Genomic DNA, 104,651 nt, shown 5'->3' on the forward strand with positions numbered 1-104,651 from the left:
TATCAATTCAGTAATATGCTATGTTTTGATTTAAAACACATTTACAAATGCAGGCTTAAGCAGGGATTATCTTTATAACAAATAAACACAAAATCAATGAACAATGTCAAGAATGAAGTCCTCTCTAAAAGGTTTAAAGTTAAACATTAAGGCTAATCTGAAAGACATCCGTTCACAATGCTGACTTTGGCCCATTTAAGAGATTAGAGAAACCTAATTTTTAACATTTGCTGTTTACAAATCGTCTACAGAAAACAGGATCATTCATGGTTCAGTTAGTGTGACTTTTTCACCAGAAAACAAGGTGTCTCAAAGTCTTAACCCCATTTCCATACTAATTGTCTGCTGCATATTAGCGGAGCATCAAGATCATGTAGACAACAGGAAATTAAGAAATCAGTACCTCCTGCAGTCATTCTCACAACTTCATTAATTAACCTTCACAAACTTTCTAATTAGACACCGTATACAGACAAAAAACAGATCCAGTTAAAGTAACTACCTGCCTGGCCTGGCAAAACGGGATAATTTCCTTTCTGAAGGTGTAAATTGCATTTGTTAACTGAATGAGTATCAAAAGTGTTCTTTTGTGAGAAATTGTTATATACTTTCCGTCGATTTAGGCCAAATATAAGACGCTATAGGTATACAGTGAAGCAACGGTTTCCTTTGTATAAAGTTGCTGACATTCACAAAATGGAAAAACAACTATTCAATGTGTTCACATCATATCCGCAACTCATTTCGTATTTATATAAACCGAGTCTTTTTTGTGCAATATTTAATGAAGATTTTAATGTAATCTTCGATGCAGATGATGAATGTAATTTAAGAGCTAAATTATAAACTTTAAACTCACCAACTTGCGAGTGATAAACGTGATTATATTTACTTCAATGAGTGCTGCGCTGACTTGTTTTTAATATATTTTCTCTCGAGTTTCTCCTCCCTTTTTTTCTCAATGAGTGCTTGCGCTCCTCCTCCGAAGCCCCGCGGTGAATGAGATGCTTTAATCAGATTATTGCACAGAATGAGAGTGTGCGGGAGAGATTTAGGATTTAGGTAGACTGCTGTTCTGTCCTGACAGAGATGAACACACAACTTTTGAAACTTGCTCTTGGGCAGCCTCAAGGACGGATGCGGGCACTGCAGACAACACAGACAAGGAGACTGACATAAAACCAGGGAAACAAGGACAAGACTTGCAGTTTGGGTGACACCGCTTTGATGGTGTAGGAGCAGTTTGTAGGAGCCAGATTCAAATACCAGGACAAGAAAGATTGAGCTCCGCTGAAAGATTTAGGGTTAGGCAAGCCTCAATCAAGAAAAGACTTCGCCTCCATGTAGGAGCACAGCGTGGAACTGCAAAATACGTTTCATTCCAATGTTTGTAAAATCAATACAATGAGAAGGTAAAAAAAAAAGAAAATTAACGGTTTTCCTCACCGTTCATACGGATTTCTGGAATCACACGGTTATTCACAGGATATACCACTGGGCTGTCGGACCAATGGGGAAGCAATGTGGAGTGAGGGAAGAGACTTTGTAACTAAGAGAAAAGTTTAGCTGAGGGCTAAGAACGGATTTCTCTCTCAAACCGAGATACGGTTGTACCTGAATCGAAACCGTGATGATATAAACTGAAACGTACCCGATCATTAGCTGTACCGCACCCGGAAAGGGGGAAAAAAGGGCATTTTATACCGAGGCGCTTGCGGCATGTGAATGAAAACACTCACTTTCCCCACCAAGGATTTAAACTTCATGCACACATTAAATCGCAACATAAATTCTTAACAGTTCCACCTACCCTGAAAGACTCCTGCCAGGATGGCGGATGCACATCCTATAAATTCCGGAGTTCTGATACCTTAGGTGAAGACGTGTAAGAGAAGTTTCTCCTGGGAGAATTTAGGTACCGAAGAATTGATCATTTCCCTTCACATTTGGAGCTACGATGCTGTTCACTTGGGGTACATTTATCCACGCATTTCTAATATTGCTAGTTAAAGCCAACCAAAGGAGTGCAAGAGACCCTACAAACTGCGAACTAAACAAGAAAGTAAGTACTTTCAAAACCTACTACACAAAAAGTATGTCTAGAGTATGGATGTAGTTCAGTGCGGTTTTGCGAATTGCCCTCTCGAACCAGGGTATGAGCGAAGTACGTTTAGTTCAAGTATGTGAAATGGTCATCGATATATATTAAAAATCCATATTTCTTACTTAAAAATCCAAATTCGGTATTCTGTGTTAGGTCACGGTTTTAGAACCTCTCTTTTCCGTGCTTGCCATTTTTAGTTGAACAAACTATCAAAATATTTTATTTTGATGCTCCGGATTTGACGTGTGGTGGTGCTTGATACTCATATACATCAGGATCAGAATCGTGGTTATTTCAGAACAGTGATATATTCGCGTTGTTTAAAATTTCTTATTTTTTGTTTTCTTCCAGGACCATTTTAAGGTGTTTTGACTTGGTAATATACCGAGTTGACTTATATGGTGCTCTTCAAAATCTGAGCAGTATATTAACTTTTGCGAGTTTGAAAGATTTCTAGTAATATAGGGAGTAATGCTTTTGGGATTTTCTTATACCACATTTATTTTACGTCAATTTTTTTACCTTGTTCAATACTTTCCATTTAAATTGATCTCTGCATCTTAGTGTCAAGGTGACTTTAGTGGTCAGATTGTGATTTTACGCACCTTGTAACCTTGTAATTGTAACTTGTAACTTCTGTATCGATCTCAGAAGAGTTACAATGAGAGAAGTGCAGGTCTTTTTCTCGTGAAAGAAAAACTGCCGTTTTAGGAAGGAGATAAAGTGACAATAAATGTATTTAGTGTTACTTTATATACATTTTTTGTGCTATATTTTATTTTCGCTATAGTGTAAAGGCAACAAGGTTGAGGCAGGATTGCAACCATCTTTTTATGGTGTTATCAAAGCAAGGTGCTTCCAACGCTACATTGATAAACTTTCCTCAGAGTTTCGCAGGCAAAACATCTGTATTTTAAGCGGCCAGCGCTAAAAATGGTCTTGTGTATGTTCCTATTTCTTTCCGTATTACCTGAAAAACAAGTAATTATCTAAGGCTGGTTATTGACCTCCTCCCGCGCACCCTCCCTTTTTAATGTTGATTAGGTAAAGCGATTTTTCTTAAGTGTCAGATGATTAGTTCCTGTGAAGACTATTAAGCACCTTGGAGTGCGACAGGATCCGATGTTTGTTTTTTGCTTTGTGCTTGTGTGTATTTACATTGGTCTTGCCCACACCCTAGTTCCAATCGCTCATTAAAAGTACCTCATGTCCTCTCGTATTCTCAGCGTACAACGCCAAACAGAAAAGTGTTGAACCAATTGTCATCGCAGCGATGCTCCTGTGCTTAATGTTTTAAAACCAAAGTTTCCAAAGTGAATTTTAAGAGCGACGGTAATTTAATTCCCTATCTAAATTGTACTCCTCCCCAGGATAATCGAGCGTTGATCTCTAATATACTTGTAGTGTTCTGCAACATATGAGCTCTTCAAATATATTTTTAACAAAGCACCTACATGGTCCTGTCAGTCTCTCCCGGGTTATTTTGATTGTTTTAAAGTTTGCAGTTCGTTATCTACATCAGATTGAACATTCAGTTAACTTGAAATGTGCAATTCGTGGTCTGGGATTTATCTTGTGAAAGAATTAAGATGTTGAGTTGAAAGTGCAGTTCGCACTAATTCCGTTCAAGATTTAAGTCATATATGGAAGCAAAGTCTACATAAAAGTCAAAAAGGCCAAGTGTTGTTAACCGTAAAATCAAATGTTCTCCTTTCATTTCCACATCAGGCGTAACCGATATAAACGAAAAGTATCTCTTGCTAAAAATTAATGATACTTTGCCTTAACCTTTAAATTTGGGAGAACAGATCATGACTTCCAATAGAGCAGTTAAGAAAGGTAGCTATTAGATGATGCATATCATTATTTTCTGGTCTTTTTTGAAAAGTGAAACTTCATGTCTAAAATGATATCTAATATAAAAATTGATTTAAATCAAGAAAGACAGCTGCTCTATACTAGTTCCTGAGTGGTTAAGGGACAAGATTGCCTTGTAAAAATGTCTTTGTTTCTTCTCCCTTTTGCTGTGACAGCAAAGTGAATTGAATTCTTTCCTGTGGACCATCAAGAGGGATCCCCCATCTTACTTTTTTGGCACTATCCATGTTCCGTATACCCGGGTTTGGGATTTCATCCCAGACAATTCCAAGAAAGCTTTCCAAGAGAGCAACATTGTCTACTTTGAGCTGGACTTGACTGACCCTTACACCATCTCAGCCCTAACCAGTTGCCAATTGCTGCCTCAGGGGGAGAACCTGCAGGATGTGTTACCGCGCGACATTTACAGAAGGCTCAAACGTCACCTGGAGTACGTCAAACTGATGATGCCCTCTTGGATGACCCCCGACCAGCGGGGCAAGGGGCTGTATGCAGACTACTTGTTCAACGCCATTGCTGGGAATTGGGAACGAAAGCGACCGGTTTGGGTGATGCTGATGGTGAATTCCCTCACGGAGGCGGATATTAAGACGAGGGGAGTGCCTGTCCTGGATCTGTACCTAGCTCAAGAAGCCGAGCGGATGAGAAAGACCACAGGGGCTGTGGAGAAGGTGGAAGAGCAGTGTCACCCTTTGAATGGGCTGAATTTCTCTCAGGTGAGTACTGTATATGTGGGAGGGTGTTAAGTCTCACACCATAATAAACATACATTCAATGAATGCCTTCAAAAAATGCGCAATGAATGCCACAGTAGTGTAATCTAATTATTAGGAGCTAATGTTTTGCTGCATATAAGCCTGCATATAAGACCAAATCCCTTAACTCACATGATTTATTTAACTTCCTTGCTAAATAAGCAGCATATTAGTATCAGGTTAGATTTCATACCCAGTGCGATTTTTGCATTGTCTGACAAAAATGAATAGTTAGAATACCTTTTGATTATTGTTTTCTACAAATTCATCTAGGACACAGCTAATTAGCAACTGAGCTATCCAAACACATTCACATGTGTGAATAAGTGTATTCCTGTTACCTTTATGTCCTAAACAGTATGTACATAAGCTTGGAATATTCATTCTTTCAAGTACAGTCCTAGGTAGTTTTGCATCAATTAAAACCAAGTGATTTGACCAATCAAAGCCAATTGTTCATACAGAATATTTTTTTCATATACCCTTTATGAATAACAGCTCTTGAGCTGAATTCTGGGATATTTCACATATAAGGATTATTAATACATTAAAGTTAATTAAATTAAATCATCCTGTTGATTAAACAAAAGTTATGTTCTGCTGCTTCTGTGTCAACGTGCTTGTTAAGTAGTCTGTTTCACTGGCATGTCACTGCCATTGCCTGTGTATAAGTGCCCCCCAGGAAGAGTGCATTCTGTTGTTCTTGTACTTTCCTAAGAGCAGTGAACCCCTATTAAGTATAGCTTGCAGTGATGGTTTGAGATCATTTGTTGTTTTCCATGAAAGATGTTTCTGGTCTCTGTTCATTCCACATGAATAGAATGTGAAATGCTAAGGTAAAAATGCTAAGAGATCAAATGTTGTTTACAAAGGCAGATTGAAGATGGCATTTTTGAGACTGCAACTGCTTGTTATGCGGAGTTCAAAAATAGCAGACTTGTGTCCCAGACATTTGGGGAAGTTTGCAAAATGAAATAAGTGGAGACTGTGTCAGCTGAACAAATAGTCTACTTTAGTGTCTCTTCCGTTGCATTTGACCGTAATTGTTTACATCTGAAATTAACTTGTTCTTGCCTTTAGATGAAAACTGTGTTGATTGTCAAGTTAAAATCCTTGTAATTATGACTGTCCTTCAAAGCGCACGATTTCATTAACAACGTGTTGAGTTTTTGGAATTTGCACTAATACTCAATCGGAACTAAGGGGATTACACACAGCACTTTCATGCAACACTCAGATGTATAACAACCGTATACCTAAAACAGACATTGTCTTTGTCAGTCTTAGTAATAATTTGGTATCATTATATGCCTCTATATGCTTTCTTCATACCAGTATCCAGTAGTTACTATTTTTGTTACAAGTAATACACCTTATTTAAACATTGCCTTCTTTAAATAAGGTGAAATTAGGAACTTTAAACAGGGGAACATTTGGCCTGTTTTGATGTGCTGTAGAAACAAGTAATATTTTAGAAAATACTCGTGTGAATCCAAGGAAGCAACATATTTATATTATCAAGACTCCTTGTGTGCAAAGTATCGTATTTGTTTCTCTTTGTAATGGGGGAACTAAATGTGGAAAATGGAAGGTAAACATTAAATATTTAGAATATGTTGAAAACAATAGAACATACAAGTATTATCTTTCTTTCCTGAATGATAAACACCATTCATACGACATCAAAGTAATATAACTGTGTAAAAATAGCTGTCGGTTCCTAATGTTCTTTGTTGTTATAAATGTCAGCAAAAATGGATATGAACAGCCCGAGGTCTATGCCCATGTGCCACATCATTCACATACAGCTGCATGGTCCCAGAGTGTAGAAGATCTTTTTTTATATAAATATATAATAATATTACAACTAGTTGGCAGCATATTTAATTAAAACCAAATAGAATCTGTTTTCTGGCAGGTATGATTATATGAGACAACAGAATTGCATGCATTTTGTTTAAAACAGGCTTATAATTTCCAACAATTTACAAATTTAAAAGAATGCAGAATCTGATCGGACTAGTCTGGAGTATATTATGTGCTCTTTAAGTCTGTTACTCAACATTAAAGGACTTTCCTTGCCTTCATTGGAACAGGTAATTCCTTATTAACCACATAAGTTTAAACTATTTTATGCTTGTTTTATGTCTATTCTGTTTAGTGGTTTGATTTGAAAAACGACTTATAACTTTTGTTTACATTGGATTTCACTGAACTCTTCAAACTTTGTTTATATATCTCTCTTGCCAAACCAGTGTTTTGTTTTTTTAATGTTGCCATCATCATCCAGAGAAAAATGAATTATTGTCTTGTTGCTTCTTATTTTTTAAGTATGGGATAAAGGGATTGAAATGTGGCTATTTTTAAATGCATGCACTTCAGCATTTTAATTGCACTTTCTAATAGCACACTACAGCAGCTTTCATTACTAAATTGATTCCACTTGAGTGAACATCCCTCATTGCATTATTTCAGTAGGTTGAGACACCAAAGGTTATATTTTCCACAGTTGTTTCCATCAAAAGTCCAATGATATTCTGTCAGATGAGCAATGCTTGAAAAATGACTCTAACAGCAATTATCCAATATTATATATGTTAATGTGTTCACCTTGTCTACCAAAAGCATCCTGTCACTCAAGATTAGCATGTCATATAGTGCAAGTGAATAAGAGGATAAATATACTCCGAAGCTGAACACTATAATGGATATAGCAATGAGAATTGACATAAACTTGAAATTCTCGTCATTTGGCAGCTTTTAATGTCCCAACAGGAAACATAAGGCTAAATCATATGTTTAGGAATGTACAGTGATTCTATTCAGGTGGCTGATATAGAAAAGCTCTGAGACGTAGGAGAAGAAGTCAAGATTATGGTCCTTTAAACCTTTATCAAAGAACAGGCTGGCTTTCACCTTTCTGGTAGAAAGCGGGGCAATGTGAAATATGACCACAGGCTCATCATGTCTCAAAAACATAGAAGTGTTTGTGCTGGGTCCTTGTGGGTGGGGAAAATGCACATTAGGTTTGTACTAAAAACACAATATTACTTGCTTGAAGGTGTATATTTACATGTGGTTTGAATAATAGACCTACCTGAGAATCATGTTGAAGTAATATTAAGAAATAAAAAACTACACAAAACATGTATCACTCAATTAAAAAGGAAATGAGTGTGGATACACTTTAAGGACATTTTCCCTCCGTTACTCAATTATTACCCTATAAAAAGCCATAGGAGTCTTTCAAAACGTGAGCTAACACAAAGGAGAGAATCATGTGAAAATCTGATTTTCCAGTTCTTCAAAAATGACAGCCTGATAGAGAGCACAGTGCCGGAACGGATTAAAAAAATCTGTCTATAACAGTATAATTAACATATATCAGGTGGGTACAGTAGCTGCAGCAGCATGCATTGGCTGCAAAGGAATAAGTGATAGGTTTATTCCATGCTGAAAAGAGAAGAAAGGAAACACAATGTTTCGGCTGTGGAGCCTTTTTCGGATGTGGTGCCGAAGAAGGCTCCACAGCTGAAACGTAGTTTCCTTTCTTCTCTTTTCAGCATGGAATAAACTTATCACTTGTTCATTCATTGATATATATATAAATTGTATATTCAAAACACCTTATTCATGTGTCCAAGAATGTCAAGTGTCACTAGACAGCTCTGGTCACATCACTGGAACTGATAAGGAATAAGGGATAGATCGTAACATAGCAACATATAGGATAAGTTTGACTACTTTGACAATAACTGTTCTCCCTTGGCAGGGTGAGTTGGTGAGGGAATTGAAAGTAGCCATGGCACACCACTTTTAACAAAGCATTTAATAGCCTTTTCATTCTTTTTCATGCTAAGAAATAAATTAGAATATATCATTACTGACAAAAATCCAAAGACACAGACCAAAATGTAATGCTAGAAGTAATGGTAAGTGAGTTACCATAACCGTCTTTGGAACCTCATTCATGGAATGCTCTTGTGACAGACAATTATGAACATACTTTTACAATCAATGTATTTGAAGAACAAAGTGTAGATTATAATCAGGAAAGTAAGACGAAAAAAAATCTTCTATAGTACTAAATAGCCTTCACTGTGTCTAGAAATCAGCAGCCTGTGTAGTACTAGCTGAAAGTACTTGCATCAGCACATAACTTCTATGCTTTGTAAATTGTAAAGGCTCCCTGTGAACTTTAGAGTGGACTTAATGGTCTAGCTACAGATTAAATTAACACTTATTGAAAAAGAGTAGAGTTCAACTCTTAATCTGAGATCTGCTGATTCTGGCATTCTTATTTAGCCAAAGACCAGGCTCCACACAGCGGGCTATAGAGTCTTTTCAAGTGCATCACCACTAACTACCATGGAACACATTTCCAAAATCCATCAGAGATTGGACAGTTGACATTGTTTGCAAAGTTTGCTTGAAGGTCTGTCTTTTTACTGTCTCTTTTAATGCGTGGTCCTGCTTTTGGTTTCACTAGGACAATTTCCTGTACTGTTTCTCTTTTACATCTGGTTGTGTGCTTTGGTGCAGTTTGTATTTCTTGAAAAACACTCATAAATTAAACTTTATTATTAATTACAGAAGAAATATGTTTAAAGATCCAAGGTTACCGGTTTTCTAAATAGTCTTCTTATTGCTGTTGTTTACCCACCTGCCATATTGCAGGAAAATGTAACTTTAACATCTGGGCTTAAGTGAGAGAGTTCTGTGTGAAAAAGACTGAAATGGCTTTGGAAATGCTTCATTAGTTATGGCTCAACGTTGTTGGCTTTTGAATGCACTTGTCATGCATGCATTTTGGTCTTAAATGTCTTTCACAGAAAACCATAATCTCCCAGATATATTACTAGGACCACAAAATGAAGAATTCTGAAAAGATGGACGAAAAATTGAAAAACACCCTCGACAATGTAAAACTTGTTTAGTGACTGCCACAATTTAGGAGAATTATATTTTTAGACACCCCAATAAAGAAAAAATACAGCTACTTCCTCCAAGCCTCCATTGATACAGTCCAGGACAGAAAGGTTGGCACTAGGCGGACATGTAAACAACATTTAGATGAAACAGACACTACTTACTTTTACACCATACCAAACCAAGCTCAATAGTCTTAAGAAATTATTATCATTTCAGTTTAATTATAATAATCCTAGCCCACAGCTAAAGTGCTTCAATTTTCTATGGCAAAACGGGAATTTTTCAAATTTCAGCAACTTGTATTTAAATGGCAGAAAGAGAGAAAGAGAAAATTGCTCTCGTTTTTCAATGCCACGTATGTTATGTGTAAATCAGTGTGTGGTTGACGAGGAGATGAAGGAAATAAATGGGATGTGAAGATGTAGCTATCTAATTCCATACCTCAGAAAACTGAGGGAACTTATTTTAGAATTGAATGTAGATCTTAAAATTCCATTTCAATTAAGGCCAGAAGTTTTTTATATCATGGAACATCCATTTTTGTCTCTGGTGTTTGTGGTTTTCAAAACTGAAATAATGCAACTTATCTATTCAAGATGCCCCCCCCCCCCCCAATGCCATCTAATACCAAAAATTATACTTCTTTTTTTGTTTTTGCTCAATGCACGAAGAAGCTAAAATATAGGAAAATGTTATGCGTAAAATGGACAGTGAATGTGCAGTGAATTAAACGCTTAATAGGCCACTTTTAATTATGAAACTTTGGAAAAACAGGCCTTTATGAAAGGTTTTGTCGTGTATTTCTTTCAAAATATATTGAGCAGAAAAAGCAGAGAAGGAAAAAGATTTGTAGTGAGGTCTTAGAGCAATAAGAGTACTACAATGTGTGACACTCACAAGATGAATGATCCTTACACAGAGAGAGAGCACCGTGGCTCTTTAAACTATGTTAATTACATTTCACACAGATGAAAGCACATTAGCCTAAACCCTTTCATGAGCATGTGAAGTGTTACTGCAGCTGAAATGTGCTTGTTCCTTCCATTATCGCATGGATGAATCGAACAAACAAAACTAGCGAGCAATCCCATCTACATCTTCTTCAGTGTGACTTGCTAAAACTACAGCCAGTAAACGCATCCATATTAAAACCAAGCTATAAAACGAAAAAATAAATTCTTAAAACTAATTATACTAGTAAGTATTAAAGTACTGAAGAGATGGTGGGGAAAAAAAAGGTTGAAACAGTAATTAACATTTAAGAGTTTTCAGTATTGCAAGAACAATTATCAATGTTATTTTGTAAATTTAACTGTTGATCAAAATCCGGTCTTAATAAAAGAAAAGATATACTGATACCTATGCGCGTACACAACATTTGAGAGTACAACTCAAAATAGGTTGTATAAATCACTTTTTGGATGATTTATGCAAAACTGAAAAAACGGTTTCTTAATTAAAAGTGTGGTTTTTACAATGAGGCATCAGCTGTTTATTTTCAGGAACTTTCATGAAATGAAGCTGAATTGAATTTGTCAAGGTGTTGTAATTTACAGTAGAGTTTAGAGATGAGGTAACAGGGCAGGAAAGCACAGAGAAGTAACCAAATAGAAAATGTTGTGTTTGCTGGGTTGAAAATTCTGTCTGAACGCTTTCTGGTCGAGATAGATAGCAATGATTTGTAATTCGCTCTGCAAACAGCAGGACATTTCCAGCCTTAGAGAAATGCTCCCTTACGTGTGAATTTTATTGTGTTTGAGTATTGTTCTCACTTGAATACATGTTTTTCATGTGGTACCACCAACCAGTAATGTAAACATGCCACCCTCTTAAGTAATTAAGCATTTATTAAACTTAAGAGTACTGTTTTCACGGTGCGTCGTATTTGCTGCTTGTAAATTGTTTACCTTAATTAAATCAGAAAGGTGAAAACAAGGAAAGAACGTAAGATAATGTTTTGGTTTACCTAGAAAATATTGTTAAAACCCTGTTTTCAATGTGAAGAAAATACTTAAAAAGAACAAGCTAACTTTTAAAGTTAATTTGCCCAAAGTGTGCCTGGTGTTGGAACATTTAGAATTGACAAAGGAAAGGCAGCCTGAAATAATACAAAGTGAAAATTTGCAACTTGCACTTATTTGTTTTCTATAAAAATGTAAGATTTTATTTCCCTATGAAAGTCAATAAGTAAGAAACTTAGCCAATTGAGATTTTATTTGTGCTCCTGTGCATGGATTTGACAGTCATAGTCATTCAAAGCCAATGTGTGATTAAAATTTCTGAATAAAATATAAACCAAAAACACAGCCAGGAATAAGAGAAAGACAAAGATTTTAACAAAACTTGTGCTCACTCTTGACGTGGACTTACATAATGCAGCTTCATTGGGTGGGTAATTTGTGGAGGAAAGTTTGTTTTTCTGCATGACGCAGTCCTTAAACGGACACCTTGAGTAAATGAAATGGAATATAAATGACTTAAAAAGTAAAATAAACTCTTTATAATTAGAACTGCATTAAGTAAAGTAAGCAGTGGCTTACATGGAGGGTGTGACAGAATGTCCAAAGTATTTGGTGTTCATCTGTGATTTTTTTGACAGGTTCTTTTTGTATGCATCATTTTATATCCACTAACATTTGAGGTATTTACTGTGTATTTATATCTCTGCACAGCAACCGCTGTTGTATGGGTGGATGAGAATAGGCAGATATCTGCTCAGCCTACTCATTCATCCATTAATCTTTTGATATGATACAGGTTTCACAAAATCCCCAACAGGTGAGGTAGTACCAATTTGAGGAGAAGCACATTTCCTCTGACAGTAGTTCAGGTTTGCAGGCAACCCATGTGTCACAGGAGAGTCCTGGACGGTAAACCCTACCCATACCTCTGTTAGCTTGTTTGCACTGCTGCCTAGGAATCCTGTTCCGGGTTGGGATATAACATTTCAACATCTGGGCCATAGAGCTTGACCTACCTTTGGAGTGAGTACCTCAGGTATGGGCCCTGTGGAGATGTTATTTTCATTGGAAAGAGTTAAGATTACAGCACAAAACAAGTTATTAATTACATTTTCATTTGAGAAGGTCAGTACTTGTACTTTGAGGCAGATTTTTATTTTACTTCATCGCGTTTATTTTTTCAACTATGGATATATACAACTGGGCATTTGCAACGTGGCGTACAAGAAGAACATGAGCTTCCTCCTGCATAATGAATGTTCTAAAATTGAAATGATAATGGTAAAGACAGGTGAGATGAAGCATGTCCTTGCACCTGCATTGGGAAGAACAGGATTCAAGTCACTCAGAGGATTGTAAGAAATTTGTCAGTGTTGACCAAAACACCAGATCTCAAGATACCACACATACCACAGGTTTTGTCTTAGGGGAAGATTGTCTGGATGGCAGTGTTAGTGTGGAGGCTAGGTTTTCTAAAATGCTCTCGGCATCTGAAATTTTGAAACGTTGTCTTATAATCCTGCTCTTTAGGTGACAAAAATAGTTACCTTTATTAAAATATATAACATTTAAATACTTGCTGCTGAATGTGTTTTTAAATGTTGCTGCATAATGTCTTCATCATCCCTTCACTACTGCTACACTATTATAATTATACACATTATAATCCTGTGCATAATATTTTATAGGGACATACGCAAATGACATAACGTGCATAAGAGGTCAGGACACTTTTTTGCATCATTTCTAGCTCTTTGTACATTCCAGGTTAGAAACTGCACTGAAACACATCCCAGGCAGTCTTTATAATCCCAGTAACATTATCTTCAGCTTCTCCATGGGGTTCTCTTGAAACACGCTTCAGGCCGTCTGCAGGTATTGTAACTCAACTCTATGAAGCTCAAAGCTGTGTTAGCAGTGGGGCTGTAAGAGGACTTGGCTGTAGGCCTGGTGGAGAATATTGATCAACATCAAACCTGTCAGAGATGTGGCAGGAAATTAAGAGGTTAGACTGTTAATCCCTTTGTAAATTGTACAACAGATTGGCGTTGGCATGGTGAGATAGGCTGTTGACATTTGCAGTGAGATGTACTACTTAATAATAACTCTTGCCTAACATTTGTAACTTTAAATATGAAGAGATCAACACATGTAATTAAAAAAATGTGCCGTTTTAGATAATGTTCTCTGACATGTTAAGCTTTAAGATTTAATTAATAATACTCTTTTCCCAAACTGCCATTTGGAAATCTCCCCAAAAAACAGATCTCTGAGATAACCAAATAAATCACTGAGGTTTATGGTATACATTCGCAAAACTACTTGGCGGTCAGTCATAAATCTTTCAAATTAATAAATTCCAAGCATATGTATTTGTGCTATTTATTAACTGTAAAAAGGACTGTGCTTTTACAGTGACATCATAAGCTCATACAGATGGAGTTTCAAGTGATTCCAACATAACGTGTTCTACAAGAACACACAGACACGCAACACACTCGCACCAGGGGCAATCTTCCCGGAAGCCAATTAACCTACTGGTATGGCTTTAGATTGTGGAAGGAAACCGGAGCACCTGGAGGAAACCCCCGCAAACACAGAGAGAACCTACTGTAGAAACTCCTAGTCAAACCCAGGGACCAGCAATGCTAATCACTGAGCCACCATGCTGCACCATCAGCAATACATGTCCATGCAAGAAAAGAACGATCTGTCAGATTTGTTCTATTCTCAACCATGTAAAAACATAATTAATGCATTATCCACGAGATGAAATATGGTAATATATAAAAGGATACTTTTACTAAAAGGAACAAAAGCACCAATAATCCCTGTTACTTGTATAGCAAAGCTTTATGACATATCTTTCACTTTTTTTGTATTTTTGAATGCCTAGACAAGTTAAAGCTTATGAGGCAGTATCCCAATGATTTAAGTAAATCAATTAAGAAAATACAAGGGAGAAGAAAACACTTAATCAATAAGTAAAATAAAACCGGGTCCAATATAATGAATTGCAAGCATGTGTTAAAAAAAGATATTAGCAAGACCAAGAGAGAACCACACAAGAATGTTGCAATGGATTATAGGTAAACAGAGTATTACAGCGGCAATATGTCCGTAAATGACTAAGATAAATGTATGAGTTTTAATGGGAACCTTTTAGACAATGAAAAGGAAATAATGGATTAAATTCCTAAAGCCATTTCATTTTCATTGGAAAAAATCAACAACATGCCTCAAACAAAGGGAGGTCCTTATTAAATTGTATTAACGCAGAAGAAGCAGAAGTGTTACAGATACGTGAAGCATTTTAAGATGAATTCTCAGGGTCTGACAGTATTTTGCTAGCTTTATGTAAGGAAACAGCCATTTGGAAGAAGAATATCTGGGAAAGAGACCAGCATTTTGAGACCCAAAAGTATACATGTACGGTTATGAAAGCAAGTATCAGATCTAAACTGGAGGATCACCTATGTGGAGATTCCAGGGGACGGGACAGTCAACATGGATTTGCAAAGGCAGGTCAGCAGCAAAAGTGATGGACACCCAGAGCATATGATATGATATCATATGATATATATTATATATGATATATTTGAAGGCCTTGAATAAAGTTCCCCATAAAAGTTTCTTTCTCTAATTAAAGGCGGTAGGCATTTAATAAAATATGTATGACAGGATTTTTATTTGGATAACAGAAGACAGAGTACAAATAAGTAGTGAAAGCTCAATTGGTGATGATGTAATTAGTCGAGTACTAGAGGTACCTGTTGTCAGACCACTCCTAATTCCTATGTATGATCTAGATTCATTGGTCTTCTTAGCTATTCTTAGTAACCTGGTCAGGTTTGGGAGCAGCATGGTTGTGCAGTGGTTAGATTTACTGCCTCTCAGCTCTAGGGCCCTGGGTTCAATTCCTAGGGTGCTATCTGCATGGACCTTTTCTGCTCTCCCTGTTCCTCTGGGTTTCCTTCCATAGTCCAAAGCTTCTGGGAAAACTGGCCTTGGTGTGAGTCTGTGCAGATAGCAAAAATATCAAATATAAATACAAAAGGGGAAATTAAAAGCTTGCTGAAGATGCGAAAGAAAATTGACTGAAGTGTCTTTGTTGAAACATGATTTGCACCTTTTAGACAATGTGGAGCTGCAGTAATAAGGCAAACATAAATTATGGGATTTATATTTAAGTTACAGAATTTAATCAAGGGATGAAATGTTAAAATTGTATAATGCACTAGTAAGATCTCATTTAGAATATGACATACAATTTTGGTCACCACACTATAAAAAAGATATCACTGCTCTGAGATCAGTCCAGAGAAGTGCAACCAGATACATTCTTGGGTTTAAAAGAATGTCCTACATGAACAGGCTAGATTCTAGAAGATCTAAGTCTTATTAGTCTTGAGTAGAAAACTACAGGGTGAATGATTCAAGTATTCAAAATCCTCAAGGCGATGACAAAGTAAACCCAATAAACATGTTCAGAATCCACAGTGAAATACAAATTGGAGCACACAAATGGAAACTACATGGGATTTTAAGCTGAAAGAGAAACATGATGACCTTCTTTACTCAAAGGGTTGTGAAAGCATGGAACAAGCTACACAGTCATATTTCTGAAACAGATACCCTAGTTTTTGGCAATAAATTTCAGTTTGAGATCCTTACATTAATTTCCTACTAGCAACCCAATGGAAGAGATGGGCTGAAAGACCTCTTCTCATAACAAGCTTTACTTATGTAAGAAAAATGTCCTGGATACTACAACATTACAAAGACTGAAGTATGGTGTCTGCATCTTTGCTTATTATTTTAACTGTTCTATGTATCAACGCTTTCCTTTGCTTCAGTTAAGCATATTTATAAAAGCATATCATAATAAGACTGATGTCTCTAGAAAATATCTAGAGGGGCTTACAAAGGAAATACAGTTGTCAGCAAGATTTTTAAACCCCTTTTCATTGTAAATTCAACAGACTTTGTTCAACAGAAGCAGATCATAGCAAACCTGTGGGTCTCATTAACAATTTAAAATTCTGCGCACGTCTGTGCTTGTAAATGAGTAACACCAATGCCTAGTCAGTAAGTGCTGTTTCTAGTGGTACATTTTTGATTGGCCGTAAATTAATGAAAATGACAGACAGGACCTTGAATAATACACCACGGAAACATTTGGAGGTTTCTGAATGGGAAAAGTTAGAAAAATACTTAATCGTGGAGCCTTAATCAAATGGAAAACCACAAGGCTTTAATAACCGTTTACATTTTGTGATGAGTGACTGTGAGACCTTTATGATGGGAAAAGCTCCTTTAGTTATTTACCAGGGCACATTGAAAATTCTTTGCAAAGTCAACAGGTTTGCCACTTTTGGGCTGAGTTAATTTGGGTGGTTGTAGTCAATTATTATAGGAAATAATAGGGATATACCTAAAACCCAAACCCAAACAATCATGGTGGCTGCTTTACTAATTATAGTTTGTTTTGTAAGCTGTTAAAAGCCCATCATTTGCTCTATTGTTTGTAGATTGTGCAGCTGGGAAAATGTAACAATTGCTTTGCACCCAACCTACATTCAGCCTGCAATTACCATGTGTTTGTAATGGCTATCAGCAATTACAAGGGCATTGTACCTTTATTAGCAGATACACATAAACTCATGATGTGCTAATACTTTTGTAGCAGGAGCCTATAATATACTGACAGTTTCCCTGTGGCCTTTTGTCTCTTTAAATTTTTGAAGAAATAATTTCTAAGGAATATTATATATAGAGCTATATATATATAAGTTCACATTTAGATACATTTACATTTCTACAAGACGTTTCATTAACCAGCTGTATTCTGGCCATTTGTATTTTCATATTGTAGGTGTACCACAAAAACATTTCATAATGAACCGAAAACATCTAATTGACGGTACTTGTTAATTGCATGTGAGAGGAAATACATTGAACATTATTTTATACTTCTGGTAATGCGTACAAATTTCCATTACACCTGATGAACTTTTGTATTGCGGACTTCCGGGTGTTTTATAAATAGAACACAATTTATTTATATTCATATTTAGAAAAAGATTCCTGACTAACAGAGATTAAAGAAATACTCAACAAATACTGTCAGCAAAACTGTTTGCCTCCAAGAGGATAATTTCTGGTTTATAGTTTATAGTTTTAATCTATGGAGAAGGTTTTTGGGCTTTTTGTCAAATCCATTACCAAGATTTATGAGTCCCACACTGGGGATAATGGAACAATTTAGTGCTGGTGGAATTCAGAGGTAGCTACATATACAGACTCCACACAAGGATCTTTATTACAATTTGGGGCTTCATTTAAGATCTTGTCATGGTGAGTAAAAAGATTTTCTCATCTTCTATCCATTCAGTCATAGACATAGTTAAAATAAAACTCTTTATGCTTTCTTATTTAACACAACACACAAAGTTGGACATAACCTAACATCAACAGTGGTGATTGAAATGTTTAACTTTAGACAAACACTTTGTACTTTTTGTAAATACTTTGTTAGAAAGTAAGAATGATGTTGTTTCATTAAAGATGTGTCATATTCAAATGTGTGAGCAGAAATAAGCACAGGAATACCAGACCGAATCAGAATAGAATGCCAAATAAGGACTCCTCATGGATGGGTGAATCCTGGTATTGATACATATTTTCCAGTTTATGCAAACAAATTTGAAAGAGATGGTGCAGCATAGACAGAGTTTAGTCATGTTTTCCATTTAAGGAGGTACACAAGAGCGAAGACTACAGTGTGACTATTGATAATGTTCAATAAAGGTTTCTGTGTTTTTTTTTACTAATATTCAAGTAATATTCAAGTTATTTTTTGGTTTTTCCTCTGTGGTAATATGCACACCCATATCAGAATCCATCATAAATGTAATGTGTTGGCACAGATATTTTCTTCTTCAATACAATTCCTTTACAAGCCCTAAAAATGAGTATACTGTATTTAGTAGGAAACTGGTGATGAATATATTTAGTAGGAAACTATTTATGGAGAAATCATACAAATCACATCAATACAACAAAATATGAGGATTACATTTATGCTCAAGCTGCAGATGTTCTTAGAATGAATCATTCATCCTCTGAATGATTGTTTTAACATGACAGTTACCACATGTTATTGAAAACAATAGTGTTGTTACTGTTATCAATGAATAAATTAAATTATAATACTAGTGTGATAAATGGAACCTTTCCCTGCATTATTTTGGGCCTTAACAGCTTTTTTAATGTCTGACCTGCTCTCCAGCTTCTCAAGTGTCAAGTAGTGGTTCTTATCGCAATTACAACTCATTGAAGGCTTCGAGATCACCACTAAGTACTTCCTGCCACCATTCATGGAAATACTATTAAACATTGCAGTTTGAGCGTTAAATGAACTTTAATTTTGATGTTATTTCACACACATTTGTACAGTGCATCTGCACTGCATATTTGAGTACTACAAAGAGCTCGAACACGTAACAAATACACCTGTTGGAACATATGCACAATCACAGCAAATTGAATGAAGTAAACTGCTGATTAACATGAAAACAAAATTGAAACGTCATGGTTGCATAAATATTCAGACTCTAAAATTGCTTTAACAAGCCTCACAGTTAATTGAGTGGTTTTAATAATAGTGGTTCACTTCAGTTCAGAATAAGCACACCCGTAAGGTCTCTGTAAGGTCCTTCAGACAGGTAGTAACTTTCAAGCAAATGTTCAACCATGAATACCTACGGGCTTTCAGAAAAAACGTAGGGATAAGGTTGTATAAAAGCACAGCTTATGAGAAGGGTATAAAAATTAAAAGACACTTAAAATCTCCCAAGTATGGTGAAGTTGATCATAAGAAATGGGGGGCATGCTGACACTGCCCAATTCAGGCATGCGGACAAGTGTTTAGGGATGCTACTGTGAGTCCAGCAGTAAATTTGACAGAATTAAGTGCCTGAGATGGGAGAAAGCACCTGTTCATCGGTGTCCAACTATATCAAGTCCAACATGGGGTTTGCAAAAAAGCACCTGCTTGATACTGCAAACATGCGGCAAAAGGTTTTGTGGTCAGACAAGACAAAACTAAAGCCTTTTGGTCTAAATGCAATATGCTACACCTGACTCGCACCTAACGGAACTTCAGCACCATCCCAACTGTCAAGCATTGTGACAGCGTTGTGTTAATAGTTCTGCTTCTCTTCATTAGGGACTGGGAAGCAAATTCCTTTGAACAGAACAGTGATCCAAAGCTGCACTGGTGTGGTTTAAGAATAAAAAGGTGAACGTCCTTAAATAAGCATTGGGATATTATCGTGTGGGGTTTGTATGTTCTCCTTGTGTTCATGTGGGTTTTTTTCAGGTGCTCCAGTTTTCTCCCACAATCCAAAGACACACTGGTAGGTTGATTGGATTCTGGGAAAATTGGCCCTGATGTCTGTGTCTGTGTGCCCTGTGATGGACTGGCATCCTGCCCAGGGTGTATCCTGCCTTGTGCCCGTTGCTTGCTGGGATAGGTTCTGGTCCCCCCCACTAGGCCTGAATTGGATAAAGTTGTTAGAAAATGGATGGATGTCCTTGAGTGGCCCAGTCAAAGTCCTGACTTGAATTCTATTGAGAATTTCTGGAAAGACTTGAAAACTGCTGTCTATAAGAGATCCCCGGGCAATTTGAAAGAGCTTGATCAAATCTGCAAATAGGAATGAGCTAAAACCAAGACAGTGTGTGAAACTGGTACAAACATACCTAAAAATACTTGCAGTTACAATGGCTGCCGTAGGTACCTCCGCCAAATATTGAGTCCATGGGTATGAATAGTTAATAATATGAATAGTTATGCAATCAATATGCAATATGTTTCTGTAAAACCTTTTTCTCTTTAGTTTATTTTAATGGTGCACTGTAATGGCTACATAATCCCTTTTTATCTGCTACACAAGACAATATAATAACATGTCCAAATGACATAATATGTGCAAAAGAGGTTATAGCGTTTGTAATTTCACAATGTGAGATGCCATATGAGAGATCTAAATAATTTTTCAAGGCACTGTACCTGAATATTAAAATTATATTTCCAAACCTTCATTATGAAACATTTTGTGCAGTTATCAGATTGACTGTAAAAAAAGTTTACACGTATTTGACTGAAATTGACAATGAATAAAGGCACAAGATAGGGCTGATATGTGTCCAGAATATTTATAATATGTCTAGAAAACCTGCTTCATTCATGAATAGAACGTTTCTCCAGTTTAGTTGGTGAATGTTAATACCATACGGGCCATCAAAGGACTTGTGGTAAGTCCCTGCCTGTGAATTTCATCATTGTACAGTGTCTATGCTCAATGTTTGAGTGTGCATTATAAGAAAAAACAAATCCTCTACTAAGCTTCTGTGTGAATATGATTTTTGCAGGACGATGGGTGTACTCGTGGCACATTGTCGGCGCTGTGTAACGTACCTAAAATAAACTAGTTTTCCAGCTCTGGGATGAAAAGAATGCATGCTCATTTTTCTTTAAGGCGAGAATTATAAAAATAATTGGTAGAAATGCAGTTAAAGTAACAAAGTGACTATTGCTCAAATTTAGGGAACTGAAGTAGGGATCTTAGTCAAGTTAATGTAAAGACTGTCTTTCATGTGAGCCATCTTTTCACTCCCTGGGTGATGGGCGATTGAGCTTTTAGAATACTGGGGATGTGATGGTCTGTTGATTTGAGCCCAACAAATTCAGTCTTGCACATATAAAATTACTAAACTGAAAAAAAACTCATACCTTCAACTGACTTGTTTGGATAAGTTATGTTCATTTAATATTTTTTTTTGTGGAGGGGGTTTTAAAACCTTAAAATCTTATTTCATTCAGATAACAATCTCAGTCCTTTGAAGTTTTTGACTAAAGCACTACTCTCTTCATCTTCTGACATTTATTGCATAAAATCCGAGGATGGTTATCAATGCATATTTCAATGCATATTTCAAGCTGTTGATGGAAGCACTTTCTGCGTTTTGGTCATCTGAAATGACTTTGAACACAGTTCCAAGATGTCTCAAGACAATACCTGTAGCCATCAGTCTTAATTGATCAAGGTTTTGGCTTTAACAAAGTACTGTGTTTTATCTCAGCCTATTTCTTCTATTTACTCTCAGAATAAAAATACATGTGTTCCTGAGCACACAAACCTCCCTTAGGCATGTGTGTTTTCATCTGTGAGGCTTAGAGATTTACAAATACAAGTCAATTTTATTCTTTGTTGTTTCCTCTTAAAACTTATAAATTTCTCAGGAGTTCCAGTTTAGTTTTTAGTTGTATGCTCAGATAAAAATAGTAACTAATAATTTACCTAAACTCAGAAGACAGGAATTTGAAAGGCAGAAGAAGAAAACAACTAATTCAGCAGGTCTACTCCCAATCACCAGGAATTATTTGAAAGCTTATAAATGATTGCTCTGTCTGAAGTCCCAAAGGGAGGAGCACTTTAATGGTTTTGTGATTTCTAAACATTTTGTTTTAGCACTTTTTTTTTCTGTATAGAATCTTTTGAGTTGTCATTCACAATAATGATATTTAAATATTGTATGCCATTTTTTATTATTTTCTTATCGAACATTATACATATTTTCAACCTTTTCTTTTTTAATTTTTCATCATTGTTTGTAGCTCAGATTTCAGGAACAAATTCTCACCATGAATTTTGTTTAAGTGGTGTTTTAGTGTCCAGTATATCAACTGCTGAAGACCCTTATATTGTTGTTAGTCTGTGTTTTGTGGAATTCTTGATCTTTTGTATAGCTGCTTATGAGGTGTCCTTGTTTTTAAATGCTACTTCAGGAAAAAAGCCAGTGCTGTTTTTTTCCTTGTATTGTTTACTTTTTTCCCTGCTCAGCAAAGAATTCCACACACTTTAGTGAAATAGCCTGCATTTTCTGGGTCATTTAAGCCCAAAGAGTGTTTGTCTTGGGGAGGGGGTGGGATTGTTGGGATTTGGTAGCTGACCTCATAAAAGCTGTGGATCCCTGACAAGAAGCTTACTGTTCCTCACTGTTCAAAGTTAATTGCATGTCTTCTTTTTCATTCTTCTCCATTCTTATGAAATCTCTTCATCTTAAATCATTTTGAGGCCTCCAGTGACAATGTTACATTCTCTTTTTTCAGTTTCGAAAGGTTTGTAACAGATTCTGGGATACAGAATCTCTCACAGCCATTTTACTAGTGATAGTGTTTGAAAGTTTTCTCAAAATGATGATTGAAAACCTGATGCTAAGCATTCCAAATAAGAAAACATGTTGCATGCTTTTTAATTAGATGAATGATGTGTATTTAGGCTGTAAATAAAAATGTACACACAGTTTGCACTTATTCATGGTGCTTTAATTATTAGCTCTTCAAACCAACATTTGTTTTTGTGGTTTTAATTGTATCCATCACAGTTCCAATATAAGCTCAAAAATGAAGACACATTGAGTCTAAAATCAAAATAGGAGGAATGGGAGTTATTTTAACTTTTTTTTTTGTCAGGCATTTGTGGGTCTCATTTAATTATTCCAGGAAAACAACACTTCATTTGACCATATCCTGAATAAAATGGATTGCACCAAACAGTGCTGCTGCATTCAGAGTTTGGTTAATCCAAAGCAAATTTTGCCCCGTCTGTGAAGATCTGAAGAGGAAATACTAGGGATTACTTTCTAATTGTTGTTATTGAACTACTGTAGAAAATATTGCTATAGGCATTTTTAGAACTGACCTTTTGTTTTATCAACAACATATGTAGGTATGTTCTTTTTTGCTACAGGTTAACAACTTCTGTGAGCTTGAAGAAAAAATGTATGTAATTACTATGCTTTCAATCCAGACTCGGCTTTTTCTTGAAGACTTTTGTCTTTGTGTCTTAAAACAAGCAGTCATTTTTGTGATAAGCAGCCTTAATGTTGAACTGGATTTGAGTCGAGGTAGGAAGGTAGTGGCATAAGCATGTAATAGGCAAAGGAACAAGCAGTAGTTACTTGCTCTCTGAAAAGTAAAAATAAAGGAAATGGGCTTTCTTAAACATTGGGATGTACAGGCAATCGGTTTTCGGAAGAAACGCTGGTTTAAGAAATACTGTTTTCTTATGGATCTTTAGGCAGCACTGGAGAAGCATTCGTGTGCATGCCCATTCATGTTGTTACCTTATACTTGGTACAAGTCAGCAATGGGAAGTGTCTTTTATAGGATATGTTTGCTGGGATTTGTCAGTAGTAGCTGGTCAATCCTTACTGGGAGTTTTTTAAACAGTGACTGGCCAGGCCACAGCAGAGTTGTGATTTTGAGACTCCTTTTTCATGGGGTGTAGCTTGAGGTAGTGACCTTTGCTATTCTAGTGAGCTTTAGACAGCAGTTTGTATACATGAGTTATAAGTGCTCTTATGATGACCTTTCCTTTAAATCGCTGCTATATGCAGTTTATTGCATAAACATTTAATGAAATAAGCAATAAAAAATGAGTGCCTACCCTTATAATAATTATACAGGTTTGGAAAAGCTTTGCACAATAAGATGGAAGTCTCTTGAAGCAGACAAAGGCCAAAATCAAACTACAATTTGCTAGATAGAAAAATAGTATATTTTAAAATATGAAAGCATTCTAAGGACTTCTGTTACATTCTACAGACTTAGAACGGAAGGTGATCTTACTCTATGAGTATCTTATTTTAAACAGTATTTCTAAATGTTTAAAACTAATTAGTATTCTTAATGCTTGTTGGAAAAATAATGACACTATGCACAAAAGCAGTTAAGATAATACACTATTGAACATATGTTTTTCTCTGGAGTTTCGTAGTTGCTTATTGTTTGACAGATGTAGGTTAGAATGAAAAGACTGAGAATCGCTTGGAATATCCATGCCTTAATTCAGTAATATAAAGTATATAATAAACAACATATAACAATATATTACATGTTCTATATAATATATTCGGTATATACCATTTTGTACAGTGTGTCCTATATATAGAACACTATACTGCCCCCCAAATCAATGCTTTGTCAAATGTGCTGTGGGTACAACAAGAATTGACTGTGGTTCAAATGATTACTGTGCTGTGCGCTACCTTCTTGTCAGAACTGGACATGGATTCTTAGCCATCAGAAGCTGGACCTCTCGGTACCCCCAGATAACATTATGTTTTGCTTTTGGAATCACGGTTTCTAAGTTGGTCACACAGTACATGTAATAAGAGAATTTTTTTGCTTTTTTAACCTCATTTAAAAGCCGTAATGTAATTTTTAAATTGAATCCATTTTCACTTTAAAATATAATATTTTTATAGCATGAATTAGGGTATGCATCTACCACTATTGTTAGTTCTTCCTGCTTTGCTAGTGTGAATAAAAATAAACATGATAGATGATTATACTACTTGTGACATGGATAAATTTATTTTAAAAAATAATTCTTAAATAATATTCATGTAAGTATTTAAGTATCATTCTTATTTGTGTTGAGGATTTTGAGTGCTTTAGGGATTTTTCTGAAGGGCTACATAGTTCTAAGGTTTGAAAGCCTCAAACTGTTTGTTTGACATTTACTCCTCCCCCTGTAGGACCGAGACTATGAAACTGGCATGTCTTTGGGAATATGGGGCTTGGAAACCTGCAATGCAAAAAAAGACATCTGGCTCCCACTTATTTTGTAAGAATGATGTGTCTTAATTAATAGCTTCGTTGTCTATGAGAAAAGAATGGTAAACTAGCCTGCAGGCATGTCATTTCTTAGCTTGACCTCAGAACAGCCAAAATTCCGAATGTGCCAATGTGGGCTCTTAAAATCTTCTGTGTGTCTTTTGACATGAATAAGAGAATAGATTCCTGACAAAACCATGGTCTTGGGTTAAACAAATGTTCAGTATTATTACTGCCCATAATATGTGGCAGAGAAACATTTATTTAACCTGCGCACACATGTGGTTCACAAAGGAAGCATATTAGTGACCTACTGTTTTAGCAGATGGGTTTCTCTTGGGTTAAAACCTTTTAACCTTTATATGAAAAATGTTTTTCTAACAAGGGATGGATAAAATTCAGTTTAAAACTAAACCATTCTTAAATGCCTCAATGAGGTTGTAAATGCAATAATGACATTTAATTCAAATGTGTTATCTTTATCATATGAAATGTATGATTTTTATGATCCATTCAATTCCATATACAACATTTTCCCTATTGCAAACTTAAAATTAGTTCATTTAAATAACGGCTAATGACAGATAATACATTAAACAAATAATGTAGGTGAAGTATTCAGTTTTATCGATGTTTTATTAGATTCTGTGGGATTTCTGCATCAATATTTTCTTGGGTTTTAGACAGTTCCATGTAGCAGTTAGGTAGTGCTCATATCTGCTATTTACCTACATTGAACAGACAAGTTTGTCCACAGCAGCTGAGTGGTAACAATCCTTGGATCTTTAAATCCTTTGATCTCACAATGCTCTTTTAAAAGGTGGGTCTGCGGCAAATTAATCAGTTACAAGGTCTGGCTAGGAAATCTCCTTCATCAATAATGTTCCTGCTCTTTGTTGACGTTTTAATAGACACCGCCTGTGTTGGCAGAGCTCACATCTGAGAATCTGGAAAAAAATGCAGTAAATGACAGTAATGGATATTATTAATTAGGGGTAGGCTTTGCTGCCTTCCAAGCTTGATCATTTATGTCCATCAAATGCTATAGGCTGTATAACAGTTTGCAAACCTCAAAGAACATTATTGATTCTTCAGATTTGCTTCTTGCCATCAAATGTTTAGCATTTCCAAGGCACATGGATCATGCTAGGGGTTCATGTGAAAAAAAATGAACATGAAGAAACAGGAAAACTGAAAAAGATGGAGACAAATTGACATGGGAACATTTTCTTAAAGCATGAAGAATCCACAAGGTTTGCAGTTTTAGAAATAAATTAAAACCACACTTTTTTTTGTAAAAGCGGGATGTAAAACATAATGGGAAAGAAAATCCCATTTGTCTCAAATATCTAATTGCAGTTATATGCAAAGACCGTACAATATTGATATCGCAGTCATAACATAAATGATCAGCATTGTTTGAATGTGAATGAGTTGAAATAGCCTACTGACCTGTTTTCAGGCTTCTCTCTCTGATAGTAGCTAATATGAAGTAATTCACAGTATTCTCTGTGAATTTATTAAGGTAAAGCATCAGACACCGCTGATTGTAAAAGTATTAGTTTGTAGTAATTAATTCAGCAGGATGCGTGGCTTAAAAATTACCCTGATTCAAGCGATGTTTATAGTTGTTCATTCACAGGTCAACAATCAATGCAAATAAAAAAGCAGTAGAATTGTACTTTTTTTCTCAAGCCATTTATCTGAAGTTGAGAGGTCAGATAGCTTTGGAAAGGTATTGGTTTACTTTACTTCCGCAGCACAAACATGTGATGTTTTCATCACCATTTGCCTACCTGAGCTGGCATTTTGCATAGTTGGGACGATGGGAGCAGCTTGCTAGAAGAACTGTTAACATTTGTGTTACATGCTTGGAGGCTCAAAGGAGCCGTCAGTTTTGAACTCTCCGGTTTCTTTTGTTTCTGATGTTGATTCATCCCGACATCCTAAATATTTCATGGTGGCTGGGGGCCAAGGTAAATTCAGCCCTCGAGAGCATTTTTTAGAGAGTTTGAAGGGATCTGAACCTGATGTAATGTCAGACAGCCTTTCCAAGGCTGAACGGAAGCAGCTGAGGTCAACTAGTAAGTGGCTGCGAAATCAGAGAAGAAACAAGGTGTAGTCCTTTGCCTCTTTTTTCCAGTGTTGCCCAGCACCAGAGAATGCATGCCCATTCTACCGTTAAACAAGTGTGTATTCAACTAAAGTGAATCCTGGGAGACGCCTAAGATCCCAGACTACTGTAAATGTTTATTTTTCTTTAAAATACCTTGACAGAAGCTCATTTTACCTCTCAGATACAGAAGAACAGATATCATTCTTACTGAATAGCTGGACATGTATTTTTTCACTTGCGTTGCTTGATTAGCCATTGAAATGCTTTTTATTTGCATGAGCCTGCTACCATTACCTCAACTAGCATTTTAGATTTTGTTTTAAAGTGCCTGTGCCTGTGAGAGAAATTGGCTGTCAATGAATGAATACTGGTAACTGGGTTTTCAGGAAATACTAGGGTTTAAGTACACTTTCAAAATCTTATCCATTATAAGGACTGCTGATATAGCCGCATTTCTCATGTACAAAGCACAACATTAGGATAACATGATTTAAAGGGCAGGATTGTTGTCCTGAGATTAAAGGACTCAACATCACCGTTATCTGCATAAAACATTGTTGTGGGAAGGTCTGTTGTCAGTCTCATCTGTGACTAATCACCATAAGTTGACCACCAAGTTGAGGCCAAGAAAATTTAAAAACAGTTGGAAAGAGAGAGCTTCAAGAAGGGCATTACTGAAACTCGGGTCTGAGTAGAGAGACAAGTAAACTAAACCTCACTTAAAACAAGCAGATCTATTAATTAAAGGCATCGGGTGGCACTGGTGATTTAGAGTTTTGTTGAATCAAAATGCAGTCGACAGTACCCCCCAAGGACAAGGTTTGGATCCTGTGTATTTCTTTTTTCTCTCATCTAAAATCAGTCCCCTTCTAGTTATGTATACTGTATATGCAATACAGACTTGGAGGAGCTACATTTGTAGAACAGAGATAATACTTTTTATGCCTCTGAATATTTTGCACTCCAACTAGCCCATTTCAAACCTTCTGATAGAATTTACGTAATACCACAAGAGCAATCCCAGATAAAGGTTGCTCTTAACCTTCTTTGTCACCAATTCACTCAATGCATGACTGAATGTCCTGTCCCGAAAAGTGCCCTGTGACACAATGCTTAAAAGCACTGAGCTTTTAGATGTGACTGGTATGACTGTGCCATTAAGCCTTCGTGCTCAGTAATGATTCCTAGGTTACTAGCAATCTTCAGGCACTATCTTTTGCCGAGGGGTCTGACTTCTGCTAAAAAAATCTATTCTGCAAGCTTAGTGAAAACTGAACTATTCTTGTCTCACGGTTGGTTGTATTCATTCGCAGAAATGGTCATAACGAAGAGTACAGACAAATTGTGTTGGAGGAACAAATCTCAGCCTGGACAGATGAATTCTTCTTGGTTATAAGGGTCCTTTGTTTTTGTTTTTCTTTCTGACCTTCCTTTTGTGCATTGTTTGTGTGTTCCGTTGTGGTTCAAATATTGGGAAAAAAAATACATACTTCCTTGATTTTCCACAATAACAATGGCAAGAAGTTTTGACAGTTCATATCTGGCCATCGGATTGACCTTAGTTATGCAATACAAATACAGAAACACTTAAAAGCATTCAATACACTTAAAAAGGAAGTGCGTGGCTGGCAAATTAGTGTTCATATTTACATGTATTTGTGTGTATATATATATACACAAATTTGTGCATTTTGTCAAACGTAGACTAATGTAGACAGCTGGAGGGAGGAAAACACTCACTCCATAAAGATATATTATTACTGTACATGACAATATATGTTATGCAATGTGTGTGTGTTAAATAATGAGAAAATTACATTAATTGCAAATGTAAGTTGAAAGCTACTAAAATATCATAAACTTTTCCACACAATATAACGGACAGAGACATTTACAGTAAATATCCTTGTTGTGTATTAATATTAATTGTTTATTTGTATGGATTTGCATATTATCTTCCCCTTCCTAATACAAGCACTGTACAGCAGTACATTTCCTTGAGACAGGTGTGTTAAATATTGAGAGAAATTTACCTGTGTAAATGTAATTACTGTTCTAGTAAACCTTTAAAGGGAGAATTTGGACAATTAGCATTGCTCATTTGGCTCTTTGCTGCAACTGAAAGCATCTGTGCATTTCTGATACAGTTTTCTAAGCACCCCTTCTATATAAAAATAACAGTACTGATATGTGGTGAATCCCCTTCTAAATAGTTGCATATACAATACATCAGTACACATGTACTTTAAGATGTGTAGAATGTAATTTCCGGTGATGTTTCTTATTAAAAGATTAGTTTTCTTCTCTTATTTTAAAGTATGGAACCAAATTGCTAGACTTATGAGAAAGAAAGGGCTTAATTCAGTCTCCAGGAAAGTGAGCGACCACAGGTTACAATAGGTGTTTGGCAACCGATCTGTAAAGGTTGTCATCAGAAGAGTTTAATGAGTAAGTAATTGCAAAGGAAAGTGAGTGATCTCTTTTAGAAATGTGACATGCTGCTAAGAATCAAAAAGGCCAGACCAGCGCTAGGTTATTAAGCAGTGAAATAAATCAGCTGTTGCACACCTGGGAGAATCCCTTCATTCTTGCTTTGTGAGAGAACTGGTCATGTCCGAAAACTACACTTATCCCTTACATATGCCTGTTCTATTAATATCTTTGAATATTTTCCTTACTATTGAACAGCACAGCACTTTGAGCTTGCTGACAAGCTTTCTTAAATGAAATGGCATGATCGTTTTTTTTTGGAATGTGGCTCGTTCTTTCTTTTGGCCAACACTACCTTCTTCCTAAACGTTGTTGAAAAGCCAAGATTAACCTTCTCACTTCCATCCCACATGTAAGGATTTGTGGGTCAACAAGCTCAGCCTTTGCTCTTTCCTGTGCACCTGCTTCATTGGAGCTCCTTTGGGACCTAAAGGTGAATCGCTGTATTAGCTGATAGTGGTCATGTAGTTCTGTGTAACAAAGCTGGACCACGGAATAGTTAACATTCCGTGATTTTGTGACAGCTGCATTAATTTAGCCAAAGTGAAAAGAAAAAGAAACTTAAGTCCTGTGGCTCACCATCCCCTGTAAATGTTTATCCACATTTCCTATCCACCTGGCCTTTTGTGCACTTTAAGTCTGAAATTTTATCTAGTGGATTATGTTTTCTTAGTCTCTGGCAATCATACTTATAATAAGGTGTTTCTGTGAATAGTCCCCAGTCAGAGGGCTTGTTCTTGCTGAAACAAATATCTCAACAAGTATAATGCAAACTGTTGCGGAAAGACATGTCTTAGAAAATCTATGGTAGATGGCTGGCATCCGATATTTTGCGCCAGGCTGTCATCAAGACTTTCAAGCAGAAGAGCGTGTTTATTAAAAAAAGCCACTCAAAAACTGCAGTGAAAGAGTTCATGTAATAAGGCTCAAGGTTCTCTGAATAAACTGCTCCATGCCCCTGAGTGAAATCTAGTACTACATTGCAGATTGTATGGGAATGTTGTTTTTAAGAATTGTTCTGTTCTGAGATCTGCTACTTATACATCTGTAGAGCAAATCAATTACTTATTTGAATTTTCTAAATGATTGGATAGAGGGTTTAACCTGTTTTTAAGGAAAGTTCTGCCTTTTCTCTTTCTGATTGCCTGCTAATATAAAATCTGCATGTTAATATCATGATTATCAGTATGGACTGGATACTAATGGTGTTATTGACCAGAAGTTTAAGAGGAGGTTAAATTCGAATGTTGCACTTCCACTCTCCGCTGTATAAGTTCACCCTGGCTGCACACAACTCTGCACACCACATATTTTCTAGCAGTCCTCACTCAATCTCACCATCACAGCATTTTCTCCCTGGTTTAGTCCTCCTGAGGAGGGTTGTGACAGGGCTTAGTTATATTTGATCAGGACTCCCCTTCCATCGGCCATTCGAGTTAAGTACTAAGTATGCTGTCTCTTCATATTCATTGGCATGTGGGTGTCTGTAGTATTATTGTGTCTGTAGTGTCTTAGTATTTGACCAAACTACAGAAAGTTTTCTTTCTCACAACACCAAGAAATTTCGAAAACATAATTTTTTGCTGCACACAGTGAGAAGGGGAGTTTCCTGATTATCTCTTAAGAAAAGAGCAGAGCACACAGATTATATTCCTAAAATAGTCATTGCTCTATTTTAAAGAATAAAAACAAATGTTTTGTTCCATTTCAGCACAGACATAGTAAGGTATTAGAAATGGGTTTCCCTTTATTGTCCTTCTTTTGCTTAAATTGTGCATATTTTTAAAATAAAGCATCACATTTTCAATGATATGGCCTTTGTCCATCATTTGATATCCTATTTAATTTTAATGTCAGATGCAACATGTTCCAATTTCTGTGATTTTCAGTTCTGTGAAACACAAATTTCTCTTAAAAACTGTCAGGTATAAACAATGGAAATTATTATACATGTGTAGAAAAAAACTTGACAAAAGAAGAAAAGAATGATAAGTAGTGCATTGTTTAAAAAAAATGAAACGATTAAAATACATCAAACCCAACAGACAAGTTGTATATCAATACAGTTATTAAAAAAATGCCAGTATCTGCCTTCGTATTCCCTGAAGTCATGTAGAATTTAAGCTGTCAGTTGCTTTTGTGTTTTATGTCACATGACAGATGCATCTATTTAAATAAAGTATTTCCCTTTTCTTTTAAATCCCTCGTTTAAAATGGGAAAACTGCCATTGTTACCTCATACTGCCAAAAAGCCAAAAAGATTATGCAAGTGTCCAGAACGTCTACCCCAAAGAACGTCTTTGGGTTTTAGTCCAGTCCAGATGATCATATGGCTGCTTTCTGTATTATAAAAGATTCTGTCATCATCAGCAAATTGTTTAATGCAGTTATTTTGATGGAGGTGTAGCTCTAATAGAATTCATTACTCGTAAGTGAATCCACGTGTCCTCAAGAAGCATACCAATTACACAATGGACATAGCAGATCATGACAATTTGCAATTTATCATTCATTTTAACTTAGTGCCAATTCCTGGCAATTGGTAAATTAATAGCTAATTATTCATTTAAAAATACATAACTTCTTTTCTTTTTATATAATGAGATCATTATAATTAAAGGTATTGCTGTTTACGGCCTTATAAAAAGGTTTTCTCATGTCAGCCCTGTTGTGACTTATTTTTCCATAACGGTTTTATTTTTCTAGCTCTTGTTACCATTAACAGGTAATAAACATACAGTGATAATTGGGTTAAGCAATTCAACATAAGGTCAGTGATTGTGATAAGACCTAATGAATGAAGATGCAAAGGTTAACCTAGAATAAAGGAAACATGGAGAATTTTGCCTTTTAGTCGAAACTTTGGTTAGACACAAGATGTAAGACATGTTCATGAGGAAAAGTGATACTGTTGGCATTTACTTGCCAAGTTTCAACTTGTGCAAAGTAAGATTTCCTTCTGAAATGCAGGATTTTTGAGATTAGCAATATTTGATGTGGTTATAACACCTGAGCCTTTTGAAGTTTTGAATTTTGAAAATTCAGCCTGGCAGAAACTGGGCAGTGACTTCAAATATGGTAGACAAGTTTGTTTGGGTTTTTAGGTACATAGCTAAAATTGTTTTATTGAGCATGGCTGTAAGAATGGAAATCAGAGTGAAAATACATGAAATTTGTAACCCTTACAATACTGTAAGGGTTTTTTACACAAGGTATTTTTAACACAAAGCAGCTGTTTAACATGATAGTCAATTCAAACACATAAAAGGTGTATAGGTTAAACAGATATATTAGTATGAATTGTTGTATTATTTATCTAATATCTTGTACATTTTTTAACTCTGTGTTTTTGTTACAAAGAGTTTTTTTTTTATTCAAGCTTTGGCAAAATAAGTACTGTTTTCAGTACATGTATTTTACAGTAAAAATCTGAAGACTTTTTCCCTTCCCAGAAATCTCTGAATTCTAATATCTATGACCCATGTCAGTGATATTATTAGTGTCATATACTTTCAAAATTGTATTTGTGTAAGATCAGCTGAGAAGTTAGTCTCATCATCTCATAGTAAGCAATAATATATTATTGTAGCACAGTACACAATTTTCAAATTGTACTTGAAATTGTTCTTGTGAACACACAGCTCTTTCACTTTGTTGCCTGTTAAGGCCAGAACCCAGAACACATTTTGAAATGCTTCTTCTGACTCATAAACTCACGTTTTAGACACCATAATAACTTATGGATTTACTTTACATTTAAGCATCATCTTACAATCTACATCATGTTGATTCTGGTCTTTTGTCTTTACCCACATAAACGAGACTTGACTTCAAGAGCGACAGATCTTTTGCTGTGTGGTTACCTAGCCAAAAAACGTTCCTGTAACTTTCAGGGATATGGAATCTGCTGGTTATTTCTTTCCTCAACTAATTTTACCTTTTTGTATTTATTCTGATAGTGTGTTAAGATGTTTAATGAAAGGTGCTATGTTGGTAAAATATAGTATAACTGAAAGGGAGTATTTTTTGTCTTTACTCGTTTCACCGGTGCACAGTTTGTGAAAAAAGGGCCTAGATATTCTGAAGTATACTAGCAATTACAGTATTTAACATTGCAAAGATTGCAAAACTGAAAGCTTTCTTTTATCTTTTTGCTTGTTTCTTTTGATTTGCATCCTTCTTTGTGCGGCATGCCTCTTGAACTGTGATCAAAATGTGTGTTGTGAAAAGCAAACTGTCCTGTGATGCCTTAAGAGCCTGCTGCTTATTTTTTTTCTGCTTCTGCTGCACAGTACATGTTGGCCACAGCATGCATTGTTAAGGAAAGCTGCTTTAGCAAAAAGCCGTGCTGTGAAAAGAAACAGCTTACCAAGACTCAACCTCAGATCTACTTGTCATTTTTTTTTCCAGGAAAAGCTGGGTTGCCAGTTGCACATGCTTGCTTTTTTTACTTTCTTTTCCTTTGTTTTCCTAAGCAATCACAGGGAAATTGAAAGATAGCTCTTATAATCAGAGAATGCAAAATACACCCCCCCCCCCCCCCCATCTTTCCCATTCCCTTATAATGGAAAAAGAAGTTCTGGTTTCAAGTGTATGATCATTGAGCTTATGATCTTCCACTTCATTAGTCTCAGTGGAGTTGTGGATATAAACTTCTGAAGACGCATGCTCATCTCTAAGATGTCCAGCTTTTTTGCCTGGGCCCTCTCCCCTTCCCAAAGCCACAATTTCCATGACAAAGAAGGATTATTGACTTTCATAGGCGATGAGGCTTTAATTTGAGCCAACTTTGATTTGAGGTGTGTGTGCAGCAAACAGAAGAAACAGTTTATGCAAACTGAAAAGGAGAGCTCAGACTGGGAAAACGCATCCAGTGACCCACAGCCTGGAAACAAGAGAGAGGGGATCACAGGAAGAAATGTAATTCGTTCAGCTCTCTCTTATTCTTTCTCTCTCGGTTCTTTTTTTCTTTTTTTTTTGTACGAGTGATCCATACACCCCCTTTCCCCGACCATAATTTAAGGGGCTGAAAAGCGCTCAAAGCTAAGGGCTGAGAAAAAAAACCCAGAAGATGAGGCTCAGATTGAACAGATGTGAGAGTTTTTGTTGTGGAGTTTGGAGGCTGGCGGGGTGGCGATAGGCTAATTTGAGCAGCATAAAGCCAGCCCTCTTTCATATGCAGAGTGGCGCTTTGATCAGAGGGGGATGAAAGTGCTGTGACTGGAGAGGATGGCAGGGGTTCCTTTGTCCCAAACAACAAGGCATCTGCTGGGCTCTGCCCCCTTATCCTATGAGATTGCTCCAACAATGACAGTGAAAGTAAAAGTGTCATCTGAGCACTGTAGAAAACAAAAAAGGAGCCTAGAGTAATGTGTATATGTGTGCGTGTATAAATATATATGCATGCATGGTATAGATGTACACATAACTATAGTATACACTGGGAGGCTTAAATCGATTTTCTTCAGTAGGAAAAAGAAACACAAAGAGGGAGAGAGAGAGAGAGAGCGCCCTGTTCTGATAAACTTGTTACTTTTGTTCTGAAAAGACTTTTTTCCCCCACAAAGGCTTTGATTTTTTGGGGGGACTGAATTAGGGATGGAAAAAGGGGGGGGGGGGACGGGTGTAGCATTGATAAAGAATAGCAGGCCGCAGCTTTGGCCGAAGAATAAGCACAGGATACTTTGATAATGGGACAAGATGAGGTACAGGAGAAGAAAAACAAAACATAACAAAACGAATAACACAGTGCATCATGGCCCTTGATCAGAAGGAACCATTTCAGGCTTACACGTGATTGTTTACTTTGAAAACAAAACCCCGGGCACTCTTTACTTAACATAGAAAGCCCAAAGGGACTGATGCATTGACAGGCTGTTCTTGTTTCCTGCCCAGGTCCTGTCTACCAGTTGAACACAAGAGCACCACAGTGGAAAGCAGATCCATGATTTTAAATTATTTCTAGGATAAAGCACTGGCAACATAGCTAAAGTAGTCCTGGCAGTCTGCAAACCATAAGTAACCAGTGGCACTAATGAGGAAGTCTCTTCGTATTTCGGAACGAGTAAAGGTTTATTCCATGACACCTGAAAAAGGCTCCACAGTCAAAACGTTGTGTCTCTTTTCTTTTTCTTTTCAGCATGGAATAAACCTTTACTAATTCCTTTGCAGCCTACGCATGCTGACGCAGCTCCCTACTTGAACTTCTTTGGATTTTGGACTAATTACCCGCCACCTTCTCTGCTCTTCTCTCACGATTTTAGTGGTCATCTGAGGTTGAGTTCTGGCTTGGAACGTTCTGAAAGTAAATTATATCTATGATCTTATCTGCAGGCCTTTTCCTGTAGTACTTCATATCAGGAATCTATCCTACAGCAGTGAGCATTCCCTTTACAATTTATAACAATTTATGACTTTCTTCAAGTATTTCTAAATACTTTTTCGATAATTAGCAGCAGTGCCATAACTTCTGTTGAAAAGAGTGCACAGTAGAGTGATGTACTGAAAAATTAGGTTCTACTGAAAATGTGAAATGACCCCATTCAGATTATATTGTACTTATGAGCAGGCCTGATAACACTGACCTTAGCAGTTTGGTTGGGTACAGCATGGTATTGCTCAGGGCCTCATTGCTGCTGCACAGGACATTTTCCCCATCAGAATTTCCAGGGGGATGAATCCATTTGACGTGATATCCTGGACACCCCTTTCAGAAGGTTAGCCTTTGCAGTTAAACACTAAACATTTTGAAGCTAGTGATACATCAGGTATTTTGAAATTTTCTAGTTCTAATTCTAAAAAAATATATTGAACCCAACTGCCCCCGCTTTTTTACACAGTCACATTATATTATGTTGGACAATCTATTGCACCTTGTTCTCTCTGTACCTTGTGTAGTGTCTGCACAATTCAGAGTATTCATATCCAGTTTTTTTTTCCACTTACCCTCTGCTGTACACAGTGGATGTATTGTGTATGGCATATGTTCTGTATCTTTCCACTTTTTCAGGTCTTACTATTATTATATGTTTAACAAATACTCCATAGAATGGAAAGAATCACTACTGGTAGGACATCTTTCTGTTTTAAATCCAAGCTTATGTTGTATCTTTAAATTTCTCTTACTTTTAACCTCCCATAATTGCAGAGTTCTCTCTAGAATATGCTCAATAAAAGACACTGATACCAAGACATAGAGGCTTGGGTTTTGCTTTTCTTGCACTTGTAAGGGTCCACAAATATTTGGGATTGTGTTTTTTTCTAGTCCTCATTAGTCAATGTTTTACAACCCAAAAAAAGGAAATTAGAAAATATTTGACAGCTCTTATCTAATCTCATGGAAACTGGTTTGTTAGTAGCTCTTTACAAGTGAGCTGTAACTAGATATAACTGTGTTATTTTGAGACTTATAAAAGTCTCTTGAAAGTCCAGGTTTTCTTCCTCATTGCATAGTAGTAGTTTTTAAAAGCAGAGGTATAATTAACCTTGGTGGCAGTGTGCTGCAATGGCCATGTGAAATTAGTTTTTCCCTGTTCTAAACATATAAACTGACATAAATGCTAAGTACAAATAATGTGGCAATACTTCATTGTTAAAATTTTACTTTGGGTTTGTTTTGCGAACTTGAACATACAAAATTAATTTTGCACTAAAGTTTGTTGCTTTAATGGAATACATCCTATGAAAAATTCCTGCTAAAGGGCAGTGTGGATTTAAGTGTGTTCTGTTGGTGCAATTAGCTATATATTGTACTATATTTGGATAGAAATGTAAAGACAGACTATATTGTTTGATTTTTTTTCTTCTAGATTCATACCTCTGAGTTCTAAAGCAAACTTAAAATACGTGCTGTATGTTAGAGGTTGTGTAGACCTCTGTGTTATAAAAAGAAATGGATATCGCTACTGCAAATAAGTAATTTTGAAGGTATATGCATTTTAACTGTACTTTTCTATTATCCTTTTTTTTCTTGGACAGGTGATTTTCGCTCTGAACCAGACTCTGCTCCAGCAAGAGAGTCTCAGAGCCGGCAGCCTTCAGGTGCCCTACACCACAGAAGATCTCATCAAGCACTACAACTGTGGAGACCTGAACTCCATCATTTTCAACCATGACACCTCCCAAGTGAGTCCCAAGTAATCTAATTTCCCGGTCGTGAAAATAACAGAAAAACACGATGACATCAGCATCCTCCAACAGCTCCATCAATGTTGTTTTACCAGGTTCCTAACTTTAACAATGTCACGCTGCCCCCCAATGAACAAGTGACTGCTCAGGAGATTGACAGCTACTTCAGGCAAGAGCTGATCTACAAGCGTAATGAGAGGATGGGGAAACGGGTACGAGCACTTCTGGAGGAGCATCCACACAAGAGCTTCTTCTTTGCCTTTGGGGCTGGTGAGTTGGTAAACAAGGAACACGTACTGTGTTGCTGTCTGGCTGCCACAGAGGACTTCTTGACAAAGGAACCTTCCAGTCTATTGCACTCCTGGATTCTGTTGAAACCAGCTCCATAGTTACAAAAATGATGGTTTCATCAAAAACATGTTGCAAAGACATGGAATGGGCTGGCTGGTAACCTTGTTTAGAACCTGTGATAGAACACTCTGATGTTTCATAAATACAGTACAGTCACTGTTTTGACTGGATTTAGATAGGAAATGTTATCTAGTTACAGTTCACTTGCAAAGAACTACCTAGAAACCAATAACATATTTCTTAAGGATATAGAGAATTAAGAGTCTTGCTTAAAGATTTTACCGTAGGTTTGTCTAATTTATTTTCACTTCAGTCATTGAAGATGTAAACTAGTTAAAAGATCTGACATGTTGAAGAACATAATCTCATCTTGCCTGTTGTTTTAACCTTAACTTGCCTTTCAACATAGGTAATAATGTTTTAGTCCGCCTGAAAAGGCCTTTTAATTATGATTATCATAGTTTTATGATAAGTCTGTCATTTTATATCTTGAGTTAATTGCTCTTCTCCTACCCCACATGAATTCCCTCCATGTCTAAAACCATGTAATCCTCACTCCCGTCTTTTTTATAATTTTATTTATTCATTGGCATAACAATAGGATTTCCAGACAGATTTCCGTTTCATTAAAGAGGCACAAGATCATCTGTAGACAACAATGAATACAATAATCTAAATCCTTGTTTAAGCTACTTTAAAAAATACTTGAACTCATTTTGCTATGAACACAGTAATTAAAACCAGAGAGGGCTTAACAGCTGCCCATTACAGCTTTCAAGGCAGAGCGACTGGTCAAAGACAAAATCTGAAAACTGAGAGTCCTACTAATAAGCAAAGGATCCTTCTTTCAAGTTTCTCTGTGATCCGTAAAAAATCCATTCTGAGATTTATGTCAACAATCCAAAAATCCACTTATTTCCACATTGAATGCTTCATTTAGCTAAAACCCAGGAGCTGAATAGATAGAAACAAGGACTCGTACGTGTTTGGGAGTCCATATTGATCTTGTTTTATAAGCAACCAAAGGAGGATTCTCTTTTGTCAGAACATACTTTAGACAAGGAGTCTGCTTTACTCCACACCCCTGGGTGTTTTAATCATGCGTGATACAGCTGTTTATAAAACATTGTTGTAATATGGAATGTATTTCCCATAGGTGCTGCAATCTAGTACTAAGAGGGATTACATCACATTTTCAGTTAATGATGGCCAAAGTGCTGAGCAATTTTAACTGTAAAAAGCAGGTTTACAAGAATGCCGCCCTTCCCCTCTCTCCATAAGGACTGTGAAATAAGTGAACCATGTGGACAGATGGTCTTTATACCCAGGTTGCTCTAAATGCTGCGTGACATTCAGTCTTTTGAAAGGTAGCTTCTACAGACAGGTGGTCTTTATTGAAGCCAAGTCTTCATAAAATTTAAAGCCTTTACTTGCTGCAGATTGCCTTTCAGGAAATAACTGAGTGTCACAGGTTAGGGTTTGGACCAGTTTCCTTATCTTAAGATCTGAGTGGGTATATGTTGGGACAATGCTTCATATAACTGTTTTAATGAAAATTCTGATAAGATAAGCTTGCTGTCAGCAAGAGCATACATTTAATTAACTTCTAGGGATAAAGTCAACTAAGAATGTGTGTTAGGCTGTGTACCAATTAGAATTCCTCTGTAACTAAGCATGGGTTGCTTATAAAGATTAGTGGAAAGGGTTTAAGATTAGCAGAAGGGAGACTTCAGTGAAAGGGTGGGGGGGGGAACAGTCACGTCTATTGCCTGTGAATCAAAGAATTTAAAAAATCTGCTGCGCTTCAGTCAAAATATACTGCTGCAGTAACATGTAGATGATTGTCTTTTTTGCTGGCTGGGATGAGGGCCCTACCACCCATTGTCGAGTTTACTGAAATTTTCAAATGTTAGAGGAAGTACATTTTTATTTCATATTTGATAACATTTTTAGTCGTGACAGAGGACAACTTTAGTGTGCAAGGAATTTTGGGTTCAGACAAATCCGGTTCAAAAAGCCCCACAGGAAGGTGGTATCAGGTGTGTGTGGGAAAGTGAAGAGTGACCTACTAACTGCCATAGAAAAGGCTGCTGCTGCTGAAAGGAAGCATGAGGTGCTTGAAAGAGAAAGGAAAAAAACATTTAAAGTCTGAATCAAAATACCTAAGGCAGAGACAATTGGGGCCAGTGCTTTCTTTTTGTTCTATCTCAACAAATAACTCTGCTTTATAATTTTAACAAACCTTGATTTTGATATTTCTGCTTAGGCTTTATCAAAATATATTAACAGTGTGGCATGAACTCATGTTCAGAGAGATCTAAATTGGGGAGCTTTGTTATTAATAATCTCCTGGAACTACCAGCGGCCCCTGGGCAAACCCCTGCAAATTAATGATATATATATACATACATCTCTATCTTTCTCTAAACTCACTGTCGTCTTTTATTTTAGTTACAAACATGTTGGAATTCCCGCTGGTCTTTTCATAAAGTACAACATTTCTTACTGTAGAACTGATATTTTTGCTTGTAATCTTGTACAAAGATATTGTTTCAAGTATTTCAGCAGTTCCTTCATGTCTGTATTCCTCCCGTTAAAAACTTGTCACAACGTCATGTAAACTGCAATATTCAGCCCTTAACGAAAATGATTTTTTTACTCTTTGGAAGTTGATATGAAATGATTTCAGCCCTCGAATGTTTTTGTGCTCATATGTGAATGTGATGGTATGCAGTGGTATACAGTAGGAGGTGATGCTTTATTTAAATACCTTTTTCTGCGCAGAGCCACTTTGTAATGGTGAACAGTTATGGAGCTTACCTACCATTAACAGTGATTTTCTTGAACGGTATAGTTCTCACAGTGGTATTTTTTCTGGCTGCATTCAAATTTCCCTGCCGCTCATCCTCAGATTTCACTCCTCTTTCCAAGTCATATTAGACTTGACAGCTAACCTTTTTCAAAGCTTGTGATCATAGTATAGGTATACATCTCTAAGGAAAAAGAGGATGTGGTTTTCAGATACCATAGTACTGGAGATTTCGTTTCATTACTATTTTAAATATGGAGATTACACCTACCCACTGATGACAGAGTAAAAAAAAATGAGTCGTGTGTTGCACAGTGTTACATTTCAGAAAGCAGCTTTTGTCATGGGTCATATTATTGTGTGAGACTCAAATGAAGTAGACAAGTAACTGATTTGAAGAGGGATGTAGACGTAACTAATGTAACTGATTTAAGGAAGGACGAATAATCAAATTTTAAGCTGAAGACCATTGACCATCTCTTATTCATTAAAACATTAATCATGAATTAATCATTAATCAATCTGTGGCTCATATCAATATTGTGAGTTGTAGGTCTGATCCAGAGGTCTCTGTTCTGGATCTGTTGATCCCTGTTGCATCTTCCCTTAAAAATTATCTGGCTGTTGGCCTTCTCAACAAAACAATTTGGGAGGTAAGCCATAGAAAAACATTGAATTTTTAATTTCACTACTTTCTGTAAAATGGTAAACATTTAAAGGAGGAAAGAACCCTGATAGCTAGTCTCTTCCAGGAGTGAAGTAGAAGGTGTTACCTCCACGTATATCTTCAAGCAAGGGTTGTGCCCTTCACAGTTTTCATAGTTTCTCTGTGAAACTACATTACATTGGCAGCGAGTGACTAAAGATGGTCATAAAAACTTTAACTTCCCTGAAAAACATTACCATGAATGTGTAGTGATTACTGTTCTTTTGTAGTTACAGTTACTTTGTGTTTAATGACTTAATGGTCTACATTAAAAAAATGCCTACAGTGTATAAATCAAATATTTGCCCAACATGAATAGTCAATTAGTGTACTGTATTTAAAAAATGCATTTTGTTTGTCTGATTTATTTAATTCTATTAATTCTGCATTTTTCTGCATTTTATTACAGAGCAGAGTTCATACTTCATACTTCAAAAAGTCTTTGCTAACATTAGAAAGATAAGATTCAAATGGAAAGCTGACATCAGTTAAACGTAATACATGATGGCGGTACAGCCCTGTGAGTTCTCAAGTATCAAATTAACCCTGTGTTTAAAAAGACACGGGAGGAATTGATAACACACAGCAGGAATCAGTGTTAAGATTGTGAAAGAAAACATGGACTTTCTGTAACACCATGATTGACCTGTTGCATTGCTTATAAAAGGCTAGGCGGTGTAGTGTTTCTCTCTAATCAAAGGTAGTGTGAGTGTGGCTGACAGGGGACATGGTGTAACTGACTTAATCAAGTTTGCTTACATGAGATAGCGATAGTACATACAAAAAACGATATCACTAGAATTTCTTCAGCAGTAATTCAGACACTATAAATTAATTAGAAATTCTGAAGTATGATTCAATTTTTTAATTCTTAAGACTAGTTAATCCTAAAGAAAAAAAAATATATTTGTAATCACAAATCTTACGTGCGTTACAATTTAATATACACAATAATCTATTTTTGTTACAGGACATATGATATGTAATTGATATGTGATCTTCATAATTGTGTTAATAGCATAAAGACAAATATTTTAGAAGTCAGTGACTATAATGGTATTTGATGATAATATAGTAAGCAATGGTAGTGAAATACTGATGACCACAAAAAAACAACACACATGTGAGGTTATTTGAATGTTGTGATCTTTGTCTCATGCTTCAGTAGACAAATCAGAATATGTGGCACCTGTTTTCTTTTATAGTTTCTCACTGAAGTATCTGTAACAGCGTTCCAGAATACTGATGTTAGACAATTTTTCCATACACTTTTGGTACAGTGCCAACTAATGTGTTCTGTACCCCACATTCCTGTAATGTTTTTCAAAGTTCAAATCAAAGGAAGTGACAAAGTCTGTACCTTAGACACTTGGCTTAGAGATCACTGCTTCTGGAAACTTCAAAAGAATTGCATCAGGATGAATCATATTTCACATTTGGTAGGGCTGCATTCCATTCTGGTAATGGGTGGATGCTTACAGCAAATGAATTCGTTTAGCATTCTTTTGTTTTTGCCTTAGATTTGGGGATGTGGCTGTTTCTAGAGTAATAAAAGTAGATAATAGCAGATAACAGTAGATAACAACAGTCTGATTAAATGCATAATGGCAAAAGACATAAGATATATTTGGATTATTTAATTAACGACATAATGCGTCAGTAAATATGCTTGTGCAGATAATTATGGGGACCTTTAGATTCAAAAACAGGTGGCAGTTCCTTGAGCAGCAATGCCTTCAACTAGACATTTGCTGTAACTGGTTGTCAGTCTCTCATGTTAGCCTGTAGGAATTTTAGTCCGTTCTTTTTTTGAAAATTGCTACTACTCGGAAGCTCCATCCCAACTGTCAGGCCTAGTGGTAGGAGAATTATGGTTTGGGGCTGCTTTGCTCCCCCAGGACTTGGGGGGCTTATCATTACTGATGGAAACAAGAATTTGGTCTTATATTTGCCAGTTCCGGCAGAGAATATCAGGACACCCAGTCATCCACTGAAGGTGTGCCTGGTCATGAAGGAAGACACTGATCCTAAACAGGCAAGCAGATCTACAAAAGACTGAATGGCTGTAGAAGGAATTTCACATTTTGGATTGCCCAAGTCAAAGTCCGCACGTTTGCTGGAATATTATGGCAACACCTGAAGCGAAACCTATTTTTTTAAAAAAGCTTTTAAAACAGTATTTCAGAATGCAAAAAGCACGTACAATTGTAAAATCCGAGAAACCACTCAGAATGAGAGTCTGTATCCCTCAATTTTTTTAACCACTTCATCCAATTCAGAGTCATGGGGAAGCCCGGGCCTATCCCAGCAAGCAGTGGGCACAACGCAGGGTATACGCTGGACGAGGCAAACACAGAAACATACACACTCGCACCAGGGCCAAATTTCCCACAAGCCAGTTAACCTACCAGTGTTTTTTGAATTGCGGGAGGAAACCGGAGCATCCAGAAGAAAGCCACACAAACAGGGGAAGAATATAGAAAAAACCATGCAGATAACACCCTAGGTCCAGAATTGAACCCAGGGCCCCAGAGCTGCGAGGCACAATGCCACCGAGAAACTATTTGAATTATTTCATTTTGTTTTTCACTTTTATGTTGGTAGTTTAACTTTGTTAACGACATAATTGTGATGATAAAAGTTATTTTCTGATTGCTGTAATGCAGGTTTCTTGTGTTAGGAAGAACACTGAGGTGAAGCCTTAGCATTATCTGAGTAGCATTATCTGGAACAGACGGAGGTAAATGAATGAGGGACCATAGAACACTGTGAATAGAACAGAGAACACAACAACAATATAAACCCCTCCTTACTAGATTGCAGTATGCATGTGAAGTATTTATAATTTAACTGTCATGGGGAGCTAGAAAAAAAATATCTCAGACACTAAATAAAACTGGACATAGAAACCCCATTGGAGTGTTTTTGGAATTTGGCGCACTGGAGATGGGGGTGTTGCAGTGTGACTGAAAAAGTGTTGCAAACAAAGATTACATCTATATTCCTGTAAACAGGTAAATAGGGAAATGCTTGGCAGGTCAACCAAGGTAGAGAATGCTAGTGAACTTTTGCATGTTTAGTTTTAAGCCAGTGTCTGAACATAAAGCCAAAGTCACAACAGCAGACCCATGAGACATTTCAGAGAAACATCTTAAGTTTTGTTTTCAAAAGATAAAAAAGAAGGGAGAAAACCCACATCTGAAAAAAGACATTTTGCTGCCCTGAAAAATGTATCTCTGTTCTGTTGTTTGAAGTAAAAGTTTTAAATAGAAGTAGACTCAAATTCCTGTATATGGGAGTGCTTAGAAGGATGAGATTTATTTTATTGGCGCTGAAATCTCCAAGTCTATTTCAGATAACATTTACGGAAATGAGCTAATAACAATTTTAACTAGCCCCTTGCCTTTTGCTTTCATGTGGTTCAGATGAGCATTAACTTTCTTCAAGAGCCACGTGTTTCTGCACTCACTGGTGGTCTGAAGACAGAGCTTTTCCTATCAGTTAAAATCATGGGAGGGCTCCTCAGAAATTCCCTTTCTTCCTCATCTCTGCAGATAATCACACACACTTGTGTACTGTCTTATCAACTTGCACTCCTTTGAAGACAAATCAGATTTGCTAGAGAAAATCGCGAGGGGCGGTGTGGAAGTACTATCAAATCCTGCATATCTTGGTATATTTTGGTATTTGAATTTATTCAGGTTTTAGGTTAGCATGTGCCTGATAGTCTCAGTTTATTCATTTTGTTCTTTGATTTTACTTTGGGTATAAGTTAAAAGGTAGATATAGCTTATGGTATCTAACAACCTGGAAAAGTAAGGTGTAACTAAAGGGTTTCACAGTCTAGTAGGTTCTTTGACTTCAGGAAGTCCCTGAGTGAAAACAGAGACAGACTAATAGGTCTACTGAACTCCAGGCAGACACTGGTAGTCTAACAAGGAATAAATTTCATTACACATCCCTGTAGGTTTTTACAAGGGGTGGGTGCACCAAGGTGAGTGAAATTGATATGCTTTTCACCCTTGAGTGCAGCCCCGAGATTCCAACAAGGTTAGACTGGACTGTGAGGCCTGTGCTCTCGTTGTGGAAGTGAAACGTGTGCTAATTATTCCCCAGAGGGGAGAAAAATAAGAGTCTCTGTGAGGCCACAATGGATGCCTTTATAGCAGAAATGTTCCCAACTTTGTAACATCAGCTGTGAGGGCATGCTTATCAACCCATGTCTCCTGTCTCCATAGCCTTCTAAGCTCAAATCAAGGAAAAGGCACTGAGCCTTGTCTATATTTTATGAAGCTCTCTGCTTTTTTGGGTGGCCCCATTCTTTAACCCTCTCTTTTCCTAGAATCTGTGACAAACAATGTGAATTGTTTTATCTCTTTTAATCGTGTAGATAGTTTTGGGAAATTACATAGCGGACTATACCGGTATAATGTAAGTGAAATAATCCGTCTAAAAGAAAGACACCAATATTTAAATATTCTAACCAGTTTATTCAATTCAGGGTCATGGAGCCTATCCCAGCAAGTAACGGGCACAGCTCCTGATACACCCTGGACAGGATGCCATCACAGGGCACACACAGACATAAACACACAGACATAAACACCAGTTACCCTACCAGTAGTTTTTGGAATATGGGATGAAGCCAGAGCATCCTTAGGTAACCCACGCAAACACAGGGATAATATACATAAGGATAACACAGTTAACCCACATAGGAATTGAACCCAGGACCCCAGCTCTGCAGGGAAGCACTGTGCCACCGTGTAGTACAAATTCAGTGTTTTTTTTATATTTGTTATACACCTAATGGGTTTACCAGCATTACATTTGCACTGTGAAATAACATATACAATGAGAGTAATAAAGAGTTCTAAACTCTTCTCTCTTTTCCTCTGATCCTTTAGAAATGTACGTCCCATCCTGCTTGTGGAAGCAAATGTTTTATAACTGGCACGGAAAATGTATTATTCTAACAACAAAAATTTCAATACTACCCTTAGTTGAAATCACTCTTTAGAGGAAATTAGAAGGATAAATACAAGGGGCCCTATATTCAAAACACTTAACAACTAAAGTGTATATTATATATACAGTCATGGTATGGCCCATGTTAACTGGCCTAACTATATAACCCTTTCTTCTGCAATTTATGCTTTTTATCAATTTTTTAAAAGCTTGATGACAGGAACACACTACCCTATCCACTTTTCTTTTAGTGGTGTTCCCCACATATGAAACGTTAGAGCCCTTAACATTTAGCTGATTTGCCAAATTGATTGATTCTTTTTTGTGTGGTATATTAAATTAAAAAAAAAAACATTTTCTTTAAGAATTTAAGGTAATCCTTGGACAAATACTGCATATAAGAATAATACCTGTCATTGTTCTTTGTTTATTGTGTTCTTCATCAAGTAATAATAATAATTGCTTACACTTATATAGAGCTTTTCTGGACACTCCACTTAAAGCACTTTACAGGTAATGGGGACTCCCCTCCACCACCACCAGTGTGCAGCCCCACCTGGATGATGCAAAGGCAGCCATAGTGCTCCAGAACGCTCACCACACATCAGCTCTGAGTGTCGAGGAGAACAGAGTAATGAAGCCAGGTTCAGAGATGGGGATTACTAGAGGCCTTGAGTGGTAAAGGTCAATGGGAAATTTGGCCAGGACGCAGAGTTTCACCCCTACTTTTTTTCGAGAAACGTCCTGGGGTTTTTAATGACCACAGAGATTCACAATCTCGGTTTTACATCTCATCCGAAGGACAGCGCCTTTTTACAGTATAGTGTCCCAGTCACTATACTGGGGCATTAGGACCCACACAGACCACTGGGTGAGCGCCCCCTGCTGGCCCCACTAACACCTCTTCCAGCAGCAACCTTAGCTTTTCCCAGGACATCTCCCATCCAAGTACATCTTTCTTCCGTCATATAATTTATCTAATGTTTTTTTATCTTGTTCTCCTTAATTCAGTCGCTTTTAAAGCCAGTTTCCAGATGCTCCCCAAATACCACAGTTACCTTGAAAAACATACAGACTAGCTTACCAATGATATTTGCAAATAGTATTTCCCCTAATCTGAAGATTAGAGAACCACGAACAAACACAGCTCTGGCATTTAAACTACAGGGTTATCTGGGAACCCTGCTTCTGTTTATCTCTGTCCATGATTTGACATTGAAGTCTTTTCACATCTCTGAATCCAGCTCTCGATGTCTATCCTGGTGAGAGTCAAAAGGAGCCAAAACCATAACTATCATTTCTATATAAAAATCTGCAGTTTGAAAAAGAAATGTTTATTTCTATTCTACATGTTGATCAGTACTGATTAGAGCGGATTGGTGGAAGCCAGTGCAGCTTAGTTTAAATTTCTAGCTCAGCCACTGCCTGAATCAGATGACTGAATTCCAAGTTGCTCAGATAGCTCACCTTCTTGTGTGCAGCCTGAGAGATGAAGTGGTAATGAAGCTCAAAATTCTTTGCACATTGTTCTTGTTATAAAATGAATTTTAACCACAGCATGTAGATGAATTCAAGAAAGGAGAATAAAGTGAAAACTGATCAAATAGTTACCACGAATTGCATATCCATCGATCTATCCATCCATTATCACATCTTTGCTTATTCCTGATAAGGGTCACAGCAACCCAGAGCCTATCCTGGACACACACGTTTCACAGAAAACTGTACCATTGACAGGATACCTGCCTGTTGCAGGACATGCACACCGGGATGACTGAGAGACACCAATCATGTCTTAGGGAGGTGGGAGGAAACTCTAGCACCCAGAGAAAATGCACACAGACATAGGGGAACATGCAAAATCCACACAGAAGGGACTGCAGGCTGGAATTGATCCCAGAACCCAAGAACAGTGCAACAGTACTGCTAACCATTGTGTCATACCCCAATCATTGTACCTGTAACATAGCATCATTAAAACTTAGGGTTCTATATTCAAAACTCCTTGATCAGGACTGTCCATCCCTGGTCCTGAAAACCCTGGTGTTTCTGCAGCTTTCTGAGCCTGTTTAAATCAGCAGCACATGAAGAGCCGGGCGAAGCTGTTAAATTAATTAGCTAATTAGTTGATTAAGGTTGTTAAGAGCTGAGTTGGAATGAAAACCTGTAGACACACTAGCTCTTCAGGACCAGCTCTGACTTAGGTACGGTTCTTTGTACAGTTGTTGTACAGTCTTTTATTGCTTAAGGAATAACGTTTGGCTGTGAAATAGGGGTGTCTCATCGGGCAGACTCATAATAGTCTCAACAGGATTCACAGTATAACTCCCCTCTAGGTCTAGATCTTGATGCATGCCAATGTACAGTCAAATCCCTGGTTTTAATTAATAGTCCCAGAATTATTCTGTTACAAATTATTTTGCTTTGTTAAAAAAATACAGTTATTTACCTCTTCCATTCTCACTGCTTAATAGATCCTTAAGAATTTCGCAGAACAACACATTCCGATCCACCTTTCTGAATGTGAATAGGTGTGTGGATGATGTCTTGAAGCACAGGGCATGTACAGTACTGAAGAATATAACTACAAATGAACAAACAAGGAGACTTAACAGTCCTTCCATTCATCCATTATCAGTGAGCTGTTTATTGCCTAAGAGATTTGAAATTTCTTACTAATTTTGAACCACCTCATACTTCAAAACATTAAAGACATTCTGCAGATTCAGACTTTTAATCAAAAGGGGTTTGGCACAGACAACATTATTTTTCCACCTGGTTTTTCTCAGATTCAGTGAACAAAGAAATTCTCTTACTTTTATATATGGAGATTCATGAAAACCCCAGCAAATGTTATTGGCTCCAGTGCTCATTTGTTGCATTTGTAATGTTTCTCCGGATATTTAAAACACATTCTTGAATAATATTGAAGAGAGAAGACTTTAAGGATCTACAGATTTCACTTTTTAAAAGTAGGTTTAAAGTAAAATGTACTTAACATAATTAAATAATACAATTTGAACAGTACTTGTTTTTCAATTAATTCCATCTCCCTTTTGCTTGTTTTATTGTTCTGGTTTTATTTGTTTTTGTTTGTTTCACAAATGGCACATTTGTTGATATTGTATTAAAACAATCTTCAAGTAACATTATCACTGCAACAGTTACATTGTTTTAACTTAATAACATAGAAAGTGATTTCTGGAAGCTGAATTTTAAAGTACGCATTCAAACTAAATACTAAGTAATGAAAAAATGAAAAGTAACTCATATAGAGTTGAATGCAAGTCTGCATTCTAAGAAATAGTAATAATAGTACTGATATTTATTAAAGTAATCATAAATGTATAGGCCAAATACTGTGAGGTTAGTCATCTAAATTTGATTATGTGAATTACTTGGTGGCCTCATAGTTCCAGAGAAGTATTAGCCTTTTTTGGAGTTCTTCAGTCAAATACATACATTTTAAATATTTGTGGGAATTTAATTGAAAATATGGCTGCCAACCCTTCTTTTTGTACTTTCACAGTCTATTTTACTGTGTAATGTGTTTTATAGACCTTATTGAGGTAGAAAGGAGTGGGGTGCCTGTGTATTATGGTTGATGTTTAAACTGTACAGTATTTATTAAATGTGTATCAGATAGATGAATTGGAATAAATCGATCTAAGTAATTGAGTTCTGCACAATCCATCATGTCCACTCTTGCTCCCTCTGCTGTAGGTCATTTTCAGTGATCCTCAGGGCTCGTTAAGCTCTGACTTTCCACCCAGATCATATTTTATGTTTCTCCAAGTACCACCTAATTACAACTCACAAATTGCTCCAATGTCAATTGCAAAAACAGTGAAAATATGAGAACTCTAGAAAATGTAAAAATTCATGGACTAATAAAAGCAATTTTTAACAACAGTTGTGCAGCGACTTGTCATATAAATTGAATACAGATGTCAAAAGCGAAGAAAAAGCATTGCACTGGATTGCTGCAGAAATCTGGACGTGGACATCATGGCTGGCCAGGGCGTTAATAGTTATGACCGTGTCCACTGTGTAATTCCTCTTCGAGACTACCAGCTTGTATTTAATGAGGTTTAGTGTAGTGTGTCTTGAGGATTTATCACCTTGTGAATGGCTGTGAAGCTGTTTATTAGATGGGTTTCGGAGCGCATTAACCTGGTAACTATCTGATAAGAACAGCATATGAAGTGTTTGCTTTGTTAACCAGTTCATTTGTACACTTCTGTTGAACTGTTTTTACATTTCACTGGGATACTGCCCCTTTCCTTTCGCAAACATATATCTCAAATATATATGCGTACTTCTTAGCAAGCATCTTGCTTTCTTCTACTTGTTTTTCTTTCTTCATACAGATATACACTACTGTGGCAATCTTCTACTACTTCTACAAATCTACTGACATATTAGCTATTATTATTTTAAGCTAAGAACTGAGTATCAAAATGCTCATGTAAAATTCAACTTGAGTGGGTAAGATCAGATTTTCATAGATACTCATCAATTTTTGTATCTTTTGTGAAAGAGCTTTAACATGGAAGCTGAAACATGAACCAAGGTTTTGAATGTCTTTGTTTATATCTGTACCAGAGATTTTGATTGATCTCTTTCTTTTACTTTCGCATAAGTCCACAATCATCTGGAACATCCTTATTATCCCAGATACTGTACTCTTGAATCTTCATTTGCAAGTGCAAAGCATTTACAGATGTGTTTGCATGATTAGTTGCCTTTTAAGATTGAAACTTAGAAAGAATCAAGTGCTTAGTCTGATCACAGAGGTTCTGGTATTATGAAAAGGAATAGTATCAGTTCAGCAATAAGATAAAAAAAACAGAAGACATGCTTTCTTCTTTGGATAGCTACTGTTTAAAAGCAGTGTTTTTTGCATTTTATACCTTTCTTTCTCTATATTAAACAATTGCTACCCATCCATTTTGAAGCACGTCTGGACAGAAAATCAATTAAAGTATCAATCATCTCTTTAAATATTACTTAGATCATCTGATTTAATTAGGTGAAAATATACATGCTTCTGACTCTTAAGTAGGTGTTGGGCCCCTAATTTCAATGCTTCATGGCAGTATTTTACAGTATTTTACAGGAATTCAATCATTTTAAAATTTGTGTCTTGAATGTGTACTCATTATACATTCCCTGAAAACTGCAACATGAAACCACATGTCCAATGTGCCCTCAAATACTTTATATAGTATTTTTATTTTATTACAAACTTTGTATCTTTATATCTTATGTTATGGGAGACATAATTAGTTAATATATGGAGTTATTAAAGGCAGTATTTTAACTACTGATTAAATAACGATCTTTGCTGGCAGTAAAATTCAGGTAGAAAATCATCAAGTGTGAATTAAGTGAAAAGAACATAATTAGGCCACTAAAACTTCCCACAACATTGCTGATTAAAAAATGCCATTTTGTCTTTGTTTTGCTAAATTATTTTAGCTTGAACAAGTTCTAATTCATGTATATTAAGTGCTTTGTATGTATTCAGCTAATTTTAAATAAAGGAAATCACTAGGGACAGAAGTCAGTGCTCTTTGGTTTGTTCATCCTTTATCTTTCATTATAAGAGGTTATTCTTCATAATCTGAAAGCCTTTTATGTGCAATAGTGTATTGAGAATAAGGTGGAATTATCCAGCCGGCTTTGGTGTTATAGAATTATTTTTCAGTATGTAACTATTTTTATTAGGGTTATAAAGTAAGTATCTTGCTTTCAAGAGGGGATATTTTAAAAAGTAACAAGAGGGGATTTTTTAGAGAGCAATTAAAGGAATTAATTAAATCAATTAAAATGTTGAAGGGTAATGGGCAGGCTCCAGTCCACTGTTTATTTTGAGATAGCTTTTTACCCCACACCCCTTACATGCTTTTCAGAGACTCAGATAAACCATCCCGAATGAAGCTAAGGATTAATGGCTCCCCTCCGTGTCACCATTAAATCAGCTTGTCATAGATGTGCAATGAGGAGCCCAGTAGGCTTCAAGCTGAGAAAGACGTCACTTAAATAGAAGGACTTAAGCTGATATTGGTTGTAAAGACCTTATCAGTTTGCTCACTTGTTCATAGCAGGAGCTTCTAGTCACATTGGGTGGATAAAATTCAAACACCAGGCATTTTGAGAGGAATAGTTTCATAAAGTGTTGTATGTTGTTTTTGGACCAAACCTATACAATTATTTTAAAAATAAAAAAGGCATTAAATACAATCGTATTTCTTGGTAATGGGGTCTTATAAAATACACTTGGATACAAGTCTTTATTTGCATTTCAACATTTACGAAGTACTTTGAATGTAAAATCAAATTGTAATGAGCTTTTATATATTTAAATATGTGTTTTCTACAAAACGATATAAAGGCAAGATATGCCTCCTGAAAACAGAAGGTTTGATGTCTGGAATTATTTTTATCATGTTAAATATTAGTTTTGCTGAATAATGCATTCACAAATGCAGAAATTTTAAACCTACAAAAAGACAATAACAATTTAAAATATTTGTAGTCTCGTCTGAAGCTAGACTTGGCTTTGTTGTAAGAATCCAATAGAATTGATGTACAGGCTGTGAAATAAGGTGGGTTTGGAAATTTTTATAGTCCTCTTTGAGCTTGTGTGCTCAATTCTCCTAAATCTATGTCAGTGTCATTAATACCTCTATGCCGCCAGCATTTTTGGCTGTCTATGAAAATCATAATTTTCCTTTGCTTTCATTGGCAGTATAAGGAGTGCTAAGGCCTACACCAGACATAGTCTGTATTGCTGCTTAAGGGCCTAATATTAAAGGTTTGGCTGATTATATGTTTGTTTTTCATACACCATTTCTGTTTAAAAAATTTCTACCAGTAAAATATTTAATGTGCCTTTGTACGCTGTGAGCAAATATGTTTTTTTCTGCGATTAACTTTTTTATCTGTTTTACCACCTGTCTTGCTTTTGATTAATGTATTGCTCAGTAGAGTTGTAAATAAGATGCACATGTCCATCATTATAGCTGCTCAGTGGCATGTTATATATCAGCATGCTCAAGGTTAAAATGTAATTTTTAAAATGGCTATGTCCAGTAAAGGTGAGTGTTTTGCCAATCTCTTGAATTGTACCTAGAGACAATCAATAGTACTTGAACTCCCAAATATTTTCCATCATTATTTGTACCTCTATCCCTTATTCATATACAGATGTCCTTAAAGGTTAACAGACTTCACAATCACTGTAGTTACTGCAGTTCAGAGGTTAGACTGGACCCTCAGAGGGAGCTATTTGCTCTGTAGAAATGCAATATGAGATGACAGTTTATACTTGTAAAGCCAGTCTGGCACAGTGTATTGCTTAGCACACTTGAAAGCTTGCCCGTGTAAAGTCTATGTGGTCTTTATGAAGTCTCTTTTTAAATCAGATGCCTTTTAGCAGAGCTTTTTTTTAATTTGAAATTTAACAGAAAAGCATTTTATAACCTAATTCTTCTATTGTCATTGACATCCTTTTTTTTGTCTTCTTCTGAAATTATCTGAAGGTCCTATTACTCTTCTTCTACCGAGTGTTCGTGAAATAATGTTGATTTACAGATAATTAGCTGAAGTATATGAAGCCATCTACCATCCATCCAGTCTCAATGACTATACAATACAGGTTAATACATCCAGTAACTCTACAGAGTATTAATTAGTCCAATGCAGGAACCTGCTGAGCCTTAACCTAACCTGGCAAACAGTAGGGACCAGGGAAGGATACATGCCCAATCTGACACCTGTCTATTTGTTTTATTTATTTAGTGAATGCAAAGTCTCGGAGCCAAGCAATAGCTTCTGGTCCAGCTGTGTTGAGGGTATGTAGTCCTCCACTGAGTCTGTGGAGTGGACAGTCCACTATGATGTGCTGCATAGTTTGCTCCATCCCACAGGAACAAAAGAGGGCCTGCATGGATTCCCCGTCTACAGAGAATGGCAAGACATGGACCATGAGCAGTCCTAAAGTGGTTCAGAGTGGAATACTGAGATGAGATGCTTGTTTGATAAGTTCATTGATGCCCAGTTGGAGTCTTGCTGGGCTTTTTTCAGACTGGCTTTCTTGAAGACAGATGTGTCTTTGGTGGGTTAAATATGTCTACATGAAGTAGCAGGTGAGGAGCGTTTTGGTTATTTTTAAGCATTTTGTGGGATGCCGGATGTGTGTTTGCTAGGGCAGGGAGTCAGGGGGGGTGGGCTGGAGTGTGGGGTTCAAGTGATGATGTCATCCAGCTGGGTGTCTGGTCTGTAAGTACATGATGTTCTTGACCAGACAGGGGCACAGTATTCTGCTGCTGAGAAAGTGTGAAGGCTGAGATCCGGAGGCCAGTAGTGGCAGCATCTCATGTTGTATCAGCACGTTAAAGGGTGCTGAAGCAGAACTGTGATAACGTTTTTGAATGCTCCACTCCCATATTTACTCTCATAGCCCACATTTATAATATAATCTAAATTTGCTCTTTAAAAATGGGTACATTTCTTTAGTATTGAGCCAAACCTAGGCTGAATTAATTTTCCTGCAATGCCGTAGTTCAAAAGATTTTTTTTTTAAATTATATATTTGAAGATATTGGTATTTGTCTTTTTTTCTGTAGCATTAGGTTTTCTCTTTTTGTATTCCTTCTGTAATTTGAGATAAACCCTTTGTGCAACTTCTGATTAATGTTTTAGTTTACCACTTAATAGATAAATGTAGGATTATATAGATTAAATAAAATGTGGGCTTATTAGATGGAAAGCTGTAATCCTTTAATTATTTCACATTGCAAAGCATTCCACTTCAAGGCTTCCTGCCAGCAGAAACCTCCTGCGATTTTTAAATCACAATATTACTACAAAATCACATTTTGTGTTCTGCTTGAATAGGCTGTTGTATATTCTCAAAGGTATACCACTTTCCTCTGTTTTGTAAGATGTACCACTCTTGATTGCAAAAAAGAGGTGTTTTTGACTTTGTATTCGTATTGTTCTGGGTTCGAAAACAGGCAAACCTTGTCTTCATTTTTTAATTAGTAGTTTTGCTATTGCTTATTTCAGTAATAAGGTTAAACTAAAGTAAATCTTCCAATAATAAGGTCAAATGATTAAACTTTTCATCTCAATATTATTTATTCTAGCTTCTTTGATACTGTCATCAAGGTAGATGTACCATATGTATGTAACACTGTGTGTATATTCTACTTTCACATGTTGCAGCCCTAATAACAAAAGATATTTAAATGCCTTTTGACTGCTCAGAAATATTTGTAAAACAGAGTAGACTAAAATAGCAATTACAGCTCTAGACTCATAACTGGTTGTAAGTGAATTCCTTACTGCAGACACTGGTGTATACATCAAGCAATGTACTTTACTCCCAATTGCTCCAATTCACCCAATTGTGTAAATAGATACCTGCATTGCTGGAGGACAAGCATCCCACCTGGAGGGGGGGGGGGGGTCATTCACTCTTAGTCTGCTAAAATCTTAAAAAGCTGAAAGAACTCTGAAGCCTTTAGGCTCAAGTATGAACTGAAGCACTAATAAACACTGCAGTGTTCTAGTTTCAGTAATCGATGATGATGATGATGATGATGATGATAATTGATTGCTATTAAGCATTTGTGAAGCCAAGAAGCAAATGGAATTTTATTGAGAGAATATTGCTTCAAACAATAGGAATTTGATACATAAACTGTGTTAATTGGCACACAGAGACCTTCCTTGCTTCAAAAGTCTAGACTACACGCATGTTGGCTTTCTGACATCTTTCTGTGTTTTTTCATCATCAGTGGAAGTTTCACAAAAAATAATGTATGATTTAGAAAAAGAAAAACAACTGAACTGTATCCGTTCTAAAAACCAGTACCTAAAGACTAAGATAGGAACATATGTCATAGGACTGTAGCCAAAGCTTTGAGATTCGGAGGCAGAACATTAATTTGTTGTCACATTGTAAGCCATGTGTTCCTGATTTCATAGCATTCCCTTTCAGCTTGGATATTCCAGACAGGTGGTCTTTCTCGCTCTGTTTGAACATATCAAGGCATACAAACAGAAACACACACGCGTGCACCCACACCCACACATACTCAACCTGTACAGCCCCTCCTGCGAGACAATGGGCTTGGAAACCATACAGCAGATTCAGGGGTTGTTTATGTTTATTTAATGACTGGTTTTGGCTTAGTAGTTCCACCTTTGATCTGACTCCCATCAGCTGCTACCACCCACAAGCTCTAATTGTCACCATTCCTACTTAGAAAACCTCATTCTTACAAGCTTCTTACAAGTTTGTGAAAGTGCTTTGCACTTTGCACCGTTCTTCCCCTTACATTTTCTTCCAGCTGAGCTCTTGCAGTTATTTTCTATTATTTGCCTTTATACAATGTATTCACTACTGCTTTGCTACATTTTAGCAGCCGGACTAAAAGCTGTCTTTGAGTGCAGCTTTAAAATCACTATATAGATTTGATAGGCATTTTTCTGTATCCTTGTTGATTTAGAGAGATAACCTGCTGCAAAAAAGTAGAAAGCCTTTGTTAAACTACTATGGGGACACGATGACGTAGTTTCAGAGGAAAGGATTGGTGAAAAATAAAAAGTAAAAGAAATCTATATCATCACAAGAGGATGGGGGAAATAATACAAAAATGAGTGACTACAACAGGTTGCCCTGAGTAGAAAGGCAGGAATGATGACCCCCAGACTCAGGAAAGCAGGGGGTTGGAGACAGCAGAAGGGGAGACCTGTAAATGGAGCTGAACAAAAGCTCTTCCTGATGGGCTCTTAGGACAGACCGCGCTGGCAGACACGAGTGTAGCCACACGTCTCTGCATCTAGCCTTTGAGCTGACCCGCAGCAGCTTGCTCCTAATAAAACAACGGCCCACGACAGTGATGCCTTGCATTTGCCTTCACTGGTGCTCCTGCGGTTCACTGAAGGGTCACTGTGGGGGCCAGGCAGTGAAGTGGTGCTCTGGACCTTAAATCTCAAAGTTTAACACACACAAACTCTTACAAGTGCCCTCCCCCGGTGCCACCTCTTAGCTATCTCTGATTTGCTTGCATTGTATTTACATTCTGTGCCCAGCATAATATTGACCCTTGTGTGTAAATGACAAATCCCTTTGTCCGTTACTCTTCAAAACAAACAGCTGCAAGACAATAAACATCAGAGTTAATGTAATACAAAGGATATTGCAGTTGTACTGATAATAATCCAGCCACCTCCTAGCGTTCTCTCATCAGATCTCGGACGCCTAGCGTTCTCTCATCAGATCTCGGACGCCAAACTAGGCCAACAAGGCAAAGCTGGGTTTGGTTAATACTACAGTGAAGACTAGAAGGTGGCACATTTGCCTCTGGATGAGATGTTTTGAACCAATGTCCCAGAATGGTGCCAAGGGAGGTGCCATCCTTTGGATGAGATGTTAAACTGAGGTCCAGATTTTTTGATCTCTTGAAACTGTAAGAGTAATGCCAGCAGCCATATCACCCTGAAAGTCACAACTTCCAACCCACTGAAGCTCAGCGGGTGTGAGCCTGGTCAATACCTGGATGGGAGAGCTCCTGGGAAAAACTGAGGTTGCTGCTAAAAGAGGTGTAAGTGGGGACTCTCTGTGGTCATTAAAAATCCCAGGGCATTTCTCAGAAAGAGTAGGGGCATTATCCCAGTGTCTTGGCCTAATTTCCTCCTGGCTTTTACTAATCATGGCCTCCTAATAATCCCCATCTATTAATTGGCTTCATCACTGTGTTCTCCTTCCCACTGATAGCTGATGTGTGGTGAACGTACTGGTGTACTATGGCTGCCATCATATCATCCAGTGGGGCTGCACATTGGTGGTGGTGGGGAGGAGTTCACATTGGCTGTAAAACTCTTTGAGTGGAGTGTCCAAAAAAAGCTCTATATAAGTGTAAGGAATTCTTCTTATCAATAATGGTGTTGCCACACAGGCCAATCTGGCCTGCCCCCTTAATTCAGGTAATTGTTCACTTTTCCCCCAGTTCTGCTATGTAGCACATACTGATAGCCGCACATCACCCAGATGGGTGCTGCTCTCGAGCAGTGGATGGTTGTGAAAAGCTCTCTGGAATGAAAATCTCATGATTTTCTTTATATAATACAGGCCTGAATTAAGTCAAAACTTCAACTCATCTGCTAATGACAGATCCCTAGTGTACGATGATGGGTTTTCTTTGGCTGCTTCTTTGGTGGGACTGTCAATTGGTTTTTTCAAATGTGTTGAAAATTTTGAAAAAAAAAAAGCCATTTGCATTTTTCCTGGCCCTGGTTTTACATTTGTTGCCCTTTTATAGGCAGTTCACTTGGTGTTTTGAGCTCCAAGAATACCATAAGGAGTTATTAAATGCCTTTTGAAAATAACAGTTAACAGTTAACAATGTAGTTAAAGTAAAACCTTGTGAAAAGTGAGAGACCCTTTCCATTAATGTGGCCTTGGAGTTGGAGGCAACTAGAAAAGGCACTCCTCTATTTAAAAAATCTATTTATTAATCTATTTTTTCAGTTTCAGAACAGTTTTTGTAAACTGTGCTAAGTTCAACAATGGCGTAAACATTCTGCAGATGTTTTTAGAGATTTGTTTTCAAATATTATTTAAAATACTATTCAAATTACTATTTAAATGCTTGTTTCAAATTCATTTTTTGTCCCAAGTGTAACAAATAATAAATTCAGAAAACAGGGGCCAATACTTTGTACCCTTTCAAGTTAAGCTTTACGAGCATCTTTCATTTTCTTAGAACGCACAGAACTGAAAATCTTTTGTAAAGGTTACTCTTTTATATTGTACCACCGATGGCCAGCAGCCATATCACTCTGCAACTCACAACTGGCAACCCACTGAAGCTAAGCAGGTGTGAGCCTGGTCAGTACCTGGATAAGAGACCTCCTGGGAAAAACTAAGGATGCTGCTGGAAGAGGTGTTAGTGGGGCCAGCAGTGGGCGCTCACCCTGTAATCCATGTGGGTCCTAATGCCCCAGTATAGTGATGGGGACACTGTACTGTAAACAGGCGCCATCCTTCGGATGAGATGTAAAACCAAGGTCCTGACTCTCTGTGGTCATTAAACATCCCAGGGCATGTCTCGAAAAGAGTAGGGGTGTAACCCCGGTGTCCTGGCCAAATTTCCCATTGGCCCTTACCAATCATGGCCTCCTAATAATCCCCATCTATGAATTGGCCTCATCACTCTGTTCTCCTCCCCACTGATAGCTGATGTGTGGCCTGTAAAGCGCTTTGAGTGGAGTGTCCAGAAATATTATTATAATCCCTTAACAATGATAAATTTATCATGAATGTTTTGTTGGTCAGATAGCAGTAGTTAATATGATGATTGCAATTATCATGATTATAGCATGAAAAACTTGCTGATAAGGCAAGGCATTCAGATCATCTTGCTCATTCAGTTTAAATGATTCAAGAACAACAAGGATTCTACACTGTCAGTTTAAAGAGTGTAGTTTTAGATCTTGTTCTTCCATGTCCACATAAGTAAGGAATTGTCTTGTTAACTATGCTTAATGCTCAAAATCCTATTTTTCACCTGCTTTGTATCATAACAAATCCTGCAAAAATCCAATGAATTGGCTTGGTCATCCTTTGTGGGAAAAAAAAACGTGGAATTCCCTTTGTCTGGGTATGCTGCTCCCCTCAGATTAGAAATTAACTTTGTCAATATTGTTCCATTCTGACCACTAGAAACATGTTCAATTCAGCTCAATTTCAAAGCATTTAAAAGTGCAATTTTGATACATCATTCACTGTGTTCTTTCTTGCATTTAATATGACAGTGTAACAATAGTCATAGAAATAGTTTAGTGCTAGAAAATTGACAAAGCCTTCAGCCTGTGTTGTTTAACACAGTAACTAAAGACTGAACTAAAATTTCACCTTGATTTATTATAACCTAACTAGTCATGTTAAATAGCTGACCTGAGATGCACTTAAATGGAAAATGGCTAGTTACTGTGAGGTCTATGTGGGTGGTGTCTCTCACAAGTTGTTTGGACTTGGAAGCTAAATGAATGATGCCGACATATTTTTTTGTCTGCTTGCTTTTTGTTAAGCAGTTTAAAAGCTACGGGTTTTACTTTAATGCCAAATGCCAGCATATTACAGGAAACTGTGCTTCTTGCGTACCGGTGAGTTGCACACAGGCGTTTGATTCTCTTGGCCACTGAACACAGGCATGCTTATCAAATTAATTTATTCTTGAAATGAATGCTTGTGAGTTTCATATTGCAGTTTGTGTATCCTATGCACGCCAAACCTGCACCATCTTGAAGTATTCTTCTGGATTACACCAGATGGTAGTAGCTAATTAATTTCACTTTTGCAAATAAAGTTTATAACATTTTTGGGATTCGCGTAATAGGTACAAAGCGTAAACACAAAACATTCATTGTTTTCAAATTCAATTTAAAACCATTAAGCACCCTGTCTACACCAGGAGGAAAGACTGTGATTAGGAACAAGTAATAAGTTTTATTCCATGCTGAAAAGAGAAGAGAGAAAACACAACATTTCGGCTGTGAAGCCTTCTTCAGGTGTGACCCTGATCCTGAATGATTTAAAGACTACACATGCTGACTCAGCTACCCACCTGAAGATTGTGATTAGGTTTATAACTGTTTATGAATAGTTATGTTGTCTTTTCTTCTTTTTCTTTTAGGAAAAATGTATTTTTTATGCAAGTTGTTGTACTTGTCTCCATCAGTTCATGACCATGTCAATGTCATTTGACACTTTGTATTGAATTTCTGGAAAAGACTTTGGATGTTTGAAAAGCTTGACGACTTTCACTTAGGATTCTGCAGGATGTTTTTCAAGAGACCTTTTGTTTTTGTTGATTTTTTGTTGTTTACCTTCCTGTATTTTGTAGCTCTTTTAATTTAATTTCACTTGAAATCAAGTATGACTCTTTCATTTGTTTCTTTCACTGGGATCAATCAGAGAAAAATATAATGTTTAAGTGACATTATTCCTGCCAAAAAACAGTCAAATGCATTTTGTTTTTTCTTTTACCCCAACGATGCAAGATGATGCTTATCAGTCCATATGTAGTAGCTCATGCAAGAAGCCGATGGAATGTACAGTAGCTGTTCACATGCAGAAATAAACAAGTCACCACTTCATCATGACTTAATTGTTACAGTGTACTCTTTAATTCCTTCTGTGTGTATCTGTATCTCCAGCATACTGCTGTGCCCCATTTTTTGTCAAAGAAATCATATATAGGGCTTCCCTAGGAACTCCGATTTATCCGTGTTAAATAAAGTGACTAAGAAAAAAATACTTCTTCTTTAAAAAGTGGCTTTAACTAAATAAGTATTCTCTGGTCGGTGTAACTCTGCTCCAAATCTTAAATGGGCTCAATGCACTGAATCCTGTGCAGGCAAGATTGGTAGACGAGAGAGGCTGTACACAGGCATGCTTGTTTACACAGTTGTCAAGGGCCTGGAGCTTGGGGCACTTGTTGACATTTTGACCTGACGTTATCCCCAGACAACAAACCACCAGGCAAGCTGCCTTCTCAGAATATTGGTAGGAAAAGCGTCTCCTCGCTGTTTGTACTCCCTAGAGCAAAGGGTACCGGGTGTATTATCGTAAAGTCTTAATTGCTGCTTAATTACATGTGTCTCAGCAAAGGGAGATGAAATCTGTTTGCTTCATGTAAGGCATAGACTGTAATGAACTCAACAATACACAAAGGTATTAGCATATGGGGCCTAGTGTTTATTGGAATTTAAGAGACGGAAGATTGCAGTTTATTTTCCTCTTGCCAAGCTTAATTCTAGCAAGCTGGGAAGATTATGGACTGTCAGGAATTCAGTGTACTAAGAGGATGTACACACACATACACACACAGCTGTGTTGGCAGGCTTGATGCCTCTGAACATCTTTCTGTCATTTATTTATTTGGTTTGTGCAATGTTTTGGTAACTGTTACCCAGCCTTGGCTGTGATACCTAATGTAAATATTGCACCATGAGCTTTTTTACTTATGCACCATGCATTCTACTAACTAGAATGATGGGCTGTAAATATGGAGGGCTTTTTTCCACATTTTTTATATGTTCTACATTGATTTTTTATTATTCTTGAATCAGTGTCTGTTTTGTATCGTAAGGAGAGGTATTAATAATGCAACACCCTGTATTGGCTCCAGTACTCTAGCTTTTTAATGATTACATTTATACATCCATATCTATGAAAACCATTAACAATAGGGGTATCCTGTCAGAAGTGGAAAAGTTAAAGAGCAACAAATGTATAAATTGTTTCAAAAAGTATGTTTTAATGGATACTAGCAAGCACAGTGGCTTGGGTTGCCTGCAAAAGAGAAATGCTTGTAAGATCCTGATTAGATGATTACAGAAAAAAAGAAAAGTATCATCCTGTTAAGCTGATAAAGTAGTTAAGTTTTTATTGATGGGCAGTGCATGTTTGAAGATGCTTTTTTTTTACATCCGTCAAAACTTTTTTTGATGTAAATCAAAGACAAAAGCAGATGTTGAAAGGACATCATTGCTACTGATAAGAAGGGTTGCAATTAAGATTCAGTACTCATGTTACATTAGTGTGCTGTCTCTTAGCTAGCTCTGGATGGTTTTTACTTGTGGTGTATAATACTGAAAATAAGCTTGAAACTTCAGAGTTTGGAACAACATAAAATAATTATCCTTTATTTAAGTTCAAATGTTCCCTCATTGTACTATAGAAGTGTCTTTTCCGACTGGGCCTGAGGGTAGTTATTGATGCTCGTATCACACAACACAAGTAGGAATTACAGTATATTAGTTGGGAACAATGCATAACATTCAAGAGAATATTATGCTGGTTAGTACCCTAAACTATTATAGCAATTGCATGTGTAATGAGTCTCTCACCATTAGATATTACAGATCTAATTGTTCTAGCTGTTGTGCCTCAAATTTGTTAAGTCTTTGTTAAGTCAGAGCATTTTGGCTTTGCTGAAGTAATATGAAACAAAAGTGAGAGACTTTCAAGCCTATATAAGCTTTCAAGCCTAGAACAGGGGTTAATGCCTCTGTGCCTGTTCAGTAAGGGCTGTTCTGACTGATTTAACAAATAGCTGTGATCTGTCTTTTTTATACAATTTCACGTATGGTTGCTAAGACGTATGTAGCATCTGCACTGCTTACTTGGATTTGATTAGCAGGTTGGCCAAGCATGTCTGAAGTTTAACTTGGGGATGCTAATGATGCTTAATGACTTTACACAGCCAGGAAAAGTAAGCCATTGGAATATTCCACTCGTCCTTGGTCTTGAGTTGCAAGATGGATTGAGTTCTAGAGATTGTTACATTTGCAATATCGTGTGTGGGAATCGGCGTGCAGTAAATTGCTGTCAAATGCATTTCAGGGACTCCGTTTGCCAGAAACAAGAACATACAGCAGCAGGATAAACGTATGTTTCTGCTGTCTGGCTTCTTTCCATTCCTCTGGGGAGCTGCTGGAATACAGGTGAATAGCATGAGTAATGCGGATAATTGCTCAGGTTTGCCGTTAATCATGTTAAAAGTGCAGGAAGGCTGGAAGGCAGTACCCCCCCCCCCCCAGATAATGTCAAGAGAGAGCTGAGTTTTACCCTGCATGTTAGCCAGGGGAGTGTGGATGTGGAGTTTGGCGCTAGTTCAGACAAGAGTTCCCCCTGACTTGTGAAGGCAAGCAGCTCAGCTTTTGAACAAATCGGAGAAAGTAGTCACCTACTGCGTATTTATTAGGCAAGCCCCGAGCTCAAGCCATTGGATTCCCTTTCAAGTTTGACACCATTTCCATTTAGCAGACCAGATTCAATTAACTTTTAGCTGAGAGCTCTGAGAAAGTACACAAGAACATAAAGCTTGCAAACAACAGGAGGCCATTTGGCCCAGTAGAAAGTCGTGATGCATGATGTAACCTGATATTTATCCAGAACCGAGTACAGTACACATCTAAAAGTGTATCTGAATCAGAGCTTATGATAATTATCTTTAGTTATTCATATAAATTCATGGGTTGATTATTTTATGAATACAGTACTTGTCTTTTAAACTAAATTTTTTTAATTTAATCTGTTGTGTAATTGTAATCAGAAAAGCTTGCATTACCAGTTAATGATACTTGAGGTTTTTGAAGAAAAATCTGACAATTGTCATAAACCTATATTGTGTTGCTTTATAAGATTCAATTTATCATTTAATTAAAGCTTTCAATTACTTAAAGCTTAAAACTTTTCTTGAATTTAATTTATTTTATTTTATTAAAGTTTTTGAGATGATTTGAAATAACATAAATAATATGCGTAGTTATGGTACTTTTATTTCAAAATGCCTGATAGTAAGATTTTACTGTTTTTAAAACTTAAATATGTATAACTTAGTAATCACTCTTACTATGAACCTTTCTTATAATGACAATCTTCTGTAGTGGATAGATATAAAATATTGTATTCAAAAAGTAACAAAATCAAATAGTTTAGAAAATAGTTTAATTACAGGTGACAGGATTGAGAGCCATTGTATCGCAACCAGCACTAGGCTAGTCTCTAGTTAAGACTGATGGTGAAAATGTCTTTTAACTAGGGAAAACTGAATAAAGAGCTTCCTATTTAGTGGTGACCATCTTGGGGGTCTTTGCACCTTGTTTCATAATGGTTGTTGCTAAAAGGGGTTAAGAAACACTTCCTTAAAGGTTTCTCTTAAAAAGCCTGGAGACGATAAGTAAGACATTATGTCCGTAATGAATACAGCATTTTAACATAGTTAAAAAGTAAAGAGAAGGCAAAATCACATGTTTTTCAATGTTTGAATTAGAATAAATGAAAATGTTTTTTTTTTCATTTTGTGAAATATTGGAATTATTAATTTGGTTTGCTTTGTACTGTGTGTATACGTGCAGATTGATTGTATTTATTAATATATAATATTATATATAATAGTTATTATATTTACACATACAGATGCAGCCATTCAAAGTGCGCGTTACAGACACGTACCGCAGGTGACGTCGCTCAGTATGACGCAAGATGACGCGGGGCACCGCAGTACGTGATTGGTTGACCGACAGGGGCACTCGTGGTCCGTTGGTCTGTCGTAGAAAGACAGTAAACGTCTTTGCTGTGCCCGTTGTAGGTATTGAATTTTACCACTGAAGGGAAATCTTAGTAGCTGAGCATAAAAAGAATAGGAGCATACTGTAACGCGTGTGAAGGTCATAAACGATATTAATTTTGGAACATAAACATACAGTGTATAGCTGGTCTTGGTACTTTAAAGAAAAAAATACACACCAGTATTCCATTTCTCCCTAAACATTTTAAGCTTCGAAGTCTTTAACTAACGCGATACCGGAGTCAACAAGCATACTTTTAGAATTTGATTAAAAGGGAATATAATATGGAATCGCGTATCTAAAGAATTTAATAATGGTATTCGTGTGCTGCGACAGGGCTGTGTAGGGCTGTTTCGCCTGCCTGTTCATGTGAGCTGTCTTGTAGACGTGACTACCAGCTGACAGGTTGTGTTTTCGAATCCAGCTGGTGCTGGTCTTTTCTTTTAAGAAACATTTCTTCGAAAAAATAGAATAGCGATATTATGGACAATCAATTGACTTTTATATTTCAAAATATCGCAACATGATCGATATTTGCGATATTTTGAACATATCTTCCCTTCTGACAGCGGTGCCTGCTTCTATTGTGTGTGTGTGTGCAACAGAGTAAATTTTTAATAGCGTTTTAAGCGAATAGGTAATTAGATTGCTCGTAAACCTAATCGCTTTTTCTACATAAACACAGCATGATTACTCTCTGAAAATGCTTTTCCTTTATTTTTAAAGTAGGCTCAGATTTCAACTATAGATCGTATTATTATAAACTTTCTTGGAAAAATGTATTTTATGTAAACCATGTTTGCTATTAATTCATTTAGGGCTAAAATACGTTCATTGTCTTCCAATCGAGTCGAGTTGACATTGGAAGCCTGCCACACCCGGACTGTTAAACCAACGCATTAGCACGTCAAAGCCCATTGAGGGTATTGAGCCAGTATTGGCTTTAGTATTCCCCCCCTCTCCCCTCAATTCAATTCAATTCAAGGTGTTTTATTTGCATGACAGATGGGTACAAGCAGTGTTGGGTATGTATATTGTAACGCTTACGGCAGACAGGCACTGTGTAACAGCCGGCGCACCAGAGCAGCGCACCGAGGGAGCGTCTGCATTTATAACTTGGTTTTTAAAATTAGTCAAGCAATATGAAGCATCTTCTTTTACTTTTGAGTCCCTTAAATACATTGAACACAGCTTTCTCACCACTTAAGATTGCTCTTGATACCATCCTTACACAAAGCAGAAGGGAGATTTTAGTGCCTGAGCATAAAAAGAATAGGAGCATACTGCAACGCGTGTGAAGTCCATAAACGATATTAATTTTGGAACTTAAACGTTCAGTATATGGCTGGTCTCGGTACTTTAAAGAAAACATACACACCAGTATTCCATTTCTCCCTAAACATTTTAAGCATCGAAGTCTTTAAGTAACGCGATACCGGAGTCAACAAGCATACTTTTAGAATTTGATTAAAAGGGAATATAATATGGAATCGCGTATCTCAAGAAATTAATATGCAATAACTGAGTCAAGGGACTCAGAGGATCCAAGGCTAGACTGAGTATAATAGGCTTCGGGCTTCTATTGTGACATCTACTGTAAATTACAGAAATGTTAAAAGTAAACAAAATAAAGTAACTAAAATGTGGTCTAAAATCACCCCTTTAGACACCCCTTTTACTTCACTGGTGTCAGATATGAAAGGCAATAGTCTCCCGTTCTGTCTGCTGTGTGTTGCAGCAGAGGGACTCCCTGCCGCTGAAAGGGGCAGAGTAACTTGCATGCCCTCTAGTACAGTTTACACATGCACGACTTTAAAAGCTAGCAAGACAGGTTTCGATTCACATTAGCTGGCGAGCCTTGTTAAAAAAACGAATGATAATGTAACATGCCACTGTTCATGAACAAAGTTATACTGAGATTTCCTAAGATACGCGATTAAAAAATAAATAAATAAAAATTTGAATCTCCTGCGGAGCACATTCCATAAGAATCAGTGGTTTTACAGTATATATCGCCTTTAAAGGTGGCTTCTCAAAACGCTTTACGGGATAAAAACAACCAGAACAGCAGCAACAACAATATTGTATTTCGTTGCACTTTGAAAACCAAGTAATAACTTAACTATACAGTACGTGCAAACGTTTCGTATGTTGCTGTCGTGAATGCCTGCGTACCCATAAGTATCTTATTTGCCTTGAGTCTGTCTACAGTATCTCTGTCCCACTACCCCCATCTCTCCCTCAATTCAATTCAAGGTGTTTTATTTGTTTGACAGATGGGTACAATTCTTGTTGGGAATGTATACTTTGATATTTACACCCGGCGCGGCACCGAGGGAGCGTCTGCATTTATAACTTGGTTTTTAAAATTAGTCAAGCAATATGAAGCATCTTCTTTTACTTCTGAGTCCCTTAAATACATTGAACACAGCTTTCTCACCATCCTTACACAAAGCAGAAACTGTCCGATGACTCACAGTACAAGTGGAAAGATTACAGATTTTAATCGTCTTTAATTTTGTCTTTAATTTTGCCTGTGGAGTGTATCTTATTAAGCTCTAAATTGCATTTTGAGCGCGGTTTTTTACTTTTTTTTAATTGCATTTTGGGCGCGGACAGCACATACAAGGGTTAATGAACTGCGCCAAGAAATTTAAAATAGTATTCTTTAGGTGTGAGGGTAGGAGTGGACCGCAGCAGGCATAATCAGCAAACCAGGAAAACAAAGAACAGGACAGGTGAGATGTGTATCCAGAAAGCGAGTGATCAGAAAAAGGAAATGGAAAACGCAGAAAAAGAAAACGCTTTACAGGATAAAAACAATAACAACAGTAGTGGCTGGGCAAACGATTTTTTTTATCGAAATACAAATTGAGATACTGTACTGTATAATGATGTGCATGAACAAAGGTATACTGCAATTTTCCTTAGATACGCGATTAATGCTTCGTAGGAGGAGGCGGTCTTTTCCTCTTGTCTAACAGTTTGTCCACAAACAAAACATTCCTGTTAGACAAAAGGAATTGAAAAAAACCAATTTTGTCAATGAAAACCGGTGTGTGTGTCTCTCCCTGCTGGATGTTCCTCTCACAAACTGCTGAATGAATAAAATAATTTTATTGAAAATGCGTTTGCGATTGTCTGGTATTTAATCTGGTCCCTTTTAACTGTTTTTCGATCTACTGTATTGCTTTGAGATGCCACTTTTAAAGGCGATATGTAAAATAAAGTTTTTTTTATTATTGTTATAGAGAAACATGATCAGATTTTCCCTGGTTCAGAAAAAAGATCTAAAGTGCTACACATAACTTTCTTAATTCGATGTATTTAAAGCAGTGAACTACTGTAGGTGTCACATAACATTCAGAAATACAATCACGTATTTGACAAATAAAAACGATTATAATCTAATCCTTCCACGTTTGATCCCAAAATCCCAAGAAATATAAATCTTGACGGGTAGAAAGCTATGCTGAAAGTTTATTAAGATGCTTAGAAGACAAAGATACTGTATCAATTTATGTTGCATTAGCCTGATTATGATTAAAAAACACATATAATTAAACACGCGTTTGCGATTTAAATCAGAACACGATTTAAATCAATATCGATTCCATATTATATTAGCAGAAAAGCTTAAAACTACCACTTTTTCACACGCTATTTCACATGCTAGTTAAATACTTCGATGCTTAAAATCGTTAGGGAGAAATGGAATACCGGTGTGTATTTTTCCTTTAAAGTGCCGAATCCTGGAATCTGACTGGCTGACACCCCTCTGAAGTGGTTCCATAAAATCTGGTATACGGAAAAGAAAGCGTTGATAAATACAAGTGTCTTTTAATACACTCTTTGCTGTGCTCTTGAGGCATGACTTTTTGCATGACTCCAAGGCATGACTTTTTTATGTATAAACATCAGTATTTACTGCTATTAATTACTGTACGATTTATAGTTGAAATCTGAGCCTAGATATAAAGTTAGATATAAAGTTAAAATCTTGACAAAGCAATGTAGGAAATACAGAGAAAATAAATTCTTTCTGACATCTAAAATCAGTTTCGATCAAGGTCTCTAAAACGAACAAGAAAAAGAAGATTTTCGGAGGGCAATTACGCTGTGTTTATATAGAATAAGTGATTTATGAGCAATCTAATTTCTTGTTCGTTTAAAACAGTGAAATGTCAGCTGTAAAAGATCGCACCAGAAACAGCACTCACTCTGCCTGTCATAGACGTTCAGGAAAGGCTGAATGAAGTCATGTCAAGTACAATAATTCGGAGAACAATAATACCAGTTGTAGGACAGTATATAAGGAGGATAAGGATTTTGAAGTTGACTCGAAATCTGATAGGTAACCAGTGCAAGGACTTGAAAACAGGTGTAATGCATCCCTGATAGGATTCTTGCTGTCATATTCTGAACATATTGAAGATTGCTCAGTGTGGATTTAATTTCCCCAGTGAACAGGATGTGCATTTATTAATTCTAGAAAAAAAGCCTTTCTTGATTTCTCTAGTTCTTAGTTTCTCTAGTTCCCTTTAAAATAAACTATTATTCCACAATGCAGAGTATTACATGGCCAGTATTTACACATGATATTTGTGATTTAAAGAAATTAACACAAGCAGCTTTTGGAGATTTAAGTGTTGGCTGAGTTATTGCAGGATAAAAGACTAGAGATGTTGGCAAGAAGAAGATAGTTTGGGGAAAGCTGAGGAATACACTTATAACAAGAACACTTCCTAATGGGGTTAGGCATACTTTTGATGAAGATGATGAAGTTAACAGACTATATGTTTACATAGATACTGAAATAAGGATTGTATTTTAGATTATGTGTAGTTGCTGGCATTGAACTGTGTGTTGGATGCACATGAATTGAAGGAATGGGCAAACATAGCTGATGCGGATCCACAGAGCCAGCATATTAAGATGTTTATAATTAGAGGCAATTTGTTTAAATAACTAGGTATGGATACTGATGTGCAAGAGAGGTGGAAAGGCTGTTTCCTTAAGCCAGCAGTAAAAAATATTTTATTCTCAGTGAGATGCTGCCATTTCATAGTGGGTTTCTAACACTGTGTATAGTTCCATCCACACAGTGCCTTTACTTCCATTTCTAATCTCTTTATCCAGTACAGAGGATTTGGAGCCTATCCCAGTAAGCAACGGACACAAGGCAGAATACACCCTGGACATAGCGCCAGTCCATCACAGGACAGACAGACACAAACACACACAGACCAGGGCCAGGTTTCCCATAAACTAATTAACTTACCAGTATGTTTTGGAGTGCGAGAGGGAGTCATATCACACATATGGAGAAAAACCATGTAACCCAGAGAGAACATGTAAACCCCACACACACAGGATGGCAGGAATTGAACCTAGGACCCCAGTGCTGCAAGATAGCAATGCTAACCACTTTGCCACCATTATAAATGGATGGATATCTTAGTTATCTTTCTAGTTCACAGGTTTGCATGCATAATTTAATTTTGAAAGCCACTGAGACATCAGGTACTACTGTTGTATTTATGAAAAAGAAACAAAACAAAAAACATACTAACAACTGTGCCATCCTACGCCTTAGCTAATACATTTTATTATTCATAAACAGTTAACATTGTTAGCAAAATATTTTGAATTATATTTAACCCTATTTTTTCTTTAGTTTTGTATTTAACTTATTATATGATAGTCAGACTTAATGTATATTTGAACAATGAAAATATATTTTTACAAGATTTTACATTAAGCACTTAAAATTAATATGGTTAATAATAGTAAACTGTAACATGCTGTAACAAGATCGGTTAAACAGCGAAGAAAATGCTTTCAGAGAAAATGTTTCAGGTGTGAAGAACATAGATCTCCAATGCAATTTCAACCAAACCTGTTCCCACACACCCTGCCCCCACTACCATTAGAATATACACAAAGCACTCAAATCTTTCGAGCTAATGATCAGGTGACCCGAGAGAGAGCGAGAGAAACACCAAGGGGTATCACCAAGGGTATTAATAATACGATCTATAGTTGAAATCTGAGCCTAAATAAAAAGAAAAAGCAAGTGATTAGGTTTATGAGCAATCTAATTACTTATTCGTTTAAAACGCTATATAAAATAAAGTTTATTATTAATTTGCTGCACAGAGCGGTGAATATTGTTATGCATAAGACAAAGATAACGATCCTGATCAGTTTAGAAATCTGTGTACGCTGTAAGGTTTTTACTTCTTAAACTTTTAAAGTACACGTTTTGAATAGAAAGAAATCCTCTTCCTGTTACAGTATGTATAGCAAACTAGCACGTCTTTTTTCTCCAATCAGAGGGGTGTCAGATGGTGTCAGCCAATCACCATTCTGCGTTGGGTAGCAACGGGTGACTGTTCTCAGGCGGAAGATGTAAACAGCTTAATGTTCGTGTTAAATAATTTTTTAAAATTCAATTAAACGGGCACAATTAAGACATTAAATATACATATACATACTGTATACAGTACAGTTTGCATACGGTAATATGTTACGCGATTAAAAAATAAATAAATAAAACTGGAAGGTTCAGCACCAGCTGGATTCGAGCACACACCCTGCCCGTTGGCAGGCACGCACCTAGACCAGTCGGCTACAGTCAGCTCGCATGAGCAGGCAGGCGAAACAGCCCTACACAGCCCTGCCGCAGTACATGGATATAATCATACCGTTATTAAATTCTTGAGATACGCGATTCCATATTATATTCCCTTTTAATCAAATTCTAAAAGTATGCTTGTTGACTCCGGTATCACGTTAGTTAAAGACTTCGAAGCTTACAATGTTTAGGGAGAAATGGAATACCGGTGTGTATTTTTCCTTGTGATATTTTAAGCTCTAGTTGAATGATAGGTGTCGCATTTTAAATCATTTTCGTAGTTAGAAATTATGAAACGCCCTGTTAAAAGCAAGGAAGTTTTTATGCCCGTTGAAGTAAAACAAAATGCCTGACAAAGTATGGCTTGGACAGATTCCAAGTGCTTGTACAAATGTGCTAAAGAAATTATACTTTGAGTATACAGCTTGTCCAAAGTCATCCATTATTAATACTATTAGTAATATCTCCGGTAAAGGCTTTGATGCATAAATATTTCTGATAAAGGTAGGTTGTGTACTTTTGTCCAACTGAGCAATCTTGCTTTCATAAAATATACCAACATTTTAATGACTGAAGATTAACATGCTGTAATACACTGTTCAAAATTAAAGGCTCAAATGCTGTACATGAGAGGTTAAGCTCCCCCTGGCGGTTTTACAAGGTGACGCCGGATAGTTTCCGGCAGAGCGTCAAATGACGCGCGATTAACACGTCACACTGCGTGACACTGCGAGATGCCGTGCCACGCCCACCGGGGTATGCCGCAAAATAACGCACGCATTTTGAATGGCTGCATCTGTATTTGCTGCATATTTCAATAACATCTATGGAAATCTATAAAGGATTTGTAGGTTTCTATCAGAAAGTGTAAGATGTGTGATCTGGCTAAGGTGTTTTTTGGAGTCTAAAAATTGCAGCCGCTTCGTGCATCATTAGGTGATTCAATGAAAATGAAAAAGCAATGAAAAGCTTAAGAATTTGTAAGATTGAGACCAAACTCCTCCCAAAAGCTCCCATTTCAGTGTTAATTAGTAGACACTTTGCTATGCCTTAGGGCAGGCCAGTCATTCAAGAAGAAAAACAAACCACAGGTCTATTTTCTGGCTCCAGACAGATGCTATGGTATTTTCTACAGGTCAGCAGAGCAAATTAGTTCAGCAGGCTACTGTTTCCAGACTGAATTGTCATGGGCAATCTCAAGTCTCTTGAGCTACATTGGACTGCAGATGCCAAAGATAGATCTAATATTGTAGGTTCCAAGTGTAATATAATTGTTCAAACATATCTTCCTTTTTTATATCCTCTAGCCAAATAATTTGTTATACCGTTCAATCTTATTTTTTAATTTAGTGAACTCAAGGTTTAGGGAAAAATATGTATGCCAAAACTATTCCAGTAAATCGGTGCTTGGAGAAACGACTACTGTTCAAGGACGTAGTCAAGATGGTGAAGATAGACTCTCTCTCCAAACTCTCTAAGGAGCCCAAATTTTGCACAAGTCAAGAAAGACACCAGAAGCTCCAAAATAATAATTTCCTTTTGTTTTTAAATCAGAAAAATGTATACAAGATTTAGCTCAAGATCAGCAATTTATCAAAAAGATTATATATTGGAAAGACTGCAGAGCAGGGTGACAAAAATATTAATACATTTGTAAATGTATATATATTAAAAGAACTAAAGCCTTTTAGCCTGAAAGGTTCATGCAGACCTAATTGAGGTTTTCAAGTTGTCACCCCAAACATTGACTCCATATATGGTTTACTTTTGCCTTAAGAACTCATGCCTTTTTGTGGTTCATGTGTGCTGTTTTGTATGTTCAGCACTGAAGTTGTACAAATATTAGGTTTGGAGGTTGAAAGTGGCTGATTCATAACATCTGTTTCCTCCTTTAATGCTTCTAATATGCTGTGTTTTGCCTAAATTACTTTGGAATTAACTCTTATTGAAGTGCATTAGCAGTGTAATCCTTTTTTACTGGACCATGTGATGGGTTTGCAAGAGTTTCTCAGAAATTATACGAAAAGGTGTTATAAATTAATTTAGTGCTCATTAAATTAAAATACTGTATCCTTACATCTCTTCCCATGTCATTTCTATACAATACAGATTAAACTAGATTTAATAGTACATTTATAGAAGTTCTAGGTAAAACAGAATAGGTGTGGGAGTGTGGAACAAGCCGCCCAGCCATGTTGTTGAAGCCGATACCCTGGCTTCTTCAAGGAACAGCTGGATGAGCTCCTTGCATCACATAACTGCTAACAATCACACTGTTAAGATGGGCTAAGTGGCCTCCTCTCATTTGTAACCTTTTTATGTTTTTTTTAAGCTATCCCAGAATGTGCAAGCCCAGAGTGGAATTTAGTCAGGACTAAATGGGTTCATGCCCCTACTCTTATGAACAGCGCCATGTTAATGGCCAAGCAGACAGGACCTCATTTTAAGGTTTATTTTAGGATGGCACTTCCAACAGAACAGCATCATACTGGCACACTGGTTTGGAAATTCTGGAGTGGACTCCAAATGTCCAAATATGATAGACTGTGTAGTTCTAGAATCAAAGATGTTCCTGAAAATGACAAGTGTTTGTTTTAATGATATAAGATATAACATCACTTTATTAACCCTTTCCAATTTCTTGCATTCCGAATTATCTTCTTGCATACCCCAGCTTGCTCTCCATGAGACACACAGACAGGGAGAGAGCCTGGGGTCAGAGCACAGGGTCTGCCATTGTACAGCACCCCTGGAGTAGTTGGGGTTAAGGGCCTTGCTCAGGAGCCCAGCGGAGTAGGATTCCTCTGCCGGCTACGGGATTTGAACCAGCAACCTTCCAGCCACACGCGCAGATCCTTAGCCACAGAGCCACTGCTCCGCCCCAAGTGGATCTTTAGTGTCTTTGAGATAGGAGACGTTGAAACAAATGACAGACAGTGTGAGATTAAAAAGCCCAAAGATTGAGACTAATCAACAGACCCAGTATACAGTATGGCATATCGTCCTATATTCTTAAATGCTCTCTTAACAGTTTTCTCAAGTGTGTTAGACTTCTAAATGACACTGCAATTGGGTGGCAGAACTAGATCATAATATCCGGGCTGCCGCTGAACATTTTCAGCTGTCTGAGGAAATACTGTCATAAAAAGGAAAACGCACTCTCTGAGTATTAAACTACATGTCTTCAAACACAGAAATCGTCCCCCAACAGGGAAGTGTGTGGGAGGGAGGGGCTGCTGTAGAGCAGTACAAAATGAATGTTGACTCTCCGTGTACAAAGCAATAGGCAAGAGAAAGTTTGGCACTTGATGAATAGGATCATCAGTGGTTTTGGTCCATCCAAAATAAACCATGCGCAAAGAATGTCTAGTAAGGGTTCCAAATGCAGTGCTTCCAAAAAGATTTTCATCTCGCAGAACACATTTAACATAATTTGGTTTGCCGTGAAAAGTTTGGGATCTCAAACCAACGGCACTAATACTGCAAGAAAAACATTTTTTCAAGACTAAAATTTTTAGACTAGAGACTAAATAGGCAACATGTTTAATGATGAAACACTCTGTTTGGTCTTTCTCACTGGAGTTCCAATGTGAAATGTGAGCCCGTTTCAATGAACATCAGATCATCCCAGCACTTTCAATAACCGCTTATCCAGTTCAGAGTCACTGTGGCCTGGAGCCTATCCTGGGAAGCTGTGGGCGCAGGATGCCAAGTCCGTAGCAGGGAACACACAGGAACAAACCAGGCCAATTTTTTTTTTGTTTATGGATGCCAGTTAACCTACCAGCATGTCTTTGGACTGTAGGGGCACCTCAGCCCGAGCACTTGAAGGAAATCCCTGCAAACACGGGGACAACATACAATCTCTATACAGAAAGCACCCCCGGAATTCATCCCAGCATCCCAGAGCTGTGAGGCAAAAATGCTAACCACTATGATACTGTGCCTCCCTTCAGTGAATATAACTTTAATGGTTGGGTCAGTACTGGAAGGAGCATCATGAAAGTCATGATTTACACTTTGTATACATGACTTCTTCTGATTTCACAGCAGACCAGAGACCTTTCTGCTGCATAAAAGCATGGCTCTGCACACAGGAAGCACTGCCCTTAGTATTTGGCCAGTCAGTGTTCTGTACATATACATTATGCATTTCTAGAAAGGATTTTATGGAAGCTTTTATGATAAAGGGGGTGCTCTCTCATTTCCTCAATGCCACAAAAACAGGATACATTCTGGCATGATGAGCCACTATGGCTGAGATAGGAAATTAACTACATTTTGCTTATAGTGTACAGTCGCAGCTTATTATTTTTTGATTTTGTAAAGTTTGTAGGTTTTTTTTTGTGTTTAGATGCCTTAAGATGGGAATTAACATATAATACTTAGTTGGGTTTACTCTAACAGTGCTCTACAAACACAGTAGAAGTGAAGATAACCTATATACGTCTTCTAAATCGGAACAACCCAGACACCAGTTCTTACATACTGCAAGCCAATAGCACAGCTAGGTACCAGATAAAAGACTGATGACTCTCATTGAGAGCACTGAAGGCTCATATGCACCCATCAAGCCAAGAAAAAACCTGGCTGACTTCAAATCTACCCAATCTGGCCAAGAGTGTGCCAAGCCTTTGGGGAATTGTGGATGCTAATTGACTAGTGATACAGACTGGACTCAAACCAGCAATCACTTAGGACTCTTTACCCTAGTTGGGAGCCCCATCTGCTTTTGCTTTTGTCATGATTCACCCCCTTTTTAACAGGGAGACCTATAAACCATCCACAGATCAAGGTCTTGGTTTTTACTAAATTATAGGTTACAATGAAAGTGTTGTGGATCAACAACACCTGTTATGTATTTCTGAGTGCAAGTGGGATTCTTGTATTCAAGTAATGATAAATGTTATGCATTTTTATACATGTGTATGTGTATACATGTTCATAAATTAAAAAAAATCCAAAATTCTCACTATTTAGACTGCTTTACAATTTTTGTACTGGAGAGAAAATATTTTGGAACATTGATGTTACGATGTCCGTGGTTTGAGAAAGTCCTATTTAGTATCTCGAAATCCGGACATTCAGGTTTGGCAATAAAGTACAGGAGATATAGAATCCTAGCACGTGTAATTATGAAGTCTTTTAATGAGCAACTTTGATGTCTTTGCTTCTAGAGTGAAATGGGAGATAGGTTTTAAAGGTGACTGTTATTTAGTACCAAGACAGTTACCATTTCTAAATTAAACGTTTTCCAAAAAGATTTTCCTCGTTTTCTATAGTTTTACTTTGCTTAGATCATAGCGAAGACCAGATCCCCACTTTACCATACTTCTTCCAGTATTTACATTGTTCTGTACTACGCTTTAGGCTGCTTTCAAAATGACATACCACAGTAAACCTTTGGAAAGCTTGCTATTGGTTTTGAAGACAGTAAAAATTACAGTTCATTTTCTACAAATAGCTTGAACATTTTTTGTACCATTGTTTAATGTGGCCGAAGTTGAACTGGTCTAAGAAGATGAAGTCAGGGTGATTGGTTTAACATAATTACACAAATTTCTTAAATATAGAAAGCTAACAATCTGTTAGGTGGTTTCCAAATCCATACACATTTGTGTTTGTGTTTTTTTTATTCTTCTACAGGACACTGTACTACGGTGAAACTCCAAAATCTTCCATTAAAAAAAATAACGTGCCATAGATAACCGGATTTAATTTTCAGGATGCATTATTTTAATGTATGTATTTGAGGTACATTTCTTCCTACTACCAGGTAATGGAAGCTGTCTTGGTTTACTGTCAAAATATATGAAAGGCATAGAATTTCTGTTTAGGGGACTGTCTGAATAGACCAGATGTAGCGCACACAACTGACTAATTTCTCAGATATACCAATCATTATTTAAAAAATAACACTGGAAATGATAAAACCAGTATTTTCTTATTTGTGTACAATGAAAATTAATACTAGGCAAAGAAAATTTCCTTTTCCTTCCTTCCATTGAATTCATACAGATTATACTAGTTCTTTCTTGTTTCTAAAACACAAGCAGTGTTTGCTAGGATTGTCCGTTCTAAGAACACATCTTGTCCATGGTTACGCTATTGAAATTAAAGCAAACTGGCCGAAAGTTTCTAATATAGATAATAGTTTCTAATATAGAAAAGAAGGAGCATTTAAGCCCAGCGTTGTTTTGGATTTTGCATGTACTGTTTTTTTTATTTCATTTTGCCAAAATATAAAACTGAAAAAATGGAGTTTGCATGCCAGATGTTAAAATAGATAGAGGAATGTCAATTTTTGCTTTAAAATGGGTTTTATTATATGGTGAGGTGTATAATGCATGTACATATTATAACTTTCTTGTTGGTCAGGCAACCTTCTATGAGTGCCAGCATCTTTATAGCATTAATCTTCCATCGATTTTACACTGAAAACACTGACATAAACAGTGTTTGAGATGAACTATTACCAGAACTGATGCAGTCATGCATACCAGCTGTAATTTAGCATTGCCTATGTGGTACAGTGTGGCAAAACAGTCAGAAAAAGAATCATTGATGGTATGTTGCTAAACATGGTTCTCCTCTTCAAAAGGGAAATTGCCTTTTTTTAGTCCTCTCAGACAGTTTGTAATGCTGTTGGATTAAAGTGAGATTTAAAAGTCAGTTTTTAATCTACATGTATCCTTTCATATTTCTGATAAAAATATTTCTCATATTTCTGTTTGTTACCAAGGAAACTTTTGTGACATTTTATTATTCTTATCTTATTTGGTCAAGATAAACTTGATCCATGTGTGTGGTAACAAGTGGTTATCAACTAATTTTATTACAGTTTAAAATCTCCAGATTTGGGGCTTTTGCCGATTCCGAGACTATATAAAAATTGCTCAGTCGGTCTTTGTATCCATTTACTTAAAATATGTAAGTACAATTTCAACAGCAACATTCAATTTGCATATGCTATTTTTTCGTTTGCTGTACTCTCTATAATAAATCAAACTTTAAAAAAGAATGTAATACAATACATTAAGCACTGGATTGTACTGTGATGCACAGTGATCTGCCCTGAAAAGAGAATTAAATAAGTCTATAGCTAATTCAAAGCACTGTCTACTTCTAACATAACCCAGTACTTAACTGCTATACCGCCTGAAACAGTTTGTGGGTCTCCTTTTGATGTCCATTTCCCAGAGGTGTGTTTCATTGTGCTAACACTTCCATTTGTCGTACCTAAATTACCTCATTAACGCCAGTCTTATAAATCATTGTGGCATCAGTTTCCTAACTCTGCTCTTTGCTCTTTCTTCCTCATGGAACTCCTTGCTGAGAAAGTTTCTCCTGGGAATGTTTGGGGAAAAAAATTCAATAATTCCAGGAGAGAAAAAAGCAACTGAAGAAACATTATTCATTTTCTGGAGTTTTATCAACCTACTTATCTACCCATTTCTTTTAAAAGTAAGGTCAAAACGTCACCCTGTCAGGTCAAGGGAATCTGTTCTGTTTATGGCTCTTTGTAAAAATGAAACAATATAAATGTATACCAACTGACCTTTTTCTTATTTGGTCATATCATGTCTTCTGTTTTAGGAAATATATATACAATACAATAAAACACAGTTAATTTTAGATCACAAGAAATAAGCTAATGTTAATTGTATAATACATCTGCAAAACAAAACGAAAGAATAACTCCAGGTCTTTTAGTTTCTCTTTAGGTTTGGCAAGCTATGGGTTTCACTATCACTCCCACGTCGCAAAATTTAATGTGTTCAGTGAAAAAAAAAAGTACTGAGTGGATATGTGATCTCTGTCTGGACTGCAAGCTTCCTGTTATAAATTTTAAAAAATATACATATTCAATTCAAAGTTCAGGAACTGGCCAAAGGGGACATTGTTGAACTGTTTAATATTTCTTATGTGACAAGAAAGCATTTTCTGTGCCTGCTCATTATTTTGAGCAAAAATGCAATTACAGCAGTAAAACCATTTCACTTGATGGTGTTCTAGCAAATTTAATCTTCACAAAACTCCATTTTTAACATTCCAGTGTAAAAAAATTGCTATTATGTAAATATTGACTCAAAATGGCTGTAATTTTATGTAGTTAAAAAAAAAACTTTGAAGTCGTTTATTACTGCCATTACTTTAAGCTTCATCATAATTATTTGAATCACAACATGTATGATTCATACACTAACAGCACAGATTGGACTGCTAAGGTATACCATCTATAGTGCTCTGTGCTGCTAATGAGCAATATAAGGAACAGGGTTTGGGTGATGTCATCTGATTGTATAGGTGCCAACGCATTGCGTTAGCAATACATGTAGCATTCCAACTATTATGGAAGTATACATCCAATATGTCTTATGTTTTATGTGTTTTTATTACCATAGTAGATTAGTTCCCAACGATTATTCTTTCAAATCATGTCTCTAAGCCCCATATTATTGTTTTAGAAATTCACTTATGTGAGAATCACATTTGTTTACTGTGCCAAAGAGTACTTCAGTCTCAATGAGTTTAGCACTGAGCCTATGGTCTGGGATATTCTCTGGGGAGTTCTTTTACAGTTTTGGTTATCTTGGAGGAGAAAGCCTCTCTATCAGTGCATTATCTTGCCTAAGTGTTCCTCTCCTTCCATTAGGCATAGATTAAAGGCCTAGCCTTTGTTTGCACATCGATATGGTACATGGCTGAGCTAGTGCACACAATGGGATCCCATTTCCTTTGTGAATGAGTGGAGAAGAATGGAGACCCCCTGACATAGCAACCCGACCCCTCAATGCATCATTTCACCTCACTATGAGGGAAAATGAGGAGCTGTGAGGGAGTTCAGCAGCTCAAAGTGCAGGCCTTTTCTTTCCAGGTCACAGGGGCGCACACGGGCTAAAGAATAGGAACAGGTGACAGAAGCCAATTCTCAGTCGTGCTCTTCAGGCCTATTTTAGTCCCGAGTAAGAATGTTTCTGCCACAGTGAGACCTCTCAGTTGATGGTATTTACAACTCTCCATTGTTTAACAAGCAGCCTGACCACTGAGAACCCTTGAGCTTAACTCCCTTGTGCTTCTAGGCTTGTGGCGTTTGACAGTTTCGTGCATTTCATTTTTACAGAATCCTACCATGTTACACGTGACGTCTCAGAGAAAATGTAATAATTCCCCATCTCACTTTTGCAGGTGTGGTATGGATATTAGCATTGTGTCGAGGTTTGGATGTGACTGTGTCTGCCACCTCTTGGCACCGGCTGTTGTGTCATAATTGTACTATCTCCTTGTTAGGGCTATTCATTTTTTATCTGATAAGGATGTGATTGTTCAAAGCAGGCAAGACTAAATGATGTACACCGTGGCAGATTTCTTGAGAGGGCAGCCTGCACGAAAGCGTACAATGCTCTGAACGGGAAGGTTGGTGCTACACCACATGTCTTCAATGAGCACTGATCCATACCGCTGTGATTCTCTGGTGTCCAACTAGACAGCAAGTCGAATTGTCTTGTATTGCAGGTCACTTCCTGGGAAACAACACAGTGATTGATGTGTTACGGAGTCAAGGCTATGAAGTGGAGCACACACCTGCCGGGCAGCGCATTCACAGGTAAAAATAACTAAGTGCTCTCTTCTTTAAATTTTTATATTCCTTTTTTTTTAAATATATAAACTCTTCCAATCTGTTCCCTCCTCCCTTCACAGCTGTCAGTGTGTCGGTGTAAAGTAGCCTTCCTTATACTAACACTTATATAGAAGTTTTCTGGACACTCCACTCAAAGCACTTTACAGTAATGGGGACTCACCTCCACCACCAATGTGTAGGTTCCACCTGGATGATGCGAAGGCAGTCATTGTGCACCAGTACACTCACCACACATCAGCTATCAGTAGGGAGGAGAGCAGAGTGATGAAGCCAATTCATAGGTGGGGATTATAAGGAGGCCATGATCAGTAAAGGCCAGGGAGAAATTTGGCCATGATACTGGGGTTACACCTTTACTCTTATCTAGAAACACCCTCGGATTTTTAATGAGCATAGTGAATCAGGACCTCGGTTTTACATCTGAAGGACAGGGCCTTTTTACAGTATTGTATCGCCATCACTGTACTGGGACATTAGGACCCACACAGACCACAGGGTGAGCGCCCCCTACTGGCCCCACAGACAGTTCTTCGAGCCGCAATCTTAACTTTCCCAGGAGGTCTCCCATCCAGGTACTGACCAGGCCCACACCTGCTGAGCTTCAGTGGGTTGACAATTGTGAGTTGCAGGGGTGATATGGCTGCTGTAAAAATAAAGATAGAAAAAATCTGGTAGAAAAAATGTGATGTGAGTTCTTCTGTTTTATCATCATTAAAGAGAAATCAGATTCATAATGTCCTTGATTTGATTTGTTTCTGTGAGGGAAAAACAAGCTATGGGCACAATCACCAAGTTTTGTATCTTCTCAGTCTGAATCTGTGACATTCAGAAGCCTTTCAGTCACTCTGTTGTGGTTTATAATGTTGAAGGTAATGAACTAATTTTTGTGCATAGATTACTCACAATGTACTTATACCTTTATAGGGTTCGTTGTGACTTTCTGGGGGTCTAATGGCTATCCATGTTTGCCATTTTCAGTTAATGTTTTAGAAGGAATAAGACACTGGAAATTTTAAGATGTTTCTTGCAGTAATTTAGAATAACCTGCCATTTTATAAACAGAACTTCATCTTTGGAAGATTCCATTGGCAGTGTTCAGCCTGCAGTCAAAACCCAAGCATCTTATTTGACCGCAGATTTGTTACATATTATACTTTCTTCTTAAAACATGGCTCTGTATAATTGGCAGACCATATTTTATCACTTAAACTGGCATAAGGTTACATATGCCGTTCAGTCCCTTGTAGTGCAGCTTCAGCCTGAGGGCTGTGTGATATTTATTTTTGCCTTTTTTTTTCACTGACTAGATTTCAAATGGAAATCATTTTCCAAGTAAGCACACCCTTAGTTTGTGTAATTTTACCACAGACCAAAAACAGATGTTCAGTTATGCTTAAATTATTGCAAAAAAATGTACCTTCTGCAGATAATGTAAAACATTAACTGATAATTTGTCTTTCTGTTCTTTTAAGACCTTGTTTATTGCAAGATGAATATGTCGACAGCTCATTATTCGATGCATAAATGTTTGTCCCATTGCTATCTCCCAAACAGTCAAAGAAGTAAATTAGCATTTGCAGTTTTACAGTTTGCAATCACTCATAAACAAATGATTCATGTAACTTCTTTCTAATTTCTATTATTAGATTTTGAAAAGAAAATATACAGCCAACTAGGATATGGTAGGGTAATGTTATCTTTCCAATTAGCTCATTGATACCCACAGTGCTAGCATTGAAATCAGAGAATTCCACTTGTACAGGCAGGGTCTGTCCTGAAAATCAGACTGTTCTAACTGTGCTTATAAGGGAAAACCTTTGGTTCTGTTTTTTATTGTATAAGAATGCCTCCTTGTGGGCAACAGGGCCTCAACCAAACTTATTACAGCACAATTATCGTGAAGCACAGCTGGAACCGTGTTTTCCACATAAATTCAACGCTTTTGATTCGTGATAGAAAACTGAAGCTAAGCTCATAACGAAGGCGCTCAAGAAGACATCAGGCTTGAATTTATACATCCTCAATTGTATTTTATATATCTAGGTTCAAGCTCATTGTGAGTAAATGAAGTGGTTCCATGGCATTTTATATTGCCTCACAGGCTTATATAAGAACAGACAAAACTAAAATATCCAAGAATCTGATTTTCTCTCTGTGTTGGGTAAGGCCTAAATATTATGCAACACATAGGCTCTTGTGACTTTCAGAGATTATTTTATTGACTATGATGATAGGTGCTGTATCCGGGGCAATGGAAAGTATATATTTCTGTGTAGAGAAGCTACCACATGTGTGTTTCCACTGTGACTCTTCCTCAGCTCTGCCCTAGAGCAATACCCTCAATGGGGATGAAAGAGTATCTTCATCAATTCCTGGACTCTCCTATTGTGCTTGCTTCCATAGGGTTTTGTTTAGCCAAATTATATGCTACTTTTGTAACAGTCAGATGTTCACTTGGTTCTAGGTTTACACTTGTGACTTAATCTGCATTGGAACCCAGGCATTTAAAGCTTAAATACTTGAAAGGCTTGTGAAATAACCCACTGCACCACCTAGTCCTTTATACCATTATTTCTATTCAGCTGTCAGCTTAAGATTCTCTGAACTCCACCAGAGCAGTGTTAGAAGTTAGATCCTTATACTGAGGAAATACAAAGCTTAAATCGTTCTTTCTCTGCACCCCTTAATCATTTGATGCAAAGCATTTAATACAATTTTTACTTATTTGCCCTTTTTGTGTTTTTGAAACAGAATGACACAAGTAGAAATACGGTACGTTTAAAATTCTAAACTTGCATTGTGGTGCATATTCAGAGTAAACTGGAGCTATGCATCACCAAACTGGCCAGGAGGCAATCTTTCTGTTATCGGTATATCCATCTCCTTGTCTATATCTGCCCTCATCCTGGCCTTCCGGTTCTCACGAGGAACAGGAGACAGGCATCTTGATGGAGCAAACATCATTTATCTGAAAGAATATGTTCATACAAAAAAATCCCTCAAACTCCTTTCTCAGCGAATGCAGGAAAAATTCCTTGTGTGAGTAGGCCTGTTTTTATCATCTCCATGTGACAAAATAGATGCGACCCCAGATTGACGAAGATACTACCAAGCTAAAGGCTGTTGACTACTGAAATTGTGCGAGAGAAACTAGGGTTTTTGCTTTCAAACTATTTGCAATAAAACTGCTTTACATTCTCATTTCTGCAAGGCTCTGAACACTACACACATGCACACTATGTGTATCTGAGCCATTTTAAAAATGGTTAGCACATTCAAGGGGAAAAGGTGTCTCCATAAACCAAAGAAAATTCCCAAACTTCCTGCAAAGTAGCAAGGGGCAGAGAAAATTGTGAACAAGCTTTTACATTGTCTCTTTAAAGGGTATTCATTTATTAAAACTAGAAGGAATGTTACCGTAACACTGTGTACAGTTAGCCGAGGACAAAAACTGTCGAAGGCATTCAATCTGTTAATCGAGTCAATCCGGTTATCCCACTTCCTGTGCAAGATTCAAGATTTTTTATTTGCTATATACAACAAGTGTATTGGAATGCTTTCTCATTCAGCTGTACCCAGAAACAGTAGAGGAAAAAAAAAGTTTTGACCCCTGTGTTTAAGGTGCCAGTAACCTTAAATTTTCAGGGAGAGCTGAATCAGACCTTTTACTGATGCTTAATTGTGGCTGCTTAAGGGCTCACAATTAGAGACCAGGTGAAAGGCTCTTGACAGTGGATATCTGGGAAGCATGAGAGATGTAGGGGTGATCTGAGGTGATTGAAAACTGGTTATCCCAACCTTACGGAGTTTATTAAAAGAAGAGAAATGACAATTCCAAATTATTTTCCTAAATCCAGTTTGTGCTTCAGTGTTCAGATGGATTTAATTATCTTGATATGGAGTCTATTATTTTTATGTATGTACGTGGATACTGTCCAACTGAAAAACATACGTTTTTCTAAATAAGTTCAGATTTGTGAAACATTCTTCTTGGGATATGTTTTCTTTTTAGTCTAGGTCCTAACTGATTTCTTATACATAGCCAGTGGTACAGGACTAGAAAAGGATGTGCCAATTAAAATGTATTTTTTTATTTAAAAGACTTCTTTAAAATTGTTGATTTAAAAGGACAATTTTTATGAATGAGACTCTTTACAGAGCTCCCTAAGCTGTATCATATTACATTGTTGCTGAACATAGAAATTTGAGAAATTCTCATTAGCACCTAAACTATACAGTATCTATATTTCTAATAGCTTCATTCAATACATTGCCAGTATAGGCCCCACAGGAGAGTTGAAGCCTATACTGGCAAGCAACGGGTGCAAGACAGGGCACACGTACCAGGGCAAATTTTCCCAGAAGCCAGTTAACCAACATGCTTGTGTTTGGACTATGGGAGGAAACTGGAGCACAAACACAGGAAGAACTTACAAACCCCGCAAAGACAACACCCCAGTTCTGCAAGCGAACCCAGGGCCCCAGCGCTGTGAGGCAGCAATGCTAACCACTCCACAACCATGCCATCCATGTAAAAAATATATATGTTATATACAACTTGCTTTCTTCTTTTGCCCCCAAATTAGAATATACGGCCTGAGCTACAAAGGCGGAAGCCATTTATATATAATTCTGTTTAATGTGTTCTGAACCCTCGGCCACGTTTGGTATAGTTCCTGGGAGCCTACGGTGCCGCCCTCTCCCTCACAGCCTTGTTTTCCTCCCGTTTCCCTCAGCGCGAAGGCGAAGGCGCCCTCTTTCCCTCTGCACACGCCGTACTCCCCCGCCCAGGAGCTGGAGCCTGCCTCCCACCTGGAGCCCTTTCTCCATGAGCACCAGCAGCCCCAGCACGAGGAGGAGGAGCTGCTGCCCCACATGCTCCTCCCAGACAGCCTGGACCTGCTGGAGAAGGTGGAGCGCAAGCTGAAGAAGAAGCGCAAGAACAAGCAGAAGAAGCAGCGCCTCCGCCAGTTCAACGACCTGTGGGTCCGCATCGAGGAGAGGTAGTGCACGGGTGGAGCACTGACACACCGATTAACTCCAGCAATGTAGCAGCACTCTTAAACACGTTTATAGAATAGCATTATTAAAACAGCAATGTACTGTACTGGAAATACATAATGCATATCAACTTAAATTATTTAAATGTATTTAAATAATTTTTTAATTATTTATAATGTATTTAATTAAATATATATATATTAACTTTAACTAAAAATGGGGCTGTGTTCGGTAAGCCAGCAAGCTGTGATTTGTCAGGAGCGTAAAATTTGGCATTATTGATTGGAGCAAAAAGGTGAACAGGATTGTTCTGCTTTTTGATACCTGCCAGTCGACATAACATGCCTAAGTTGACTGTATGAAACGCAAAAATGAGAATCTTAACTGTACTTCTTTTTTAAGATTGTTTCAATTCCAATTTTTCTGATGGAGCTCTGTTAAAAAATGGAAATATGCCAAACTTAACTAATCAGTGATCTTAAGAATGCTAAAATTGCACAGCTTATGAGTTCCTGCCTGAGGTTTATCTAACTGCTGCAGCTGGGTTCTGAATTGATTTCCAGGTATGACGTTTCATTTTCAAGTCTCGGCAATCTCTAGCCTCTGTTATCTGTATGATCTAGACCTGCTCCAGTAGGTCTGCCAGAGGCAAGCACACATCACCTCACATCCTTTTTTGCTAATTCAGTATTCGGCTTCCTCTAGTCCCACCACTGTAGGATTCTGTTAAAACCTGCTCATTAATTCTTTAGTACGGTGGATCTGCGGAATGCATATTTAGAAAAAAAAGGGCATTTGGTTAAAAAATGTAGCCAGTCTGAAAACAGGACCGATTTGAAAGGCCAGCTAATGTATAGTTTAATCACATCAGTTAATTAGAAACTACGGTGTTTTTCTAGAGAAAATTTAAAATGCACATATAGTGGGCAAATCTTTTTATTGAATGCAGCCTTTGAAAGTTTATGTATAGGTAAGTTTCTCCAATAGTAAGAGGGGAATGTTTTCTTTTAAAAGTAAATGTTGATGGTTTACCAAAAGAAATATATTTGAATATCAAAGAAAGTCAGCATTATTAATTCCCTATTATTTACAATGGTGCATCATTGAAAAGACGTCAATGATGCATTTCCAGACAGGCTCAGCTTCTGGGCTTCTTGGCTGTGAAAAGGCAAAGATACCCCTGATACTTATTTCCCAGCCTTTTCAGTTTGATAAGTGTTTGACTGTGGATAATGAATATGGGTTAAGAACAATCAGTCAAGGGAAATGTGGTTTAACAAACGTATAAGTGGCTAGAAGCCAGGGGTTTGACATCCATCTTTAGTAGACGATATTGGCACAGACATAGGAAGAGAGTGTCATTTACAAGGGAAAATATTAAAGCAATTTATTTAACTCCAAATGTTATTTTTTTTAATTGTGTTCTGAGAAATTGCCTGTTCATCTATTTCAAAGGCTTAAAGATTAAAAATTTCACCTAGAGTTCCTGATATTTGACAATAATGGAAAAACACAGATTTTGCTTAACCAGCTGGGACACATCATATATTTTTAAAAAAATAGATCATGTTGTCTGCAGCCTCCCAAACAAAACATAACCTCACTAAAGTTATGACAGAATGCCCAGATAATGGTACCAAATATTTTTTTTCAAATATTATTTTATGTTTTGGTAGTCAAAACACTTCTTGAAGTGTATATTATGATCCCTTCCAGCATGAGAAAATATAAAGATTTTCTTGTTACTCTTTATGTGGTACCACATGCTGACACATCATTCTGTATTACACCTTATGTGTCTGATTTTGCTGCCAGAGAACGAAGCCTTGTGATGCAAGTTAAACAAAAATAAACAGGCTTACGGTGTTGGAACTTAAAGAACAGTGAGAGAAAAATGAGCAACCGTTCTGAATTCTAACTTCTAAAATAAGTGGAAAATCTAGGGACATATCCAAGTTTTGCAGCCAAGACCAATCAATGAAAAGTAAATATTATTAATGAAAAGCATATGGTAGTGATGAAAACATTTGGATTTCATGCTGATTAAATATGCAAGCTAATTTCAGGTTCAGGTCAGCCATTGCAATAGCATACCACCCAACTTTCTTTTTTTAAAAAAAAATAAAAAAATCTTTGCATTAAATTATTTAACTTATTATTGGATCAGATGCATTTTAGCTGCAATTGGGTTCTCTGTGTCTTTGTCATTGGCCAGTCACAGCATAAGAACCTGTCAGTTTGTTTTCACTGGCCTAGTTCCAGTCACAACTGCTCTGGTTTGGAGGTATGAACATCAAAAGGCCTAGCTGAAATGATTTAATGTTAATTCTCAGCAGGCTTGGTGGATTGACTGAGGCCTACTCTCCTGTATTCATTTGCCATCCCTCTTCCAGGTCTTTAGCACTAGAGCCAGCTGGCACGTTTCCACTCCTCGACCAAATCTCATGCTGCACACACTTACGTCTCAGCAAAACCTCATTTAATTGTCTGTGGCGCTCTTGAAGGTATCTTTTTGCTTGGAGCACAGTATTATTTCCACTGTTTTTTTTAAGACCAGCTTCTTTTGCTAGTGCTTCAGGCTCAGAAAAAAAACATGGTTTCTTGGGCAAGATCTAGCCATTTGTAACATCCAAATTTTGCGTGGTTTACAATCCCAGAGGAATGTTTGTGTGTAGACATTTTTGGCAGATAAGGTGAACTCTAGCAGCTCCCAGAAAAGGGGTTTTTGGGGATCAGTGGCAATATTTCATATGTGTTTCATATTGCATTAGACACAATAAACAATGAAATTCAACTTCGTTTCACACACATTTTACAAAGGAAATGTGGTAGATGTTGGTGATTCATTTTTCTCCCGTCTTGTTGTGCAGGCTAACAGAAAGCCTATTTGTAGCATGGGAGAGATCAGCAACTTTGAACAATGGGATTGCAGCCAACTCCTAGTGCAGAACATTTATCAAGAAATCCCAGTAGGTGGATTTGCTCTGCCGTTTAAGCATGGAACAGTGAAGGAAAGACCACACAGGCACAGCAGGGTTCATATCTGTTGGCTGTTCAGATGCACAACATTTGCTTAGTGGAGCGGTGAGCTGTTTCAACTGAAGGGCTGTCGCTAGTAGCCTGTGAAGGTTCTGTCAGTCTTGTATAATAAATTGACTTTCTAAAAGAAAGTCAGAACCTGCCATGTCTGCCCTTGCCAGGAATCTACAATCCAAACAGGAAAGTGTTTGCAGTGACCTTTCTGGCAGATGGGGATGTAGCGCGTGTGAGCAGTTCAGTGGGGGAAAGCACAGCGCTTTAACACCGTGCTTAATCACCACTGAGAGCAGCAATTACCACTCAGTCCATAGCCTTGCTCTGTCAAAAGGGAAATGTAAGTACATCACCTATGTGATTTTGTCAAGTGGGTTCTAGGAAATAAAAAATTGAGGACAAAAAGAAAATTCGAGGACAAAAACACCTTTATGTCTATAATTTCTGAATGGTTTAGAGCAGTGGTGCTGCAATTGTCTGTTTCTGGTCTTCATGCCAGCGGAACTCTTAATCACTGAGGCTAACTGAGCTGTACTTGCTTATTTAGATTTTTTAATAAAACTGCTTTCAAATCCCAGTGATCAGGATTAAGCCGATTGCACTTTTAGAGTTGCATTTGCACAGGATTCCATTCTTTCAGATGTGTGGATTCAAAGTAACGGGACTTGGATAATGTGCTTTTCTCCCCTACTCCTGCACTTCATCAGCAGGGTCGTCACCGAGACACCGAGAGGTGTTTAGAAAGAAATGAGGGGAGTACACGTTTAATAAGCAGTTTTGCAGAGAATAAAAGGAATTCTTTACTACATTTCATGGCAACGACACACCTGCAGCTGGGTATTCTTGAAACCAAGCACTAAGTGCAAAAACAGGTTAAAAAGATCTAATCAAGCGAGAGTGTAAATTAAATGGATCAGTTCTTCAAAATAATTAGGTGCCCCAAAAAAATGTGAGGATAAGGGGATACTGTAGGACATGGTCTAAGAACCACCAGTTTAAAAAAAGCATATAGCCTAGCAGTCGCCCATCGTACAATGGGCCTAATTGTCCTTTATCCTTGTTTTGTCTTTCAGCACTACTGTTGCACCTCCTCCTCCTCCACTGGTCCGAATTATAAATGGATACATCACAGTCCAGCCTCCACCTCGGGGATATGGGAGATCCAGTCACATCAGAACATGCCTGAATTCTGCCTCGTCTTCTACTTTGTCATTCTTTACTCTCGTATTGACAGTATTTGCTCACACATTGACGTTAGAGCTATACTAGACTCCCAGCTCCACTGCTCATCTGTCCGAAGCAGAACACAAGAGTAAATGTGGATGGACGGGTTTCAGTGGAGAACCGTCGGACTCGTCTGAAATGTTTGGTTGGCAAATTAAATAATATGGGCAGTCCTTCCACTATCTTCAGGAAGCATTATTTTCTACCCATTAATTTATTCTTCTCTTCTGAAGAATCTGTTTTTCTATCCCATAATGCCTTGGGAAGTGTATATAACTACTGTATTATAGGTGTAATTTAGAAATATAAAATGAAATTATGATTGTTTGTAAAAATAAAAAGCATTATATTTTTCTGGATAATACTGGCACTAACCACATCTATAATAGAAATATTTTCCTATCTTAGACTGATCAAAACTCTTATAATATACAGGATGTCATATCATGTGGATGTGAGAATGATTATGTTGACTTTAAGTATTATGCTTTTTGGTTTTGTTCAGAGATGTTTTTGTTTAAATGTTTTAAAGTAGAGGTTACTCATTTAATTTATTTATGTAGTCTCACGTAACCTAAAGTATTTTGAGTGTTGCAGTCCTTACTGTGATAAGTAAAAATCTTTTTTTAATACCTCCTAGAAGTTAACAGCTATGTTTTGTTTTTTTTATAAATATGGCTCATCTTGTATTTCATTTTTCCAGTATGCTCTACTGCAATGTTAAATCTAATAAAACAAGCTCCATCAACTGCTAATGTTAAGTAAGTGCTAAGATATTACTAATAATTTGAGTCCGTGATTATGCTTTACCTTTATATGTTACTCTTAGTTTTCTGAAACAGCCTTTTTTTAAAGGGTACTTTATTTGTGAATTTGAACTCACTTTCTACCAGCATCTCTTTGAATTACCATGCCAGAAATGCTAAAATAGATTAATACCCAACCATTAAATAATCACATATAGGTAAATATGTTTTGATATTCTTATGATGTATACCAATGTGGATTAGAGGGTTAAATTCTCAGTTTTGGGTGGGTAGAAAAAGAAAACAATTAACAATTCCAAATTTAAAACATCAAAGCCTTTAAAACTGGCCCCATAAATACCAAAGGAAATACCAGCAAAGGAAGAAACTGTGACATAAGTAATGGTTTGAGTGGCCATTTGGTCTTCTAGCAATTGGAATGTTAAAGAACATAGTTAAGATGTGAAACACTGCTCTAGGAATATACTTTACACAAAAGTATGAGTGAAATGTCTTAATTATAACACGGTGCAACATTGAGGTTGTATTTTATGCCCCTTCCAAGATATAAAGATGCTAATTTCAGTCAGCAGACAGGTTAGATTGTGCTCGTCATCTTACACAGGAAGTGCATGGAATGGGAAGTCAGTGGCCAGGTGAGTTAAACCGATGTAGCTAAAGTACCAGGACTGGTTCACTAACATGAAGAAACCGATCATTAATACTATAGCTTACATAGAGCAGGTGGAAATAAAAAGTGGGAACAGACACACGTGACATAATTTTTTATCAATGGAAGATTGTGAAAGATTCCAACTTTGTTATCCTTGTAGATGTTCTTTAATTAAATTTATATTTTGTCTTTATTAATGTTCTCACACCTGTGGGTTTATTCAAATATGAATTTAGGTGTTAATTGAGGTATTCAATTTTGTTTCACAGACAATACAAAGGGTTATCCTTTCTTAACGTAGTCCTTGATAGTATTATAATAAAAAAGACATTGAAGTTACAGTACAATTTCCATCAAAGTCGAAATATTTCAAAGTGAAATTTAAAACAACTGTATTACGCTGCTGTTCTCAAGAGCTTCGTTTTCATCAAAACCACCAGGTTCTGAGGGCCCAATTCTGGAGAATTGTGCTACAGAATTGGAGAAGATATGTGAGGGTTTACCTTTTAGTGTATAATAGGCTTTAAACAAAGAAACTTAAAAATAATAGGGGCCTCCAGTTTTAGTGATCTGTGTTAATAAAATATTGAGTTGTGTTAATCCCAAAAAGTGTTAAAGTGATTAATGTGTTTGTAGGTATGAGGTATGCCTGACTTCCACTTATGCCACTAATAGTTTTGGCCATAAATACTTAACAGAGCCATCAGTTCCCTTTTGGAGGTTAGAAGATTAATCCTAGCTTATAAATTGTGTGAATTCACCCAGGATACTGTTGCCATCTAGTGGAAACATACATACGTATTTAAAAGGGGATTCTTCTGCCTTTGTAACCACATGCATGGAATTGTTGATAGGTTTCAATTTAGTTCACTGAACATTGTAAATTTGCTGCTGGGGTACATTGCAGTAATTCTATCTATGTGTTTAAGGCATGGATTTTTTTTTCATGACATAGAAAATAATATGACCTATTGGAACAGATTTTGCCACTACAAGTGTTATTACTGGACCAGTAGTAACACTATTCTTTTTGGACCAGAGTCCAGAGGACCAGTGACCTGTGACTGGTAACACTGTGCTGTAGGAGATGTTTTACTTTGGATGAGATGTTAAACTGAGGTCTTTAATTCTTGGACACTGTTCAAAAGACCAGGAGTGTTTTGGCTAAATTCCAATTTGGGCTTGCTCAATCTGTGCTCCGTAAAGTTCCCCTTTAACTCAGTTGCTGAAGTAATGTCTAACATCTTCACCAAGGCCTACAATAAAGTTTCCTGTATGTTTCCCTTTTGGAGTCATTGTATATTTTGTGAATATAAACTCTAGGAATCACCCTTTAAATATCAAACCATCCGTGTGACAATGTGCATTTCTAAACCCTTAACCATTTTACTAATAATTAACAAATTCCTCTAGTCTGGCTATTTACAAGCAATTAGAATCTGTGTAGCCAGCTAAAGTTTCAATCTTTTTTGCAACAGGTCTGCCACATACAGTAAATGCGCCGAGCATCAAAACAATCACCTCACTGTATTTAGCCATTTATATTTTGAGATTGATTTTAGAATTTAGATTAAAGAAAGTAAATAATTACCTCAGCTGGATGAATAAACCGACATTGCTGGTAAAAGCCTCTTAGCCTGCTTCATTCCGTATAGTGGAGAGGACGATTTTTTTGAAGAAATGCTATTTTGTAAAGAAATAACAGGTCATGCAACAGATTTACCAATAAAAATTATGAACTAGGCTAACTTTGCTGGATTACATACAAATGAGTTAGTCACCATATTAGGCATTGACTTTGAGAGCATTATATTTTCTATTAAATATATTTGGTTCCCCCTCCAAAACATAAGGTTTAAGCATAAACTACAGTACTCTGGATGCCACTGCAAATACATATTAATGTAAAATAATCATAAAGAGGAAGAAACAGATCATCATTGGGGCATTTTAGATTCTGGGAAACTAAATAGGAATACAAATAACTATTAACCATATCCAGTAGTTTTTAATAAACAAATTGTGATGGTAGAGGAAGATTAAATTAATTTTAGTTCACAGTAATAGTTCTTCTTGGCTATGGCCATCATAGTGACCCCCCCTGTCACCTCAGTGACTGTCCCATAAGTATGGGCAATATGTCCAAAATGCATTTTGAAATAACTAGAGATAGCATGCATGTCTGCCAAGGCTGCCCAGTGACCAGCTGGCTGCAATGTTATCCCATTTAAATTCTGCTAGTAAACATGCTGAAGATTGTAGAGGACAAAACTATTTTTAGTGCTGTTATTTGATCACTCTTCGCTATAGTTCTGTTTTTTTGTTGTTGTTAAACTTGTACTGTATATCAATTGTTTGTCCCCTTTTAAAGCACTCTGACAATTTCTCAGAAACTCTGCTTAGGAGGCTCAGTCGATAAAGAATTAATCTGAAAGAAATTTGACAGCACACTTTTTTTTTAATTTGTGTCATCTGCTTCACAGTTCCAATACCTTGTCAATACCTTGATTCAGAATTATATTAAGAGGTACATAATTTTTACACAGTAGTCTTAAAATACTATTCCATCTATCCTCTTTCAAACTGCTTTATCCAATATGGGGTCACAGGGAGCCGGAGCTTATCCCGGCCAGCATTGGGAACAAGACAGGTACACCCTGGATGGGCAGGGCAGGCACACAGACACAAACGCAACAAAGCCAGTTTTCCCCAAAGCCAGTTAACCTACCAGTATGTCTTTGAACTGTGGGAGGAAACCGTAGCATCTGGAAAGAAACCCATACGAACATGGGGAGAACATACAATCTCCATGCATATAGCACCCCCGGAACTGAACCCACGGACCCAACACTGTGAGGGAGCTAGCCACACAGCCATTCCACTACCCTATAATACTGTTGGCTATATACAGTACTTACAGTCTCCTGAGTTTCAAGAGTAAAAAGATTTCGTTCGTTTAGCTTGTCAGAAGAGCACATCCCTTTGAGTTCAGAACTAAGCAGTCACGTAGGGCACTGAGTTAAATGTGGCATTAAATTTGAGGGGATTGTTTAAAAAATGTATTTAAACTATTTACAAAATTAAAATATTTCAAAACTACAAAATAAAATAAGGATGATGTAATTATTTCAATTCAAGTGTGAGAAAGGATAGAATATTAATTCTAATTAGTTCCAATGCAGTATATTCCTGAGAATTTATTAGTTGTTCATTAATTGACTGTGTCCAGTAAGCGAACAAGACCATAAAACATGAATTCCAATCTCACTGCGTGCTTTGTCTCTCCTTTTCCCCACTGCTGCCTGTGTCATTACCCTAGAGTGGTAATAACACAATTTAGCAGTTTTCAGATTTAGAAATCCAAAATAAAGGTATCTTTAAGTGTTATTAACCTATAGCTATATCGGGCTGTGTAATTATGAACTTTTCTTCTTGTAACTGGCCTATGTGTAAGGAGTGAGGGCCATTATCATGAAATATTTATTAATGTAGTCACAACCGTAAAGGTCATAATATATAAAAAAACAATATGTTGAAACTGAGCTGTTTACCTAGCTGTGGGTGGGCTGTGAGAGACAGAGGATCAAAAGAAATGTTCTACTCTGGTTAATAAAAACTGAAGAATAAACATTTAACACACAGAAAGACATCATAAAAAGACACAGGAGAGAGAAAGGTCAGGCAAAGGAGATGACGAGAGAGACGTGGAGTTAACAGAAAGAAGGAGAAGCTGTAGGTGAGTTGACCTTGTTATGGTTTTGGATTTGGTGGTGTTTTTTTAGAACAGGGAGATTAAGTCCCTTTCACTTCTGGACATCCAGGATTATAGGAAGGGAGATCTGGGAATGGGTTGTATACTGTTTGTTTAGGATGCCAGGTGTTCCTCTCATTGGCCCATTTAAGATGTCAAGATTCAAGATTTCTTTATTTGCCATATACAACAAGTGTATTGCACTGCTTACTCATTCAGCTGTACCCAGTAACATTAGAGAAAAAAAATAGGCACAAATGACAAACAGACATGGACAATAAATTTAGACAATAGACATTAAAATACAGCCAAGACAGGACATAGTGCAAACAGTGCAGTACCTTAAAGTGCAGGTGCTGATTATGACACGGACTGCTTGGGGGAAGAAACTGTTTCTGAACCTATTTGTATTTATAGAGGATTTTAGGTTACAGATCTTTTATGTTGTATCTTGTGTAATGTGGGTGCTGTTTAGTTGTTATTGTAAATAACTATTGATTTGAAGCCTCTTTGTGGTGAACTAGAAAATGTCTATATAATTTAGGATGCCCTAAATGACATTTCACTAGGGACAACAACATCCAAGGATTGAATGCTTGCGAATGCTTAGAATACTTGGTGAGAGAAATTTTGGCTTTGTTAATGGGTAGCCTCCTGGCCAGCTGCAAAATGGAAATGGGTTGGAGGAGGGATGCTTAAGATGAATGCATTTGAATTTAGTATATGCAGCTAGTTTGGTGGTGATGGTGATCGCAGTAGGTGCAGCTGTTCGATATTTACTTGTTGTTATCCCTCCTAAACTTCAGTTAATAATTTCCTTTTCAGATGATACTACCTTAGCTGGACCAAATGGTTATACACCACATTAAGATGCAAAAGCTGTTGCAAATGTCCTTTTCCAAGTTCAAATTTATGACCCCACTCATGTTGTGGTGCTGTATCTTTTTGAGATTAAACTTACTACTAAGCAGCTTTGGGAAAAGACCTTGAACACACTCTACATTCTTCAAAAACCGCAGCAAACTAAACTATTCTGAAGGAATTCTGAAGTGTTGAAGGGCTTGAACACTGATACATTCTCATAACCTTGCTGTAGAAATGGACTTTCTAACAGAATTTGAGCCTGAGCTCAAATAAAATGGGACATTATTGGAAGGGGACAATTTTCTTTTCCAACTCACTGTATAAACCAATTCTCCATCCATGCATTTGTAGTTTCAGAATTAATTTTTATGAGCAACTTTATTAAAAACAATCTGAAAAGCTGATTAGAACAGTCTGATTAGATAAGCAAGACCTACTAGGATCTTATACCTCTTTAGATGATCTGACCCTCTTGTTAAGTTCTAATTAATGTTTGCATGTACAGTAACACAAGAGTTTAAAATTATTTGATCCAGTTTTGTCATCCTAATTATGGATGGGTACTACAGTAGCAATTCTCTAATCCATGGGTACTATACCTGTTTGTGTAACTACTGGAAGATTTGTTTCAGTTGCTTATGAATAACATCTCGTTTCCTCAAGTACAATTGGTAGTACACCATTGGGTCCTGGAGAGTTATTAATCTTGTGTGATTTTAAAATTCAAAAACATATCTTTTTATGCTAATATAGGACCATATACTTCTGTTGCCTGAGCAATGTTGTTTACTTGTTACTCAATAAACACGAGTGAAATCCATATTTAGCACACAGCCATCTATATGATATTGTCTGGAAATGTCCCTTGGTTTTTCCATTATTAGTCTTAAAATCTGCCTTATTTCTGTATTATATGTTGACAAGACAGAAATTCCCAAATGAGTAGCACTACTGTAATTTATTTTTGTTCTCGGGTCACCTTACACCAAATTTGTTTTTTCCTTAAAACTCCACCAAAGTATTATTTGGACAAAGAGAAGGAAGGTTTCATGGATGTCTTTTAACTTTGGGGTCTAAGATGATTTTCTCTTTCACTGACGAGAGGGAACAGTACTTAAGGGATTTTCTACAAAGTCTATTGCTCAGAATTAGTGGTATACAATGCCTGTTTTCCATAAACCATTAACTAGCAGGTATGCATCCAATCATTGCTGATTGCCATATTGTCACTTTATTTTAGAGCTTTAGTGAAGAACACTGCCTAATATATGAAAATATTACAATATTGTTTTTATCAAATCCTGGCATACTGTACATATTTACATAAAGCAAAAGATATCAGAGTTTGTTTAGTACAGTAAAGTAGTAGTAAAGAAGTACATGTGTATTTCTTTGCTAATATGATGTTTATTTTTTAACTTTATCTTGACTTACAGACACGTGTAAACCTGTAATAATACCTTAAATGTACAGGCGGTGAATATGAGAAAGGATAACAGTTTCTGTTGCCTTTAAAGGTGCTAATTGCTGCAAGATGAGTTTTAAACTTCATAGAAGTGCTTGTTGATTTCAGTTTGGTCTGTGTCAAAGATAAGCATGCTTCATTCACTGGCATTAACTGCAGTGAAAATACTGTAGGATCTATGGCTTTTGCCTTGTTAATTCTGTGCTATGAGTCTAAATCACTATATCAGATGTCTGGTACAGTATATGTCTGTTTTACATTTAATGCAGTGCTTCAAATACCTGCATGCCTGCCTTACCTTCTTCATAAGTCTTCAGAGCACAAAATTATGCCTTACTGTATTAATTTTTGGCAATATTCTTCATAGGTGATTATTGCTTAAAATTAATGCAAACCTTGGCTTCGTAATCACTTTTTATATGATAATTTTCAAATCATGAGACATCAAACAAATATTCTTCATAGATCACCTTCTCAATTCAACATTAAAGAGAGTAAACTATTCAAGACTAGTATATTACTTCAAAATGATTGCCTTTGTGCATGATGTTTGTAGCTTTCAGATAGACAGCGTGACAGGACTTATTCAAACTTCTTAAAGACTTGTGTATTTGTGCTTTTCATCCTGTGAATAAACAGTGATTATTTTCAAATACAAACTTATGCGTGACACAAACTGAAAGTGAAACTGGGGAATCCAATTATGATTAAAACCTCTCTAGAAAACATGGGCATCTACAGTACATCCTTAAGGTTAGAAAGTCAACCAATTAAAAAATTACACTGAACATTTTCTATAAAGAGTGGTCAAAAGTTAAAAAAACACCTGGTTTTGACCTTTAGTATTTTTAAAGCAAACCTAACATTCCTTTTTGTACATTAATTTACACTGTACATTAAGATATATGACCTGTCAGTTGCTGACCTGTTTTAATGAGAAAAATGGGTTTTCTGCTGTGAATGTACTCAAATTGAAAGGCTTACCTGATTTCCTAAATCTTTGGGTTCCAAACCAGATCCATCTTTAAATCGAGCATGTGGCTTTTAATTTTTTTCGTCTGTAGTAACAGCTGCTTCTGTTCCCACAATCCCTTGGGATGCTCTTTAAAAAGATGATGAAGCACCATCTGAAAAAGTGGTCAGGGAAAGCCTTTGAACTCCAAGCACACCTATGGGAATAGATTCTCAGCTATCAGTGGGGATTCAGTGGAAACACATGTTTTGTATTAAAGCACCTGTGTTGAGTAATAAAGTTTGGATTCACCATATCTTAGCAACTGTTCCACCGCTGTACCATGTGTATTTCAAAAGATTTTCTGTAAACATAATTAATTGTTTATCATCTTAGTAGTCATATACAGAAATGAACAGTATCTGCCCTTTGTTCATTCATATTTTTTGGAAGTTGTTCACTAAGAAAATACTTTTTAGCACAGGTTTCAAAGTTAGACTGATACTGAAAAGATTGCCTTGTAGTGTTTCTTCAAAATAAAGTTTCGGATTTGTATCCTCTAAATATTTCCTGACTTGTGCTCAAGAGCAAGATGAAATAGAATACATATACTGGGAATAATCGGTTTATATTTTTGTAAAAATATACAGTTGTGTCAGCTTACTGACGCTTTGGCTACTGTAAATAATGTGGTCTGTAAGCCTTTTATTTGCAAGTGAATACACAGTTTTGCATCATACACAGCTGAGTGAGATTAGAACAGTGACTTATTGAAAATGCAGTCTATGTATACATGATCTATAATTAGGAGTACAGAAAATCAAGTTACATTAATCAGTTGTTTCTAAATCACTTTTAATTGAATTGAGATCTGATGATCTCAATTACAATACAGTGATGTTGTATCCTCTAAATATTGAACTACTGTACAATAATAGTTTTGTTAAGGAGAAAAGAGAAATCTGTAGTGGAAGCCACAGTAAGAATTATGCAACATTATTTCCATCAGTATCTCATTAAAGTAATTTAAAAATGTTAGTTTACATCACATCTAAAAGTAAAGATATCCAGCTCGATATAAAAACAGTTTTTTAACCGATAAGGTTAAAACATTAAATTTTGTTTTAAATTGTGAAATGTTTGTACAATTATTTAAATATAACTTTAATCTTCTCAATGTTTTTCACCTTTCATTTCTTCAGTGAATTTTATTTATCGGATTTCCTTAGGAAGGGTGATTTAAAAGGTTTTAATTTTTTTTTCATAAAACCCAGCATAGGCAGCCAAGGTAATATTGCTGTTTTGACCATTGTTAACATCTGAGAAAAACAACTTTAATTCAGCATACTTTGTTCACCATATTGGTTTTAAATTAACCACGTTCCATATTTATACTTATTTTTCCACAGAACATAAGCCTGCCAGAACATTTTAACGGCACATTAACACTAAACAAAAAAATCACTTCAGACAGCAGAACTGAATAAGAATGAAAAAATAGAACTTTTTTTTTTTACTTTCAACATACAAAACAACAACAGAGGAGTTCTTTCTCAGTACAGAGCAGACTGGAGCTCTGTCTATTCAGAAGGCAGAGGAAATGCAGGCTCTGTCTCTCCCATAAAGCACTGACATGTAAAGAAATTGTACTCCCTTTGTTTAAAAAAACAGATTTGCTTTTTTGATGCCAGGGAAATTATACCTTAAGCAAGATGATGAAATGTAATTAACCTTAGGAAATGGTCCTTTAAGAAATAATTAACCATGGGGTCTAACCTTACAACTTAACAAAGCCATGCAGGGAAGTGATTAGGACTAGTAACAGGAAGGTTACGGTTTCAGATCCTGGGTGGGGCATTGTTTTGTACCTGTGAGTAAGGCGCTTCATTCAATTGCTTCAGTACAATGCCCACCTGTATAAGTTAAAAAAATAGATGTTGCTAAGTACTGTATATAGGCATAATTCAAATTAATAATAATACTATTCTGCTCTTAGCACATCCTCTTAGAATACCAAGCAACAGTGGGAAAATAGATAAGTGAAAGATAAGTGAAAGTTTAACTGTTGGTACAGTACATTTACTTTAAAGGATCGCTACAGATGGTTACAGTGACACAACAGTTTGGCATATCACTGGCAGACTACAAGCTAAGTCTGTCTCTAACCACAAAAGAGATGAGTGTGCTGGCTCTCACTCAGCTCCAGCTGACCATTATTACTGATCACGAAGACACCAAAACTAGTGACACACCTTTCATAGTCACCTTCGATGTAGTATAGCCACACCACATGGGACCTTGTGTTCTTTTCATTCTTGACTGTGGACTTTATTGTCTGACTCTCACCAACCAGTTGGACGTTTCTGCATGAGTACCGGCACCATTACTGGAAACCAGATGTGCCAAATGGGCTCGACTACCTTAGGAATGTGATTTATTGTTTTAAATATATGTTTTAAATTCAATCATGGATGTGTGTTCCTAAGAGGTCATATCCTGATTCCAGAAAAGTAGAATAGAAGTCAAGGGAAATAAAAGAGTCATTCACTCCGTTTTAACACAAGAGACAAGGCCTTCCTTGCCAGCAACAAGAAAATGAGATAAAGTAAACTTCACCGGATCCCTCCTGCAAGGACTTTGCACAATGGGAATCTTGTCTCCGAAGTACAACACTTGCCCCTGTAAATTAAATAATTGTCCTTGAATTCCAACAAAACCTTGTTTAAGGGGTTAGTGCTTTTCTTCATAGCATCTGTAATTGAGTGGGCCTATTTAAGAAAGAAAATATAGATTATAAAAATGTCTACTGGTGCTTTTATTTGAAAAAACAGGATACTTGCAAAAAAACAAGATATTTAAGATATTCTGTAGAGGAAAAAGTAAAAGTTAATTTCACCCCTCACCTTTGACAGCATGACCGCAGCTTTACATCTCTCAGTAAGTTTCTATTTAAAAAAGAACGTTATTGTTGCTGCCTTTTAAGGTAATCAGTCAAAATAACAAATTTTGATTACTATTTGGCAAAAAGCTGATTTACTAGAACAAACCGGCGAATACGACTGGTGACAGTCTCAAAATTGTGCTAGGCAGCACTAGTGAGTAGAAACTCTTACATATTGCGATTTCGACTGATTTCAGCCACTGCAATGATCAATCTGCTTTGCAATGTATAGATATTCCTAGGAAAAAAATTAAACCGTTCCCTTTAACAATAAAGATCCACATTTAGCAAAACAAAAGGAGAAAATTAGATCTTAACTTTAATTTTTTTCCTTAACATGCTCACTCGTAAGTAAGTAACACAGAGCCCAGTGGCACTGAGAATGTTACGGAAGCGATGTTACCTCTCTGAAATTAGAGATTTCCTCTGTGGAAGAAGACTCTCTCTTTCAGTGGGGCAAAGTTCTTCAAATGTAAGGGCTGGTGCTTTGTTCAGTTCGGGAACTATGAGCAGCCATGAACAAATCCCTGCCTGCTATTAGGACAAAGATTTCTTACCACCCTGTGCTCAGCAGTGATGCTTCTGCAACAGTTGCAGGACCTGTCAAGGTGAGGGGATGCAGAGCCTAAATGTAACCAAGTGGGGAGTGAAAGGTCATTGTAACGGGATTGCCCAACAATTAAATAAAAAAATCTTCTGCATGTGCAAATATATCTCTGCAGCACCATCGTTGTTTTTAGGTCTGGCCCTTGAGGATACCTCTTCTGTCTAACCCTGGTGTTTCTGTGGCCAGAGCACAGGCAAACCTTGGGTTAGGGAGCAACTCACTTCCACTTCCTCCATTGAATAGCAAGCAGATGATGGTCATTTAATGTTTTCCTTGCACTTCACTGCCTGTCTTAAATGAGTGTTACTGCCTGTGGTGTAATGATGTACGATGTAAGTACAAGTTAGTTGGCTGAGTGTTCTTTGTTGTAAAATACAGATACGAGCGGTTTCCTTGCTTAAGCAATTGCTGCTTAATGTGCAACATGTGCAGAAGTTAATTGCTGTCTCTGCCCAAACCTTTCTTTCTGAAGTATAATTTGTTATAGCCAGTTCTCTGTAATAGTCTAAAAGCCAGTTTGCTGTTAAAGAGTTAAGGTATATATTCATATTACTTTTTAACAATGGACCTAGGGCTTTGTAATTAATCATCAACACAATTTTCTCATTAAAAACACAATGCATATCTGCCATTAGAATTTATAGTACTACATAGTTTAACAATTTTAGGACAAAAATATAATGCAGAAATTTCTAGTATAACAATGAAAAATGAGCAAATCTGTTGTAGTTTTCTCACACATATCTGTCCATGATCTACGTGAAGGGTGTAGTCCAAACCTGCCACAGTGGAGCATGATTGAACACCATCAAAATCCCAGGGCTTCCATAAAATCTTCAGCAGAGGAAAGTATATTAGACACAATGTTATATATTCTCAAATGGGCAGTTACTCAACATGTCGGAATGGAAAAAACGAATTTCTGAGGAACTGTAGGGCATTTGCACACAGTATTCCTCTTATGGTTGAAAGGCTATAAATTTAACCAGATTGCTTTTTAACTTGTCCAAAGCAGGCTCATCATCGAATCATTAACTTTAATGGGCTTCATCTTGCATAGAAATATTTC

General features: G+C 36.9%; 1 protein-coding gene across 1 annotated transcript; it reads left to right on the forward strand.

The window, feature by feature from the left end:
* Positions 1-1,021: 1,021 nt before the first annotated feature.
* trabd2a (TraB domain containing 2A) lies at positions 1,022-94,285 on the forward strand. Its single transcript, XM_088911013.1, has 7 exons — positions 1,022-2,062; positions 4,138-4,698; positions 37,904-38,050; positions 38,149-38,323; positions 82,199-82,289; positions 87,062-87,328; positions 91,433-94,285. Exons 1-7 carry the CDS (start codon positions 1,958-1,960, stop codon positions 91,626-91,628), a joined length of 1,542 nt encoding a protein of 513 aa, XP_088767139.1. The 5' UTR covers positions 1,022-1,957; the 3' UTR covers positions 91,629-94,285.
* The last annotated feature ends 10,366 nt before the right edge of the window (positions 94,286-104,651 follow it).

Source organism: Atractosteus spatula, chromosome 3, assembly GCF_055471065.1.
Source record: "Atractosteus spatula isolate fAtrSpa1 chromosome 3, fAtrSpa1.hap1, whole genome shotgun sequence".
In the NCBI taxonomy this organism is placed as follows: Eukaryota; Metazoa; Chordata; class Actinopteri; order Semionotiformes; family Lepisosteidae; genus Atractosteus; species Atractosteus spatula.

Excerpts from the sequence above, each read along its gene's own strand:
- trabd2a (XM_088911013.1), top strand. The coding sequence starts at position 1,958 with ATGCTGTTCACTTGGGGTACATTTATCCACGCATTTCTAATATTGCTA. Across the intron at positions 2,063-4,137 it reads ACTGCGAACTAAACAAGAAA|CAAAGTGAATTGAATTCTTT; the intron begins GTAAGTACTTTC and ends TTGCTGTGACAG. Across the intron at positions 4,699-37,903 it reads ATGGGCTGAATTTCTCTCAG|GTGATTTTCGCTCTGAACCA; the intron begins GTGAGTACTGTA and ends TTTCTTGGACAG.